The sequence below is a fragment of the Cavia porcellus genome, unplaced genomic scaffold (genome assembly GCF_034190915.1).
Source record: "Cavia porcellus strain 051 isolate PalLab524CR breed Dunkin Hartley unplaced genomic scaffold, mCavPor4.1 scaffold_9, whole genome shotgun sequence".
NCBI classification, from domain to species: domain Eukaryota; kingdom Metazoa; phylum Chordata; class Mammalia; order Rodentia; family Caviidae; genus Cavia; species Cavia porcellus.
The window spans coordinates 41,464,475-41,608,653 of record NW_026947492.1 but is presented as its reverse complement, the minus strand read 5'-3'; the positions used below and the strand labels follow the sequence as shown (position 1 = coordinate 41,608,653).

The following is a 144,179-nucleotide window of genomic DNA, read 5'->3' as shown; positions in this document are numbered from 1 at the left end:
TGCAAAGATTACTCTTAGAGTCTCACTTCTACCATGTCAAATAAGACAGTTCTACTAAATTGACTTGATTCATTACCTGGAGATGTCCTTGAAGTGACTCCCAACGTCTGCTCATTGCCTGCACTTTCCTCAGTTTCCCTGCCCTTTGTTGTGGGACCTAATAAATATGAGTGGTCCAGAGAAGTCTTTGTCTTAGCCCTCAGAGTTTGGAGCTCAGCTAAAGAGTTTTGACCCTCCTAAAATCATACCACTTGTCTCATTTTATTTAAGCCTCCGTCGTATACTCACTTGGGAGATTAGGGATCTAGGTCAGGACCCAATACTTTTTAAATGTAATTCTGATCAAATTAAATGTTTTATTTATGTGCAGTTTTATAGCTCCCTGTCTTATAAAATGAATTGGACTCCCCTTCCCCTAGATCAGTGCTGAAGATTCACCTACATAAGGTTACTAGGGTGAGGGCTGTCTGTGGAGAAGGGGGCACATATTTCCCAGCTCTGAGAAGGCCAAGCAGCAATGAAAACCCAACAGAATGAGCACATTAAATACCCAGATATTGTTTGCTAAATACCATTCTGCACTCAAAGGAACCAAAACTCCTGAGAAAATAGCTAATTTCAGGAATGATCCAGGGAAAAATAAGATGCATCCTTTGCTAGAAGGTAACAAATTGATCCAAGAATAATGACATCTATCAAATGGATGTAGGCATAATCTTAAAGAGGCTTTTCAACTTAGCTAAATCAATATTTCAACTTAATAATGATAGTAATTAATAAACCTTCTGAATATATATTAATATACATTAAAAGTTATGGAGAAAAAATCTACCTTATAATGATAGCTAATAATTATAGAACTATTGGTGAAATTTTAAAAAATCATCATTTGGTAAGCACAGTAAGAAAAGCAAACATGAGGATCAATGAAACAGTATTGTGGGTGAAGAAATAACCCCAAGCACATTCAGGGCTTGATCTTTGACAAAGGAGCCAAAAGGATACATTGGAGGACAGCGTTTTTAATAATGGTGTTTGGAAAACTGGCTATCCACAAGCAGAAAACTGAATGTAGACCCATATCTTTTATCATGTACTAAACTAAAAATAAATCAAAGAACAAAATGTTTAAAAAGACACACTTAACCTGCTGGAAGACAAAATAGGTAAAGCTCTTATAATGAGAACTGTAGGCAAGGCCTTCCTGAACAGAACCTTGGTTGCAAAGAAAATAGTACCAAGAATCAACAAGTGGGATCATATTAAATTTAAAAAGCTTCTACACAACAAAGGAAACACCAAATAGAGTGAAAATATCACTTACAGAACAGGATAAAGAATTTTCAAGTTGTACCTCAGACAGAGGATTGATATCTAAAATATTTAAAGAACTCAAAAATTAGACCTCCCCCAAATAAAAGACCGTATTAAAAACGAGCAAGTGAAATGAACAGACACTTCATAGAAGTGCAAATGACAAATAAATAAACACACAAATGCCATTAGAAAAATACAAATTAGCAACACCGAGGTCCCATTTTACCCTAGAAAGAATGGCCATCATTGAGAAATCAAGGGGGGAATATGAACTAGTAAACTTCACTGTGGGAAGTGAACTAGTGAACCACATTGGAAATCAGCATAGAGATTTCTCAAAAACTGATACCAGAAATTCCATTTGACCCATCTATTCACCTTCTAGTATCTTCCCGAACGAGTTAAGGACATCATATTATAGGGATACATACATATTAATGCTTATTGCAGCATAATTTATAACAGCTAATCTTAGAAGTGGCCTGTGTATTCAGCAAGAGATAAATGGATAAAGAAAACATGGTATTTTTACACAATGGAGTGCTGCTCTGCCATAAAGAAAGATGAACTTGAGGCATTTGTAAGAAAATGGATGCATCTCATTAACATTAAGTGAAATAAATCAGACACACAAGCTTAAATATCATGTTTTCTCTTATATGAGACATCTAAAATATACAGAAAGAGAAAATAAAACAGAGAATTGGAAGTATGGAGAAAGATCTTTCTCAAATGAAAACAGGATCAAGATAGATGGGGCAGGGAAAGCAAGGGGATGAAAAAGGAATTAATATGTGTTATGTACTTTAACAACTCCTGGTAATAACCCTCCACAGTGATTGTAAATATTAAGTAGTGCAAACACACACTAATAAAAAAAATAAGAATAACCGATTCTGTCAAAAATCATCAATGACCTGGGAGTGGTGGTACATGCTTGTAATCCTATACTTAGAGGCTGAACCAGGAGGATCGTCATGAGTTTGAGGTCAGCCTGAACCACATAGTGAGATTCTGCCTTTAAAAAAAAAAGAACCATGAATGAATTCAAAAAAGAGACAGCTTAAGGAAGACAAGGGTAGTTAGTGTGTCTCCCCATAAAACGTTTGTTGTCTTAAAGCAAGGTACAAAATACATTATTTATCTTTACAATACTGAAACCTAGTTATACACCATCTTAGCATATGATAAAAATTACCATCTACTAAGACACCACCCGCCTCACACTGAGAGGAGCACAGCCTTTCTTCTGGGGTGTTTCTGCTGCAAAGAGCATGTACTGAATCTAAGCCAGAAGGAACAGGAAGCAGCCAAACTGAAGGACTATCCTGAACTCAGAGAGAGAGAGACAGAGACAGAGAGTGAGAGTGCATCACGGTCATGAAATACAGGGAAAGACAGAAGGACAGTCAGCGATTCCTGAAAGCTGGATGGCAGTGACTTAGCCCCACTGTAGAAAACAATCGTGAGACCTATCCCAACTCTGCAGCTCAGTCACATGAAGCTGGTATCCTGAAGTCAGCCATAATGGGAATATTTGCACCAGAAAAACTGCCAGCTGTTGGAATCAGAGCAGCCATCCAGGGAACACTTCAGTAGCAGATCATTAAAACAGTCCCCAACTAAAAGAGCCTAAAAAGATAGGACGACTGAATGTAACACATGATCCCAGGTTTGATGGTGGAGCTACAAAGGGCATTAATGGCACCATCTGAGGAACTTGAATGAGCTTGAGGATTAGATGATAGTATGTATCAGTGTTGCTTTCCTAGTTTTGATGACCGTACTATGATGACATAGGACAGTATCCTTATCTTAGAATATACACATACATTGAAGAATTAAAGATAATGAGACTTTATGTCTGCAATTTATTCTCAAACATTAAAAAAAACTCTAAGTATCAATATACATGGAGAGAGAGGATGAAAAGTACATATGGCCCAATGTTAGTACCACACTACAGGATTAGGGATTAGGGGTTAGGGATAGAGAAAAAGGGTCTATGGGAATTCTCTTTTATTATTGTCACTTTTCTACAAATTTGAAATTATTTCAAAAAATTATGAAGGAGTTACATTTTAATTAAATACTTCAAGTCTGCCTGTGGCTCTCTTCCCTTTCTTCTATAAGCACAGCCCCTTCACTATTCAACAAAGTTAGAGAAATAGTGACGAGGGACATAGTGAATGTACTGTTTATTGCAATATTGTGGAACTAAACGCAGTGTCTTCAGACTGCCGTCCCCTCCACAGCCCCTCCAAGTCTTTGGGAAAGTGGGAAAGCCTGTCTTCTTCATTTCTCTCCTCAGAAACTCAAGGACATTCAATATTGCAAGAATGTTGCTTCACTGCCATTGCAAAGAGTAAAGATGCAGACACGGCTAATGGGAGAGGTTTTTTAAATGAAAAAGCAAATTTTCATAACCAACCAATAAGAGAACAGCAATAGTTATCACACTGTGTATAGTTATCATCAAAGTAGTTTCTCAGAATACAAGACAACCAAAATGATTGTTACAAAAAAGAAACAGATAAAAACAAAAACTTTCTTTTCAAGGAACTAAGATAAACTGGGAGTATAAGGACATTTTGAGGGAAATATTTTACTAGGGTTTTGTTTTGTTTTTGAGACAGGGTCTCATTCTGTAGTTCAGGCTACCCTTGAGCTCACGGTGTAGCACTGGCTGGCCTTGAACTTGCAGCAATCCTTCTGCCTCAGCCTCCTGAATGCTGAGAGTATAGGTTTGTGCCACCTTGCATGAAGTCTGTGGGTTTTTTTTTAGATCAAATATACATAAGGAAATATTGTGGTATAATGTCCTAGATTACCTTCATTACTAGATACTAAATATTATTTCCTTAAATGCTAATTAATTAAAAAATTAAGTGTTGAACCTTTAGTAAATTTGTAAAGAATTCGATCTAAAAATAATGGAGATAATAAGAATACAGGTTTGTTTCACAGTTATTCCTCTCTGTAACTGCCTCTCTTTGTCCCTTTCCTCTTTCTCTTCTCTCCCTCCCTTCCTTCTTTTCTTCCTTCCTTCGGTTAGTAAACACTGTATATATATTTAGTCTCCCAGGCAGACTCAGTGCTCCTTGAGGCTTATACTTTCTTGATTCCAATAACACCTACCTGCACTATATCTTTTTACATGGATGATTGGTTTGTTGAGTGAGACAAAAGAGTTTACTGCTAATGCTGAAAAAGACAGTGAGTCCCTTGGGGACAATAACCTGAACTGTCATAGATCTAAGAGTCAGAATAGAACCAAGTCCTAACAAAGATGCTATGTTGATCTGATGAAACTAAAGGTCTTCTCTACCTTTCCCATTGTTGCAAAGCAACTTATAATAGAAGGTATGGTTGTGAAGAGTTGCCTCTGAATTCATTTAGCAATGATTTTCACTTGGGCTGTTCAGATTGTCGAATGCATTTTAAAGGGCCTGACATTTTAAAGAGCTCTGTTGTGTTTCTTTTTAGAGATGATTAATAATGCCAATCAAGAGTTTCTATGCCTGTTTACTTGTTGTCAAGTAAGATCCATCTCTTCCTTAAGTTCTAAAAGAAGCAAAGTAAGTTCAGGGCTAACTGCATGAGTAATTACCAGGTTCTGCTACATTGTAGTACAGTTGATAGAGAATCCCCTAGCACCTCAGAGCTAGGAAGGGCTGCTGGCTTGGATGCATGCCTTCTGATTTCATCAGATTTTCCCAGCCTATGGGTCTGGCAAGTGGACAACTAAATGACCTTGGCCTTGACCATCAAGGGTGGTGTTTTTAGCAAAACACACTGCTCACACTAACGAATTGTGAACCACTTTAAACTCACATAGATGAGGGGTTGGTGTCGCAGTTTTTTCATAGGGTCTTGCTACATCACTTGGGTTGGTCTCCAGCTCCTGGGCTCCAACGATCTTTCCTCAACCTCCTGAGTAACTAGCACTATAGGTGTAGCCCACCGTGCTCCAGTGTATGCATGTGCATGTGTGTGTCTATGTGTAAAATAAAGTTAATTTTTTTCAAACTACAAAACCAAATATTCTCTGCATTTTGGTAACTCATTAGTGACACTGTAAAAAAAAATGCTTTTCAAGTAGGTCTTCTCATAAATGTTACTTTGGGAGCGAGAGGAAGAATCTCATCCTGCCGTCTCTCCTCTCTCACACCCGATGTTCTCCTCCATCAAAGTAGTGGTTGATTCAGATCAGCCAGCTGGTGGGGCATGGTGATGCACACCTGTAATGCCAATACTTGGGAGGCTAAAGCAGGATGATTGCTGCGAGTTCAAGACCAGAGAGGGCTACAAAGTGGGTTCAAGCTCAGCCTGAACTGTATAGCAAGACCTTGTCTCAAAAAGACCAAAACAAAGCAGAGCAAAACAAACAAAAATCCAGATCAACCAACAATTGAAATTTATGATTTATGTATAACTCATACACAGTTAAACCAATAGTTAAAATTTTAAATTATTTCAAATAGATTAAATGAGTATAAAGCAGAAGGAGATAAATCTAGGCATATTAGGATTTATCCTGTAATTAGCATTATTTGTAGCCTCAAAATATTCCTTTTTTCTAATAATTTGTACATATTAACCAGTAATTTTTTTTACAATACAATGTACATTAAACTGTTCCTTGATGTAAACAAAAAAGTGAAACTTGTGGAATAAAACACTTCAGTGCATACTAGGGGTTTAATTTTAAATGTTTAATCAGGTGTTTTTAGACATATTCAAATGTATATAATTTTTCCAAATTTCCTATATTAAAATTGTTCCTTTTTTGTACCTAGTTATGTTTAGTAACTGTTTAAAAGCGCCTTTTAATTACATATTGTCAATCAAAATGTTGGCACAGTGGGCTGTGTTTAGTCCCGGGGAAGATACCAGTCTTTAATTACTATTGCATTGTTTTTAATTCCACTTCCAAAGTATATTCTCATCTGGAGTGACAAGATGAAAAACCAATCCTGCATTTCACATTTTGCACTTACAATGCAAATTGCAGAGGACACAATGGTAATCAGACTACATTGTTTCAAGCCTAAACCTAACGGTATTGGGAGATGGGTCTCCTAATGGAAAGAATTAATCAAAGGCTCTTTTGATATTCATGGAAGAGGAGATAATCTTGCTGCAGAATGACATCCTTTTGAGAAGCCCAGCTTCTAACTGTGAAGCCCATTCCCATGTGATTTTTTTCCAACAAGCCAGAAAGCTGCTTTAATCTTTAAACAGGAAGCCTCCTGCTTACGGTATCAAAGGTAGGCAAGTTCTCCTACTGAGGTTCAAAAGCAGATAATAATAAGAACCCAGTTGCTAATGTCAGACTGATGTCAGGGCTGAAATCACTTTTCACTTGATTGAGCCATTTTGTCCTCAAAATCACTTTGTTCTGCTCGGCCCTAATCATGAGTCATGCACCGCATGCTTCCCCAGAGGCTTCCTGTCAGAAGTTATAGCCCTGCCATGATAGACATGTTACTTAATATCAAAACTTTGTGTGGTCTGGGGAGACCCAGGGAGCTCACCTGTCCCCTGTTTCCAAGGCCCTGCCACTCCCACGCACTGCTGGAGGAGGGTGACTATTACAAGCAAGCACAGCCTCCCAGAGATCAGATTTTCCTTCGGCCTAAAGGGACTAGCAAAACACTGCAGTTCATGAAGACATTCATTGCTTGGCTAGACAATCTGAGAGGCCAGCCTATTCAGAGAGTCCTACAAAAAACAAAGTCAGTGAAAATAAAAATAAGAGAAAATATCCTCCAAGTGAAATTATGTTAGATAAAGGCACAGCAGAGAGAAAGCAAAACCAAATAAAGACATATCTCTGCGGACCATTAGTATCTAATGCTTTACAGATGTACAATACCACATGTGAAAGAATGGATGATCTGCAGTTCGGTGTGTAATCCAAGTTTTAGGAATTCCTCAAATTCAGTCTGAGGTGGTACAGTCACCTTATTTCATTTCACTTTATTGTTTTTATTAGCTTGTGTGACTGCTATACCAGAATGCCGTATGTTGGTGACTTAAAAGAAATTTATCCTTTCATAGATCTGGAGGCTAGAAGTTCACCATCCGGGTGCTCATAGGGTCATGTTCATTCCAGAGGCTCTTGGGGAGAATCTGCTCTTGCCTCTTTAGCTCTGGTGGCTGCTGGCATCTCTTGATTTGTGGCTGCACCACTGTAAGCTTGTGGCCACCTGTCTTCTGCTCTTCTGTCTGTTGAGAATTCTGACCTTCCCTATTATAAAAATGCAGGAGATTACATTTAATTCCCATTGGATAAGTTTGGCCACTCTCCCCATCTAAAGATATTTAATTTAATCTCACCTTTGGCAAAACACTTTTTGTCATGTACAGTAATGTGCATGGGCTCCAAGGATTAGGGCACAGACATCTTTTGGGGAACTTGATTGAGCCTACTATACTGTTACTAAAGTAGGAACAGGCTCAAAGAGGAGGAGAATAGTGCATTCCAGCTCCACCTCATAAGGGCATCCCTGTCTCCTGTTGCCTTCCCTGACAAACTACCAAATAAGAAAGCATACTGTTTCCAATCGGATTGAGAGTGTCCAGATAATTGAGTAAATTATAAAATTTTTAAAAACTATTTTAAGTTTCCCTTTTAATGCATCCACAAAGAGCTATTTAAATTTGACTTGTGTTTGATTCAAATGATCACACTACATAAACCAAAAGATCATCGGCACTCTGTACACATAAATGTGCTAGGAAAACTACAGCATCATTTCACCATCTTTTGGGTCATTCATGTCACTATGAAAAAACAGTTAATTCTGTGGAGCTTCCATCACCTTTCAAGGGGCGGGAGCAGAAGTTGGTGGCATTTGAGTATTTAGGTATGGTTCATAAGTCCTCATCAGTTTCTGTCATGAATTTAACCTTAATCCAGTATGACCTAAATCACCTGGCTTGCTAGACTGTGCCAACCAGATATACCGGATAATTATGCAGTATTGAACTTTGCTTTGGTTGAATACACACATTTAACTTATCTTATCAGTGGATGCAATATAGCAATACAATTTAGAAATGTAGAAACAGCAAATCCAGCACTGAATTTAACAGACAGTGCATAAATAATGAGAAAAGTGATACATGAAAAGTAAAAGCAAAGGACCAGGAAACCTGCCCAATAATCTGGTGAGACATTGAAAACTCTCCTTCTCAAAGCCTGATTTCTTTGTTTGATCCACAGTGGCTTCTTACCAGTAAAATCTGCTTTTTATTAATGTTGAATACATTCATATTGCAAAATGTCCAATAATAATGACATCTCCTAGCTACTAATTGATTGTGAAATGCTTTAAGAGCTTTATGACAGAGGAAGGTACAATTAGTTATTATTAGATCATGCAATTCATTAACTTTAAAGGGCAAACAAAACCTCACTGGCAACTGTTTCGACATATTGCCTGTGAGAAAATAGACTTGTCAGGCCACTGTTCTCTGCTATTAACAATGTCACCTCCTCACTAGCAAGGAATTTGCATATATTTTCACAATATGAAATCTCATAAATATAGTTAGGAGCAGAGATATTATTATGTTAATTTAAATGGGACACATCATCTAAAATATAATTTAGCCATCATATCTAGTAACCAAGACTCAAATATAGATGATTTTTCGCTATTTTATCATAGGGTTAAAAGCAAAAGGGAAGTTATGAGTTTAACACTGTTAGGATTCCATCAAAGAAGCTCCATATCTGTATAGAAAAAAAGATTTAAAGGTTTTCTTAAAGAGAAATAAATACTTAAATAGGCCTTTATTTGGAGTAAAAAATACTCTTTTCTGGCAAGATGGCAGAGGGGTATAAATGGCAGAGAAAGAGTTTCTTCAAGATTTGGTGTCCAGACACTGGAATATGGCAACATGAGGAAGAGATGAAAGAGGGAAGTGAGTCTCAGGACCCAGGAAGGATCTGAAGTGAGAATTGAAGCCCACAGGGAGAGCAAGGAGAGAGACTTCAGTGAAGAAGAAGAAGGTGGCAGGCATCACTTTCTCCCTGAGCTTGAACTCACTGCATGGGAGGGGAGACTACTGGCAAACTCAGAGGCCTCCATGGAGGAATGCACCAGTGGAACACAGCAGTGGATGCAGCGGGCTGCAGTAGCAGGCGAGTCATTCGGGTTCAGATGTCTCTCAGGAAACAGTGATTGGCAGCTAGCCAACTAAGGGAGGGGCCAGCTGACCTCAGAACTCTGAACAGTTGTGAGCAGCTCCATCTAGTGACTCCAGTATCAGGGTAAAGCTGCTGAGATCAGTCAGCAGGAGGTCAGGGAGCTGAGATCAAACCAGGAGGAAGCCGAGTTCAAGCCGGCAGGAGGTACACAGACGGTTGCTGGCTGACCAAATTGGGTTCTAGACTCAGAGCCAGAAACCAGCCTGCACTTCAATGGAACGAAAGATGTAGGCTTGCTGAGATTATTCACTACTCTACTATAAAGCTACAGCCAACTTGCTGGTATTAATCCACTGGGATCTGGACTTTCTCTGCCCACATTGTCCACCAGTGACAGCAGAGTCATACCCTGAAATGAAGTTTGTTTTCTCATTTTCTCCTTTTTTTGGTTTTGTTTTTTCCTATTTGTTTTTTTATATGAATGTGAACATGTCTTTTAATGTTTTTGTCGTTGTTCTGTTCCTAATTTTATTTCTTTTTTTTTTTCTATTTCACTCCTGTCTTCTCCGCCGGTTTCTTAAAGTTTGTGCGATTTTCCTTTGTCCTCCAACCTTGTTTCTAATCTCTTCTTCTAACTTCTTTATTTTTTCCCACTAAGCTCTTTTAAATTTTTTCTCCTGAGGGTAAAAATGCCATATCAAGGACTTATTTACTGTGTACAATTTTTCTGGTTGGTTTTAGACATGGTTATAGAAACACAAATTAATTTATATGCTTAAGGGGACAAATTAATAGTTACCATACTTTGTCATTTTCTTGGCTATGTTTGGTGCTATTGTTATTGCTGATTGCACTCTTGTTATTGCTTGATTATAATACTATCATTCAAAATTGATGGGCAAATATGGCAAAGAACACCTGAGGAATGCATGACCACCAAACCAGCATTCAAAGTGTGGGTAATAAGGATTTCAACTCTGTACTCCAACAAAAAGAATCCACTAGGCAAGGCAAGTAATTAAACAGGGTAAGGGGAAAAGGACAAAACCAACAACAGGAAGACAACATGACAAAGATAAATCAATACATATCAGTTATAATTATTAATGTTAATGGTCTCAATTCACCAGTCAAAAGAAATGAACTGGCCGAATGGATCAAGAAGCAAGATCCAACAATGCACTTCATATAAGAAACATTTAATTCAAAAAGAAATTCATAGGCTGAAAATCAAAGGATGGAATATAATGCTCCATGCAATAGGAACCCAGAAAGAAACAAAGATAGCTATCCTATTTGTAGACCAAGTAGATTTCAAACCCAGACTGATTAAGAGACAAAGCAAGTAACTACATTCTTGAGAGATCCAAGATACATACGATCACAAATATATATGAAACAAACACCAGCACACCCAAATACATATAACAAATATTAATGAAAATTAAAAATCAAATAAGCAGGGGGTTGGGGATTTAGCTCAGCGACATAAGTGCCTGCCTTGCAAGCAGGCAGTTGTGAGTTCTATCCCTGGTACCAATAAAAACGAAAAAGACAAAAAAAAAAAAATCAAATAAGCAATAATACAATTATAAGAGTGGACTTCAATACCCCACTATCACAAATGGACAGATCAACTAGACAAAAAACCAACAATGAAATATCCAAACTGAACCTAATTTTTGAACAAATGGACTTAGTAGATGTCTACAAAGTGTTTAATCTTACAGTATCAAATTACACATTCTTCTCAGCTCCACATAGAGTGTTCTCCAACATAGACCACACAGTGGCTTATAGACCATGCCTAAGTAAATGCAAAGAATTAAAATTATCCCATTCACATTGTCAGACCACAATGTGATGAAACTGAAAATCAGTGGGCAAAAGAAACCATAAGAACTTCATAAACACATGGAAATTAAATACCGACCCTCATGAATAGCCAATGGGTTATGGATCAAATTACAGAAGAAATTAGACAGTTTCTACAAATAAATGATAATTCCAATACAACATACCAGAACTTATGGAGCACATTGAAAGCAGTCCAACAGAAAAAATTTATAGTGGTGAATACTCATATCAGAAGAATAGAGCAAGCTCAAATAAACAACCTAATGGTAAACTCAAACTTCTATAAAAAGAAGAGCAAGTCAAACCTAAAGCTCATATGAGGGAGAAAATTACAAAGATCAGAGCAGAAATTAACGTAATTAAGGCTTAGAAAGCAATACAATGAATTGAATGAAGAGTTGGTTCTTTGAAAATAAATAAAATTGACAAACTCTTAGCCAACCTTAACAAAGAAAAGAAAAGCCCTGAGTTCATGCAATTAGAAATGAAAAGGTTGAAATCACAACATATCCTACAGAAATCTACACCATCAATACCTACTTCAAGAACCTGTATTCTAATAAGATGGAAAACACAGAGAAATGAACAGATTCCTAGGTATGTATAAATTATCAGAGTTGTATCAAGAAGATGTAAAAATCCTAAATAAACCAATATCAGTCAATGGAACTGAAGTTGTAATTTGAAACCTACCAACAACAAAAAAGCCTGGGCCCTGACAGGTTCTACAAGGAATTTAGGAAAGACAACCTTCTCAAACTCTTTAGTGAAATGTAAAGGGAAGCAATACTTCAAAATTCATTCCTGGAAGCAAGCATTACCCTGATACCAAAACCAGAGAAGGACCCAACTAAGAAAGAGAATTACAGGCCAGTCTCCCTAATGACCACTTACGCAAAAATCCGCAACAAGATACTGACAAACAGAATGGATCAACAAGATACTGACAAACAGAATGCAGAAAATCATCAAGAAAATTATGCACCACAACCAAGTGAAATTTATCCCAAGGATGCAGGAATGGTTCAATGTATGTAAATCAATAAATATAATACACCATATCAACACAGCCGAGTACAAAAACCATATGATCATCTCAATAGATGCATAAAAACTTTTGACAAAGTCCAACACCCATTCATAATAAACACTCTATAGAAAATTAGAATAGTCTTTATCTAAATCTGATAAAAACCAACTAGGACAAACCAACAGCCAACATCTTACTAAATAAGCAAAAACTGAAAACTTTCTCTCTAAAACCAGGAACAAGACAAGGATGTATATGGTCAGCACTCTTATTCAATATAGTTCTGGAAACAATAACCAGAACAATGAGATAAGAAAAAGAAGTAAAAGAAATAAGGATAGGAAAGGAAGAAGTTAATTTATCATTATTTATATATGACATGATACTCTACATAGAAGACCGAACTGCCACCAACAGTCTTCTATATTTAACAATAAAATTCAGTAGCACAGCTAGATACAAAGTCAACACTCAAAAATAGACAGCCTTCTTGTACACAAATAAAAAACTCACAGAGAAAAATTAACACCTTTGACAATAGCATCCAAAAACATGAAATACCAGGAAATCAATCTAACAAAGAAAGTAAAAGACTTCTACATAAAAAACTATAGTACTTTGAAAAAGGAGATTGAAGAAGATATTATTTGTTCTTGGATAGGTAGAACCAATGTAGTGAAAATGGCCATATTTCTAAAATTGTTATACAGAGTTAATGTGATCCTGATCAAAATTCTGATAACATATCTCACATAATTAGAGAAAACAATTCAAATTCACTTGGAACCAGAAGAAATCTAAAATAGCAAAACCAACTCTAGCCAACAGAGGAAAGGAAAGGGGTATTACAATCCCTGATTTGAAATTATACTGCAGAGCTACTGTGATAAAAACAGCATGGTACTGGAATAAAAATCCTGAAGATTAATGGGACAGATTAGAAAATGCAGAAACAACTCCAGACATACTCAGTCACCTAGTCTTTCACGAAGGAACCAAGTTTCTTTAATAAATGGTGATAGAAAAACTGGCTTTCTGCATGCCAAAGGATAAAACTAGACCCATGTCTTTCACCATGCATTGAACTAAAATAAAAACAGATCAAGTATCTAAATATTCAAACAGAAACTCTTACTCTGCTGGAAGATAGAATAAGTGGAACTCTTGAAGACCCTGGTATAGGCAAAGACTTTATGAACAAAACCCCAATCACGCAGTAACTATTACAAAGAATCAACAACTAGGGTCATCTTATTAAAAAGTTTTGCACAGCAAGACAAGCCATCAACAGAGTGAAAAGACAATCCACAATATGAAAAAAAATGTTTGCCAGCTGTTCCTCAGACAAAAGACTACTCTCTAGAATATATAAAGAACTCAAAAATATTGGAATCGGACTTCCGGGAGAACATGGCGGACAGATAACAGCAACTACCGGAGGCTCTCTGAAAGGCTCGGCTCAGAAGCCAGGAATGGTGCGGACTAAGGAGACATAAGCAGGTGGAGATATGCTCTGCTGACTCAGGAACGAACTGGGCTGAGAGAAACCAACTTGGAATGCAGTCCTGGTGCTAAAACAGGAACAGAAAAGCCTCGGTGTGGAGGCTGGACCCCGCGCCATTGTAAGCCGCAATTTGGGTTTCCCACCGCGCGGCGGCTGGCTGCCTCTACAGTGGCTCGGCAAGGGGAGAGACGCGCAGAAGCTCTGAGAACGGCAATCTGCGAATGGCAGGGAGGCGTGCACTGACTTGTGGTGAGGTGAGTGAGAGAAACTGACACTCTACCACAGTTTGACTCCAGCAGAGGACTTTCTGGGCCCGAGCAGTCCTGCGGGAGCAAGGCACGGTGGCGACTCCAGCCACACATCCCCTTCTCGGGCTGGATTGGTGAAAAGTGCCTGGCCTGCGTGACGCTGCCGGCGGACCTGGTAGGCTGTCCCAACCCAGATCCCAGAGCCTGACGGTGGCCGGGAGGGGAGACGCGTAGGCTGCCTAGTCCGTAACTCCCTGGTGCGCAGCGGTGAGCGGGAACACCTAACTGGCGCAATTCGATCAGGCTGTGGCTGACTGGGAGAGAAGCTGGGCCTCTTATATAAGCTTGCATATATAAGGAACAGAGAAGAAGAGGCAGCATGGGAAGAGGCAGCAACAAGAAAGGCTCCTCGGCCCCCAATTCTGAGAAACAGGCAATAGCAGACACCGCACCAATACACATAAGGCGCCATATAGAGAGCCTCATAGACCAATTCAGGAATGAAGTTATCAACGACCTGAAGGTAGAAGTATGCAGAATAGTTAGAGAAATGCTAAGTACCACCCAAGAAAAAACAGGTGGTGGAATGGAAGAACAGAAAAAAAGGGGAGAATTGTTTGATGGAGAAAACAGAGAAAGCATAGAATACGTGAAGCAGGTTCAAAGGGACTACCAAGATACTAAGAAGTCTATCGAAGACTGGCATAACAGCTTGAAAGAAACTAAGGACAGACTATCTGAACTGGAGGGCACACTTGTAATATGGGAGAATGAAATGAAAAACTTCTTAAAAATAACAAAGAAACAAACAGCAATAATACAAAGACAAGAAGATGATAAGAGGATCCATAACTTAAGGATTAAGAACATAAAAGAAGAAGTAGGGACACAAACAAGTGAACTACAAAAGCTACTCACAGAAATAATCCAGGAGAATTTTCCTAATTTAGCAAAAGATAAAGATACTCAGATATATGAGGCATACAGGAACCCAGCTACCTACAACCCAAACAGAGCTACACCCAGGCATATAATAATAAAAATTCCAGAAATTCAATACAAGAACAGAATATTAAAAGCTGTCAGAGACAAGAAACAGACCACTTACAAGGGAACACCCACCAGAATTACAGCAGATTTCTCTGCACAAACCATCAAATCACGAAGAGCGTGGGGGGAAATAATTCAAGCTTTGAAAGATAATAATCTCCAGCCAAGATTGAGATATCCTGCACAACTATCCCTGGAAATTGATGGAAAAACAAGGTGCTTCCAGGATAAAGAGGAACTGGAGGAATTTGCAACCACCAATTCAACTCTACAGAGAGTATTGCAGGATATTCTAAAAAAAGAAAAATACAAAGAATCCAGAAATAATGGCAGAGAGGCCACAACGAATGGAGCAGAGAACAAAATGAAGAAGACAAACTGACAGCTACTGACAGAAAAAGAACTCAACAGAAATGAGGCAGAGAAGATTGGATGATAGGAACAGCTATTTTGGAGAAAATGACATCTTAATAGGTAATACTGATTTAGTATCATCTTGTTTTGAAGTCTCATCTAGCTTTTGTCCTTCTGTCTCCAATGGTCTACATAGGCTGTATCTTATTGGATTTTATTATGTATGATAGTATAAGCAAAAACCTTTTAAAGACAAGGAGATTATACAGAAACCATTGTTCATTTTCTGTTAGTCGATTCTAAATACTCTGTAATGCTGTCATTCTCTTGAATGGTTTTACATTGTTTTGATATACTTAATGCTACAGTATACGAAGTTGTACTCAAGGATTTCAAAGAAAGAGACAATATGGTAACTACTTTTAGGTTAGGATTATCTGGTGGTGAAACACTACTCTGCTTAAATGGTTATGTTTTGATCTGCGCTGTTTCGTTGTTATGCCCTCTTTTATCTCAATCTCCACTCCATTATTTACTTTTTTATCTTTATCCTTTTAATTAAAGGAAAAAAATAGCAGGATATATTATAGTAACCCACTTTGACTTTTCATTACCTTGATTTAAAGCCCTGTATTACTCTCACCATCTGGTTTTTAACTGATGTTCCCCTATTCTGTTTTGCTGGATAGTATCAGGTTCGAAAGTTTAGGCATCAGCTGTGAAGATAATGAGATTCATTATGACGCCCATTCTTGTTGACTTTTATCTACTTTTGAAGACCTACAATGTCTCCAATGTTTTGGTTTTGTCGGTTTTATTCTTTACTGTTTTGTTCAATTGTATTATAACTAACGATATAGGCAATTCTATTAGAGATAGCGGGAGGCATTATGGTAACCATTGTTGATCACCTTGTATTATGTTTTTACATTATCTATTATGTCCACCCTTTTGACTTGACCGATTTGTTCTGTTATGTCACATTTGGTTTTACTCTCTTCCAAAAAAGTAATAAGAACCGTGGGAGCAATGAAACCCAAAATGTGTAATAGTCATGGTACAAAAGAGGAAAAGAAAGTGCTCCAAACTGTATAACTGCATGTATATTTAAATGTATAAGATAGAAAATGATATCACAGAGTTTTATTGGATCAATGAACAGAACTGTTTGCAGTATCATTGATGGAATGTCCACTTTACAAGCTTTAATTTTGTGACTTGAACAATTATTTCTAAGATGACAATATGTAATCCATTAAAAAAATATTGGAATCCCCAATTTAAAGACCCAACCCAACAATGGGCATCTGAAATGAATGGATACTTTACAGATGAAGAGGTGAAAGTATAAATATATGAAGAAATGTTCAGCATCACTCATCATTCAAGAGATACAAGTTAAAATAATTCTGAGGTTCCATCTCACCCAGAAAAAATGGCTATTATTAAGAAAGCAACCAAAAACAAAGGCTGAAGTGGCCTGTGAGGAAAAATGAACTCTTCCCCACTGTTGGTGGGAGTGTGTACAGGTGCAGCCACTGTGGAAATCAGTGTGAAGAGTCCTCAAAATATTAGGATTAAAGTTCCTTAGTCCTACCTTTCTCCTTCTTGGTGTGTTCCTGAAAGATTGAAATGCATCATACCACAGTGTTGTATGCACACCTTTATTTATAGAGGTCACAGTTTGTAATAGCTAAATCTTGAAAACAGCCCAAATACCCACTAACCGACTAATGGATAAAAAAAGATGTGGTTTTCTTTATACAATGGAGTACTGCTCTGCCATAAAAAAGAATAAGCTTGAGACATTCCTAGGGAAATGGGTGCATCTTGAGACCATACTCTTAAGTGAAATAAACCAGACACATGTGCGACTATCACATGATTTCTGTGGTGTGAGAAGCCAAAAATACAAATAAGGACCAAAATGTATGGTGGATACTGGGAAATGGGAAGGATATGTTCAAATACGGAGAACAATGGAGGGAGGAAAGGAAAGGGTAAAAGGTATAAATAAAAAAACAGATGAAAAATATAGAAACAAAGCTTTTGTAAATAAGCAGAGGCAGAAGGGTTGAAGGGAGGGAAGGAGAATAGGAAAAAGCAAAGATACAAGATACATCACGTATAGCTACAAATTCCACATGATGGATGTTATTACCATGTTTATCTAAACCTTACCAAAAGAAGTGCTCTTTTTTGTATAAATTAGTCTTGTTAGTATCCTATTTTCTATCCCCTAAAAGCATCTTCCCAATTAGAAGTCTAATATCTTCCTTTGAGAGTCACCTTTAAAACATTTTTGAGAATAGCTTTGGCTAGCTACATTCAAACATTGCCTCTAAAATTTGGGGACCCATAGATTGCAAAACGTCCCCAAGAAACAAATCTAGAAATCAAAATTGTGAGTCTTTAATTGATTATTCTACTGATTAGACAGAAAATATGCTTAAAGTGTTTCTATTCCATCTATTGGGAAATTATCTATTTAGTTGCTAGTGACAGATACCCAGTCTGCTTCTAAGCTGGGAGATGCACTGGTTTAAATAGTCTTGGGGAGAGTAAGGACAGATGAAGGTGAAGGTGGTCTTAGGGATACCTACATGTATGGATTTAAACATTTTGCAGACTATCCATCCTGCATCTGCTTTCAGCATTTAAGCTTCATTCACTTTACTGAAAATGGAATTTCTCTGTATGGCAAGGGCCATGGCACAGATTTCTCTGGGCTTATAACTCCTAGTTTAGTGATCTTATAGGAAAGGAAACTTCTCTCTCTGAGAAGTAGTTGAAAAAATCCAGGGAAGGGCTTTGTTTGGCTTGGCATGAACTATCTAACGACAAATGAATCATTCTCTGAGAACGAGGGAATACTATATAACCGTTGCATTCCTCCTCATGCCTATGTAGGAAGATTTCTGTACATCTTCCCATTTCCCATAACCATACAAGCACTGGATTATAGGGCAATTGCATCAACATCACATGTTTTGTGAAATAATTGAGTTCTTCAATATGATTGAATTTTAATATCTTATTTAAGAAATCTTCTCTATATTTAAGGTCATAGAAATAGTTTTCTATTTTCTTTATCTGCTTACATTAGCCAGCCTTGGATTTATTTTTCTGTATGGTTTGAAGTGGTGATCTAATTTTGCACTTTTCCATGTGAATAGCTGCTTGTCCATAACCTTTTTTGAAGTCTATTCCTCTTCTATCAATTCATAATTTACCCTGTGGATGTAACTTTCTTTGTATGGATGAGGCTAATTCTGAACTGTTTATGCTGCTCAATTTTTTTTTAATTTTGACACCAAGGCATATTTTAAAATTAATGTAGTTTTATGAAAGTATTAACATCTATATATCAAGCATCCTTTTAAATTCTTAACTCTTCTGGGCCAAAATATGGAGATAATGTGCTTAAAATCATGCCTGGCACACAGTAAAAAAATGTTTAACAAACAGTGGCTATTACTCTATCATCATCAGTTACCATCAGCCTGTCCAGAATTCATCAGATGCACCAGCAATCTTCAGTTTCCTGGAATAAGTGTTTAAGCATCAGTTCAGACATGTTTCACCATTGTGGTGGGGCTCTCCAAAGATTGCTGTCAGCCATCCCTTCCTGCACTCGTCACACATGCTTATTCTGTCACCAAGAAATGTAGTTAATTTCCTTCTCCTTTAAATCTGGCCTAGTCATTTATTTAGATCAACACAATGTGGTGCAAGTGGCCCTATATGTGTTCTAGGTCTATCCCTTCGGACTTCAAGAATCCCAATCTTGCCTCTTAGAAGCCCAGTCTTGCCTCTTAGAATCCAGAATCCAATGGAAGCCCAAAACATCCTCTGGGAATGTAGTAGCCCTACAGGATGAGACTCATAAGGAAAGGTAACTAACTACATGTGGAGAACAGAGGCACCCAGCTGTCAGTTAGCCCCAGATCCCAGACCTTTCAAGAGGCCCCACAGAGTCACTCTTATTCCATACATATACCAGCTGAACACAACTACATAGAGAACCACAGACAGCATAACAAGAGCTGAGGAACATAATAAATCATTGCCTTCAGACATTGAGTTTTGGGGTGCTTTGTATCCAAAGTAAATAACAGAAACAATCACAAGTACAATTTAAATATGGTGGTTGTATTTTCTCCCTAGCCAGCCTGTCTTTGTTTCTTTGTTGTTACTGAGACACAGTGCTCAACATCCACAACTCTAAGGAGGAGTGCTTATGGGTTTTGTTTTGTTTTGTTTTGTTTTGTCTTTTTCTTTTTTATTGCTACCAGGGTCGAACTCATGACTGCCTGCTTGCAAGGCAGGCACTTATGCCACTGAGCTAAACCCCAGCCCCTGGAGGAATGCTTACGTTGGCTCACAGTTTATAGAGGTTACAGCCCACAGTCAGCTATCCCTTCAAGGTAAGGCAGCAGGGCAGTGCGGCATGGCAGAGGAGAAAAAGCTTGTGTCATGGTGGTGAGAAGCAGAGAGATAAATGAAGGAAAGAGGGAACAAGCTTCTCCCTTCCAGTTCGTAGCCCCCGTGGCCCACCTCTCTGACCAGGTGTCACCTCCCAACATTGCATTCAGCTATAAACTCACCTCAGCTATAAACATTACAGTCGGTGGCGTAACGCACTGATGAGTATCACACCTCCATGTTCCAATCACTTCCCCAAAGCCCCTCTTTCACGAGTGCATAAGAATTGGGGGAACGTCCAAATATAAACCATAACACCGATTTATCCATTAATATGATGTATTTGCAATGAAAAACAATAGAAAATTCTACACACTGATCCAGAATGCCTAGAAAATCCAAAGCATCTGGATATTGATATGCAAATGAAGAGATTCCCATCAGAATTAGTCAAACTAGAAAAAAAAAAACCTCACAGTCTCCCTGAATTCCTGTTCTTTTCCCCAGGGCAGTGTTTTTGAAGAAAGGAAAGAAGAATCTCTTTTTTAAAAAGCCTTCAGTTCCAATCACTTTTCAAACTTAGAACGACTTTCACAGCTTCAGTCAAGTTTGTCAAAAAGTAATTTTCTACCTAATTTACTTTCACAGGACACAGACCTTCTCTGAGGCTGGAGGAAAAATTCCTTTCCAACAAGAGCGAGAACAGAACTTAGATTTCGTCCAAGGTTTCCTTCCTTCTGGCTACTTTGCACATATCAGACAGACACCAAGGGCAGGGGCTGCTTAATGCAGCACAGGGTTGTGGAGAGTAGAGAATTCCTCAGCAGCAGGGAGGGCACCTGCTTATGATTCCCGGCCATCCTGCCGCGTTAGCTCCAGAGTCATGGTCATCAAACAGAAATCCTGGCTTCTTGGGGACTGTGACAGCTAACAGGATAAGCACATCCAGTGCTGCTTATATTTACTTAGGGGTCAAACGGAGGTGGAACAAATGAAAAACCAATTTTGGCTCCAGAATTACTAAATAATTTATGACAATGCAGACAGAGACAAAAAAAAAAAAAAAAAAAATCCCAGTGAAGAAAAACAGGCAAGTGGGTAAGTTACAGTGGCTTCCTCAGCATCCTCTCCTCTCCTCTCCTCTCCTCTCCTCTCCTCTCCTCTCCTCTCCTCTCCTCTCCTCTCCTCTCCTCTCCTCTCCTCCCCTCCCCTCCCCTTCCCTCCCCTCCCCTTCCCTTCTCTTCTATTCCATCTCTTCCTCTCCCTCTCCCCTCCCTTCCTCCCCCACCTTTGCCTCATTTCAGTATCTGAGAAACACTTTGTAATAGCAAGTAGCCATAATGGTCAACCACATTTCCCAGCATAAACGTCTCTCTGCCTAGGGTTCCCACCCCCACCAGAATCCACAGCCTCTCCTTCTCCAAACTTCTCCTTTGTGCCCCCAATTCAATTGTGGGGCTGTCATGAAACATTAGTGATATTTAATTGCAGAGTCCTAATTGCAGTGAGGGAAATTAGCATGCAGAAAATAATTCAGTGCCTGCACCAGCATGCTCAAACCTTTTCATTGTGCTTTTGTTTATGTTTCTGGGCTCGCTTGCACTTGTCGTGGGAAAGTAGAGAAGGTGGCTGAATCCTCTTGCCATCTCTGATATAAAGACGCACTGCATATGGCTCACATATGGGCACAGTGAGTGGAGAAAGTATAGTCTTTGCCAGACCCTACCTGAGTCCTGAGTGCAGTCTGGCCACAGGAGGACGCTAAGGCTGAGAGATGGAAAGAGGCTTCCAGAACTGGCCTTGTTCAGCATCTGTTAGAGGCTTCGCTAGCACCTTATATATACACATTTTCTGTCAATTCTCACAATAACCCTTTGTGTTACATATTCTGTCCCCATGTTACAGATGGTTATTTCACCTCTGTCTCAAACACTCTGCCCCGAGCAACTCTAGTTCCCTTCTTCTGTTTACCTTCAACCCCTCCTTTAGGACTCAATCATTACCTACTTCCCATGAGGTTTCCCCAACCTTCCCTGGGCCTCTCAGCTCCCACAACATCCTGCATTTAACACTATTAGTGCCTGTACTGTATGTTATTTAGAAATTGTTTGTTTGCTTCTCTGCCTGTCTCTACCAGACTCCTGGGGAGAGGAATTTCATCCTATTTATCTTTGCTTTGCATCTTGAGGACTTAGCATAGTATCTGGCATGGGATTTGTGGTTGGCTCATGTTTTTGGATGGAACTGAGTAAAGTGGACAGTTAATTAGGGGTAAGGCTGCTGCATAAGTTCAGATCTGTGAGACTCCAAAGTCTTATGTCAGTAACTGCTGTCTTAATTACTCCTGTGGTCACTGACACCAACACCTCAAAGGAGGAAAGAACTCGTGGTATGAACTCAGGAAGCAGAGAGAGTAAAGGAGGAGAGAGAGAGAGAGAGAGAGAGAGAGAGAGAGAGAGACAGAGAGATGGGCTCTACCAGGCCATGCTCCCAGCGAGCCTTTTCCCACTAGGTTAGGGATTAATCCACTGGTGAGTATGACACCCTTGTGATCCAATCACCTCTCAAAAGCCTCACCTATGAGCACTTGAGAATCTTGGGAGGCATAATAGCTGCTAGTCAAGCTTTTTTATTAGGTAGATATAGTATACAGAGCATTATTTCAGAAGAGAGAAAGAGAGGGGGGTGAGAGAGAGGGAGAGAGAGAGACTTATTATCCAAGTTTAAATTGATGGAGGGATCACAGGGCATCTTCTTAGACTCTCTGAGAATGAGCAGGTGGTGATGCATGTTGGTAAGGGTGGGGCAACCGCTGAACCATGTGGAGAGCCTGTGGTTTGCAGACACCACAGCAATTCCGCTTGCTTCTCAACCTTCCTTTGGTCCAGGGTGGGTAGTGGGTATGTGTTGCTAGGATGTGGAGAAAAAGGAATCATCCTTGAAAACCTTTTCAAAAGTGAGCTAAAAACCAGGGAAGAATGAGACTCTGATAAACTGAGGCAGAAGAATTACAAATTCAAGTCCAACCTGGGCAACTTAGCAACTTAATAAGGTGTTTATCTCAAAAGTTAAAAAAAATTTTTTTAAACAGTAGGAAATGCAGCTCAGTGCAAAGGCCCTGGGTTCAATGCCACTGCCAAAGGCATAGGGGTAAAGTTTCCTCACAAAGTAATAACTAATCTGAATCTAAATGTCTTTCAGTATGACTGTTGGTTTTCTTCCTAACTAGAAAGAGATAGATTTAAAGTTGACAAGCAAACAGCTTTTCCTCTATACCTAGAAGTTATCAGGAGATCCCTCTTTAGGAAAGGATGGAGACCTACAGAGGCATGTTCTCTCTGGCATGGTTGCTTGGGTAGTGACAGGTGGTCAAAGGCCTCCACATGGAGACCTCACAGAGGTCCTGTAAGGATACCTGCTGCTCCACAGCTCACAAGCAGTTTCTGCAGCCCTGGTCCTGGCCCTAGAAAAGATTTAGTTTTATTCCTCCTACTAGTACAGCAAAACCTGTATTATCTTATCTTCTGCTGGCACTCAATGAGCCTATCTTTTCTGTCCTGGATTTTAGGAGAAAGTAAATCACAGGTAAGCGAGCCACAATCAAGGATCTATTGGTTTTTTTTGTTTTTTGTTTTTTGTTTTTAGGGCACAAAGCAGGGCAGAACTATTTCCTTCTTTACTTAACAAAAGGCTTTCATAACTATTAGCTCACTGGTCTCCACAATTCTCCTATGTGGGAAGGTCAGATATGATCTCCAGGTTATAATTAAGGACAGCAGGGTTCAGAGAAGTTTTCATATTTATAAAGGCCATGTGTGTAGAAAACGGTGAGCTAGACCTCAGCCCAGCTCTTACGACTACATTCCACATTCTTTAATACTGTGTTAACATTTATTGAATGCTTACAGTGTGTCAGGCTTTACATAGGAGGTTGTAGTTTATTATCTCATTTAATTGTCCACATTTTTATCATAAACAAATACCCAATTTATCTCCAAATGTCTTTTTCCAAGTGAACAACATTTCAAAAAGGAAGTGCCAGGGTAGTTCACTATTCAGAAGCTTCTCCTTTAAAGGCACAGGGCAAAGAATCAGTGCTAGCAGTGACTCCCACATTTTGAAGTCTGCTGGACATAGGATATTGAAGTTGAACTTGAGTTGATCCTCCACTTCAAGACTCTATACTCCAATGCCAACCACTGAATCTATGGTGATGGAAATGTCCTGTCGCCACTAACCACATGTGAATATTGAGCATTTATAATATGGCTAGCATGATGAGGAATTGAAAGATTTCAATTTGACTCAATGTTTATTGATGTAAATTTAAATGACCACATATGACCAGTAACTGCCATTGGATAGCACAGGATTCTAGACAGCAAGTTAGGAAAATTTGAATTCAGACTTCAAATCTGCACAATCTAATTCCTCTGAGCCCCAGTACCCTAAAACGCTCATAACAAGATCTACTTTGTATAAATAATGGATGTAAAGAGCCCAGAAGAAGGTCTGGCATCAAGTTTTTTTATTTGTCACAGTTGTAAACTTATTGGTTAATATATCTAAACCATGGTGTCCAAACTTTTGTCTTGCCTGAACCACACTGAGTGAAGACGAATTGTCTTCGACTGCTCATAAAATGTACAGATAAAATGTACAGGATAGGGGCTGGGGATTTAGCTCAGCAGCACAAGCGCCTACCTTGCAAGCAGGCAGTCGTGAGTTCGATCCCTGATACCGATAAAAAGGAAAAAGACAAAAAAAAAAAAATGTACAGGATAGTTAACACATATGAACGACAAAACTTTCTTTTTTATATTTTAATTTACTAAATTACTTTATAAAAACAACATAATTAAGAAAACATTACATGTCTCCTTACTAACAATAAATTCAAGCTTCCTATACAATACATATGTAGCTAGATTAAAATACTTTTATTGGTAATCTCCATGTTTCACTTGCCGAGCTGCACAAGTGCATGGAACATTTGATACACACAGGTTTAGAGGCAATTGGCTGAATGTTGTGGGTGGAAGAGACAGAGTTAGCACTGAGCTATATTCCCCACTCCGTGTTCCATTGTGCCTATGAGACCTGTGCTCAAGCACTGTGCCCTCAAGTCATGAAAAATATGACTTAAAATCACATAATGATGTTAAAAAGTTTTAATCATGTGGACATGGATTGGACACACCTGGTCTAAACTCTAATGAATTGTGAATTCCATTCACAATGGGCAAGGACTTGTGATTCACATATGCATTCCTACCAATTAGCACAGCATTCATAAATATTTCATGAAAGGAATTAAATAAGGAGAGGCCAGCAGGACTCAAGCAAAGCTAACAGCAGTACCCTATGTTCCTCTCATCCTTCAAAGTGCATTTTTTCAAACTGTACTTGGGGTTAATACCACATGCTGTATTGGAAAATACTGCAAGAAATAGAACTATAGAATTTGTGTAAGTGTTTCTATGAAGCCATAGTTGAGGCTGTTAATCATCATGGTATTTTTTTGTGCTTTTTTGTTTGATTGATTGATTGATTGATTTTACTTTTTGAAACAGTGTCTGGCTATGTAGTTTAGACTGGCCTTGAACTCAGGCTGTAACTCAGGCTGGCCTCAAACTTGTGGCAGTCCTCCCACCTCATCCTCCCAAGTACGGGGATTACAGGCTTGCATTGAATCACCTGTACCCACCACGTTAAATAATGTTATGAGACTATCTAGAATAAATCTCTATCTTAATTTTGATTATAGTGTAACTGTTTAAGTAGTTATATTCCATGTTATCTCATGACTCAACTATGAAGTTTTCATGTTCATGTTGGCAGGTTCACAAGGTGTCTGACAAGTCTCAAACCCAGGATAAACTTGTTTTTAGACAGAATGTTGGTTACTTTTTCAGAGGGTATTCTAAATAACATGGATCCTTGTCAAAAATAAATTCTCTCTGGAATACACTACTGTTGATCTGGGGGATGGAGGAGTACAAGAAGTATCTCACCTTGTGTTTTGAAACATTATCTGGACAAAAGGGGCATCAAAGTTACTTTTTAGTTAACCTTTCAGTAAACAGGACACTCCATTACATCTCAAAAAGCCCCTGTTGTGAAAGAGTCTGTGAGGGAAGTAAAAAAGAACTGAAAGTAAACCACCATGAATAAATACTTGATAGTGATCTGTCTGGTTATTTGTTACAGTTGTAAACTTATTGGTTAATATCTCTAAACCATGGTGTCCAAACTTTTGTCTTGCCTGAACCACACTGAGTAAAGACGAATTGTCTTCGACTGCTCATAAAATGTACAGAATAGTTAACACATATGAATGACAAAACTTTCTTTTTTGTATTTGAACTTACTAAATTATTTTATAAAAACAACACAAGTCCAAGTTTAATCATTAAGAAAACATTACATGTCTCCTTACTAACAATAAATTCAAGCTTCCTATACAAATACATATGTAGCTAGATTAAAATACTGTTATCGGTACGGTTAACTCAGCCAATGATCTTCTCATAACTACAAAATTATGCAAAAGATATGTCAAACACAAAACTCAAAGACTCACCTAACTAAGCCTACAGTTTTTATACATCTGAGTGAGGAACCCTGAGAAAAAATAGTAATTGCAATGATTGTTACACCAGGCACCACTATGTTAAGCATTTGGTATATAACATTTACTGAAACAAAACACAAATTCATACATTTATGCATACACAAATACATACAATCATGCATGCATATATACTAGTATGTACTTCTTAGAGGTAAAGATGATTATCATTCATTTTATGGCAGAGAAGACTGAATCAGAAGTAAACAAAAAACTTTTTATTGTGCATTGCTGTTTTTTAAGGAACTTTTGAATGTCTCATAAGGTAATGTCTAAAAATCAGAATATGGAGTTGAAAACAAAGTGATTAATGAATCAGATATCCAACCCAGATAGTTCTGGCTTGGAAGTGAATTTTAAAAGAAACAAATTAGTCATTCATCTAAGTAGGTTTTAATATTACAATGTAAATCAGCAACAATTTCCACTCTAAACCGTGTATAAAGGTGACAACCACTGATATAAATCCCTAAAGAATCTGTCTAACTCTCAGGTTCAATTGTGGAACTCAGCCAAGAGGCTTTTTAAATCAGGCACACATGATAGGGTAGCATAATTGTATTGAATCAAAAATCAAAGTTGGTAACAGGCAAACTATCAAAGAAAAGTATTCAAAAACAACAGTAGATTTGCTTGTTAAAAGATCATAAATCAAAAAAAAAGATCATAAATCACAGTGGAAATATTGATGTTTATCAATATTTTAATTATCATTTCAGATACATGGATTAACAGATTATCTGTTCTGGGACCATTTGACTTGGCTCTAATGAGTTGGCCTTATAAAATTGCTGAAATCAGACCATGCTGTAAAATCTAGGTCTGAACAGTAGAAACAGAATCAGCATGTACTGTATTATAGGAAAAAAGACAGTGTCCTGTGGAATAGCACAAGGAATGAGCTGCCTCTGGCAAGAATCTAAAATTCGATAGTTTCAGAGCAACAGGAAAGGAAAAAGCATTTACATTTTCAGTCTTGCAGTGACCTACCAATGTGGGTGACGCTGTTGCTGCCTGTATTCTTTTTACTTTCTAGTTGAGCTCTTCGGGACTTTTCTACAAGTTTTTTTGTAAGAAGGAAACACCTTTCCACCCCTCTACTCAGTAACCCCAGGACACAAGTGCTCTTCACTCCCCACTTTTAATCACATTCCTTTTGTCTATTTGAGCACTACCTTGCTTGGGTATGGCCACAAGAGCAAATGTCTGCAGTAGGCAAGCAAGTTGTCAGGGCCACTCTGGCACATGAGCAGACCACTCTCAGGGCTGCCAGGCTCCCACTGCACACCCTGCGTGTTACGCTCCACCCTACATTCTTACGTTAGACTTTCCAGAGCACCATGCACTGTACTTGAGAACATCTGGTAGGGTCAAAGTCAGGCCAGACACAATAACTATGGAATTTCTCAAGGGGCATAAAGGGAATATGTAAAGTTAAGTTCTTAATGTAGGTTTAAAGGAGAAAAGGTTATTCTGATAAATGGCTTCACAAGACTACAACATTTGGAATACACTTACACATGTAGGAAACCAGTTATACTGACTGGATTCTGCGAAGAGGAACTGAGAGACAGGGTTAGGGTGGATGCATGACTTACATTCTAATGAATATAACTAATTTGCATGTTTTGCATTTTTTACAATGTGTATTTTTAAAATTAGGTTTTAATGGATTTGGGAGTGATCTAGTTTGAAGCTGAGAATATAAGTCATGATTTTCAGAAATGGAATCTGGCAGCTGTTTATTCACCCCTCCCCTAGATCTCCCTGAAGTCCTCTCCAAGAGAAGTAACTCACTGACCCTTCTCCCAGATTTGCCCTCAGAAGGAAGCAAGAGTGGAGAGTGAGTGAAACTAACATTGTGGGTATGAAAAGATGGTGGATAGATAACAGCTGGCTACAGAGGCTCCTTGAGATACTCAGCTTAGAATTCAACACAGTACAGAGTGGGGAGCCCCAAACAGAGGGAGATGAATTCTCTCATCCCAAGAAGAAGTTAAGGTGACTTGCCAACCATTCTAGGTCCTGCTGCAATTTGCTGAGGTCCCGCAGTGACTTGCCAAGCCCTCTGAGGTCCTGCCGCTTTGACTCACTGGAGGGACAATTACATTGAGTTCAGGGGTCAGTGAGCCCAACGGAGGGCTGAGTTGGCAGGGTGCCTACATCGACCTGCAGTGAATGATGAGAGTGGAGCCATTCCATAAATAGGGGGGGTCCAGCGACAAAATTCTGGAACCCAGCAGGACTGGCAAGTACAAGGGGCAGCAGTGACTTCAGTCAATGATTACCTTCCCTAACGGGATTGGTAGAGTGAGCTAAGCCTGGGTCACGTGACCTGGCTGAGCCCCAATAGGTTATCTGAGGTCAAGTCCCTGCAACGGTATTGCACACTAACCACACTGGCCAATTGGGGCCTCGGAGGTTTGGCTGGTCCGGAGGGAGGCAGTGCAAAGTAATACAGTAGTGGAGGTCACAGCAGCTTGATTGATCCGGAGGGGAGGGGCCAGAATATGCTGCCCCTGTCTGCAACTCACTAGCACACGGCAGTGGGAAGGGTCACCTAGCCAGCGCGCTTCAGAAGAATTGTAACCACAAAGAAAGAAACTGGGGCCTCTTGGAAGAAGCAAAAAAGATGGAAAGAGGAAGCAACAAAAAGTCCCCAGGCCCCCACCCTGAGAACATTGACCCAGGACTGGTAAATACAAAGGAGAATGAGAACAGCAAACATGCAATATCAGACACAGACACAGCACCAGTAGACATAAAGAGATATATTCGGGACCTCATAGATGAGTTCAAAAGTGAAATATTTAGCCAAATAAAGCAAGATATAAGAAGATTAATAAAAGAGATACTAAGCACCCCTCAAGCAGACACAGATGGAAAAAGGGAGGAACTCAAACAAAGGAGAGAACCATTTGGTGAAGAGTGTAAAAAAAAATATAGAATACATGAAGCAGATTCAAGGAGATTACCAGGAAATTAAAAATTCTATGGAAAGATGGCAGATCAGCTTGAAAGAAGCTAAGGATAGATTATCCAAACTGGAGGACAGTTTTGCAATGTGGGATTATGAGAAGAAATACTTTTTAAAAATAAGGAAACAAGCAGTACCAATACAAAGGCTAGAAGACGACAAAAGGATCTATAACTTAAGAATAAAGAATGTGAATGAAGAAGCAGGGGTACAAACAATGGAACTACAAAGGTTATTCACAGAAATAATTAAGGAAAACTTCACAAACATAGGAAAAGGAAATGATATTCTGATTATATGAGGCATACAGAACTCCAGCCACCTACAACCAAAACAGAGCTACACCCAGGCATATAATAATCAAGATCCCAGAAATTCATCACAAGAACAAAATATTAAAAGCTGTTAGAGACAAGCAACACATAACCTACAGAGGAAGGCCCATCAGAATAACAGCAGACTTCTCGACACAAACCATCAAGTCAAGAAGAGCCTGGAGCAAAATATTTCAAGCCCTGAAAGAAAATAACCTCCATCCCAGATTGATATACCCTGATAAACTGTCTCTAGAAATTAATGGAGAAACAAGATGCTTCCAAGACAAAGAGGTACTTGGGAAATTTGCAACCACCAATCCAACTCTACAGAGAATACTCCAGAGCATTCTAGAGAGAGAGAAAAGTACTAGGATTCCAGGAACAGTGGCAGAGAGGCCCCAATGAATGGAGCAGAAAACAGAATGAAGAAGATAAGCAGACAACTGATGGCAAACAAGAGCATAACAGAAATGAGGCAGAGAAGATTTTATTCAAAACTGATATGATTGATAGTATCAAGTCTGAGAGTATAGGCAACTATGCTGAAGATGACAAGACTCTATGATACACATTCTGGTTTGATAACTGCTGGTTTTTGAAGTTCTATACTATACAAAGTTGTGTTTTTATTAATACTGTTATATACTAATATATTCAGTTATACTATGTCTGATGATATAGGCAATTCTATTGGCGATAACAAGAGACAACACAGGAACTATGGTAGAACTCTTTGTACAATGGTCTTATATGTTTATTTCGTTTCATGTGTTGGTACAGGAATATGTTTTGTTTTGCCTTGCTTTGTTTTGTTTCTCCCTCTAATATATAAAAGATAGAAATACATGTTAAGACTCAAGCATGTGTAGAATCTATAAACAGTTTATGAGAACTGATCTTTGACATTTGATGAAATGAACAGATACTTTGAAGAAAAAGAGACACTAAAATACCCAGTGCTGATCCTGGAGTGTCATAATGTGAAACCAAGCAACAGTATTATCCTTTGTTTAGAGTGATATTAGCCTGCTTGGGTTTATTCAATTTCAGCATAATTGAAGATATGGATAACTGCATGTATGTTTAAGTGTATAGGACTGATAACCATATTTCTAAGTTTTTGTTGCATAGTTGAACAGAACTGGTTACAATCTCACTGTTTGAATCCCCACTTTATATGCTCCACTTTAGTATCTTGAATAACTATTTGTAAGAAGACAATCTGTAATCATCAACTAGTGATTTCTTACTGTTTATTTTTTTCTTTGAAATTATGTATTATTTCTACCCGTTTTCTGTTTTGTGTAGTTTTTCTTTAAATTAAATTTTTAAAAAAGACACTACAGTACCCAGTGCTGATTACAGAGTGTCATGATGTGAAATCCAGCAATACTATTATTCTTTGTTCAGAATGATTTTAACCTGCTTTAGTTTGTTTAATCTAAACATAAATGAAGATGTGGATAACTGCATGTATGTTTAAGTGTATAAGATTGAGAGCCATGTTACTAAGTTTTTGTTGGACAGTTGAACAGAACTGTTGCGATCTCACAACAGTTTGAATTCCCACTTTACATGTTCCATCCTTGTACTTTGAACAACTTTTTGTAAAACGACAATATGTAAACATCAACTAGTGATTTCTCACTGTTTATTTTTTTCTCTGAACATATGTATTATTTCTACGTATTTTCTGTTTTGTTTAGTCTTTCTTTAAATAAAATTTTTAAAAAAGAAACTAACATTGTGCGTGTTACTTCCAACTCACAGCTCATGCACCATCACATACAAACTACTCTATTAGCCAAACCTAATGGCTCAAGTCTGTGCACCTTGCTACTTACATGGGAGACTAAGATAGAACTGAGAGTTCCAGGCCAGCATAGGCACCTTGTCTCAACACTTAGAAAATGGAAGGGGTAAGGGATACACTCAGGAGTAGAGTGGCCCTTAGTCTGATCTTTAGTACCACCCCCCACCCAGAAAAAGATTGCACACACACAAAAAAACAAAAACAAAATGCTATTTCTTTATGTTCCTGCTGTCCAAGTGTCCTATATTTATATCTATTGAGATCCACTAAATACACAGCATTGTTTATGTTCTTTGTTTTTTGTTTCTATAACAGAACACCGCAGACTGGACAATTTGTAAAGAAAGATGCTTATTTCTTATAGTTGCAGAGGCTGGGCTGTCCAAGGTGAGGGGCCACATCTGATGAGAGCCTTTCTTGCTGCATTACTCATGATGAAAGGCAAAAGCACAAAAGAGATCACACAAGAGGGGAAGAAGGCCACTCACTCGTTTATCAGGAATCTGCTCACAGTCACTGTCCCACTCCTACAATAACCACATTGACCTACTCATGAAGGCTGTAGTCATCTCTTCAAATTTCTATGTCTCAACAGCACTGCACATACACACATACATGGACCTCGGGGGATACATTCAAACCATAGCAGGCTCTAAATACATAGTCTAATTTATTCCCATTTATAGATGTGAATACTAAGAAAGGAGTCAAGTGATTACTGTAACATTGGGATTAAAGCCTACCCTCTGAATTCCCTTCCCTTCTATTACGTCCTGTCCGTCCTGTACACATTAATGACTTTTCCACGTGACTCTGGTTTTCCTGCATTCTCCTTCTCACAGCTTCTTTCTGGGCTGAGGGCAGGGCATGTGAGCAAGGTGCAGAAAGCAGAATCAGAGCCATCAGGAAAAAGATAACCACGAGGACTGCCCGAGGTCTACCTCCTCCTCATTCTTTATCCCCACCTCCTTCCCACACACATGTGTGTGCACGCACGCACATGCACACTCATAAACATAAGAATATACACTAAAGCCCTGTAGATTTCACTGTCGAGAATTTTGCTCCTCTTGTTCCTGCTTCCTAGAGCTTTGGCTTTTTAGTCCATCTTTGATTAGGGACATTACTAAGTTTCATTCTCTTACTGGAAAGAATGAGAAGAACTACTTGCTGGGTGCATGTTTAGAAGATGAAAAAGAATGCTTTATCGCATAGATAAGAGTATCGGTTTGGCATAGGCATACTCAAAGGGGAACAGATAGGATTGGGAAACACAGGTTGACCAGCAATGGATTGAAACAGGAAAAAGGAGGAAAACTGAAATCAGAGACAAGAGAAAGGCACATGTCTTAGTCCATTCAGAACATTTGTTAGTTTTCTGTTACTATAACAAGTGACTTAGAGAAATCAATGTATAAAGACCGTAAGAAGCTGGGCACTTTAGCATATACCCGTAATCTTAGCACTCTGGGAGGCTGAGGCAGGAGAGTTACAAGTTCAACTAAAAATTAAAAACTAAAAACAAGTTGGAGATTCAACTCAGTGCAAAGGCTCTGTTCAATCTCCTGTGCTACACACATGCGTGCATGTGCACATGAAGATAATGAGGGTTTATTTTGAATCACAGTTTTTCAGGTTGCAGTGTGACTATTTGGCCCAAATGTTTCTGAGCCTGTGGGAACATTATATCATGGTAGGAGTGTGTGGTAGCGCAAGCTGCCCACCTCATGGCAGCCAGGAAGAAAAGAGAAAAAGAAATGGGGCAGGAGTCCTACATTCACCTGTACAGTCGTGTTCCCAGTGGCCTAAGAACTCCCGTTAGGCCTCACTTGTCAAAAGTTCTGTCACCTCCCGATGATGCCACACAGGGGCCTGAGCCTTTAATACATGGGTGTTTGGAGGGCATTTCAGATCTAGATTATGGCAGAGTGCTATAACTAAATACCATAGACTGGATGGCTTACACAACGACTCCACAGTTCTGGAGTCTGATGAGTCCATGGTCCACCATAGGCAGACGCTGTGCCTTGAAAGGGCTGGCTTCCTGTTCACCTGTAGCTGCCTGCTGCTGTGTGCTCACACACCTGAAAACAGAATAAGGCAAAACTCAAGAGCGACAACAAGCTCTCTGTGTCTTGCGGACCTTACCTAACTGCAGTAACTTCCCAGAGGCTCCACCTCCCAATTCTGTCACACTAGAGGGAGAATTTCAACCTATGGATTTAGGAGGCTAAAGGACACAAACATTCAGTCCAAGAAGGGCTTTTTCTTTTCCTTCAACTTTTACAAAGCAATCCAAAGAATAAGAAAGGTAATCGTCTCCTGCCTAGACAAAGACCTGAAATTTAATAAATGACTAAATTACCATGCACATCCCGCCCATCCCAGTCAGCCGTCCCACAGGGAAGGAGCAAAAGGCAAGCAGAGTCCGTGTGCTACAAACACATAAATAGGGAGATCCTTTTTGATTTTCAGCCTCTAAAGTGGCTTTACTAACACACACACACACACACACACACACACACAGAGAGAGAGAGAGAGAGAGAGAGAGACAGAGAGACAGAGAGAGGCAGGCAGGCAGAATCTAAGTAGCAAACTTGTCTAGATAGTATCTTTGTATCTTTTGAGTTTCTAAACAGCTTGTAGCCCAGGTAGAAAATACATTGTTTGAAGTTCTGACAGGGGACTGGCTTGAAAGAAAAACTGAAGGATTTAAACAGCTTTCTGAACAAGGAAAAACTCAAACTGTCAAGAAGATTTGTATTAGTTCCCCTATTTTTCCTCATCCTCCTATTATTATTTTTCTCTTTCCTTGCGGCTTCCCTAATCATCTCCTTTTCCACTCTTTCTTCATTCCTCCTTCTCCTTTCTTCATAAGAACTACTAGACAGACCAGTCAGCTACACTGACTTCACTCTATCACAGTGGGGAATTAGAAAACATAAATGTCAAACTTCAGCAGAACCCGTCAGCCTGGGAAAAGATCCAGGCAAGAGACATCAGAGCAGCACCTGGAGCAACCGGGGAGCAACTCACAAGCTTGGAGATGAGAAGAGCTAGCTCTTTGGGGTGATAGTTATTTAATTTGCTGCCTTGAAGGTAACAGATAACTCGCGTACTTTATACTGAGGAAATCACCATTGGGCCAGGGCCAAACCTACAGCAGCTCTCAATAAATATCGCCTCAACAGGAGATCTTGGCCAAAGACCTAAGCAGCATCTCTGAAATTATGCCACTGGTCTGTGTGCCACTGTGACCCTTGTGTCAGAGGCAAGGGTGCCAAAACAAACCTGGCTAATTTTTAGAAATGTTTCTGTGTTTAAGCAGCCATGTGGAAACCTCAAGGGGAAAGGTAAAGAAGCCTGGCTTAGGAGTCAGATGAAGCAAACAGCCCTATAGTGAGCGAGCTCGCAATCCCTGCCTTGGAAGTGATGTATTCTGCCAGGGAGGTGCCATGTAAAGGAAAACAAAGCATTACAATAAGGCAATGATGAGGTTAAGACTATGTGGAAGAGTTTAGTCTGTATTTGATGAGTAAAACAGCTTTCTAGCCTCCTTGTCATCCAGCCTAACCAGCAGCACGTCCTACCTACCTCTCGGTTTCCATCTATGGCCATGTGGCTGCCAAATGCTGACACTATCTTGCCCAGACAGCTGGGTAACTGGTGGCTGAGAATGTCTAGTCTGTCCCTGACCTTGGTAGATAATAGTCCCTTGACCTTGGTGTTTCGTTAGGGCTTAGGGAATTACCTGACTTTTCATCACTGAGACCAAATACCTAACATACACAACTTAAAGGAGGAAGAGTTTATATTTGCTTATCATTTCGGAGTTTCAGTCTTTGACCAGCTGTCTTCAAGTCAGGAACATCAAGGCAAAAGGGTATGGTGAAGCAAAGCTTCCTGGTAGATGAGGAGCAGAGCACAGGGAAAGAGCCCCAGTGAGAACCATATACTTAACACCCCAGTGACCTCTTTCAGCTGGGCTCTATCTCCTAACAACACATTCAGCTGTGAATATAAGTGGATTAATCCACTGATAAGCTAATCTAATCACTTCTCCAGAAGTCTTTTAATCCAGTCAAGATGACAAGTATGATTAACTGTCACCTACAGTCACCTCACTTTTAGCCTATTTCTGGCTACAATTACCCATTCCCTCCTTACCACGGGCTAGATATTTGGGGTACCTGGAATCCCACTCCCATAGCTCAATTCCATGTAGCAATCTGGCTGATTTCCAAGCCTCAAATTCTTCCTACCTTACCCTTGATTTGATTTCTCCATGTGTCATAGGGTGGAAGGTAAAAATTCAGTATCCCCACTTTGATTAAATAAGTTATGTTATAATAATGGAGAAATGGTTGAATTTGTTCTTGCTACTAATTAACCCCTCAGAGGAAGTCAGCAAATATTATCACGATTTTAAGAGTTCCCCAAAGTACTGCAGCTCAGTCCTCTGAATGTTCAAGATGTACTGATGTAGTGGATTTACTAAGATCTAATTCTTTGTGTGGACAGGGTCTGCAAGAGGAAGGAGCAATGGAGAGCTAAGAAAGGAAACAGTCAGCTGCCTTCTTTCTTTCTCTCCTGATCTGTATACCAGCTGTGAAAAGACAGCTCCTATTTTGCAGGGCGTGTTGAAAGAAATGCTGTGAATTTCTTGTATTGGATTAGAACGCTCTGGGCTGGAGAGAGTATCTTGCTTATCTTTATACTCTCGCACTAGGGCAGAATCTGGCACATAGTAGTAACAGGCTGATTAATGTCTAATGAAGTCCATTTTGAATCTTCCTATTAAGTATTCCTTCCATTAATACTTTTTGAAATTGGTTTAATTGCCATTAAGAGATTAAGAGTCCCTTTCTGAAATGCAGGCTCAAGAGACTTAAAATTTTTACTGAAGCCTTGATTGTCATTCTGTTTAGGTAACCCATAATCTTTGTCCACAAAAATTTGGCTGTAATCAAATCTGGATAGTGAGGATGCCTTTCTTAAGAGATGAGAGTCTTAGATATTAACCTGGGTATTTAGAAACTGGAGTCTCAGATTCAACTAAGATTGAGGCCAACAAACTAAATGAGAATGACCAAGAGTTTTTCACTTGGGAAAATTCCAAATATTCACGCAAAAATATATCATATTTGCTTGTAGTACAAGAATGCTAATGGACAGGGATGCAAGTCCCTCTCTCTGTCTCTCTGTCTCAGTCTCTCTTACTCTTTCTGCCTCGTAATTCTGATGTACTGATAAGTTGGGCATGACTTTTGAAGCATGCCCTAGTAACTGCTACCTGAGACTGAATGCCTCTAATTTGCACATGTCTACTGCTCCAGACAGTGTGGCATGTGCACATGGGAGCTACTGAGGATTCGTAGGGGCAAGGCCCAGCCCAAAAGGAAATCTGTTACAATTTCCTAAAATGTGAATCCAAACTCCCAGAGATCATGCTAGGATCCAGGGACTTACTAAGCATTTTCTAAACCTCTTAATGATCTCTTGGTCACAAGATCATTCTCTGTAGCATTTGGTCTGAATTATCTCATCTGCTCACCAAAACATGGCTGCTCCCTAAGGCAGATTGACTCCAGGCAAAACTATAAAGATTCCCAAGTTTGTTTTTCTGACTGAACACATAGCTCTAGACCCTCACCTACAGCCTCTTTGTCACCTCCCTCTGCCCAGGGCCCCCCTTAGGTACCTGGACCTGCAGGTAAATATTTTCCTCCCTTTTCTACTCATAAGAAAGTCTTGATATGTGAATTCAAGCAATTGAATTTCCCATTCTAAGAAGCGTTCTTGTGGAATAAAAGTGTTCTTTATAACTTGGGGTGTGGAGATGTATAAGTTGTGTGGACCTTTATAAATACCTAAGGTTTTGTCCAGTGCCTTTCCAGTTCAACAAATGTGTTCCAAGTTCTCTGCAGAGGTAGAGCAGTGAGAACAGTGATTCTTAAACTTAACTGCAGCTTAGGATCACTGGAGAAGATTTTGATACATGCTAATGTCTGGGACCCGCTTAAAACCAGATAATCAGTTTTTCAGCCAAGGCTTAGAGCCACTGACATGAGGGAACACACAAAATTTTGGCATTGCAGATGTGGGTTGAAGTTCCAGCTGTAACACTAATAAGTGGCATGATTTTAAAAGAAATGCCTAACACTAGCGTATTTTGGTGACTTATTTTCTAAATTTAAGTAATAATCCCAGTTTTACATGACCTACAAGGCACCGGGTTTTGGAGAGACAGAGACACAGAGAGAAAAAAGACACAGAGATGAAGAGAGAGACAGACAGAAAGAACAGAGAGGAGGGACAAAGGAGAGAGAGAAAAGAGAGAGGGAAAGGATACATAAATCAACTTCCTACAATGAATATAATCATTATGTACTGCAAACATGTACTAAAAAGAGAGAGAGACAGACAGACAGAGACAGAGAGAGAGAAAGAGAGACAGAGACAGAGAGACAGAGACAGAAAGAAACAAAGACTGACTTTCCTTAACAATGCTGACTTAATTCTTTGGTATGACCTGGGTATCAGGGTTTTGAAAAGCAATTAAGCATTGAAAAAGTACCACCCCAGAATAAGGCACATATATTACCACGGAGACAACAATAAATAAGTAGTCAAAAGATGGGTTTGCCTCCCAGCTCTGCCACTTAGAGTATGACCTTAGCCAACATCCCATAAATTCTCAAAAATTGAAAATAGAGGTAATATTATTTGGTTTAAAGGATAGTCATAAGGATCAAATGCGATAATGTAAGTGAAAGTGCTTTTCCAACCATAAAGCACTTAGTTTTTATCATTCTGAAGATGACAATGTCTCACAGGTCAGCTATACGATTGCTCTACAATCCTTCTGAGATTGTCCAGGATCTGGGGGTGGGGTGGAACACATTTTAATAGACTTTGCTCACTGTCTCTGAATAGGAAAAAAAAAAAGAGTAAGATTTTTCTCTGCATCAAGAAATCATCAAAATTCGAGGTAAATTGAAACAGTAAAGTTCTTATCATCCTAAATAATTTATCTGATATGAAACTATTTGCTGGAACTTCTTATTTTTGAAATATAGTTTCTACATTCATAAATTTGACTTCTTCCCACTCCTACAATTTCCCCCCACTGACAGGTCTTTGAGGTAGACTGGAATGGTTCATTATTCTAATCATGCAGGCCCTGGGTATCAGGTTAAATTTAGCTGCCTGTGCAGTACAATGCTGGGATATTTTCAAGCCTTCAGCCGTCGGCACTGTAAGTCAATCTGAATGTCAGCCAAGAAAAGTATTGAGAGGTAAGTTAACCTTTTGTCTTCAAATATCACCCATTACTTCTGTAATAAGGAGGAAAACAATAATGTTGTATTTAAGCCCCATTTTGCGGCAGGTTGTAGATATCAAGAAAGATGAATTGGGAAAGTTTTCTGAATGCTGAGTGTGATTCCCCACTCTCCTCTGTGCTCTGGCATTCATTGCAAGCTGCAGCCATACGCCAGGCTAACGTTTCTGTAATCAGTGGTTCTCAATCTTATCCCATCATTTGGGAGTTTGGGAGAAATCTAAATCTCAGCCCTTATCCAATACTGGCTGATCCAGAATCCCCATTTTAACCTGCATTTTCCGCAGGTGATTCTTACGCACATTAAAGTCTGAGGATCCCTGTCTTCCTTCCTCCCCTCCTCCTGGCTACTGTGCATGAGGTCAGCAGCTCTTCTCTCCCGCATGTATCCACCATTATGAACTGCCTCACTCTAGATCAGAAAACAACATGGCTAAGCAACCATGGGCGAAGCATCTGAAACTGTAAACCAAAATAAGCTTTTCTCTTTTAAGTTGTTCATCTAGGGTATTTTATTTCAGCAATGGAAAACTAACACACTTCCCAAACTAATATAGCAGTTATTCTCCATTTCACTGAGGAGGAAACTGAGTCTCAGATGAGAGCAATAATGTGACTAGGTCAGGGCCACACAACTAGTTACTGGCAAGCTGAGACTGATCTTGGATCTGTAATTCTAAGACCGGAACACTTTCCACCTTGTAACACTGGCCCTGATACAGCATTGCTCAGGGTATTTTTGTTTTGTTTTTTAACTGTCATTGAGAATGTAAGGCTTGTAACATTTTTCTACATATTCTGGGAAAAGAAGTTTCTCAGAATTATCCTTAATGGACTATCTGCTAAGTAATGATGAAAATTATGCAAGATCTATCATCCAGAAAATGTAGATGATGAAAAATAAGTTTTCCTTTGATAAGGACCTTTGCAAGAGAATTAAGGAAAGGCTTTACTCCCTGGATGTCTAGAACCCTAGAAACCTCACACCTCTACAGCACAGGGATAAATCCCTCACAGGACTACGATGAAGATTAGTAACATAATTAGATAAAAAGCTGATGGAATCCTCTGAGACAAAAATCAATATCCACAAAGATTCAGAATACCAATGTCAGAACCCTCCCTTCCAGGTCACGCCCTATAACAAGACACTGTGGCCATGTACTAGGTAAAGCCAAACAGCAGGGAATCTGACTGATGACCTTGTCTCTACCGACTTGTACTCCTGCCCTGCCCATTCCAAACTCTAAGCGCCTAAGGCCAAAGGAGAAAGACTGTAATAATTGAAAAACTTTGCGATGTGTATAGGTAAACTAGAAAAGTCACATTACGTCTCAATCTCATTTTCTACATCCATAAAACGGGAGATAAACTTGCACTGCCTTCATTATTCGACATTTTGAGCATTAACTAGGTTAACCAATGTGAAAGTGCTTGGGAAATCATAAAGGCTAATAGTAAATTATAACAATGTTATGATTCCTCCTTTTTTCCTGGCCTTGCAAGTACCAACATCCCAGACTCTGATTCACACTGTCATATGGAAAGTGGCCAGTCCTCTGCAAAAGCCATCAGCTGCCAGACTACATGAATTGGGTGTCAAGCTGGGTGGTCACAAATAGAAGCTGTTTAGAAGCAACTAGAAATAAACTAGGGAAAGCTCTCTAACAAAATAACTTCCCCACTGACAAACTACATTGCCTTATGTTTTCTTAGTTGACACATTGTTCTTGGAAAGCTTTGAAATAAAAAATTTTCTTGCATAGATAACAGATTGTTTAGCAATTATACTTTAGTCTGAATTAGTCTACCTACAAGTTCCTCTGGTATGGTTCCCAAGCAAATACTCTAAAACTAGGGCTCAAAACAAGATGATTAAATGATAACTTTAGGATTTTTTATTTTTTGGTCTTTTTTTTCTTTTGGGGGTTACCAGAAATTGAGCTCAGAGCCTGGCACTTGCTGAGTGGGTGCTGCACCACTGAACTATATATTCCCATCATCAAACGATAATGTTGAAAACAGAGAAAAGAGTTGGGCTGGGGGCTTAGCTCAGCGGCATAAGCGCCTGCCTTGAAAGCAGGCAGTCGTGAGTTCGATCCCCGGTACCGATAAAAAGGAAAAAGACAAAAAAAAAAAAAAAAAAAAAGAAAACAGAGAAAAGAGAATGTGGGAGGCTGAGACCCAGCCTTGAGAGGCAACCCTGGATAGGGTGTTGGAGCAGGATGCCAGGGGGCTCAGGGTGACTCACAGGAGGTAAGACTCCCAAACTAGGGAGATGAGCCCTAGATAAAAGAGTGGTAGAGAGTGCTGAGCCAAATTCATTTTATACTTTTCCTAAAGGTCCGAAAGAACTGAATGTTGTGTTCCTTTGTCTGTTTGGGCAGAAACTTTGCTTTTCTTCTTTGTGGCAGTTCAGCTTCATATTGCTCTAGGTAGTGAAAAAAAAGTTAATTTTATTTTTCTTGACTACTGCTCTTATAAATCATCATGTATCCAAGACAAGCAGCTATCTACAAGGCTTTCTTAAATCTACTTCCTTTAAAAAAATTCTACCCCTTTTTAAAAATTAAAATTACTTAAATAAAGCTTTTGTCCAATGTAAGTTACCTATTTTAAGAAAAAAATATTCGAGACCTTTAAAATGATCCAATAAGGCCCCAGACCTGGGAGATGCTCTTTAGAGTCATTCAGGGCTATAACACGTTGCCTCAGTTTCCCCAGAGTGATCAGTATCTGAAGAGTGGAAGATAAAATAAGGAGTAGACAGCACTGATCTAAACAAGCACAAAATGCCAGCCCACAGTGCCTAGACAGATTCTAATAAATTCTGTTCCCCAAGCTTGCGCATCTGAGGGCCTTTAAGCCAGCCAGCTCTTCCATGTTCCAACTAGCCACTGGTCTGTACACGTCAGCCACCCAGGATGTCCATCCTTGATTCCCTCTTGTCTCTGATCCCTGTGTTCCTCCAATTCTGGTGGATTCTAGCCTCAGGTCTGAATTACTCTCTTGTATTATTTTTGAACTCTTAATATAGATCTCAAATGTGATTCTCAGAACTTAATTCATTTGTAGTAGGCTGAATTTACTCAGCATCAAATGTTCTGATTTCCTTCCTGCGAAAATATTTTAAAAGCCTGCTCTGTTATATTCTGGAGCATGCAAAATTGACAGTAAGAGCCAGAGCAGCATGGATCTCTCTCTCTCTCTCTCTCTCTCTCTCTCTCTCTCTCTCTCTCTGTCTATCATTCTGTCTCTCCCTCCCTCCCTTTTTTCTCTCAGTCTTCACAATGACAGGAAGTGTTCCAGGGAGAGGTTGGTGCATCCACCTGATTCTAGCACGGAGATGTGGAACAGAGTCACAGGTGGCCTATGTTGTACATCAAAGGGACAAATATATCTCTGTTATCATAAATACTGAAACTTGGGATTCTCATTTGTTACTGTTGCATAACTGATTCACATATTCTTGGATTCCTATCTGACACATAACATCAAACAAAGAGTCTGTCAGATTTTACTCCAGTTCTAACACACCACACAATGATCTTCAGAGGTGGAAAAAGGACCCATCAATCAGGAAAAACAACACGTCCTATGATGATTTCAATATATGGGCAATAGTGTATAATGCTCTGAATCTCTTGATATTATCTGCCTTTCTAGGTTAAGGCCCATAACAAAATCTCACCCCAGAATATAACATCCTACTTAATTTATAATATGAGGGGCCCCTTTGGGTAAGCAGTAACATGAGAAGGCCATAGTGTACTCCCACTGTATGGGTCTCTTTAAATTTTATGAAGGAAAATATCCATCTGGCCTTTCCCAGGCCATCTACTTGTCTGGTAAATTACCAAAACTGAATTTCTAAAACCCAGCAATAATCTTTAGAGGTGTTATATTTTATGTCAAAATTTCTTCACATATAGATTTTCATTTCTTCTCTTTATCACCTTTTCAACGATGGAAATCAGGTGGCAAGTTTAAAAGAATGCTGCTCTAGAGTCTCAGAAACATAGATTCTGATTGTGCCACATTTCTGCAGTGTAGCTTTGGGATGTTTTTACCCTCTTAGGACTTCACCTCATCTAGAAGTCTGGGATAACTCTACAGAACTGTCACTTACTCTGAAGTATGTGACACTAGACAGGCACTCTAAAAGTGGCAGCTGCACATTGTTACCATTTTCCAAGCCCTAGATTTTCCCACTAAAGACTGCAAATTTCAGGGGGATATATTTTAAGGGCATTTTCCATACTAAGATAATGTGTTAAAGTTGTTTATATATGTGTCTTCCCTTTTTCTCCAACTCCATTGTGCCCGGAAACCATGCTAGCTTGAGGGCAGAGACTGTAATAAACTCTTACTTGCCACTTAAGTAGCTACCAAGTGACCTCAGATATAATAAATATTCACTGCCCATTGTTAGAATGGTGAGTTTTACAAAATAACTTACCCTTAGTTATTCCTTCCAGTTTTTTGTACTAAATTCTCTTTTTGATCATGTATCAGGCCTATGTTAATTCACGGCAGTCACCAAATGAGGAAATGTCAATGTCTGTGTGTGACCTTGAGATTTTCCAGAAGAGGAAAACAAAAATACATTTTTAAAATATATTCTGTTGAGATAAAGTTCTAGAGAGGAGATTTGGCACCTTGTGGCTAGTTATTGCTCATTGCCCCTTGGTTCTGCCATGCCCCAAGGGGTACAGCAATGAACAGGTGAGCAGATCCTTTTTGCTATGCTGACTGATATTTACTATTTTCAGGCTGTACACTCTTCCTTAAAAGCCTGTTCTGTTATATTCTGGAGCATGCAAAATTGACAGCCATCCAGTGATTTAAATCATGCATAAAATCATAATAAACGTTTTAAAAGATAACAAACATCTTTGCCTTCATTCAATTTTGCAGAATGTGAAAAATGACAAATTTTGAGTTTGTTCTTGAACAGGAATCAGATCTTTACTTGGATTCAGTATATATCTAGTATCTGATCAAACCCCTCTTTTGGAATACTTGTTAAGCTGTAATAGGATCCCATGTTTTTTCTCAAAGATGGAATTTGATCCCGAGATTTTGAGATCACCTTATTCTAGAACTTGATGAAAAATCATAATTATTATCCTAAGATGTTATTTTGAAGTGTTCTGGGAATACAAAATAATTCTGTCCCTATCAACACACTCATTAACTAAAACAAAGTGTGGTGCTTTGCAAATTGTGTTCTGTAGCACCTGCCTCAAAGTTTCTGAGGTGACTGACTGGCTTAAAATGCTGATTTCTAGGCTCTTTCCCAGGTGGACTGGATCAGAATTTCAAGGAAAAGCTCATGAGCCAATATTTTTAATCACTCCTTACATAAATATTGCACACACTGAATTGTTGAGAGTCATTAGTATATTTTAAAATATGGATCTAAAACCCGGCAGGCAGCACACACCTGCAAATCCCAGGACTCGAGAGTCTGAGATAGGACTCGTTCAAGCCCAGCCTGGGCTACAAAGTGAACTCAAGGCCGGCCTGAACTGCATAGTGAGACCCTTTCTAGAAAATAAACATAAATAAATAAATGGAATCTAGAATCAGATGAAACCAAATTTGAATTCTCACTACCAATGCAACCTCAGGCAAGTCATTTAACTGCCCTAGACCTCAACATCAATGCCTCTGAAAACCTGCCTTGTAGTTGGAAAGACAAAATGAACCTGAGATTGTACATGTAAAGCAGTGATTCTCAAACTCTATGTGAATAAGAATATCCCGGGGATCTTGTTAAAATGCAAATTCTGATTTGTGGATGTGAGTTGGGGCCTGAGGTTCTTTTTTTGGAAAGGCTTGGTAAAGCCAATGCTGTTGGCTCTCTGTTGGCACTTTAAGTAATTACTAGGCACATTGTAAGATCTTAATAATCATTACTTCTTCCATTATTTAGCCTCGTGAAGATGAAAAGAGAATATACAGTATTTTTTAAAACCCCATCTTCCATTAGAATCACATGTAATTCTTTGAAAAATGTAGATCTCTAGGTTATTATTTTAGAAGATTCTGATAGATATCTTTATGGTGGAGCCCAGGAATCCACGTTCTTAAAGTGCTACAAGTGACCCAAGTGGAAAACTATAGGATATAATGTACTAAGTATATTGGGTAAAGTTTTTCCTGTAGCCACTGAGAGAGGATCCAACTGTCTTATATAAAACCCTTACTAACCTTGATGCTAGTTTCAAGCATATTACCTGAGTCATGATCATCAAAAGATGAGAGAGTAAAATTTGCTCACAGACCCTAGACTGCTCTGGAGCCTCTAACAATTCCACAGCCAATTTTTATTGCCCTTCTATCTTTTCCCATACAGAGAAAGAAGTAGTTACAAGAGGCAAACATCATGGGAAATCAATCTCCATGTCAGACCATAGGATCCTGGGCATGGTACTTTAACTCCATGCTCTTCAGTGCCTCATTTGTGATACTGGTATATATCTAGCCTACCTACCTCGTAAACCTGTTGTGGGAGTGAAGTAAATATAATTTCAAAGTGTGGACTGTGCCACACCTGTATCAGTGTCCCCTGAGAGAGTGCTTAAGATGCAGAATATGAGACCTTACTGAATAAGAATCTGCATTTTAACAAAACACATGGGTCACTATGCAAAGTTTATAAAACACTGCTTTATGATATTTTGTTACAGGAAGGGTTATAATATAAAATGATGCTTACTCTGTAGGTTTTCATAGTTTCATTGGAAAAGAGCATGTTTTGTATCATACATCAACAATTTAAGGTGGATAAAAAGTCAACAAAATCAAATGCTAAATAGTGTCCTTCTTTAAAAATCAAGAATATTAAAAAACAATAGCGGGAACATTATTTGACATTCTTTCTAGTTCTGAATACCATTATCAATGCTTTCCAAATGTTATCACTATCAAGAAATGGCTAAAGAATGACAATATTTATATGTCAAAGTAGAATGAAAGAATGAGATTAAGGGGCTGGAGATTTAGCTCAGCAGCATAAGCGCCTGCTTTGCAAGCAGGCAGTCATGAGTTCGATCCCCGAAACTGATAAAAGGTTGAAAAAAAAAAATCGGAGATAGAAAGAATGAGATTATTTAAGAGCATAATAAAAAAACCAAAAAAGCCAGAGTCAGTTGTCTTGGGGATAGCCTCTGGATTTAAATAGGATTTTATGAAAACTCAGATGGAGCCTGAGATTTTGCATTTCTATACTTGTACAGAAGATGCCCAAATCCAGCTCATAAATAGTACGGATGTTGAGGAATTAAGAATTACAGATTCAGGCCAACTGCGTCCCACATCAGCAAGCTTGAAGGCCAGGGAAGATATAGATATTTTAGTATAGCTTAGTCCATCTGTGTCACAATAGATGTGAAGTGCTACCCTAATTTGTTCTATTCAGACTGAGTCCAAAAAAGTGTTGCTCCTGCATCCAAGGTTGTCTTTAGTGCCTGATCCACATGAAGGTGTGTTGATGAGAGGACATTTTTTTCTTACTTGTGCACTGTCTTAGTTACATTTTACTCGTCGCTGAGACAAAATACCTGATGTCCAAAGTTGGGAAAGGAAAGGCTTATTTCTTACAGTTTTTGGAGGTTTTAGTCCATACTCACTTGGCTCCAAGGCAGGGTGGCATGGCGGGGCCGCAGTTCATGGCGGCTACAAACAGCAAGGCGGAAACTGGCAAGAGAGAGAAACGCGTCTTTTCCTGCCATTACATTACGTCCTGGCTCCACTCCTCGGCTGGCGTATCGCTCATACCCCCAATCCAAGCACTAGACAGTGAGCCAATCACAAATGCATAATGCAAAGGCATGAGACTTGGGGCCATCGACATAAACCATGACATGCACATATATAACAGCACTTTTTTGGTGTTCAGTTGACCAACATAGGCCACTCTTGCATGGAAGCCCACCCTCACACAGTAGGGTATACTTCTTTTCCTACTTTTACTTGGCCCAAATTCACTTTGCAAAGTCGATTTTTTTCCTACTTTTAATAAAAGATTGCTAACCATTATAAAAAAAAGTTGACCAACAGTGTCGTGCGGTGGGGAGGGGGTACTATGGCTTCTAAACCATACTATGTATGATTCTGCAAGCTGAGAAATGTGTCAATAAAAACAGCCCCACTTTCCCAGAAATTGTAGTTTTCTTCACATGTCTCTCCGTGGAGCAGCACAGTGTGAACACACAGCTTCCAGGAGCTACATGACGTTCTCCTTCTGCCACCTGCTTCATGTACTTGTTTTGAGCAACTCTGTCCGCTCACCATTCCCTGAACTGTCCAGGTAATTCCCTTGGTATGGCATTCTTACTTCTCAGATTGGTGGACTATGTTTGATGGGCTGGGTACCCTATCTCACCTTCTTCTATCCAGATTCATGATTTATGATTTTAGCAAGATTTTCATCCAAAAGAAAAGAATATGCTTAGTAAACATCATCAAGAAAACGTGAGCAGGCTCAATATTACTTTCATATATTCATTCATATAATTTTATTCTTATTGCAGAAATAAAAAAACTCAATGGAAAGTGAATACATTTTACTTCAATAAAAATTTTAGTCTCTTTTGGCAAAATTAAATACAAGGTTGAAAGACAAATGGCAAATTAGAGAAATCTGACAATTTGAACAAAGATGTAATGTACCAAACAAAAGTAATCAATAAGAGAAATAATCATAACAGAAAAGTGCACAAAGGACCCCATCTAGGAGTTCACTAAGCAATACATATACACATGATTGATAAAACATGCAAATAATTTCAAAATGTCAATAAAGAGAACATTTTGCTTTTAAGAATAAAGATCAAAAATACTGACAAAATTCCTTTTGGTGAAGCGTGGACCAACAATTTGTACGTGCACTGTTGATGGGTCTATGATCTTGTCAGATGTGTCAAATATAGTTTTAAGATTCAAATATACTTTTAAGATCCCCAGTACAAAAAAGAAAAAAGATTCATACCTTGCAGTCAGTAATCCCACTTACAGGAATCTATGCTAAGAAGATACCTGCATCATAATATGAACATTCATTTATTCAACAGACATTTATTGAGCCTTTTTTGTGCAAGGTGTTAAATTAAGAGTTAGGAATATTACTCAGAACAAAATAAGCAAAGCTTTCTGGCTTCAGTAAGCATACAGGTTAGAGAATACAAATGATAAACCGTGGTATGGGGAGTGAACACATGTGTGTGCTGCAGAGGTTTTAGGAAAGGCTTCTCTGATAAGGACTTGTTTAAGCATGTGAACAAGTTAGGGAAGATGGCAAGAAGGTCCCATTAATAAAATGATGGGAAGTCTAGAGAAGAGTAGGTATACAGCAGGAGCATGGTGGTGTGTCTGAAAGACCAGCAAGGAGGCCATGAGGCTGAAGCAGAGGGAAAACTAGACAAAGTGGTGGAAGCCAAGAATGAACAAGGACTGGAGCATGATGATGCCGTGGGATCGTGCAGGGCCTTGTTGGTCTTGGTAGGACCAGTGGGATTCTACTATCAAAGACACAGACAGACTTGGAAGGTTTTGAGCAAGGAAAAAGTAAGCTATGATTCTATTTTTAAAGTCTCTCTGGCTGCTAGGTGGAGAACCAGCATAAACTGAAAGACCACTTGGGAAGTAATGACCATAATCTAGGTGACATAGATTAGAAAAAGGGCAATAGAGGGCATAGAAAGTGATTAAATTCTAGATTGTTTTGTTTCAGAGGTAGTGAAAAGATAGAAAGAAAAAAAATTTAAAGATGGGAACTCTTTACCCCGTATGAGCTTACTAAAGAAATAATATGACAATAAAGAAGAAAATAACAAAAAGAAAATAAGGGCAACTATGACTAAGAGACAAGTGGATCTAATTAACAAGCACAAATAACTTATTATAAAACTATCTATAGCAGCTAAAAAAAACCTGAATTAATGAGTAATTTATCAATAGGTAGTTGTTATGACTTATGTTTAGATGCTACTCCCAAAGCCTCTGACACTCCTGGTTGGAAGTTTTGGGACGTGGCTGGATCTAGGGTGTGTGATGCTGGGATTAAGGATGGTGATTACTAAATCAGGCCACTGATCTAATATAGCTCTAGGTGTGGGTAATGGGAAGGTGCGTGCTGGGTGTGAGTGCAACCAACCAGAAGACAGGTATCTGGAAGGTAAAAGGGAGAGGCAGGCAGTGGCTGCTGCTGCTTGCTTGCCAAGGACTCTCTCCTCTGCAATGCCTCCGCCATGCCACTCTTGGAGCCCGCCACCTGTGGACTGAAACCTCTACAGACTGTGAACCAAAATAAACTTTTCCTCCTATAGCATGTGAGTATTGGGTATTTTGTCTCAGCAACAAAGCAAAGTGACTAAGATAATAGTTGTCACAAGATTCAGCAGGCCTAATCCCAATAAAATAAAATAAGACACAACAATAATTAAAATTGAAAGTGAAGATTCTTTCTTTATCTACATGGTAACACTGTATATCCACAATAAAAAGCAAAGCAAAGAACAATACAAAGGCTGCTAACTAGAAATGATTTTAAATGCTTTACTATATAATTTGAAAGTACTTCTTGCTTTCTTCTTTATGATAGTCTATATTGATTACTTTTTACAATAAACATAAATAATATCCTTAAAACTATTCCATTAAGAGCAACCGCCATTAGACAGTGCCACTTCCTGAAGTGCTTTCTGAGGCTTTAAATGACTTATCATTTAATTTCAAACCCTTTCAGACTGCCCCTCATCCTATCAACCCCCAGCAAACATCAATTTAAAGTCCAACTGTCATTTATTAGCTGCTTGCTTTTGAGCAATATATTTTTATAAGCCTGTTTCTTCAACTAAAAATAATAACAAACATATTTCAATGAAAATTTAAACTATTGATGTAATCTAAAAATTTTTTGCCTTAGAAAATTACTGTGGGAATCAAAGACAACAATATGGGTAAAATGACCAGCACAGAGCCTAGCACATGCCAGATTTAAATGCTGGGCATCATGATGTGAGGTTGCTAGCAGTTTGGTTCCATGGAGAAGATCTACAATACTTATGGAAAAAGATCAATAGACATGATGTTGTGTTGGCTTTTTCCTATTTCTTCAGACCCTGGTCCTTTGTCGGTCTAGAACAAGGGAATTTGTAAAACCAGGAAAAGAAAAAAAATTCTTTTTAAGTCCCAAGGCTTCTCACGTGCCAGCAAACATTCCAAGGCTTGACTCTTCTGCCCTCTAACGGCAATCATTTTAATTTTCACCACTTTTCCCCACTGGAGTTCAAAGAGATGCCCAGAGTGCCATCTGAACTATAGGCTTCACTTTACTTATAGGTTCTGCCACCCCTGAATAAATGTAGGACAGCACCCGTGATTACCACATAGCTTTCTTTCTTTCTTGAAGATTCAGAAGACCCTGCCTAAAATATAAATATGTACCTAGCAAAAGTAGTTTGTGACTCCTTTAGCTTGAGTGAAACTAGCCTGAGGAATGAGATGCGGTGTGGATCACTTTTAGGGTGGGATAAGGGTTAGGAAGCCCATGGGAAATTAGTGATAATGATGAACCATAAAGGAGGATGGAGTGTAGAAAACAGAAGTACCAAAAATATCGCCCTGAAAACTCACAATTACCTGTCTAGGAGTAGCAGCTCAAAACCGGTGGGTGGAATAAAACTAGAATAGAAGTCTTGAAGGAATATATGCGAAACTTCTGACTCCAAATGATAACTATTTTTAACATATACTCATGCTGATATAGACAGTCTTAGATTTCAGGTTTAAAAAAATAAAACAAAGGGTAGAATGCTGCTCTATTGACAAGATTCAGCCTTTCAGAGTTTTCTTATTAACAGAATGAGCCTGAGGGGCTGGGGATTTAGCTCAGCGGCATAAGTGCCTGCCTTGCAAACAAGCAGTCGTGAGTTCAATCCCCAGTACTGATAAAAAAAAAAGAAAAAGACAAAAAACAAAACAAAACAAAACAAAATGAACATGATAGTGGTAATTCAGTGGACTATTTAAGAAACAATAGAACATAGATTTTTTTGTTTTACATTTTCCTGAGAATGATGTGTTGTGACTAATGCTGAAAGTTAAGTAGGCGTATTATGAAAAGAAATACCAGTCTTCTGACTTGGGCCTGGTGACTGGATGAAGTCAGGAGTTTATGGATTTCTCTAGTGAAGCTGGAGAGTGTGCAGGATGGGTAGATCCTTATCCTGGAGAAGTGGAGGAAATTCCAAAAGTGGACCCACAATAGGTGAATCCTTAGAAACAAAGATGGGAGATAAGGAGAACATAGAAGCCTGAAACTCAGGAAGCACTCTTGGAGACAGAGTCAACTCATAGAAAATGTAAAAATGGCTTTATCTAAAGATAGGTCAGCATGAGCCTAAATGTGGAGCTCACAGAGATGGTCTGAAAGAATGGAGACACGCTGGAGTGGACTTCAGGAGCTCTGGAAAAGGTGGTCTACCACAAGTGATGCATTGGTAAACAGGTAGTCAGACCATCCTCAATTATTTAACTTAAAAACAGAGTCAGTGAGTACCACTCATTAAGGGACAAGTTAATTACAGACAGTACATCAGGGACACTTATAGCGAAAGGTCATCACATCAGACATAAGAAAAATGTCCCCTACTAGCCAATTTATTAAACCCAGAATTAGTTTTTAAAATTATGTCAGTATGATGTGAAAAACAGTCTAATCTCTAATATTTATTGGTACATTCATATTTCCATTTGTATATCATATACCTACTCAAGGTTACCCATAACCAAAATACTGTTCTTCCTAGTCTGGCTGAAATGAAAGATAGATGATTTCCTTCAAGGCAGAAGGTATCATTAATCTTAACATAAAGTTCGGGATATAGACAGATCACAGCTGGCTGGGGGAGAAACACAGAAAACACAGAGAATAGTTCACACAAGTAATCAGTAAATACTTATTGAGTGACTGAAATGGCACAGAATACGGTGGAATGAGCAAAGAGGAATGGGAAGAACAGAGTTTTAAGTATCAGGAATGTCTGATTAAAGCCCTGACTTTGTCATTTCAAACATGCAACTCCAAGCAAATTAAGGGCTCAGTATGATAGCAGGTATTAGAATTCTTAAGACCATATCAGACTTGAAAGATAAGTAGGTTTTGGATTTCTGGATATGAAGTCTTCTCCTATTGCTTGCCAATACATACTTGATTTGATGCTTGAATACTGGGGCATCATCCTACTCATTCAGAAGCTCAGTATAATCAAGAAATGTAGCACAAAAGCCAGAAAGATTAAAACACTTGGAGTTATATCACACTAATCCCACACTAAGAAAAAACAAGGACTTTCACATACACTGCACATCCACAGTATTATGGTTTTATACTACAATAGTCTGTGCTGTGAAAATGTGAACAAATGAAATTTGAAAATGAAATCTTTGCATTGAATTTAAGTGTTATGGATTGAATTTTGTCCTCTACAAATTGGCATGTAGAAATCTCAAGACCCAGAACCCAAGAATATAACTTTATTTAGAAATAGGGTCATTGCAGATGTAATTAATAGAACACACTGGTGTGAGATCAGATCCAAAACCACCATGAGTGGTGTCCCTCCTTTATAAATGGGAATTTGAATGTATACACACATGTACACCAGGGGAATGCCATGTGAAGCCAAGTGCGGAGTTTGGGATGATGCATCTGCATGTCAAAAACTACCAGAAGCTAGGAGGAGTGGAACAGTTCCTTCCCAAGAATTTCAGAGGAAACCTGGCTCTGAAAATAGATGCTTTGACTTGGATTCCAGTCTCTAGAAGTGTGGCATGATAGATCTTTGTTGTTCAAGCCACTCTGTTTGTGGATCCTTGTTGTTAGCAACTCTAACAAATTTATGCAGGAAACTTTAAAGGTTTTTTTGAGAAAAGGGAAAGAATGTTTGTGGTTGAAGTAAAAGTCAAATAGTGTGTGAGGAGAGAAAGGCAAAAAGTGGTGGTAGTAAAGATGTAGGACATACTCTATTTAAGTAAAAGACTGTTCTTTAATTCTTGCTCCACTCATTTTAAAAAATATATTTTTAAGAGTCCTTCTCAGCCCATCTTCTCAGCTGTATCTTGGACTTATGCCTTTTGATATACTGTCACTTGCTAAACTGTTGTGCTTATACCAGAAAAAGAAAGAGTCATTGGCAAATATGTGATGGAAATTCTTTGATGACTTCTGTCCTTTAGAAATTCTCTTTTACTTCATTTTACACATAAGAATTGTTGATTATTCCTCCTCATTTAAATATGAGTTCTTCATACTGGATGTGGATAAAGATTTCAGAATAGTGAAATCACTACCATCAGAGAAACATCTTCAGTGCCTGCAACTCTCAATGGCTTCAGTGGCATTTTTGTAACTGGCATATATTTGCAGTGTATTAAGAAGCAGCAGCAGTATGTGGAAAGCAGTCACTCTAATGCCATTATTGCCTAGGGGAAGTTTCCAACTAGTGAGTTGCCATGACAAAGGGCAGGCGACACTAGAAGTTAAACATACCTACCTTTCCCTAGGCCATTGGTGTACAAGGACCTAATTAAAAATAACACCCAAAACAGCAGTGACCAAATGTAATTATTTTTCTTCCGTTGCCTCCTCTCGTCAAAAGTGAATGTACTGGAAAAACCAAAAAATATAAAATTTTTTGTATAATTTTTACCAGACATTATTTTCCAAATTTAAACCTATGACAACTTTTTGAACACTTTTACTATATCACTTTCAGAGTTAGAAAACTAACATTTAAGCAGATTCAGTAACTAGCCAAAAGTCGGACTTGGTAACTCAGAAATTCACATCCAAGCAGGTGGACTGTAGATCCAAATTTTTAATCATTAGTCTGTTCTAGCTCCCAAGATGCCCAGATGCTATATGTCTATAAGAGTTTAAACATAAACCGTTAGCCTCTTTTAATTTGAAAAACATAACTCCCAGTTAGGGGAACCAGGATTATACACATGTAATCCTAGAACTCTAAAAGACTGAAGCAGGAGATGACAAGTTGAATCCATTCTAAGCAATTTAATGGGAACCTGTCTCAAAATAAAAAGGAAGGGCTAGGTATGTAGCTCAGTGTGCAATCTTGGCTTCAATCCCTGCTACTGGAAAAAAACAGACAATGGCGCCTATTAAAAGCATCTTAAATAAAAGGAGGGATTTAACAGTTCCCTTGAGGTACAGAATGAGAAGGTACATTGCTGACCTCGGAAACAGTTGTGTTCAGATAGCTGAACACCGTTAGGACTGTGCTCCTTGTTTCATGTCAGACTCATGCTGCCATGCAAGCTTGTGAGGGAGGCTGGTGGAGAATTCACTGGGGAAGCTCCAGATAAGTCAGTACCAGAGGAGCATAGAAATGTGTTAGATAAAAAAGATAGCTGTTAACCTGCCAAATACTTACATATTTCTCTTGAGTTTACAAAGTGTTCTTGTATGCTTCTTGCCCTGTGAATTTCAACTGTACTGTGAGGAGGGGGGCAGATCAAGTAAAGAAACAGATTAAGACAGCCATAAGTTCTCTTTCACTCTCTCCATTGAGAGATGGAGTTCATATTCTCTTTACTTGAATCTGAGCCAGCCCTATGATGCTTAGCACATAAAACGTGGTAGAACTTATTATATCTTTTTCTGAGCCTCATCTTCCAGAGCACTTGCCCGTTCTGTCTCTGGGAATGCTCATTCTTAGGATTCTCTCTCTCGAAATCTAGCCATGAGGGACTGAGATGTCCGAGCCAGATGGAGAGGGCACAGGCAGGCACTCCAGTCCACAGTTCCAGCCAGGCTCTCAGATAACAGCAAACACCAACCACAAGCCAAAGTAATCAGATATTTGGGACATTTCATAGTGGTTTGGCTGGCAGCAAAGAGGAAACAAAACAGAAACTGAAGCTCATTGGTTTAATGCTCCACAGTTAGAAAATATCAGAGTTGTAATGCTAAGTCAGATGCTCTGAATGGAGCTCACCGGGGTTTCTTTGATTCTTTTCTGTTTGCTACTAAAAACAGAACAAGCCTAAATTCAGAATATACATTGTGGAATTTCTATCCAGGATGCCAGTTGGGGAAGTGCAGCATATATTTTGCTCATTTGTTACAACATTTGAGAATTTCCATATGTCAAAAAACTAAGCAAAATGCAGTCCTGGTTCTCAGGGGTCTTGAAGTCCAATCAATAGGGAGCCTCATAGACAGTTCATTTCAATAAAAACTCACAATAGTGTGGTGGACATAGTGCAGGGTGTTTCCGGTAGTCATGGCCAGCCTATCCTAACCTGAGGTGTGAAATAATATATTTTTTGCTGGGTAAAAAAAAGATATCTCTGAATCTGTGTTGAGGAGGTTGAAGAATATATTTTATTTTGGTCTTTTTCCTTTTTATCGGTACCGGGGATCGAACTCACGACTGCCTTGCAAGGCAGGTGCTTATGCTGCTGAGCTAAACCCCCAGCCCAAAAGAATATATTTTAAATGAACACAATTATTCATCAGGATAAATGTGACAGAAATGGGGAGGGAGGCAGGGAAAAACTCAAATATTTGGGAAAAAACATGAATTCTAACCTTCATATCACTCTTCACTTAACATGTATTTCTGCTCAAGTCACTGAATTTTTCCATTTCTTAGTCTGTAAGTTCAAGGTGGAATCACAGTATTCCTTTGTTATCTACTGAAGAGTTTCTCCAACACTTTGTCTTTATGTCTGGTGCTCTTTAGGTTGATCCTTAGTTTATTGCTTTCTCACTCCACAAATTCTCCTTCAATAATCCTGTGTTTTTGTTATTATTTATATGACAATGAAGTCCCTATTATCTAGTGTAAAACTTTGAGGGCTCACCCTCAAAGCATTTATCTATTTGTTTCACATCACAGGTGCCTAAAGTATGAAGACCCCATTATGGCTTGTGCTCACCAAAGCTTCATATAATCATAGGAGGGGCTTTTTGAAGGTGGCTGGATCCAGGGTGTGTGATGTTGGGATCAAGGATATGATGCTGGGATTAAAAGTGTGGGGCCTGGTGTGGTCATTGCTGGTCTCTTGCTTGTTCCTTGACGCTTTCTGCCTGCCTGCTTTGCCATAGACTGTTTCTCCTCCGCAATTCCTCTCTGCCATGTCACCCTACCTTGGAGCCCGTCATCAATGAACTGAAACCTCTACAGACTATGAGCTAAATAAATCTTTCCTCCCTTAGCTTGTGGATGTTGGATATTTTGTCTCAACAGAGAGAAAAAGTAACTAAGACACTTCATCATGTACTCTTACTACCTAATTTCTCTCTTGAGAATCAAGAATTAATGCTGTTATCCAAGCTAGTGGCTTATAAGATTTTATTCTCTTTCCCCTCAACTTCACATGGAACTGTTTGTCAAATGTTGTTAACTTTGCATTCTAAACATTCTGAAATTCATCCCTTTGTATAGAGATCCAAAAACACTTCAAATTCAAAATATTCAAAGCTTAACTGCATACTTTTACTCTTCAACTTGTTTTTCCCATGTGTTCTGCTAAGATATTTCCTATCATTCAGTTGCCTCTCATCCATATAATCACTAATTCTTGATATTTGTCTTCCTATTTACGTCTTTCATCTATCTACTCCTCTACATCCTCAATATTATTTAATGTTCTGCATTAGTTTGCTGCGACCCATCCTCCTGAAGTTCTTGGGGTTAAGGACCACCAGAGGATGAGAAAAATAAGAGACAAAGCTGGGGTCAGGTGGAGTCCTTATCCTCCTGAGGAAAGGAAAGGTGCTGGCCCCTCACTGCAGGGGCAGTTATTTATACCTTTTAGCAACTTAATGTCACAAGACACTTTGTTGTCCTAGCAACCTATTGTCCAGATTGTCTTGGGGGTGGGCATTCTATGGGCTGAAGCAGTTTCTTCAGGTGGCTACACCAGGCACTCTGTTCTTGGAATGGTCATGCTCCAGTCTTGCTTGGTGGTCAATTTCCAGCTTCAATGGCTCGCAACAGTACTTTAATTGATTTTCCTTCCTTCTATCCTTAGCCCTTCTAATATCTTCTCTACAGTGCACCCAAACTTCCCATTTTCATCATCATTTTCTAATTCTTTGATTCTTAGTATGTTTAACTCCCTAGACTGTGCAATCTAGGAGAGTGATATTCCATTTATTCTTGTCTCTTCTGTACCTGGTACTGTATATCTAGCAATAACAGATGCTCAATAAATACTGTATTTATGAACGTATGCTTACTTCCTCTTTGATTACAGTTACTTAAAGGAAGTTAAGTCTGTGGCATGCTCTAGATCCCTAATACCTGTAGAGGCACAGAGGCCATGACAAGGTTCATGGTCCTACCAGCTGAACTGAAAGCCATTAGGCATTTACTGCACATTATAGAATCAATAAATAGTGCTGTCACTACATAAAAAGGATATAAAGGTCTCAAGGCATCTTTCATGATGGGGTTTTAAAACCAAAGTAACCCTCACGGTTTGTCTTTCTGTTGTGAAAAACCAAAAGTGTAAATAAGGACCAACGTAAGTAACAGCTATTGGGAAATAGGAAGAAAACGTTCAAATTAGAAGGGGAAAACGTAGGGGGTGGGGGAAACGGAAAATGAGACGAGAAAAAAAAAAAGATCACAAGGAAAAAAATGGAAACAAAGCTTTTGTAAATAAGTTGGAGTAGGGGGTTGAAGGAGGAGAGGGAATTCGAGGAAAAAGAAGGAACAAGATATATCACGTACAGGTAAAAAATCTCGATGAATATGATCATTACGTGCATCTAAAATGTACCAATAAAATAAAAAAAATTAAACCCCATGGGTCCTAGCAAATACCTTCCCATTGGTGAGCATCAAAAAAATGATGCTTGCACTACACGAAGTAAAACCTCAAGGCCCTGGCAAGTATGTAAAACAATGATCTGCGGAGCTCCGCGGGTGCTTGTGCGCGTGCGCCGTGCTCTCCCGCGGCTAGGCCTTTCCTGCAGCAGCGAGGGAGGTGGGACCAAGCAGATTCCCGCGGTTTGGCCCCGCCATTGGCGGGCGGTTTGAATGACGGAAGTGACGAATAGCGGCGCAGGCCTCCGCGCAGCCGCAGAAACGGTTGTTCGGACACGTCTGTGTAAGGTCTGTTGGGTTTCTCTCTTAGGTACAAGTCCGGACGCTGGGGTCCTGGTCCCAGGGTAAGTGACGGTGCACAGGCTGCCTTATCCGGAGGAACTGGTAGTGTGCTCTGAAGAAAGGGCGTCCTGGAATGCAGCCTGGTGCGCGCCCGTCTGTTTTTGGCCGGCCGAAGCCTCCGGCTGCGGTCCGCCGGCTGCTGTGGCGAGCGCCGCCTGGGAGGTGCATCGGGACTGGACCCGCCTGCCTCGAGGGGCGGCTAGCGTGCGCTCCCGGGCCGGTCACGCGGGCGTGTGCTGCGTCCTCCTGGTCCCTGAGCCTCCGCTTGGGGACTGCGTGATGGTCGCAGCTGCAAACGGGTCTCTTAAGTTACCAGAGAATGTGGCCAGGAATCCTGTGGCTTAAGAGCCTTTCCTGGAGTTGTTCTTGCAAAGAGCCAGCCCTCTTGGGGTCCGATTAATTTCTCTGGTATGAAGTTTTTTCACAAACAGTTTGTAAGTGTTGGTCTGATGAGTCTTTCATAAAGTGTGTTTGGCAGTTTCATTATGCTTAAGTTACATAATCAAAGCAGTCGGTTGGGTTAGGTGTTACTCCTCTTGTATAGGTTAAGAAAACGAGACTAAAACGACCCTAGCGACTTGGCCAGTGTCTTTCTGCCAAGTGACAGTGTCAAGTCTTGAATGCACATTGAGTCTAATGTTAATAGCATTTGCTGAGAAAGCAGTTGGTCAGACAATAGTTGTCAGTAGCTACTAAGTGGACAAAAGTATGATGAGAAAATGGTGTTCGTGTTGCTTTTCCTATCCTTCCAACAGATACTTATGAAGGAGAAAATAGAAGCTACCATAGAGAAAATGATAAGATACCAAATGAACCAATGGTAGGCCGACTGACATCTTTTACCTGTTGATATGATGCACTAAGAGGAGTACATCATCACTTCAGTAGAGCTCTTGCCAGAAATACTAACTTTAGTCTAGTACAAGAAAAGATTAGATAAATTCAAATTGAGCTAAGTTCAAAGTAGATAAATTCACTTGTGCCAAACAAAAGAATTGGCCAGCATTTTTTATTTAAGAAATGAAAGACAGGAAATGTCCTGTTGTGGAAGAGATACATGGTTATGAGATTGTAACTCACTTTTTCCTGCATTCATATAACCTGTTTATACGAGGAAAGGATATATGAGAATTTTGTGCTTAAAATTAAGTTTTAAAATTATTGTCACATCTTAACAGCCAAAACCAACAAATATTTGTATGTATTGCCAGAATCCTCTGGCAAATGAAATGGATATGCCAAAAATTCTGAGAAAACTTTTTTCTTTTACATTGAGATATAGTTTAGAATAAAATACACAAATCTAAGTGTAATATTTGAGGAATTTTAACATGTGTGCACCTGTTTAATCATCATACAGTTCCAAATACAGCATATAGTATTTCTAGCACCCCCGCAGGCTTCATTGTACATGTGTCCTACCTAGACAATAACCTGAGTGGTAAGCCTTCTCATGGATTCATCGTCAGTCCATTGTTTTTGAGCTTCATATAAATGAACTTTTATTGTGTTCTTCTTTGGACCCAGCTTTTATTCCATTCTGTGATATGAGACTCATCATTAATTGGTTTTAATACTTCATGAGTGAATTTTCAAAGACCTTCAGATGAATTTGTAGAGGTACATTGTGAAGATTAAATGTAATATTGTTCATTTTTCATCTTTGTTCTGTTCCCTGTTTCTCAGTCTTCACTTTATAAAAAACAATACCTTAAATAACATTTTGCCGCATCTGTGTGTTTTAACATATCAGGAAGTTAGAAGCCATTTGAAATAAATAAACTAGATTCTTTTACTTTTGCCAGTACATATTGTCACTTTGGGCAAGAAAGAAAAACAAAGTTAAAAGAAACCCAAGAGGATTATGTTTATGCTTAAAATTTCAATAGTTGGCACTTTACCATTATCAAAATCTTGTATCAAATCAGAATATATAGAAAAAATTCACTAAAGGCAAGCAGTTACTCTTTCGACATCAGAGTTCTGATCTAGCTAGTAGGAGTGACTGTGTGTGCCTGTTGTAGTAGTGCTTTATGAGGTGAAAGACTGAGAAATTCTGACGTATCTCATAAAATTTGATTGTATATTGATGTGAAGTATTTAACTTTTGGATATGATGATAATGGGAACAGATGCTGTCAGAGTCATGTGAAAAGAATTTTCAAAATCTAAAGCTCTAGATTCTTACATTCTTTCCATTCTTGCCTACCATACTCCCTCAAACAGGAATGTGTTAAAATCTAGTGTAAAAGTAGCAATAGAAGAATAAATGTGGAAATTCCCAACACGTGGTGTACCCAAACAGTTATTTTAGGAAAACTTTAAAATGGTCATACATTTGTGTACAGCCATACTACCCTGAACACGCCAAATGGTCATATATTTAAAAGTCAAACACCTGAGGTTAATGGTTTACCATATTGTATGGTAATTGTATAGCCTGTGGGAATGGTATGATTCCATGAATTATGATGATGCTTGATGATCAAGTTATGTTCAGCAGACTGGATACTAAATCAAATGATAAGGAAAGGAGCCTTTGAAGTTACAGAAGTTTTGCTGGTGATGAACAGGTTATGCCATAGTACTAAACTAGTTGTACAAGCATTCTATGCCAATACATGTTTTTATGGTTTTTTTTTTAAACATTTAAGAATAGAAACTGGAAATGCCCATCAGGAGTAAATTAGGTCCATGATACTACAAGTAAACATTCTGCTGTAAAACAGGGAAAAAGTTCTCTAAGAAATTTTGCTCTGCTCTTTATTTCCTCTTTTTCACCTCGCAGAACCACTGATCAAATTGGTAGGTTTATAGCACCTATTTATAAATCATTTTTGACCGTATTTGCATGCATATAGCCTTTAAATGTCACTAATGTGAATTTTTAAAATTATAGTCTTTGCTACTCTATTTCAATGATTCATATCTTTATGGACATTTCTCTTTTTTTTAAGTTTCAGATTCTTTTTATGTAAATTACACAGAAATGAAAAGAAAGGTAGTGAATACTGGCAAGCTGAGATTGAGTCCAAATGAAGAAGCCTTTATTTTGAGAGAAGATTATGAAAGAAGACGAAAACTAAGGTTGCTACAGGTGTGACTTATTTGAAATAGTTTCCATTGTCTTCTGGAAATCATTTAATACAAAATCATTTAATATAAAAATCATTTAATATAAATCATTTAATATAAAAATACATTAAAATGTTCTAAGTGAAACATTTCATTTAAAAACCTGATTATATAAGAGCCCTGGTTTTTACGTATTTTACATGTTCCAAAACATACTAGTTTTAGAACATTTGAAAAAGCAGACAAAGATGGTAATTAGGTTGGAAGAGAATGAAGGCTAAGCATTATTTGATTTTAGGTTTTTAAATATTTTTAAATGGTATGTAATACATGAGTATTAGTATAAGAAGTTTAGAATGACTTCAAGAAAGACTTACCAGAAACATTATTAGCTTCTGAGACAACTTTACTAGGAAGTTGTAGATTATTGTTTTCTAACAGCCCAGAATAAGAGTTAAATCTTTGTGCAACATGTTTTAGGTGCTATTCTGTCTAGAATTAAAGACAGTATATGACAGAAATGGGATTTGCATCTGGCCCTATCTGTACTCCTCTCTGCTATGCATTTGTTGAGCCATGTTTACCATTTTGGCATTTTATTCATTATTAGGGTGATACAGTGCCATTAGAAATGTAGGAGAGTAGAAAAAATTAGAAGTAGTCTTGCAGTTTGGGGATTTTTTGTTTTGTTGGTAGTGCTGAGGATTTAACCTGGGACCTTGTATGAAGTAGACAACCACCACTGAGCAATATCCTCTGCCTGAGCGTCTTATTTTCCTGTATCACTTGGAGTTTTGCTTTATGTAGTCCTTATCTAGTACAAGGTAAATATTTAGAAGACCTGATAGATGTGAAGAGAATGCATTTTAGTTTCTGTTTCCAAATAGCTTTTTTAAAGTTTAAGCTTTTATATAATCCATTAAATATTCTTCAGGTTCGAGAACAAGAAAAGGATATCGCTTTACAGATAAGAGAAGACATAAAGCAGAGGAGAAATCAGCAGTTTGCTCGTTTGGCAGAGGAGCTAAGGGCAGAATGGGAAGAATCGCAAACTCAGAAGATACAAAACTTAGAAAAACTGTATTTGGCAAGTTTAAAAAGTATGGGAGATGGACATCGACAGGCCAAAGAAAACGTGAGTCTTATTAGACTATTTGATTGTAACAGTAATGTTGTTAAAAGTATATTTGTTGAATTCTTACATAATATATTTTTGTGTATAGAATTTGTTTTGAACTGGCTGCACTTTTTTTCTTTAAATCAGTTTAAAATAAATTGAGAATAATAGTATGTTCTTGTAACTGGTATCAAGTAAAATGTTTCTCCCTATGATACTTAAATGAGCATTATCTTACAGTTCTTATTTGCCTATATAAATCAAGTAACTTTTAAAAAAATTGTCTCAAACATTTTGGACAGATTCAATGGAGTGAATTTAAATTTCCTACTTCAGTATCAGTCCTAGTACCTCTCAATGTGTATGATTTTTTTTTTTTTCTTTGTTGACTTCCAGAAAGACAAAATGGAACTTAAGATTTAAAACTGTTCCCTGACTTAATTTATTTATTGTGATTTACAGTTAGAAAATAGTAATTTGCAGCCCCAGTCTCAAACAATACACAGACTGATTCCAAAGAAAATAAATCTTTGATAACAAGTTATGAAAAGAAATGTCTAAACTGTTCTTTTTATCCTGGTTTTTGTTTATGTTTTTAGTAATAACTTTAGGTTCACACATCAGACTTTTGTAGCTTTATGTGTATCACCATTAACTCTGCTTTAGTGCAGTTTTACCCAAACTTCACTCACTGACCTCAATGATAAGAAAACCTTCATGGTTTCTGCTGTAATTGAAAAAACTACCTGAACCACTATGTATGTGACATTTTAGTTAAATAGATTCAATTGCTACTTAAGTTAACCATGTCCCGTAGATGCCGTTCTGTTTGTTTTTCTAATAATATTAAGTGACTACATTAAGTCTTTGTATTTTGGGCCTGCTGATGTATAATTTAAGGTACTATTACCACACTTTGGGAAATGCTGCTGTAGTATGTAGGAAGAGCTGACAAAATTGAAAAGTCACTCCTGTTCTGACATCAAATAAGATGCATTTCTAGAAATCTCGTTCAACTTGACATTTTAAGTAATATACATTTTTAGGAACCTGATTTGGATGCTCTGGCACGGCAGACAGCAGAAAGGAAAAGAAAAGCAGAAATGAGGCATAAAGAAGCTTTGAAAGTACAGAAAAATAAAAAAGAAATACTAATGAAAGAAAAAAACTGGTAATCATTTTTACCACATTCCTAACGGAAACTAACATGGCTGGAAATAAAGAATGCATAGCATACTGTATAAGCAGATACTGTATAGAAGTTACATAGTGTATCCATTGCATTTCTTTAAACTGGGTTTAAAAATAATACAGAGGAGAGTATTGCTTATAAGAAATAATATCAAATGAGTTTTCTAATTGGAGTTAGAACATTCTGAGGTTAGCAGCAATTACTGTTTCTGGAGCAGTGTATAGATCAGAATGCATGTCAGGTGAAGCATACCTTTCTGTCATGCAAGAAAAAAATATTAGGACTGGTGATTTAGCTCAGTGGCATTTAAACACCTGTCTGACAAGCTGAGGTCGTGAGTTCGATCCCTGGTACTGTCCCAACCCGCGGGTAAGTCAATGGAGACCCTAGAGGGAGGGGGATTACAGATTTGGAAGAGACGAGATGTTTAGAATGGATTCAAGACAGTGCTCTGATCAAGTCTCGTTTATTCAAAGAAGAAGTAGCGATTATATAGGGTATTGGGGAAAGAGGGAGTTGGGTTCTGACACGCCGCCAGCAGGTAAACATAACAACAGTGGGAAGTTCTAGCAAGACTGGAGGTTGTAGGGTAATTCGAATCTCCCGTGTGGGCTCATAAGGTGGGCTGATTAGCATAATCACTGCACAGGCCGAGCCACAGGGACATGTGACAGGCTGGGTGAGGAGAGAGGGAAACGTAACTGCCAAATAGAAATTAACATTAAGATGGTTTTTGCCTGCTGATATAAGGTGGCAGCCAATTACAGGGCTTCCCACATGGTACCACCAAAAAAAAGAATATTAATGTAATTCAGGACATTAAAAAGTTGTAAATGTTGGAAATCACTAGTATATTTTGCGTGGTATGAAAGTTAAGGTGCCTCTTACTCTGGTCATCAGTGATCATTTTGTACAGTATCCTATCTCTATCAGCATTTCAGCACTGAACTACTCTAAAGAGCATTAGATGTTTGCTGGGTTGGTCTCCACTGTGGAGCTATATGTTTTTAGGTATGATGCTTTCTATTGGTAAACATTGTCTCAGATCATGTTATATATAGGGTTTTTTTTTTTTTTTTTTTTTTTTTGGTGCTGGGTTTGAACCTATGGTGTTCACACTGAGCTACACCCCCAGATCCTAGCTCCACCCTTTTAAAATTTCTGTTTTTTATTTTGGTGCAATGTCCCAGTAAGTTGTCTGGGCTGGCTCAAACTTGTGATTCTCCTGCTTCAGCCTCTTACAGTGCTGATGTTACAGGCATGCACCTGCATGCTTAACTTAGACTGTTTTTATTAAACTGCATAGGACATTTGTGGGATCAAACTGGAAGACTTCTAGAGATTCTATGGGCAAAAAGTTTTAACACTAAGAAATTATCTGAGAGATTACCTGATGATATTTCTTGTTTTTAAGGCATATAAAAGCTCGGAAGGAAGCATTGCTTGTAGAAAAAGAAAGGTCTGCCAAAATTTCAAGTCTGCCTCTTCCTCCTCCAGCTCCTTTTGAGGTAAGTTACTTTGAACTTTGAGAGAAACTGTGTCATGAGAATGCTTTATTATTGTAATTCAGTGGAGGCTAAAATAATTAGTTTGTTTGAACTTAATTTTTAATTATATATGCAATACACAATTAAATCTAGGATATTTTGAATAATCCTAGACAGCATTTCACCCATGAGTCATTTAATATATTTTTCTGATATATAAGGGTTAAAAAAAATAGTAATTGCTGACCATCGTTGTGCATGCCTTTAATCCCAGTTCTCTGGAAGGCTGAGGTAGGGGATTTGCCAATTCTATTCTAGTGTAATTGAGTGAAAACCTGTCTTTTTTATTAATTTTTTGTTGTTTGTTTTTTGGGGGAAGGAGGAGTCTATCCTTAAAAAAAAAAGCTAGTGATGCTGCTAAGTGCAAAGGCCCTGGACTCAATTCCCAGGACTGAAAATAATGAGAGTCACACTGATATTTTCCCCAATATTATCTGAGACCTGGTATGTGTTCTATTTCTCCATGGCCTCAAAATGTTTGTTTGTTTGTGTGAAAAACTATAATGGTTTCAAATTTTAAAAGCTATTAATCTGCTTTTTTATTTTCTAATATTCTTCATTTGGAAAAAACTCCATTAATTATCCTTTAGACATTTCCACATTCTGAATTGGGATTATTGTAAATACTCACCATTTCATAAGAAATTAAAATTCAGATTAACTTAAGACCCTATTCAGTATGGTTAGGTAATGAAAGAGGTTTGTTTCTGGGATTAAAAGGTTTACATTTGTGACTGATCTCATTTTTAAGCAAATGCTATATAAAATGGAATTTGATTTTAATTTTTAAAAGCATTGCTTCTCTAAAATAGTATTGCTTCTCTTGTAATTAGCTTGTGATTATTGAAATGGCTTTTAGGTAACTATCAAAATTAGTTATTTTTATTTTAGAAGTTTAGAAGAACAAATATAGGATGTCTCAGTTATGTATGAAAGGCTGTTTTATGAATGTACAATCAGCATGAGTACCAGATACTCTTTTAGGTCTTTCATTTTGTCAGCTTTTCTGCTTTAATGTTGCACCATCTGCTAAGTAATATTTGATACAACAAGATTCAGACAGAAGAGTCATATTTCAGCCACTCCCTCGGTACCATCTGAGATAATAAAAGGCAGGCAGTATTTTATCCATATGCCTTGTGATTACCTTTGTCATAAATCCTAATGTTCATAATAAGCTCAGATCAAAAATTTATAATAAACAAAATACGTCTGTGCAAGTGTTTTTATAGGTATGAATTGCATGTAAATATGCAGTCGTTCCCCCCCCCCCTTCCAGCTTCTTATGAAAAAGTTAAATGGTGGCATGGGAGCTGCCTGTAATCCCTACACTTAGCTTGAGGTGAGAAGATGGAGAGTTTGAGGTCAGTCTGGGCTAAATAGCAAGACTCTCTCAAAAACTCAAACAAAAAACTGAATGTGGTGGCTCATATGTTTAATCCAAAGTCTAGGAAGCAGAAGTAGGGGAACCACAATCTGTAGTTCAGTGTGTGACTTAGTAACGTAGTGACCATGTCTCAGTGAAAACTAAAAAGGGCTGTGGATATACTTCATTGTAAAGAACCTAGGTTCAACACCAGTAATGGGAAAAAAGAATGGATATAATAGTGTGCTTTTCCTATAAATACAATGAAGTAATTAAAATTTGATTTGACATATACTGTAAGTACTTCCTTTACTCAGCAGATTTAAAAATGAAATATTTCAGAATTAGGGATTTAGCTCAGTGGTAGAACATTTGCCTTGCGTGTGTGAATCCCCAGGGTTCGATCCCATGTTTGATCTTAGAGCAAAAACAACGTCTTTTTAAATGACTTTAAAAGTTGAAGTAAACTTAACCGAAGTAAGATGGATTACATTAAAGGTACTAGAAGATATTTTTGAAGTATTACTGAATTTGGTATTTTCACTAAAATGTCAATAACAATTCTAGAGAAGAGATTTATTTCAGTGTGAGCAGAATTTTAGGTTACCTCAAGTGATTCTCTTAGTCTGTTTTCTGTTTCTAGTAATATAGTACCATACTGAATTATTATAAAGAAAAGAGGTATATTTTGGTTTACATTTCAGTTCCAAAACTGAAGGGCTACATTTGGTGATAACCTGCTTGCTGGTAGGAGTTCCAAGCCAATTATAAGCATCACATGGTGAGAAACAGAGTATGTGAGAGACCAAGCCATACTGGCTTTTATTGTGTTGATTCTGAAGATAACTCATTGAGATAGTAATCCATCAGTCACTTAAAAGAATGAATTCATTGATGAGTTGATGTCCCTAATCACCTCCCAAAGGTCCCATTTGACCCACTTCTTCATATCTCAAATTGGAGATTAAATTTGAATGTATGTTTTGAAGGGGACAAACCATAGCAAATTAAAATGATTAAAATGCAAAAATATTTTTGCATTGGATCCACCTTTAGGTGAAAATTAATGCCTTTACCCTAAACTGTATATTTTTTAATATTTCATTTTCCAGAACATTGAAGTAAAAAGAATTTCTTCAGTGAAAACCAGCAGTTCTACCTACCATCATATTTCCACTTTTGTGAATGCACAGATGGAAACAAAGCAGGTGACTCATTGTTCATACCCTCTCCTTATTATTGCTGTGTTCACTGAATTGAGTTATGTTTTGGTTCCATGTTTGGTGGTGTCAGATTTCAAAATGTGAATGCTTCCACTAAACATCCTAGATAATAGTGATCACAACCTTTTAAGTATGTTTTGCATTTTCATGTCAATTAATGACATTGTTATATGAATCGAAGTAGATTGCTATTTAAATAGCTGCCTTTTTAAAAAAATTTATTTTAAAGAGAATAAAGCCAAACAAAACAAAATAAGGCAAATCAGAACAAAAAAATACCAGTGATACAAGACTTCAAAGTAAGACGAGGAAATCAACAATGGCTAACATGTCTCTCATTTTCTTCAAAATAGCTATCTATACCATCACACATAATAAAATCAAAACACAACAGCATAAAACCAATGAAAACAAAAGAATGAAAGCATTACAGGACTTCAAAACAAGGTAACAGGAAATTGGCTACCATAATGTCTCTTGTTTTCTTCAAAATAGCTATTCATACCTTCACACATAATAAAATCAAACAAAACAAAACAATAAAACCAATCAAAACAAAAAAATCAAAACATTTAGGACTTCAAAACAAGATAATAGGAAATCAACAATAGTTACCATATTGCAGCTCATTATCTTCAAAATAGCTGGGCATAACATCAAGCACCATAAAATCTTAACAAAACGGGCAGGGATTTAACTCAGTGGCTTAAGTGCCTGCCTGGTTAAGTGTAAAGGTCATGAGTTCGATCCCTGGTACCAAAAAAAAAAAAAACAAAAAACAAAAACAAAATAAGGCAGCATAAAATTAAATCTAATAAAATTATGGAAATGATACAAGAATTCAAAACAAGACAATAGAAAGTTAACGGTGCTTACCACGTTCCCTTTTTCGGTGTTTCTTCTATCACTTTCATAATATCTATTGTGCTTTTTGGATCCCACTAACTCCTTTAGTTTTTTATGCTAGGGTGATAACTCGGTGTTTATCTGTATGAGACCAAACCATTTCACCCAACTGGAGCATGACCTCCAGTAGTATCCATTTAACTAAGAGAGCCTCAGGATTCTCCCTATTTTAAGCTGAGCAGTTTTCCATTGTATGAAAATACCATATCTTTTTTATATATTCTGTGGTTGATGGTCGAGTTACCTTGCTTTTTTCTGGTTTACTGCCACATGGAACAATTGTTTTCTCTATTTTGATTTTCAGTCTGAATTTCCTTTTGAGTTATATGTGTTCCTTTTATACAATGCTGGTTCTTGCTTCTTTATCCATGCTCCTTGTGTTTCTTTTTATTAGTGCATTGAGGCCATCTACATTTTGGTTACAACTAGCATGCATTGGTTCATCTCTGCTATGCTGTCCTCCTGGCCTCCATTTTCCCACTTGTCCAATGGCCTGTCCTGTTTGGCAGTCTCCCTCTGCTGCTGTTTATTGAACCATGGTCATCTTTATTTCTCACTAGACTATCCTTTAGCACTCGCTGTAGGGTGGGTTTGGTGGTCATGAATTCCTTCAGTTGTTCTTTATCATGGTAGTATCTTATTTTTCCATCAGTTTTGAAAGATAGTTTTGCATATCAATCTGGGTTGGAAGTTGTTTTCTTTCAGAATTTGAAGCACTTCACTCAACTTTTCTTGACTTGATGGTTTGTGTTGAGATGTCTGCTGTGATTCTGATGGGGTTTTTCTTTATAGGTGATCTGTTTCTTTTCTGTAACATTTTATAATATTCTGTTCTTGTGCTGAGTTTCTGGGATCTTGATTATTATATGTCTGGGTGTAATTTATGTTTGGTTTTGGGTAGTTTGAGTCCTATATGCCTTGCTTGTCTGTATGCCAGATCCTTTTTCCCTGTTTGGGGAGTTTTCTGCTATTACTTCTGTAAATAGTCTTTTTATGTCATTTGTGTTGACTGCTTTTTCACTGAAACCTAGCACTCTTAAACTGTTTTTTCTTTGGATTGTCTTGCAGCTCTTGCATTGTTATTTCCTGGTTCCTTGTTATTGTTAAGAGATCTTTCCTGTCATGATTGCTAGCTGTGATCCTGTCTTCAAGGTCTGAAACAATCTTTTTCAAGTGGTTTTGCCAGCTTTTGACTGAATTTTTAATTTCTTGGATATCTCTTTGAATCTGTTTCATGCATTGTAAATCCTTCCTATATTGTTCATTCAAGATTTGCATCATTTTTCTATGCCCCTCTTGTTTTAATCTATGTCTTCTTTAAATAAGCTCAGCAATTTTTCTAGTATGTTTGATTTTTTTTATCTGAGACATTATTTCTGATTTGATTGCTTTTATAGTCTTATGAAGTTGTTTCTTTAATTGCTGTCCTCCTAGAGATTTCAGGTATGTAACTTCCATTTTCTTCCATGTCTGTACCTCCCAGGCTTGTTCTGTGTGGACTGGAGGTCTGAGATTGCCTTTTGCTCTTTCGTCTTGACATTTTCCTAGGTTCCTCCCAACAAGCTGTTGTTAGGGTCCCTGGCACTTCTCACATTGGCTGCCCCTCCACAGAGTAGGGGAGTCAGCCAGGCATTCTGAGTTTTCCTGAATCTGAGTTCCCAGAGAGATAGCAGCAAATGGGGTGGCCTTCTCCAGCCCCCTGTAGCTACACTGAGACTTCCTCGTTGGCCAGCAGTGCATGGTGGCAGGGCTGCTTCTTTTCTCACCCTGCCAGTCTACACTGGGACTCCCCAGTGTTGGCAGACACACGGATGTGTTTGTCTGATTCTCCTGCTAGGCAGTGACTGCCTGAAGAAAGCAAGGGTCTTCAGTGGTGGCCGGTGGGTGCATGGGTGTATGTGGCTGTTTCTCCTTGCGCATGTTGTTTGCTTACGGGAGGCAAGCTTTCCAGTGGCCGTGAAGGCAGGAGCACAGAGGTGGGTCTGGCTGCATCTCTCTGCCCATGCTGGCTGCCCACAGGAAGCAAGCTTTATGAGGAATAGCTGCCTTTTAAAATAATTTTTCTTGGGTGTGGTGGTGCACACCTGTAATCCCAGAACACAGGTGACTGAGATAGGAGAATTGACATAAGTTCCAGGCCATCCTGGCCTGAAGTGAGTTCAAGACCAGCCTAAATTACATAGGAACAATTTGTCTCAGAAAAAACCAAAATATAGTAGATTTTAAAACTTTACCATACAGTAATATGTGCTCTTGTGAAAATTGGAGAACTGTGCACATAAGCATAAACTAGGACACCCATGATTCTATCCCCAAAGAGTAATATGATTAATAACTTAGTGAACTTCCTAATACCCTTATATATAAACTTCTCCAGACTTTTCAACATGTTTTTTAAAACCCCCTTAATATTTCCTCAGAAAATTATTTGACCTTTCTTACATTTAGCTTTTTTGGTTTTCTTAGTTTTACTCTTTGCTTCTCTCAATAGTATGCACATAATAAACCTGTATGTTTATCTTCACATGTCTAGTTGTGTATTAAAAGTTGATTCAAGGGGCTGGGGTTTTAGCTCAGCGGCATAAGCGCCTGCCTTGCAAGCAGGCAGTCATGAGTTCGATCCCTGGTACCGATAAAAAGGAAAAAGACAAAAAAAAAAAAAAAAAAAGTTGATTCTGAGGGCCTGAGGATGTGGCTCAGTGGTAGAGTTCTTGCCTTGCATGCACAAGGCCCTGGGTGCCAATCCCCAGCCCCCCCAAATTGATTCTGGGAAAATTTTTGGTTCCAACTGTAACTTTTGATACACGACATTAACTTGGTCTTAAAAAGTACAAACAACATGACGATAGCTGTCCTACCATACATTTGTCTGTTACAGTTTGCAAATTATTGATAGTCTTAAGAATGACAAATGATATACCTTTTTGAAATTTGCTATTTCTTTGTAATAGTAGCTTTTGCTATTTTCATGTTTTACATTTGGCTACTAGGAAGATATGATTATCAATATAGCATTTATGTGGAGTATAGAATGCAGATATTACATTGTGGTTGATTACATAATGGCATATGTTAAAAATCAGTATTCAATCAATATAAAAAATGAGTGTTATCATCATTATGGAATGAGCGTTTAAGATTCAATACTAAACCTGAGATTTACTTAAAATTGTGGAGTATTATGACCTGAATATTAAGGTAGAATAATTATAACTTTAAGTTGTTACTCACTTATTCTTCTGGTTAATTTACTGCATTTTTGCAATATTAAATAGATGCTACCTTTCAACTAAGATTGATGAAGAGAGGTCTTTTTTTTTAACCTGTCAGAAAAAGGTAGTGATGATGAACATTTTAGAGCTTTCAGTTATAACAAACAGCCAGCTGAAGAGTGTGTGTTCACCACCACTGGTATAAGGTATAGGCTGGCTTTGAATTAGTGATCCTTCTGCTGGGATTACAAGGCTCATAGCACCACAGCTAGCAGCTAGAGCTTTTTGTACTGGGAACTCCCGACTTTGCATTTGTTAAGCAGGCACTTATGCCACTGAGCTAAATCTCCGGCTGCACTGATTTAAAGAAGGTGCTTCTGTACCTTTTCAGGAGCAGATTCATGATTTTATAGTTTTTATTCTGATACTGTTTTGCTCTACTTTATCACTTAAGTAAAAATCTGCCCATAAACCTTAGATTTATAAGGTGACAAAAAGCAGTGTGCTTGGCTTTCAAGCACATACTGTAATCCTGGCAGTTTGGGAGGCTAAGGTAAGAGGGCTGCCAATTTGAGGCCAACTTGAACAGTTTTTTCAGAATCTGTTTCAAAATCTAGAACAAAATTAAATAGGATCAGATTATAGTTTAGTGGTAGAGTGCCCTTGGGTTCAACCCTCAGTACTATAAGACAAAACAAAAGAAAAACAACCTCTGAATTTTTATCTGCATCTCAGCTTATGTTGCATGCACAGTAATTTGGCATCTTCCCTGGAGTAGAATTATAATGCAGTTGTGTACAAGTATCTCTTAAAGATATTTGCATTCTTGGTATGCACATTTGGGTGTTTTTCTTTGACAGCTTTTTGCAAATGCTTTTGTTTGTTTAGCTTTTTTAACATGTAAGGGTTGGTACTGCAAATTGTTTTTACCATTCTGAAAAAATAGTTCCCTAGGGGCTGGGGATTTAGCTCAGCGGCATAAGCACTTGCCTTGCAATCAGGCAGTTGTGAGTTCGATCCCTGGTACTGATAAAAAGGAAAAAGACCAAAAAAAACCCCAAACAAACAAACAAATAGTTCCCAAATATTTTCTGTGTTATTAAGTTTATCTTCTGCAAAAGAACGATGAGAGTAGCCTGCTGTAATCCTACCTTGATCATTAATTCTCTACGTTATGTTTTGCTGCACTGACTTTTAGTATACACTACTAAACAGAGCATGATAAAAGCTTGAAAATCCTATATCACCGGTGTCCTTCATGTCTTTTTTTCCCCTTTATTGAGGATAGCTATGTAGTGGTTTTTAAAAATGGGTACTTGATTCTAGAAATACTTCTCTAACCTGATCAGTAATACTATACTGTTTATTGCAAGACCTAGAAATGTGTACAGAATAATGAAATGGAATTAAAATGTCATCGGTCTACATTATCCTACTTGAAAAGATTTCTGTCCAAGCAACTGAACAAAATGCAGATATTTATTTAAAAATATCTCAACATTGTGCATTGCAGATTATAACTCATGAAAAAGTTTTTCAGAAACATTTTTTCTAAAACTTTCTTGGACTAGGATTCATAGTTTTTGCAAATTTTACATCTTTCATTTCCAGATACTGAAAATGGAATGTAACAATTATTTCAATATAGTTTTTCTTTTATAATTAATTTGTTTATTTGTGGTATGAGAATGGAACTCAGGACCTTCACACTGGGCTGTGTCCCCAGCTCTTCTTTAAAAAAAACCAATATGTTTCTTGTGAAAAAGTTTCCCAGGTTGGGCTCTTAATTTGTGATCTTCCTGCTTTGGCCTTCTGAAATAGTGGGATTATACGTATGTGCCACCACACCTGGCAAGTTTAAATTTTTAATTGTATTTATACAAATTCTATAGGTGATTGTCTTCCTAAAGTATTCTTATAAAATCTTTTAAAATTTGACAACTAAGGATAAAATTTATTGGGTTTGCCGATGCTTTTCTTTTTCATTTTTCTCTCTTGGAATCAAACCCAGGACTTTATACAGGCTAGCTAAGTACTCTACACCCAACCCCTAAGCCCCTGAATTATTTTCTAACCTGTTATCTTCTTCAGATATTTGATATGCTGTATCATCTCTGGTTTGAATGTATTTGTTACTCATATTGTGTACTGTTTTGAAGTTTTTCCTTCCCTTCAGATTTTGGTTTACTCCTGGCACAGTGGTACACTCCTATAATTCCAGCATTTGTAAGGCAAAAGTAGGAGAATTAGAGTTCGAGGTCTTCCTGGACTATATAGTAAAACCATGTCTTAGGAAAGAAATTTTTTTGTTCATCAAAATTGAGTGTGGTGGTCGATACTCATAATCACTGCATTCTCCAGGCTGAGGCAGGAGGATCATCACTAGTTCAAGGTCAGTTTGGGGTATGGAGTGAGTTTAAGGCCAGCTCGCACTATAAAGCAAGATCTTGTCTCAACCAAAAAAAAAAAAAAAAAAACTATATTCTGCTTTTAATTTATCCTGAAAAGTTACAAAGAATTCCTTAGAAACTTCTCGAAAGCTTTATGGTGTAAATGGAAGAAACGTTTTTAAAGATTAAAGTTATATATGTTAATATACCAAATAATTCTGTGAAAATTATAATTTTTTTAATGTAACCTTTTTTGTTTTATCTTGTTTTATTTAGTTTACATAAAATTTTATTGGCTTACATATATTTTTAATAAACTTGTTTGGCCTGTGTATTCTTTATTAATAATGATTGATCTCTTTACCTATTTATTTTGTTACTTGGGTTTTTAATCTTACATATAAAGTCAGTAGTTTTTATTGTCACTGTGATTTCAATTGGATGTTAGAATTTCAACATGTAAAGTATATAATAACTTTTCACTCTTGGTTACCTTTAAGATGATTATCTATAATTGAGAGTGAATGTTTAAATAATAAGAGTAAATCCAGGTTGTATTACTTACTATTCTTACCAGTGAGATATAATGACTCAGTGAGACACAATAGCATCATCATGAGTTATGCATAAAATCCAGAAAGCCAAAATGTATACTATACTAAACTAGATATTTGGGCTTTAACTCAGGCTGAAATCAAGCAACAGATGTTGGCTAAAAGTCAAAGCACTTGTATAGATTACTTAATACAGCCATAGATGTTTGTGTTTTCTGTGAGGGTGTTTACCACTATGTTTGCATGAGTAAAATCTGATCCAGTTTGAAATGAACAATTTATAATACTTTGCTAATGATTTGATCCTTTTTATAGATACATGCTGTCAGTAATTGTGGGCATTTAAAAATTTAACTCCTTTCTATATAATTACGTCTATAGAAGCAGAAAACATGGTTTTAAAGTTGTTTTGCTCTTTAGGTTTTTTTTCACACTTTAAAAATATTATTCTAAAATGTTACTGATTGACTGCTAGCCAGATGCTCATTTGGCTGCTGAAGAAGAAGCTAAACGATTGGAAGAACTGCAAAAACAGGCAGCACAAGAGAGATTGGAACAGTTTGAAAAGGCACATGTACGGGGTTTCCAAGCCATGAAAAAGATCCATTTGGCACAAGTAAGAATTAAATTCTACCTATACCTACTTAGGCTTACGGATAACTTTGCAGAACTGATTAATGAATGGGCTCAAAGTAGAGGGTGTGAAAAATGTTCTGTATATTATCTGTTCCTATGATTTTACTTATGCCAACTTCCTTTGCCTCTCCTCTTTCAGATTGGATTATAGTGTTCTCATCGTGTATCACTAGTCTTAAACTTTACTAGTAATTATTTTCAAAAGCTTAGTCCAAACATTGTATAGATTAATCACTTCTCATTTAATTGCTATACTTGCAATTTGTGCTCACTTCTTATGTATTTACGGAGCCAAGCATTTACTGGCTTTATAGTGTATTGATGAAAGGTAAAGTCACAATCTTTGCTGTCATGTAGCTTTGAAAAAGTGACTGTTATAGACGTGCAAAATACGTAGTTTTAGCCTTACTTCTGTCATGTTTTGTTCAGTTAGAGTTTTTCTTTCTTTTTTTTTTTTTTTTTTATCGGTACTGGGGATCGAACTCACAACTGCCTGCTTGCAAGGCAGGTTCTTATGCCGCTGAGCTAAATTCCCCAGCCCCATCAGTTAGAGTTTTTTCTTAAACATAGCATAAAAATGATTTATCTTGTTACAAGCCTTGTTTTTCTAAATTTGACTAATACATTTGGATATTTCAAACACTCATTTTAGGAATAGGTTTCTAAGTATATCTGGAAATTAAATGCTTATATTATAAACTTCATTCATAAACCTCAAATAAAGGTATGACCTCTTAATTTTTAACTTTTGCTAACTTGAAGTGAATTATAATTAAAATAAGTGGAATTCCGAATTTATTAGAAATTCTTACATAAGGTTTAAACCTATAGAAAATATACACATGAGAAGCTATCATAAACTGAACAGATTCTTCCATAAATGCAGTAATACTTAGTGGATATGAAAGCATGGACTTCACATCCAGTTTGCCTGGATTTACCTCTGTTTGCTTTTAGGAAAGTTACTTACTTCCAAGTTCTGTTTCATTTTCAGTTTTATCAGTGTTAATGAGTTTAGTAAACTCCTTAGAAATGTATGTGGAATTTCATAAGCTCATAATAAATCTTAGTGGTGTGGTCATTGTTATTTTAAATAGTATAAGTAGAGTAACATACCCAAACTTTCAGTGAGATCGTACACTTAATTCATATAATTCTGTAGTTAATTTGCTAAGATGAGTCTTAAATGAATTTGTTCATAATTTAATTGTTTCAGAGCATGGCCCAAAAAAATTCATCTGCCAAAGGCAGACTATTTAAGGCTTTGCAAAAGAATAAGTAATGTGTTTATCACTTGGCCAGGCTCTTTCTGACTTACTGTAAACTTAGTGTTTCTTATCTAAGAATCAAAAGCCACCTAATCTGTCTGCTAGTAGATCTCCTTTTCACTGTCTGAACCTTTATGTACAGACCTTGTTACCATTTGAGACTGTGTTTTCTGCTGGGTCTGTTTTAACTAACATTTAGCCTCCATCTGCCTCTTCAACTTTGTCTTCTTTTCTTTACTCACCATTGTTCTCCGTGTCCTGCTCTTTTTGAATTCTTTATGCCTTCATCACCACACTGTTGTGCTCCATTTATTTATTTATTTATTTTTGTACTGTTCCTTCACCCACTTTTATCTATTTAAATCTTCATTCCAAGGACTGAATGGTCTCTTTCTCTTTAACCTCTACCATCAAAATTCAGTTACATAACCTCATTAAACCTGCTTACATTTTCATATTAGCTATGTTGTAAGCTTAAAGGGGTACAAACATATCCCACCTTCCACTCCTGACTTTTTTTTTTCCTCTGGTAGTGCTGGTGATTAAACATAGGTGTTCCCTACATGGGAACTGCATTAGCACTGTAGATCCACTTCAGTTCTGGGAATTGTAGAGTAAGGAGTAGGCAGGTGTAGTGGTGCACGCCTATAATCCCAGAGCTCAGGAGACTGAGTCTGGAGGAATGCCATGAGTTCAAAGAGAGCTTGAGTTCAATTGTGAGTTCAGCACCAGCCTGAACTGCATAACGAGATCCTGTCTCAAAGAGAAAAAAAAAAGTGTAGAGTAACAAAAAATATCATCTGTTGAATCATAGGCATTGTGGTTCTTAGTAGTGATCTAAAACGTGTATATGGAAAACTGGATCACAGTACATTTGGGAGCTATGGCAACGTAAATTGAAAGTACCCCTTACACCCACATACACACCATAACTTGAAGTATCTGGCATTCAGCAAATGTTTGTTGAATGCATAAATTAATTAATGTAATTTGTCTTATTGCAGAACACATGATGGAGGAGAGGGAATCCTAGGCACTGTTGCTCATGGTATCCCCACATTAATGTTAGTATCTGGTTTGACTCAGTTCTCATTAATCTCTTTATTCTTGAAGACTCAAGAGAAACTAATGAAAGAACTTAAACAGCTGCAACAAGAAGACCTGGCACGTAGAAAACAGACTGTAGCACAAATGCCACCACAAGTAGTTGAACTTCCATACAAACGCAATGAAATGAAAGAAGAATGGCAGAGAGAGCTGGAATTCGCATTTGAAGATATGTACAATGCAGACAGGAGTAAGATATTTTCAGTAGTGCTTTTAAATGTTTTGGTGGGAAAATGTAAAAACAGTTTTTGTTTTGAAATGAGTTTTCAATTTGAAAGAGGCCCTTATAATTTAGATTTGGGAACTATGATGGCCTTTAGCATTTTTGTGATTATATTGTTTTTAATCACTGGAATGGAAATGTGTCTCTTATTTCTTTATTAAGAGGTGAAAGGAGACCTGGTCTTGCATCTTGAACCAGAACCTTTGCCCAGTGTGACTGATCAGATCCAAGATGAAGAATTAGACCTTTCAGTGGACCAAGAAAACATAGGTGAAGCAGAGGACCTTCCATTGACAGAAGCTGACATACGTTCTAGTGAAACAGACGGTAAAATCCCCTTTTAACTGAATATTACAGTATTTCACAGACAAAAATATTATTCATTAACAGGAAAATTAGGTCTAATTTAAGTGTAAAACAATAACTGATATAAGAGTGGTGGCAGGAGGAAACAATGTTTTCGCATTTCCATCCTTATAGATTCATTTCATAAACAGAAGAGGGAAGTTCCATAGTGTGGAGATTTTTAGGTTAAGTTAAATGTTCAATTCTGAATTCACGTGAAGGGTTAACATTTGTTTTTAGACTTCATCAGAAGTCCAGTTTTGTTCCCTTACTAGTACGTATTTCATTTATCACAGTGAATAGTACAGACTTTGATGTCCTGCCTTCACCTCTGTCTCTAACATCCTGAATTTTTTCTCTTTGGTGTCCCACAGACATTTAAAACTCAGTATCCAGCAATAAAATTTTCATTATCTCTTGTAAAACCTACTTTTCCTTCTTTATCTTGGTGATGGTACCATACTCAGCCCAAATCTGTAGGATTCAATTTACCCTTAATATTTCTCTCTCTTTTATTGTCCACTCCTCTTCATTGAATTGACCTGTTTTCCTTAAAGTATCTCTGAATTTTGCCTTTTTTTTTTTTTTTTCCTGGTTCCAGGAATCAAAGAGCTTTGCCTTTTTAAATAAAACACTCAGCCTGTCTTAAAATCTGAATCTTTTAATGTAGAAGCAATCAATTCTTCAGGGTTCCACCTTTATGTAGGTCTCCTATTTGATTCCTTTGTCGAGGCGCAAGGCCTTATTTTACCTTCTCCTATGCCCACATTGCTATTTAAACAAGTATATGGTAGAGTGTTTTGACTTTCACTTAAATTTGATAAAAAATGGTCTTAGTACTGCTTGTCTTTTTCCCAAGGTTCCCACCTAAACTTCATTTTTGGCTCTTTCAAAATGTTTTTTCTTGCCATATCAGCAATGTGTTAAAAAGATGTTTTTACCATTTCTTCGAGCTTTTTTAGTCATTTTAGTGAAGGAGAGAGAATATTATTCAGATATCTGATTTGTCAGAATTAGAAGTGTGGCCTTGCCTAAAGAGGAGATATTTTTCAGCCTTTGCTGATCCCTTTTAGACTTACTGGATTGGTATTGCCGAGTCTTGATTTTTTTTTTTTCCATAAAAACCTAGGAAACTGGGCATTATGGCACATTCCTGTAACCCTAAGAATGCCAAAGGCTGAGGCAGAAAGTTTACTTGGTGTCAGGAAGTCAGGGCAAACCTGAACAGCATAGTGAGACCCCATCTCTTTTAAAAAAGAAGGGGAAAAAAAGACAACTAAGAATTCCATTGTTTATTTAGTCATTATTTTAAAATATTACTGCTTAATGCTTCTTAAAAATGAGTGGGTTAGCCAGGTGTAGCATTGCATACCTGTAACCCCAGCAGTCTAGGAGGCTAAGGCAGGAAAATGACAAGTTTAAGTCTAGTCCGGACAACTTAGCAAGGCCTTGTGTCAAAACATTTTTAGAAAGGGGCTGGGGATGTAGTTCAGTGCACAGGTCCTGGGCTCAGTCCCGAGAACCACATACACACACACACATAAAAAGTTTATGATTCTGTGTATATGTAAGTTAAAAACAAATCAAGTAGACAAAATGAGCTGTGGTTTTAAAGAGTAGTGGTTATCTTTAGAGTATATTGATTGAAAAGGGCTATGAAAAGCCTAGTTGTGGAAATGTCCCACATAATGATCTAGATGCAGTTGCAAAGATGTACCTGTAAAATTCATTAAGTCATAGCTTTAGATTTTGTGTACTTTATTATCTGTAAGTTATAACTAACCCAGTATTTGTAAAAACGCAGTCACAAAAACAAACATTTTGGTAGTTTTCAATATCTCCTGTAGATACTGTTAGGTTTTATTTCTTGATTAAGCCAAAGACCTTCATGCTTGCATTTTGTTTCTATAGAGAATTAGTTTTAAATTTTAGCATTTGACATCAACCAGTATGGAAGAATATTTTAATCAATATTTCATTTTTGCTTTTTTGATAGTTGAAAAGATTCTTACGAAGATAGGTGGGAGAAATTTTCTCAGATAATACCAGGAATGATTTCAGAGAAGTTGATTTGCTTTTAGATTTTAAAGTAAAGTTTTCTTCTGTGGCCTGCTAAGAAGTACAGAGCTGTATTTGGAACCATTCCCTAGCAAACAGTATAGAACCTTACAGTTTGTATTCCCAGTATTAACCTTACCCAGAAGTTAATTAGGAGGTATGCCATCTGCCATCATGTAGCAAGCAGTCCTCTTGGTAAGTTTTTAAGCTTGTGATTTCTGTTACTGCATATTTTTGGAAAATAATTGAATTTTGGCATCTTTATATGTAAATTTAGGTTAAAAATATTATTCCTGATGATACATATATGAACAGAATCAAAAAGCATTGTATCTATTGCTAAATGGTAAGTATTGTCAAAAATAAAGTTGTTCTTTTTGTTTTAATCAAGTGATTGGTATAGAGATACAACAAGTATAGAGATACAACAGTTTGCGTGGCATGAAATAAGTACGGAGTAAGAGAGTTTTTGTTTTTCTTTTTTCCTCTTAGATTCCTTGGCAATAAAGACCCAAGAGCTCCCTTCAAAAGTTCTTTTTAAAAAATTACTAAATAAGATTCGAAATCAAAAATCTCTCTGGACGATTAAATCCATGTCTGAAGATGAAAGTGAAATGATTACAAACGTTAGTGAAGCTGAGAGTAAAGTACCAACAGTTGAATCTGGAACAATTGCCAGTGAGGAAAGAACGCTATCCACAGAACAAGAACATGGTAATTCTCCCCACTAGTCCTGTTGTATAGTGTATAAACCTTTGTAACTTTAAAACTATGCTCATTTTTTGAAAAATCAAAGAATAAAGATTTAAAAGCATAGTCCTGTTACTTAAAGGCAACAGAAATTGAAAATCTTGATCTCCTTGTTGCCTACTTTCATTGTGATATTATTAATCATTTATGTATATAAATTCCAGTGTAATTGAAATTACAAAATTAACCAGTGCCCTGTTACTGGAATTTTAGGCTGTTTCTTTTGTTCATTTGTTTCTTTGTTCTAGGTATTTTTGGTGAAGTCTTTGCCCACGTCTTTATTTCCTTAGGAAAAACTTTGAAGAATTTCTGAATAAAAGATTAGAACCTGTTCATGGCTCATACTAGCTGTAGTTTCTGTTTCTTCTACATTCCCACCCATGATTAGGTTTCTTTGTTAATTTTAAAGAATATCTTTGGTTATAAGTAGGCAATTAAATATATTACTAGAATTTACAAAAATCATGCCAACAATATTTCCTTCAATTATATTTGAGCAAATGAGAATTATAAAGATGTAACTCTTCTTTGATTTGTTTCTTGATTTTGTATTTTAGACTCCATTAAAGATGTGTTTGTGGGCCGGGGATTTAGCTCAGGGGCATAAGCGACTGCCTTGCAAATGCGTGGTCTTAAGTTCAATCCCTGATACCAAAAAAAAAAAATGTGTTTGTGATTGTGTGAAAATGTTGTGCTAGCAGACTGTTGAGAGAAGTGGTTTATGGTCTGTATTTGATGTACAACAGGAAGCCTTGAAATAAAACACTTCATTTGGTCTTTTAATCCTTCTTCATGGTTTCCTTCTCTGGTTATCCATTTTTCTACAAACAGTAGCTGTTGTCTCCAGAACTCATTCCTCAATTCATTTCTTTGCTTTAAAACTCCTTAATTTCTAATGTCATACTTTATGTCACTATCTGTATACCGGTGTCTTCCAAAGTGTGTTTCTAGGCCTGTCTCCTCCCATTTGAATTCAACTCATATACTTAACTATTTATTTGCCATCTTCCCTTGTATATCTACTAACATTTCTCCCCCAAACCCTTTTGCTTATTTGAGACAGGGTCTTACCATGAGCATCTCAAATTTAAGATTCCCCTACTTTAGCCTCCTGAGTGTTTAGATTATAATCCCAGTTTATACCATTATGCCAAGATTTAATAACAACTTAAATTTATCCAAAACTGAGTTCCTGATATCCCCTCATAACCCATTTTCTTACAATCTTTCACAATTTAAAAACTGGGGATATTTTAATTCCTTTCATCAAACCAAAAAGTTTGTAGTCATTGCAATTAGATTGCAAATCCAATTGGTCCTATCTTTCAAATGTACATATAGCCCAACCGTTTCTCACCACTTGCCACCCCATTTTAAGCCACATTTTTTTATAGTACAAATTCCTTTTTTGTGTGTATGGTATAGGATAGAACTCAGGGCACTGTAGTGCTGAGCCACTTCCCAAGCCCTTTTTATTTTTATTTTGAGACAGATCTCACTAAGTTCCCCAGGCTAGCCTGAATTTGGAATTGTCTTGTCTTACTCTGATGAGGATGTGGCCACTGTGCTGGTTCTACTATAAATTCTTATAGTGATCTTTGTCTTCAGCTTTCGTTTCTCCCTCCTAAAGTCTGTTCACTGAGTGATCCTGTGAAAACACAATGCAGCTTATTCCATTCTTCTCGATGACGTCCTCTAATAACCTCCAGTCTCACTCAGGAAAGAATCAAAGTGATTACAGTGGCATCACAGCTTTGTATGGCCTACACACACGCATATACCACTGCTATCCTTATCATCCTTCTGACTCCATTTTCTGCCACACTTTCTACCCCAACTGCTGTTCTGCAGATGCTGGCTTTATTTCTCAAACAGACCAGGCATGTGGTTCATGTGGAGTTTGTGAGTTCAATCCCCAGGATGACAAAATTAAACAAGGAGAAGGGGAAGGTAACTGGATTTTAACTAAGATATTTAGGTAGATCAAGACTAAATGGTAATTGGAATGCAAATTTTTTTTTGTTATTTTGCTTCCTGTAAGCTTAATAATAATAGGATTATAATGACAATGGTGTTATCTGTTACAGTTATGGAAAGTGATTTACTGACAATTGAGTCTGGACCACTTACAAGTGAAGATAAGCCACTTTCATGCCACACAGACTCTGGAAAGGAACAAGGTGCTTCTTTTTATCACATCTTAAGACTCTACATCTTTTTCCTAGTAAGCTTATATGTAATAAATGAGTGGAAGGGCATCATAGTGGGCTCAAATTCCTGAATTATTGGAACTAATTTTTGTTTTGGGGATTCTCATAGAAATAAATGAGACTCCACCTGTCACAGCTGTAGCTCAGAGTTCATTTTTACTTCACCCTCAAGAGGAAGCAGTCAGAGTTAGAATGTCAGCAAAGCAGAAACAGGTAATATGAAATTTTATTTTTAAAGCTCTCTTTTTTCTCCTAAGTAGTGAAATTTTGTTTGACTTGTGTAATTTGATTCACCACCTGACTTTTTGATATCATGTTTCCTACTTTGTCTTATATAAACATTCCCCTGATAAAATACAACTTATTCTTTGTACTTCTCATTTGGCCCTTACTGTACCTGCTTTGTATAAGCTTTTCAAAGGCAGACGCTATCTTTAGAAAATTTAGTTTGGGCAGGGGATGTAGCTTGGTGGTAGAGCACTCACTGACCATGTGAAGGCTATGGATTCAATCCTTAGTACCTGCCAAAAAACAAGACAGGCACAATCATTGTAGCATCTGCTACAGTGCCTAATATATTTGGACATTGAAATGGGCTTTGTAAGCCCCAAAGACCTTTGGAAAATAGTTTTTTAATGGGAAAAATTTTTAATTAAGCTTTCTTTACTGTAATTTTGATGGTTTTTTTTTTTTTTGCACCGGGAATTGAACTCATGACCTAGCGCTTGCCAGGCAAGCGCTTATGCCACTGAGCTAAATCCCCAGCTGCACTTTACTGTAATTTTATTGTTTAGTGCATGTTTGTAGTACAGAATAATGATGTTTGGTGTGTATGAGTAACATCTTGATCCTGTTTTGTTTTGTTTTAAAGACAGGGTCTTGAGCCGGGGATTTAGCTCAGTGGCATAAGCACCTGCCTGGCAGTGCGAGGTCATAAGTTTGATTCCTGGTACTGGGAAAAAAAAAAAAAAAAAGACAGTCTTCCTCTGTACTTCAGGCTGACCCTGATCTCACTATGTAGCCCAGGCTGGCCTTGAATTCACGGTAGTCCTCCTGCCTCAGCCTCTCAAGGGCTGGGATTGTAGGCATGTACCACCATGCCCTACTTCTTGATTATTTTACCTTCCCTTTCCTCCCTCCCATGATTCCCATCCCTGTCTCCAAGAGTCTACTTTCTAGTTTAGGTTTCCCATATAGGAATAAATATCTAACTTTCTGAGTCTTGACTTCTTTGGTTTAGCATCAGGGTTTTAAGTTTTATCCATGCAAATTATGTAGTTTTATTCTTTATATGGCTAAATTATATTCCATTGTGTGCATACACCACATTTTCTTTACCCATTTTATCCTTTGATAGGGATCTAGGCTATTTCCAGGTCTTACCTATTGTGAATTGCACTTTTATAAATATGGGTTTAGATGTATCATGATGACTTAAACTCTCGAGAATATACTTCAGGAGACATAAATGGATCAAATGGAATTTCTATTTTTAGTTTTTTGAGGAATCTCCATACTGATTTTCATAATAGTTACAATACCTTACATTACCACTGACAAGGTAGGAAGGTTCTGCTTTCCCCACATCTTTGCCAGCATTCTTTTGTGTGTTTGTGTTCCTAATGATAGCCAGCTAATCAGGGTTACATGGAATCTCAGAGTTGTTTAGATTTGCATTTCTGTAATGGCTAAAAATGTTGAACAATTTTAATATATTCACTTGCTCTTTTTACTTCCTTTTTTGGGCAATGTCTTTTCAATTCATTTATGCCTATAATTCCAGTTACTTGAGAGACTAGGCAGGTAGCTTGTGGGTTTGAGCCCAGCCTGAGCAATGGAGTGAGATGCTGTCTCAAAAGAGAAGGAAAGGGAGGGGCTAGGGATTTAGTTTAGCAGCACAAGCACCTGCCTGGCATGTGCGAGGTTGTGAGTTCGATTTCTGGTACAAAAAAAAAGGAGAGGAGGAAAGGAAAGGAAAAGGAACTTAAAAGGCACTTAAAAAAAAATTCAGTGATACTATGATGAAGGAAAGTAAAGAAAATGACAGACACTCAGTTATAGCCACTATTGTCTGGTGAAGGGTATCAAGTCAGAACTTTTTTTACTTTGAAAAAAAGCTTTGCTGGCTTATCTCTAGTAGAAGTACTCCTCTTTATAAAACTATACATATATTGGGTTTTTTTATTCAGTAAGTTTTTATCTGTGTATCAAAGCCTGTACTAGGTACTATGTTTGGTAGGCAACAACACTAGATAATTACTGTATTGCTGGTCATAATGACACATGACTATAATCCTAGCACTGAGAAGGCTGAGCCAAGAGGATTCCTGGGGGTTCAAGGCCAGCTTGAGCTACATGCTGAGTTCAAAGCCAGCCTAAACTATAGTGAGACCCTGCCTCAAAAAGAAAAAAAATAGATAACTACTGTCTTAGTGAGTATCCCTAAGAAATCAAAGTGTTTTAGAAGGCCTACATTTTTATTTCTTTAGTCATGCATACTGAGAACAATGGAAAATTAAAAATATAAACATAGAATTTGGCTGCATACCATTTGCTACTTCTCTGGGAGTGGTTCTTCAGTGGTACTCAGGATTTCCTTATGCTTTCAGAAGATAGAAATAGTAATGTGTTTGTTCCTTCCTCTCTTACTCTGTTGCCTTGCCTTGGTCTCCCTTTTCTCTCTTTTCCTCCTTTGCCATGTCTTTTATCTTCCCCCTGGCATTGCCAGTAACACAGATGAACACCTTTATGGATAAGTCATGGATAGGCTATATTCTTTGCTGTAAAACCTATTGCTTTTTCATGTTTTGTGTTTTGTGAGTTTGTTATTAACAGATTGATAGTATTTTTATTACCTAGATAATGGAACTAGAAGAGCAAAAGCAAAAGCAGTTGGAATTACTTGAACAAATTGAACAACAGAAATTAAGATTAGAAACTGACTGCTTCAGGGCTCAGCTGGAAGAAGAAAAAAGAAAAAAACCTCAACCAACTGGGGTAGGATGCATGAAATGTCTACATAAATCATTGGAGCACAAGAAAATATTAGCACTCACAGAATTTAGAAAAATAAAATGTCTCTAATCTTTCTTTGCTTACTGAATAATGTATATATAATAACAAGTTTCTGTCAGCCTAATGGCTTTTTGCTTTGAGTGTCCATAGAGTGCAGTATAAATGTGCTATCAGTAAAATTATGACTGTAATGTATATGTGATATGTAGTGATGTATGTCTGTAATCCTAGCCCTCTTGAAGGCTGAGGCATGAGAACTACATGTTTTCGAGCCTAGCCCTGATAGCTTTATGATTTAGTGAAACCTTATCTTAAAGTTTTTCAAGAAAGCACTGGGGATATAGCTTAGTGTGAAGGCCCTGAGTTCTGTCCCCAGTAAAAATAAGTAAGTAAATAAAGCTATATAGTAATTTACAATTGTGGTCTATGACCATACCACCCTGAATGCACCCAATCTCATCTGATCTTGGAAGCTAAGCAGAGTCATGCCTGATTAGTACTTGGATAGAAGAAATATCCAATTATGGAAGTTAAGTTTACCTTATTATTTGTTCTGAATTTGCCTTTTAATTAACAGTTTTGTCTTTTATCAGGTTGGCACTGCTCCAGTACCATTCCCTGTATTTTCTGATGAAGATAGTCGTAGGCAGATAATTCGTAACTACCAACAGCAGCTTTTACAACAAAACAGGTATTGGCTAGGGTATAATTTCCATATTACAGTGTAGATATGTCTTTTGTCTTTAATGAAGATCTAACTTGAATATGGATTTCTAAGTTTAATGTGTAAAAACTTTGGTGCATTTGTTTCATTTGTTATTGTGTTTGTTCTTGGTAGGTTACACAAGCAATCTGTTGATACAGCCAGAAGACGATTACTTGAATATCAGATTTTGTTAAAAGGAAGGTTCCCATCAACATCAGCTACATCATTGATATCTGATTCCATTATAACCGTACCACCACAGAAATCTGAAAAATCCACTGCTATATCACAACCTTGGGATCAAAGTCAGAGATTCAAGTCGAGTCTTAACAAACATCAACCCATTCAGATCTCGAAATTAGAGCAAGACTATATTCATGTACCAAGACAAAGTCAGTTTGCACAGATAAAAGAAACATCAAGCACTTCAGATTTTTTAGCCAAGCAATCTTTGGAGTCACAAGATCACCTAAGGCAATTCTCTCAGATTGAAACACAAAAGGGAGACTACAAACTAATCCCTAAAGGTTTACATGTGTTTTCAAGTACTTTATCACATGATAGACAGCCACTGTTACAGGACACTGGAAAAATATCTGAAACATTGAGGCCAACAGCATCTCAATCTGTAGATTCCCCCCAAATAGTGGTAGACAGTGAAAATATTTTTTTGAAACTAACTGAACCTTCATTTCTACCACTGGTACCTGAGCATTCTTTTACTATTCTCCCTAGTAAAGTAGAATCTAGAAGAGTTCAAGAACCCTTTTCAACCGTGAATAAAAGTGCAGTTTCTGTAAGCCATTCTGTAATCCCCAGCCAAATATGTGATCAACCTGTTCCATCCTCAGCCACTGTCACAACCCAGCAAAATAATTTGAAGGTTCTTCAGGAGCAGTTAGAACTACAGAAGGAAGTTCTTCAGGCAAGACAGGAGGCTCAGGAACAATTGCTTTTGCACAAACAGAAAGATTTGGAAGAGCAGACTGGTCTTTCTGTATTCTTCCCTATGGCTGTGCCAGATTCCTTTGCTTCACTGCCTTCTGCTATAACTGAATCTGGGAGAATCCAGGAACCTTTTCCAAACAAGAATGCTCCTTCACTTTTCTCAGGCCATCCTGTCCTTCCACATCTTCAAGACAGTCTTTTGAGTTTTTCACAGCCTATCTTAGCACAACAAAATAATTTAAAATTTCTCCAACAACCATTAAATATTCAAAGAGATAACCTTCAGGCTAGGCGGGAAGCTCAGGAAGTGTTATTTGTACATAAACAGAGTGAACTGGATGGAAGAGTATGTTCTGAACAGGCTGAGCCCTCTTCTCTGCCATGTCAGGTGGCTAAGCATACATTGGCTTCACTACCTTTTCCTGACAGAAAATCTGAACCAATCCAGAGGCAGCATTTATCTAGGGAAAAGGTGCTTCTTTCAAGTAAGTCTGAAATCCCAAATTCTCAGAATGGGTCATCAGATTTCCTTCAGCAGTTTCTACCTCATGATAATTTGAAGTTACTCCAAGGACAAGTGACTCCAGAGACAAATACTCTTCCAGCTAGATGTGATACACAAGTGGAATTACTTTCACATGGTCAAAGGGATTTGAGGGACAATTTGCCTGGACAGATGAGTTCATCCTTACAAATGGTTATTCAACATTCAGATGCCTCACAAACCTTTGCTACTGTTGAACCCAAAAGAGTTCAGAAACTTAGTTCATTTGAGGAAAATATTATTCCCTGTAGTCATTTGGTAATTCCACCATTTCAAGATAAGTCTCTTAATTTCCCACAGCATAGCCTCCTTCAGCAAGAAAATTTGAAAATACTTCAGGAGCAGTCACACATACAGAGGGTAATACTTGGTGCTAGACGAGAAAACCAGGAATTTGTATGTAAACAAAGTGAATTGGAAAAAAAGATTCCTTCTGAACAGACTGGTACCTCTTCATCTTTACCCCAGATAGTTGAATCTGAAAGATTCAAGGAGTTTGTGTCAGTTCCAAGTGATGTAAATGGTTTCTTTAGGTATTCTAAGATTCCAAGATTGCAGGAAGGGCTTTCACACCATATGCTACCTCCTCAAGATAATTTGGAAGAACACCAAAAATGGTTAGACACAGAAAAAGAGGTCTTTCATCTTAATCAGAAAACCCAAGAAAATGCATCGTCTGAACAAACTGGCTTGGCTTCCTTTGTACCCCAATTAAGACAACTATCATTTACGTCATTACTTTCTGTTGGCTCTAGTACAACCCAGGATCCTCTTTCAACAGAGAGTGATAGTAAAATTCCTTCAAGCCATTTTCAGATCCCACAACTGCAGGATAGACTTTTGAAGATGTCACAACTTATCCAGCCCCAACAAGATAATTTGAAGGCACTTCAAGAAAAGCTAGCTATACAGCGGGAGGCCATAAGTCAATCTAGACAGGAAGCTCAGGAAAAAATACTTTTACTTAAACAGAATGGGTGGAAGGGAAGAGTATCTCCTGAGCAGGTTGGTACTTTCTTACCCTTAGTAGCACAACATTCTTTTGCTTCCTTACCTCCTGAATCTGAGCAAACTCAAGAACTTCCTCCAGCAGGTAAGACAATTTCAGGTCATTCGGAAATACAGAGATTTCCCAATAGGCTGTTGAGTTTATCACATCCTGTTTTACTTCAAGAAGATAATTTGACTGCACTTCAAAAACACATACCTACACAAACAAATTCCTCCCCTTCTATTGAGAAAGCCCAGAAAGAATTAATGTTGCCCGGACCATACAAATCTGAGGAAGAGATACTTTCTGAGAATTTTATCCAACCTCACCATGCTGATTTGAAGTCACTTCAACAGCAATTAGATACACAAAAGAAAGCCATTCGATCTGGACAGGAAGTCCAAGAAGAACTGCTTTTGCAAAGATTAAGTCAGTTGGAACAAAGGGTGTCATCTGAGCAGATTAGCTCCTCTTCACTTTCATCCCAGGTGGTATTGCCTGCTGCCCATTCTGAAACAATTGGGAAGTCTTTCCTAACCAAAAGCAATGATACTGAGACCCCAGGGTCACAGGCTGGGTCTTTGAGTTTTTCACAGCCTTTGCTATCCCAGAAAGATAGCTTGACAGCACATTCTCTTGAGAAGTGTCAGGCAGAACTGCTTTTAAGCAGGCACAGTAAGTTGGGCAAAAGTGAACCTGTTGAGCATTCCATCTCCTCTTCATTTCTGTCCCAGGAAGCAGAGCATTCATTCATTCCATTACCATTTGCAGAAGCTAAATCTAAAAGTATTTGTGAGTTGTATTCATCTGAAAGTGAACATGCTCCTAGCTCAAGTGATTCTATGATCTCATGGTTTCAAGATAGACTTTTAAGCTACTCACACCCTGTTTTAAATCAGCCAGATAACACAGCTTTTCAAAAGCAGTTGGATCAACAAAGGGAAATTCTGGATTATAGCCAAAAAGCCCAAAAAGAATTGCTCATACAGAGAAGAACAGCCCTGCAGCAGCACATCCAGAAACATCACGAAACATTGAAGGATTTCATTAAAGACAGCCAGGTAAAATTTAACCTAGGATACATACGGGTTAAACGATGGAAGTAACACTAATGTGTGTTAGTTACTGAGAATTAGTAGTTTGACTTTAAATGTAATTTTCTTTCACTAACAATTTGTTGTACTGGTCATAATGACACCAACTTCATCACAGCTACTTGGAAGGGTGAGGTAGAAGATACCACAAGGTCAGCTTGAGCAACTTAATGAAACCCTGTGTCAACAAAGCTGGCCTGGTGTGGTGGCATAGGCCTGTAATCCCAGCACATGGAAAGCAAGAGAATCATCAGAAGATTGAGGCCAATCTAGGTTACATAGTTTAAGGCCAGTCTAAAGTACATAGAAAGACCCTGTCCCAAAAAACAAACAAGGCTGGGAACCATACAACTCATGGTATAGTATCCATGGGTGCAATCCCCACCAGTGTTATGGTTTTTTTTTAATTGCCTTACCTGACATGTTGACTATAACATTGATATGTTTGAAGCTCAACTAATTTTAAGTTTACCAAAAAAAAAAAAAAAAATCTTTATTTGAAGTTTTCTTACAATAAACTTTATTATACAGTAAAATTGTAAAACCTAGTCGGCCTGGTGTGGTGGTAGACCTCTATAATCCCAGTATTTGGGAGGCTGAAGTGGGAAATCATGAGTTGGAGACCAGCCTGGACTACATAGTAAAACTGTCTCAAATACAAAAAATAACTGCTTCAGCAGAATTTTTCTAATATAGTAGCATATCTTGTGCTCTTTATTGACATATATACATGAATCAGGATAGTACTCTTTTCCCTTAAGTGACATATTATTGTCTCCTGTTGTAAAGCTGGCATGATTTCTGATAAAGAGCTGGACTTCAGTTTGCATCTGAATTGTTGCAAATACTGATACTCACATTCTCAGTTTCTTCACACGTGAAACAAAAGTGTCCTAAATATGAATGGATTCATTTTATTATAAAAGGTCGCTAAAATGTATTAGTGTAAACAATTCTGCAAATCCTTGGTGTTCAAAAAAAGTTTGAATTGAGTCCAAAGTCAAGTCCTACAGATTTTTCTAGTCATTTGAAGTAAAAGTAACAGAAAAGAAAACAGTGATTTCTTATTGAGAGGCAGAGTGAAGGCTGAGTTTTTAGGTATAGGTTGTACTTTTTCGTGGAGATATCCTTTCAATATTGGAAGCATATGATTTTTTAATTATAATGTGGGTGATGAAACTTTATTTGATTACAGTTGTAATTTAAGAAGGGAAATATATACAATCCCCAATTTGTGTCATCCTCACCCTTAGCTGTCTACCTTTTAAACAAACATGCTTACAGTTCAGAATAATTTTTTTAAAATGCAGAAGGTGGAACAACTGAGAGAGTGGCTTCCTCTTGTGGAAGACCTAGCAGGAGGCCATCGGGAAAGCTCTAGTCACGCAGATAGGAGCAATGCTGATGATAATCAGCTGCTGGCAGAAGATGTCAGGTCCACCAAACAAAGTGGTAAGATGATTGCATTTTATTGCAATTATTCAGCTGATTCTTTTCTTACTTTCATCTCCTGTAGCTTGCTGGTCAAAGAGTGTTCAGTTTCATTGTAATTTTCATTCAATTTCACTGTTGTCCTTGACTGGATAGGTGAGCCTGTGCTCAAAGAACCAGATAAAAGAGCCTCGAAGCCACCTGTGACAAAAGTTAAATGTGGATTGGATTTAAATCAACATGAACTTAGTGCTATACAAGAAGTAGAATCACCAAAAAGTGGCAGAACTTCTGTGCCAGGTAAACAATTTGATAAAAGGTACATTAGTAGTTTACCCATTTTCTGCATATTTTCAGGATGCTGAAATTTGTTAGACTTAGTCTTTGAGTACTTGTGAAAGGAAAATATTGGCTTGTATAACACTATTTAAAATTGGGGCTGCTGGGTTGGGGGCGCATGCCTGTAATCCCAGTACTGAGGCAACAGGATCACTGCAAGATTAAGGTTAGCCTGAGCTACATAGTGAGTTCAAGGCCACCGTGGACTACATAGCAAGACCCTATCTCAAGAAAACAAAACAAAACAAAAGTGTTATTATTTTCTTGCTACAGGTACATCAGGCCTTTAATGGTTTAGCTTTTTACTTGTAAATTGCCGCTTAATTTTAGCCAGATCTAGAAACTTAAGGAGAAATCTTATTTTTCTCCCAAATACATTTTATTTCAAAGATAAAAAGAAAAAAAAAGTAGGGGAAAAAATACAACAAAACGTGTCAATCAAGAGGCAACAGTGATATGTAAATTGTACATTGTCATCCCCAAATCATCCATCAGAGCATAAGACATCTGCATTCAACTGTCGGAACAATATTAGCACAATCTCTTCAGTGAACTTGAGAAATCAGTAGTATAACTATCTTAACTATTTTTATATACATACACATACACGTTTTTTCTTTCAGCATCTCACACTAATGAAACAATATTACGTCAACACGTGTCTTTATTTCATTAATGAGTGTTTTCAAGTTGCATCCATTTACCTATAAAAGTCTTTAGTTTATCCTTCTTTGTGACTCAGTAGTACTCCATTGTATAAAAATATCACATCTTTTTTTATCTACTTCTCAGTCAGTGGGGATTTAGGTTGTTTCCAAGATTTGGCTATTATAAATTGTGTTGCTATAAACATGGGTGCACATATGTCACTGTGGTATGATGATGGTTCTAATTCTTTTGGAAAGCTACCCAAAAAGGGAGTAACTGGATTGAATGGAATCTTTAGTCCTATTTTTTTGAGGAATCTTCACACTGATTCCACAGTGGTTACACCAGTCTGCATTCCCACCAACACTGGAGGATTCCTTTTTCCCCATAGCCCCTCCAACATTTGTTATTGCTTGATTTCTTGATAATAGCCATTCTTTCTTGAGTGAGGTGGACTCTCAGTGTTATTAATTTGCATCTCTCAAATGACCAGTGATATTGAACATTTATTTGTTGTTTATATTCATCTAAGAAGTGTTTATTCATCTCAGATGCCCATTTTTAGATTGAGTCTTTAAATCTGGCTGGACTGATTATTTTTGAGTACTTATGTTCTCGATACTAATTCTTTGTCTGAGGAACAGCTTGCAGACATTTTCTTCCAAGTTGTGAGTGGTCTCTGCACTCTGTTGGTGGTCTCTATTGCTATGTAAAAGCTTCTTAAGATGAGATCCCATTTGTTGAATTTTTGTGATAGTTCCTGTGCAATGAGAGTTTTGTTCTTCAAGTCTTTGCTTACACCAGTGTCTTCAAGAGTTTTACCTACTGTATTTTCCAGCAGATTTAATGTTTCTGTTTTAAGGTTAAGATCTTTGATCCATTCTGATTTTAGCTTAGTGCATGGTGAAAGACATGGGTCCAGTTTGAATCTTTGACATGTGTAGAGGCAGGTTTTCCAGCATCATTTATTAGAGGCTATCTTTCTTCCAGTGACTGTTTGACATTTTGGTCAAAAATAAGATGGCTTAGTGTGTCTGGAGTTGTTTCTGCATCTTACCTGTTCCATTGATCTTAGGCTCTTTTTTTTTTTTTTTTTTTTGGTGCCAGTACCACACTGCACACTGTCTTTTATCATAGTGGTTTTATAATATAATTTTAAGGCAGGGATTGTGATGCCCTCTGTCTTGTCTTTGTTGCCCAGGAATGCCTTTCTTGTTCTTGGTCTCATCTGATCCCAGATGAACTTTAGGATTATTGGTTTCTCTAATTATGTGAGATATGCTGTTAGAATTTTGATTAGAATTACATTGAATCTGTAAAACAGTTTTGGAAATATGGCCATTTTCATTATATTGGTTCTTCCTACCCAAAAGCATGAAATATCTCTCCATTTTCTAATATCCTCTTTGATTTACTTTTTAAGAATACTATAGTTTTCAATGTAGAGATCTTTTCCATCTTTTGTTAGATTGATTCCTAGATATTACCTTTTTTTTAATGCTATTGTAAAAGATATTGTTACCCTGATTTCTCTCTCAGTGAGTTTGTGATTCTGTACAGGAATGCTATTGATTTTTTTTTTTTTTTGTCTTTTTCCTTTTTTATTGGTATCGGGGATCGAACTCACGACTCCCTGCTTGCAAGGCAGGCGCTTATGCCACTGAGCTAAATCCCCAGCCCCTAGGAATGCTATTGATTTTTTTGAGTCTTGACTTTGCAACCAGCTACATTACTGAATTTGCTTATTAAATCTAGTCTTTTAGTAGAGTTTTGGGGTCCTCAAGTGAAGTATCACGTTATCTGCAAATAACGATAGGTTAACTTCTTCCTCTCGTAGCCTTATTCCTCTTATTTCTCTTGTTTAACTGCTACAGCTAAGGTTTCCAAGACTGTGTTGAATAAAAGTGGAGGCAATGAACATCTTGCCTTGCTCCTAATTTTAAAGTGAAAGTTTTCAGTTTTTGTCCATTTAGTATAATGTTCATTGTTGGTTTGTCATAGATGGCTTTTATCAGATTGAGATAAAGACCATCTATTCCAATTTTTTGTAGGGCTTTTATTATGAATGGGTACTGGGCTTTGTCAAAAGCTTTTTCTGCATCTATTGAGATAATCATATGATTTTTCTCCTTGACTCTGTTAATATGGTATATTATATTTAGGGATTTATGTATGTTGAACCATCCCTGCATCCTTGAGATGAATCCCTCTTGATCGTAGTGTATAGTGTTCTTGATGATATGCTATAGCCTGTTTGCCAGTGTTTTATTGAGGATTTTTGCATTAGTGTTCATAAGGGACATTGGCCTATAATTTTCGTTCTTAATTGGATCCTTTTCTGGTTTTGTTGTCAAGGTAATGCTTACTTCCATGAATGAATTTGAAAGTATTGCTTCCCTTTCCATTTCATTAAAGAGTTTGAGAAGTAGTGGTGTTAGGTCTAAATTTCTTGTAGAATTCAGCAATGAATCTGGTAGGGCCTTGGCTTTTCTTTGTTGATAGGTTTTTAATTACATCTTTGATTTCATTGATATTGGGCTATTTAGTATTTTTATATCTTCTTGATTCAGTAATTCATATGTATCTAGGAATCTGTCCATTTCTTCTGTATATTCCATCTTGCTAGAATACAAGATTTCAATGTATGTATAGATAATTTTTTAGATTTTTGCAGGCTCTGTTGTGATTTTGCCTTTTTCATTCCTAATTGCCTGGAATCTTTTCTTTCCTTTTTTTGATAAGGTTGGCTAAGGGCTTGTCAATTTCATTTAAGAACCAACTCTTTAATTCATTGATTCTTTGTGTTTATTGTTTGTTTGATTTTGTCTCTAGGGTGTTAATTTCTACCCTGATCTTTAATTTCCTCCCTTGTATGAGATTTTGGGTTAGCCTGTTCTTCCTTTTCTAGAAGCTCAAGGTTCAACATTAAGTTATTTATATGTGCTTACACTATTTTCCTAATATGGGTATTTATTGTATAAATATCTCTCTTAAGACTGCTTTCATTATGTCCCACAAGTGCTGGTATATTGTATTGTCATTATCATTCAACTGTAAAAACTGTCTAATTTCATCTGTGACCCATTGGTTGCTCAGCAGAGTGCTATTTAATTTCCATGTGTTTATGAAGTTCTTGTGGTTTCCTTTGCTATTGATTTCCAGTTTCATTGCACTTTGGTCTGATAGTATGCATGGGATAATTTCAGTTCCTTTACATTTACTTAAGCATGTTCTATGAGCTAGTATATGGTCTGTTTTGGAGACTGTCCCATATGCAGCTGAGAAGAATGTGTATTGTGATGTTGTGGGGTGGAACACTATAGATATCTACCAGGACTATTTGTTCAAAATAATTTAATGATTTAATTATAATATTTCATTATTTTTCTAAATTCTAATATTTTATGATTTTTTTGTGCAATTGATCTGTCTTTTTGTGATATGGGGTATTGAGGTCTCCCAATATTATTGTTTTGATTTATTTGATTTTTTTTTTTTTTTGACGGTAGTAAAATACAACAGAACAAGACAGAACAAAGCCAATTGAGACAGTGTAGTGAAATTGGTACAGAACTTCACAGCGGGTTATGGGGATAACAGCAATAGGTTTCACAGTATATCTCGTTATCATCACAATAGTTGTTCTTTGAATCATGTATAGCAAAATAAAATGAAATACAGAACATTATAGAACTTATCAAACACAATATTGAGTAGAACAGTACCATTAATCAGAATAAAGCAAAACAGTAGTAAAAATATTTGCCTTCAAAAAGATGGTAGAAGGAAATCCCCCTTATTTGCTATATTGCATATGGTCAACCTCCCAAGAGATGCTCAGATCTCTGGTTCCCATTTGCTAAAGGGGGCAGGGGAAGTGGGATGTTTGACTCCACACAGGTAGGCTCACTATTGCTTAACAGGGAGGCAGGCTGATTGCTTGGTATCCCAGCGTCCTAAGTTCCAACATGGTGCAGATCTCAGGAGGCACTGGTGAGCCTGCCACACCACAGCTGCTTACCAGGGAAGTAAGCTGCTTGCTTGGTTTCCCAGTGTCCTAAGTTCTCACATGCGCAGATCTCAGGAGACGCTGGTGGTTCTCCTGGGGCGGCTGCAGCCTGCCACACCATAGCCGCTTACCAAAGAGGCAAGCTGCTTGCTTGGTTTCCCAGCATCCAAAGTTCCAACATGGCACTGATCTCAGGAGATGCTGGTGGTTCTCCCCCTGGGGCTGCTGCAGAAGGGCTTATTTGATTTTTGATGTCTGTTAGTAATTGTTTTATATAATTTGATGCACTGATATTTGTTGTATATATATTTATGATTGTTACATCTTTGTATTGGATTGTTCCCTTTTAGAATAATGTAGTAACTTTATTTCTCTAATCAGTCTTGGCTTGAAATTCACTTTGTCTACAATAAGAATGGCTACCCCTACTTTTTTCTGGGTTTCTGTTGCAAGGATTATTGTTTTCCACCCTTTGACTTCAAGGGAAATTCATTTATAATGAAATGTGTTTCTTTTTTTTTTTTTTTTTTTTTTTGTCTTATTTTGTCTTTTTGAGACAGGGTCTCACTACACGTTTCAGGCTGGGCTTTGGTTCACTTTGTAACCAGGTGGGTCTCCAACTTGCAAATGATTCTCCTACCTCAGCCTCCCAAGTGCTGGAATTACCGGTGTGTGCCATCACACCTGACTTAAATGTGTTTCTTATATTCAGCATATTGTTAGATCTTTATCCATTCTTCCAGTGTGTGTCTTTGTCTGGTGAATTGAGACTATTAACATTGATGGTTATTCCTGATATGTATTGACTTATCCTTGTCATGTTATTTTCCTGTTATTGGTTCTCCCTTTTTTGCCCCCTCCTCCTAATTGTTTGCCTTCGCTGGTGGATTGCTTCTGTTTGTGTTCATGGAGCTATAGTCCTTGTTATCTTACCTTATTTCTAGAATGTCCTTCAGAACATTTTGGAGTGCTGGTTTGGTGGTCATAATTTCCTCATGTTCTTTGTCATGGAAGTATCTTATTTCTCCATCAATTTTGAAAAATAGTTTTGTGAAGTGTATCAATCTAGGTTGAAAGTTGTTTTCCTTTAAAACTTGGAATACTTTTTTCCAAGTTCTCCTTGATTTGAGAGTTTGTGCTGAGAAGTCAGCTATGATTCTTAGGAGCTTTCCTTTATAAGTGATTTGTTTCTTTTGCCTAACAGCTTTTAAGACTATTCTTGTGTTGAATTTCTGGAACCTTGACTATGATATGCCTGTCTGTAAATTTTTTTTGATCATTGCTAATTGGAGTCTTATATGCCTGGTTTATCTGAATGTCAAATTGTTTTTTTCTACCAGGAAAGTTTCTGTCAAGTTCTATGTCTGTGGATTTTTTTTAGTGTCATTTGTGGTATCTCCTGCTTGTTCATTGACTCCAATTAATCTTAAGTTTTCCTTCTTTGTCTCATCTAGCCGCTGCCGGATTGATTTCTCATGGTTCTTTACTATTTTTGAGAAATTTTTCTTTTCCTAGTCACTAACTGCAAGCCGTCTTCAATATCTGAAATTCTGTCCTCCCATTGGCCTAATCTGCTTTGAATACTTTCAATGGAGTTTTTTTTTTTTTTTTTTTTGTCTTTTTCATTTTTACCGGTACCAGGGATCGAACTCACCACCACCTGCTTACAAGGCAGGTGCTTATGCTGCTGAGCTAAATCCCTTAATCTTCTGGATATCTACTTGAAGAATTCCATTTTTTTTCCTGTGCTGAGTTTCCATAATGTGCTTAAGCTCATCTTGTTTGTTTGTTTTTTGCTTTTTTTGTCTGTGTCTGCTCTAGCATTGCTAAGCATGGTGTGTGTATTTTGGTAATCTCTGTAGTTATCTGAGAGATTACTTCTGATTTCATTTTTTCCAGAGCCTTATTCAATTTTTTTTGTTTCTTTGTTTCCACTTCAGAGAGACCTGGTGGGGGCTTTTGGATTGTCTGACCTCATTGTCCCCTGGGTTTGCCTTTGGTGTACAGGATGTCTGAGGTTTCATTTTGCTTAAGTGTCTTCTCATTTTCTCTCTTTTGAGCTTCATTCCTGGGGTGATGCTTGTAAGTTGCCTAGGGTGTGTTGCTTTATTGATGATATTTAGAAACCTTAGGGGGAGATATCTTCCAGGTGCAGCTGACTTTTGGGTTTTGAATCTGTTGGAAGACCTTACCTCTTCAGTTCGTTGGAGATGAAAAGTTGTTGCTTGATTGACTTAGTCCTTGGTTCTTTGGCACTGGCACTGTGCCACTGTGTTTTCCATGACCCTTAGTTAATCTCAGTCATGAATTATCAGCACCAGGCAGTGCAGTCCTCCACTGCCATGTCTCTGTGCAGAGACCTTTGGTGTTGCCAGTTCTCACTGTCAAAGTGACCATTCATCCCCAGGTTCAAACAGCTCCTCTTGTTCAGTTCTCCAGTCTCAGGGTGAAGGTGCTGCCAGCTACTGCCTTTTTTAAGCTTTTTCTTTTACTCTCTGTGTTGACTTCAGATTCTTCCTGGATCCAGGGGACTCAACTCCCTTCCTTCTTGCCTTCCTCACGATGTTATATTCCAGTGTCTGAACTGTGAATCTCAGAGAGGCTTGTTCTCTGCTGCTTACCACTCCACTTTTAAGTAGAAATCTAATGAGTCAGTTTATTTTCTTTCTTTTCAGGTAAATCAGAGTTTTGTCAAGAGAGAGACCCCTTGAGAGTCTCGGTAAGCCGAGAACAGAGTTTCCTTGGGAGCCCACAGCCCAGTGATCCATTTGATGATCTTCAACCAGCTACTCAGGATCAAGTCTGTGGTGATGACTACGATGATGAAGCAGGTGAGACAATAGAATCATGTGCCTGAGGATGTGCGGACCCAAGTATATTCATTTTGTAAGATTATACTACTGGCAAATAAGCTCATTAAGTATTGCTAATCAAATCACACATATTCTGTTGCTGTATGCTGTTATTAAAAAGTAACAGGGGCAAGACTGTGCATCACAGCACATTCCTGTAATCTGTGCATCTGAAAGGCTGAGGCTGAAGGATTATAAGTTCAAGGCCAGCCTGGATAACTTAGTCCCTGTATCCAAAAAAAAAAAGTGGCTGGGGATATAGCGTAGCATTCCCTTCATTCAGTCCTAAATGCTACAAATAAAATAAAATTGTTAAAATTAAAATAAGGCAAGAACTGCAGGTATAGCTCAGTGGTGAAGTGTGTACTTAGATGTCAATTAAAAAAATTAGTATGCTTTTTAAAAAAAAAGCAAAGGTGATGTGGGAAAAAAAGTCTTGTTTGTCTTTTCATTGTTGGATTATTTGATCACTTTTTAATGCTTAAATCTTGTAATCTGAACAACTATTTTCAAGATAATAACACAATTTATTAGCTAGTATGAATTTCTTTTTTTAAAATTCTGTATCAAATTTATCCTTTTCCCCCTTGTTTTTTTAAATTAAAAATCTTTGTTTAGGCAATAGTTTAGAAAATTATCTAGAATGATAATCATCAAAATGTTGATACAGCTTTACTTTTATTGAAGAATAGGTTTCACATTCTATATGTTCAAGTATTGTAACTCTTTTTAAAAACTAGGCACATTGACAAGATGGTGGCATGATAGGTAGCTGGGTAGAGAGCCTCTCTGGGAAAAACGCTGGAATTTGAAAACATGGAGAGGGCCAGACAAGGAGAGAAGGATTCTTGTGACCCAGGAGGAAACTGAGGAAAATGAAAAAGGGGAAGAGGAAGGAAAAATACAGGTGGAGGGCTGGAGCCGGACAGCTTACTAAGACCGGTCCCACGGGCTGGGGATTCAGCTCAGTGGCATAAGCGCCTGCCTTGCAAGCAGGCAGACCTGAGTTCGATCCCTGGTACTGATAAAAAATGAAAAAAACCAAAAAAAAAAAGAAAAAAAAGACCGGTCCCACACTGTGCTGGGCGTGCTGTGGAGTCACAGGATCCACGGTCCTGCTGAAGCTGCAGCCGCCAATAACGGCAGTTGATAAGTCCCGGGACCCTTTGCAGTAGGATGAGGCACAGTGTGGAGTAGAGCAAAGGTGGAGAACAGCATTAATTCACGATGAGTGCTGGAAATTGTGTCTCGCAGTGGGTGTGACCAGCTGAAAGACATATGGGAGTAGGGCAGGATAGTCCTAAGTCCGCTGCCACAAGACCCAAAGGACTGGTGGGACCTGTTTGGGCTGAGTCACGCCTCTGGTCAGGACCCAATAGTCACGGACGAACTTGTCCTGAACCGGTTACTTCTGCAAAGCATAGACTAACATGCTGAAGGCAATTGCCGGTTGACTGGCACAGAGAAGAGTAGCCAGCCAACAGTCCTTGCACGCACCTCCAATAACAGTAAACTGGCAGGAAACCCCCAGCCAGCATGCTTTAGAAAAACCGTAAGCAATAGAGAGGACCTGAGACCTCCACCATACACTTGTCTGAAAAAAACCAGAAACATGACAAAAGAAAAAAAATTAAAAACCTCCAACTGCTGACCCTGGGAAAATAAGTCCAGGAGAGGTAAATATAGAAGAGATCCAGTATAGCAATCATGCAATATTGGACACAGCATAAATATCTTTGTGACCTGATAGATGAACTTAAAACTGAAATTCTAATCCAAGTGAGGCAAGATATAAAAAGATTAATAGAAGAAATGCTAAGCCCATCTCAAGGAAACACAGATGGAAGAATGGAGAAACCCAGAAAAGGAAGAGACACCTTTGGTGAAGAATATATACAAAATCTAGAATACACAAAACAGATTCAAAGGGATTACCAGGAAATTAAAAACTCCATTGAAAGCTGGCAAAATGTCTTGACAGAAAATAAAGTTAGCCTTTCAAAACTTGAAGATAGATTTGCAATGTGTGATCATGAAAGAAAAGACCTCTTAAAAATAAGGAATCAGGAAGTAACAATTCAAAGGCTAGAAGATGACAAGAGTATGTGTAATTTAAGAATAAAAAACATGAGTGAAAAAGCAGGAGTAACCACAAATGAATTACAAAGGCTATTCACAGAAATAATTAAGGAAAACTTCCCAAGCATAGGAAAAAGAAATGATACCCAGATAAATGAGGCATACAGAACTCCAACCAGCTACAACCAAAACAGATCTACACCAAGACACATGATAATCAAGGTCCCAGAAATTCACCACAAGAACAGAATATTAAAAGTGGCCAGAGAAAAGAAGCAGATCACCTATGAAGGAAAATCCATCAAATAATGACAGACTTCTCAACACAAACTATCAAATCAAGAAGAGCCTGGAGTGAAGTAGTCTAAACCCTGAAAGAAAATAACCTCCATCCCAGATTGATATACCCTGAAAAACTGTCTCTCAAAATGAATGGAGAAACAAGATGTTTCCAAGACAAGGAGGAACTGTGGGAGTTCATGGCCACCAATCCAACCCTACAAAAAATACTGAAGGACATTCTAGAGAGAGATAGAAAAAAATACCAGGATTCCAGCAACAGTGGCAGAGAGGCCTCAATGAACGGGGCAGACAGTGGACTGAAGGAGAAAAGTCGACAAACAGCAGAAAAGTAGAATAGCAGAGATGAGGCAGAGAAGGTGGGCTATAATCTTTAATATAGATAGCCCTTGTTATACTAAAAAAAAGAAACACAGGCAGAGTAGATCAGGAGACAGGATTCATCGAGATGCTCTGAATAGGAAATATACTCAACCTGAAAGAGGGTTAATAAACTGAAAGTCAAAGATGAGAAAACAATGCTCTATGTTCTCGGGAGCCAGAGAGAAATAGGGACAACTTATCTAGCAGCTGCAGATAGGTTGGAAAGTCATGACACTTTTGTGCAGGGGAGAAATACTTACCTATAAGGAAGGAACACCTTGTGGAACACCTTGTGACTTTAGTAAGTAAAAGAATACAGCTCAAGATCAGCTAAGGGATAAAAAGGTTCAACACCACTTAGATAGACAACGGATTGCCCCCCAATCTAAAAACTAAAGGCGTTAGTTGGACCCAAAACCTACAAAGCAACCTAAGTAAGGGAAAGGGGATGAATTGCCTAAGAAAGAAAGGCAGAGAACATTGTTAATAGTGTATCAGGATTTAAAAACCACATTAGTCTTATCGCTTTGTGATTTTATTTTCTTCCGGTCTGTCTACTCGTACTAGATTTGAGGGCACAGACAGCTATCCCCAAAATAGCAGAATCTACTATGGTAAATATCCTTAATTCCCTATTAACTTAAACTGAAGCCCTGTATTACTTACATTGTCTTACTATGACTGATGTTATTTGAAGCTGATTAGTTAAGCCACTGTTTTGTCTTGACTGATTTTATTAGAGTTTGGTATGCTTGATAGTATCAAGTGTAAGAGTGGAGGTAACTACTCTGAAGATGATGACAAGATGTAGTAAGATACCCATTCCGGTTTGATTATTAACTGCTACAATGTCTAGAATGTCTCCAATGTTGTGTTTTCATTAAAATTGCTATGTAATGCTATGTTCAATTATATTATGTCTGATGATGTAGACAGTTTGTTGAAAATAACAAGAGAAAGCATAGTAACTACTGTAGAATACCTAGTATTGTGGTTTTATATGTCTTTTTCATGTCATGTTTTTCTAGGAATTTGTTTTGTAGTCTTGTTTTGATCTCTTTTTCCCTATAATACAGAAAGGATAGGTATACATGTAGAGATACACACATGCGGAGAATTTCTAAACAGTTTACGGGAACAGATTATATATGTGTGATGTAATGAACGCATATTCTGAAGAAGAGACACTAAGATATCCAGTGCTAATTCTGAAGAAGAGACACTAAGATATCCAGATGCATAATTGCATTATGATATAAAATCTAGCAATACTATTATTCACTTTTCAGAGTGATATTAGTCTCGTCTTTTATGTTTAATTTCAGCATACATAAACATATGGACAGCTACTTCGAAGACAATGAGAGACATTATGGCAGCCATTGTTGACTTCCCTAATGTCAGGTCTTGAAAACCTAAAAAAAGCCTTCATCACCCTGTTCTGATTAGATTAGTGCTATAATGTTCAGTATGTATTCACTATGTGAAGACAGGACAAATGTTTGGAAGACTAGAGACTATATGATAGTGAAGATCTCCATTGGACTTGCTTTGAAATCCGTGTTTCTTAAAATTGTTTCCTTATGATCTGTTTTGTTATGTTTAATCTTGCCCTCTTTAAAATAAAAAAAAAACTAGGCATATATTATTTCTGTATAGAAAAAGTTGAATGAATGAGGAAAGTGAAGTTTATAAAAAAAATAAGTGAATTTTGTTCCTAAATTCTTTAAGTACTAATAGGAAGTATGAGGGTCCAGTTTTGTACAGTTGGCACTCTAAAAATTAAACAGTACTAAGAAATATCTTAAGAATTATTTGATGTCTTAAATCATGATTAGAGTGGCGTTCTGTGAGATTGTTGATGTTTGATGGGAGAATGCCTGTGCCTACCTGATAGTCCAAGCACAGCTCCTGACTGCCAAGGAGCTGCTTTTCTCTTTCGCATAGCCATCCTAGATTTAGATTTCTCTTTTGAAATGACATTAGTTTTTTTACTTATTTCCTCCCTGTCACTGCCTCAACACTTTGATTTCTTAACAGCTTTTAAATTGAATACTAACTACAAACTCGATACCCTTTGCTTTTGTTAAAAGGCCCAGTATGGTGAATTGTGCATATCATAGGAAGATAACTGTTTAAGGTGTTGCTTTCACTCTTTTTAGGGATGCATTCATGGATCTCTGCTGTCGATTTATTATATCTCAACTAATGATATTTCTCTTCCATCTTTCATTGAATTTTTCAGCATCTCAAATAATTCTGACCTTGCTTCTTTCTCTTACTTTTATTTTTCATTTCTGACCACCACACAGATGCTGCCTTGTTCACTCATCTTTCCTCTGGGATGGTCTTGAAGGTATATTAGGTAACACTGAATAATAGTGATAAATTGAACTGAGAAACCCCAGATTACTTCTTGTCTCCCAGCTTGCTTTTGAAACGAACTACTTAAGACATAAGCAAAAACTTCACAATACCATCCCCCATTTTCTTTAAAATTCAGCATGTAGAGAAGCAACCAACTGACATTAAATCATTTAGTTACAATCATACATTTTCTAATGAACCAGAATAACATAGGTGAGATGGGAGGGTTGCAAGGTTAATGCCAGTCTGGGCAACTGAGCTGAAATCCCGTGTGAAAATAAAATGAGAAAGGGACAGAGATGTACTAAATAATAGAGTACTTGCCCGGCATGCCCAAAGCACTGGCCTTTGCTGCTACTTTTGCTTTAATGAAGCATGATACAAATGTTGTTTATGTCTCTATATACACACATACACTAACAGACATGTAGGTATTTGTGTACACATGTATTTGTGAAATGCCATTTTTAAAGTATTTCTTACACAGACATTTAAGAAACATACTGTTGGGCCAGGGATATAGCTCAACGGCACAGTACCTGCCTTGGTAGTGCAAGGTCATGAGTTCAGTTTCAAGTGCAAATAAATAAAATTCAGATTTATTTACTTTCTTTTTTGGGGGGTGGGAACCGAGGATCAGACACTTACGCCACTGAGCCAAATCCCTGGCAAATTAAAATTCTCTTTAGAAAAAAAGAAACATACTATTAATATATACTGCTTTCTTTTAATAAAATGATAATCACGAGTCTGAAATTTTGTTTATAGTCACTGGAGCAATTTTATTATCCTGTTTCAGAACCACAGATGACTGTATGCCTCAGCCAGCTTTCCTATAAACTCAGAATACCTGAATATTATTAATAGGACAGGCTGAGTGTGGCATCGCACACCTTTAATCTCAGAACTTGGGGTGGCTGGACCTGGAAGATCAAAAGTCAAGCCTAGCCTGTGCAACTTGGCAAGGCTTTCAGAAACTGGGCTTGGGACAGTGAATGGCTTAAGATCAGTCTCTAATATAATCTCCAGTATCTTGGGGATGGAGGGTTAAGAAAAACTGTTGCAGCTGGGCATGGTGACACAAGCCTGTAATTCCAGTACATAAGAGCCTGAGACAGGAAGATCACCACAAGACCAGCCTGAACCTCATGTAAATCCAAGACCAGCTTGAGCTACACTGTGAGACCTGGTCTCAAAAAAGCAAAGCAAAACAAAACTTGGTTGCACAAGACATAGTACCAAGAATCTACAGATGGAATAATATCAAATTAAAGAGCTTCTGCAAACCAAAAAAAAAAAAAAAACCAACATAGTGAAAAGACAACTTGCAGAATGGGAAAAAAATTTTGCCAATTATTCATCAGAGTACTAATATCTAGAATACATAGAAAACAAAATTAGATGTCCCCCAAAATAAAGACCCAGTAAAAAATGGGTAAGCAAAATGACCACATGTTTCACAGAAGAAATATAAATGACCAATAAATACATGAAATGTTCAACATCCCTGATCATTAGAGAAATGCAAATTAAACAACACTGAGATTCCATTTTACCCTAGAAAGAATGGCAGTCATCAAGAATCAAATCAAAGCTAACAAGGCTGTGAGAAGGGGTAGCTTCTGCTGGTGGGAATGTGAACTAGTACAACAACTATATGAATCAGTTGTAGAGATTCTTCAAAAAACTAAAAGAAATTCTGTTAGAGCAGCTGTTCCCCTTCTAGGTATCTTCAAAGAGTAAAGATACTGTATTACAGTGGTACATGCATATGCATATTTATGGCAGCACAATTCATAATAGCTAAATCTTAGAAGCAGCCTATATGTCCATCAACAGATGAGTAAAGAAGATGTATTTATTCACAGTGGACTATTACTCTGCTATGAAGAAAGAAAACTTGAGTCATTTGTAGGAAAGTAGATTCATAGAAAAATGGATGTACCATAATGTTGCGTGAAATAAATCAGACAAACAAGCTTAAATATCACATGATTTGTTTAACATGAGAAACCCAAATTATAGACAATAAAATAGAAGATAAATAATAGGAAATAAGGTGATAGATGTTTCCCAAAATGGGAAGGAGATCAAAAGGCGAAGTAGGAAGCATTGAGAAAAGGGATTAAAAGAAGGAATCAAGATGTGTCATGTACATGTACCAATCTCACACAAGAATAAAATATTACACTCCACAAACATATACTGTGCTAATAAAAACATAGTGAAATAGGAAATGTAATTCATACATAATTTTATCTATGTTCTATGTCAAAATAATTAGAAATAATAAAGTATTAATCAAAATATCCTTAAAGAAAGCACTTAAAGGTATAAAGAAGCAAAAATTGGGCTGGATGTATGGCTTAGTGGTAGAGTCCTTAGCATAACAAGGCCCTGGGTTCAAGTCTCAACACCAAAAGTTTAAAAATTGAGTCAGAGTTTGGTGGCTCAGGTGTACAGGCCCAGCAATGACAAACAATGACACAGGATTGCTTGTGCCCAGGAATTTGAATACCATCATAGCCAAGAGAGAGATCTCCTCTTGAAAAAAAAAGTAAGTGGCCGAGGGTTTAGCTTAGCAGCATAAGTGCCTGATTGGCAAGCGGGAGATCATGAGTTCAATCCTTGGTACTAAAAAAAAAAAAAAGAAAGAAAACTAATTTGCTTCTTGTCCTATTACTCATTAGCAGTCACTGTACTTTGCTTTTTTTTTGCTTGTCTTTTTTGCTTATCTTTTTTTAATATGCATTTTATCCTCTTACAAATCATACTGTGTTCATAATCAAATATTCTTCCTTTTCCACATAAAAGGACAAAACATTTCCCATAATGTTCAAATATTTTAAAGGATCTTATTCATGTGATAACAGTGACAGCTACAGTTTAAAAAAAGAAAAAAGTAGTGTGTGTTTCCTAGTTTTTAAATGAAAAAGAAAGTGATTTTTTTCTTTTGGTCTAAGATAAAACAACTTTAAGAACCAAAAAAGAAAAGAGGGATTGTTCGCCTTGAAGTGTTAATAATTTAATTTGTCCAAATCTAAAATATTTTTCCTTTTTGAATTCCAAATTCATTGTTTAGTCAAGGTGAAGGAATCTGATGCTGAGAATCATGCCGTGTTAAGTTATGCTGCAGAGGAGGCAGATCACATGTGTCGGGGACAGGCTGTGAGACCAGATGATAAGGTTTGTGATACCTTCTCACTCACTTTTTTTATTTTTTATTTTTTTGAGATAGGGTCTTGCTGTGTGGTTCAGGCTGGCGTTGGGTTCACTGTGTGCCTCAGGCTGGCCTTGAACTCATGGTGATTCTCCTGCTTCAGCCTCCCAAGTCCTGGGATTATAGATGTGCATAGTATAGTATTCTAAAAGTGATGCCAACCATCATACACTGTTTAGAGTTATGTAGTTTCATATTCTTTTTAGTTTACTGAAAAACTATGTTCTCTGAGATCTGCTCTTATCAAAGTGGATCAATGATGAAAATAGCCAAATCTGAGCATCAGAAGACTTTGCGGTCTCCCTGATTCATGATCTCTATAGTTCTGGGAAGCAGATTTGTAAAATAATTTAAAATAGGGCTATGTTGTGTGTGTGTGTGTGTGCGTGTGTGTGTGTGCGCGCGTGTGTGTCCCTGCGTGTGTTCACATGTGCATTTATAAAGGTAACTGAGTAACAGGACATTCTGATAGGTGAATGAGATTTGAAGGTGTGTGTGTGTGTGTGTGTGTGTGTGTGTGTGTGTGTGTGTGTGTCTAAACATTTCTGAGCAATGATGAAAAGTTTTTACTACTGACCTTTATAACTATGAAGGTTTCTACACTTGACCTGAGCTCAGAATTGACAGCTGCTAAAGTTGATGATTTTGAATTTTCTGTATATTGTACTTCTTGACACATCACGATCTAATATTTTCCTTTAATTTTTAGGCTGGAACACAAGATGTTTCTCATGAGCCATTAGCTTCAATAACTGTTTCTACTGGCAGTTTTTTAAGTTATGAAAACACAGATTTGAGCCTTACAGATCCAGGTAATAATATCAAAATGTAAAGAGAATGAAAGTACATCATTCACGGTGGTGAGAGAAAGCATTGTTTTTTCACAATGCACCAGAGAAGGGGAGAGTTTAAATCTCAAAACTAAAGTATCAGTGTCTAATATAGTATTGTTCAGTGTAATATTCTAAAAGTGACTGGAAGTCACACAGCAAATTCTAGATCCTAACAACTTGAGAAATATTGCTACTGTCCATTTTCCCATTCAGTGAAGTTCTTTCCTAGGAAATCTTTTGGTTGTACTGATCCATTAGCCATATATGTTGCCTTACTTCTCTCCTAAGTTATGTTTCTTTTTTTTTTTTTTTTTTTTTTTCTAAATTATGTTTCTAAAGAAGCATCCTGTTGAAATGGTGGCACATGCCTATAATCCCAGCACTTGGGTGGCTGGGTTATATAATGAGCTCAGGACCAGCCTGAACTGCATAGCGAGACCATGTCTCAAAAAAAAGAAAAGAAAAGTAAAACTGTCAAAAGGAATACAGTGTTAATATCAATTAAAAGTTTTCATTTAACTCAAATTTCAGATCCATTTTCAGAATACATGGGCCATTCAGAACAAGAACCTGTCACCAGTAAAGAAGAAACAGATATTTTAAGTTCTATAGTTCCTTCAACACAAGTTATTTATCAGCAGCAGAACTCTTCAGATGTCTATAAATCTCCGTTGCCTGCAGTAGAAGAATTTACACCTGGATACACACATTGTGAACAGGTCATAGACAAGGACATAAATAAAGCAACTTGGATACCTGAGAAAACACACTTTCAGGGTAAAAATATTTTAAAGGGAGGGAATAAAAATACATACACACAGAGACAGAGAGAAAGAGCATATGCCAAAAAAAGTACTCATGAGAAAAGAAAAACTAGGGCCAGAAACTTAGCTCAGTGGTACAAGTGCATGCCTGGCAAGCACAGGGGTCCTGAGTTTGATCCCTGGTACCAAAGGGGGCGGGGGTAATATATGACATATGTATTGATGGATGAGTTCTTTTGTACCTCTTATCCTTTTTAGTCTTTAGTAAATGTTGTCTAAACTTCATGTTCTTATGGCCTGCCAGGCATACATAGACCACAGGAAATATTGATGATTAGTGAAAGAGGGATGTGAACCCAATTTGACTGATTGAAGAACATGTAGAGGATATTAGTGACCAAATCTTTACTTTCTGCAAGTTAGGTCTTACAGCTGAGTCTGGGTAAAATTCAGAAATCAGAAAAATCTTGGTTCAACTCAGAGTTGAGACTATTTCCTAGCTGTGAAACGATAGGCAAGTTAACTTTTTCATCTTTCATAAAAAGAATGATGTTGGAGGGGCTGGGGATTTAACTCAGCGGCATAAGCACCTGCCTTGCAAGCGGGCAGTCGTGAGTTCAATCCCTGGTACCGATTTAAAAAAAAAAATGATGTTGGAGATGAAATGAGATATGCACATAAACTACAATGTCTTGCCCACGCTAACAGAAGAGTACAGTGAACCTTTCTGCTTTTTCCTTCTTTTAATCATTGTTCTGAAGTGGACTAAGTGAGAACATCAAAGCTTATAGCAGTGAGGGCAAACCTTTTAGAGCTTTCATTGTTAACAACCCACTTTGCACATGTGCCATAGGTTTGGCATCCAATTGCTTATAGCAAAGCAGTGGTTATATGTGCCTCTTAATCCTAATTAATGTGAGAAAGCTTTAGTCCCTTACAGCACCTGGGGTTGGACTGGGTTGGGTTGGGTTTTTTACCTTGGAAATAATCCTGATAGGAGTTAACTTGAAAGCATTTACTGATCATGAATAAAATAGAATTTTGTTGCCTTACAGTTATCAAAAAAGTTTTTAATGACTGTTCTTTGTACTACTTTTTAGGTTTTACTTTAAATCTTAAAAAAAAATTCTTTTTTTCCCCTCACAATTCCAACAGTTGACTTCCCTGAACTAGAACACATTTTTCCAAATTTGCATCATCAGCTCTTTAAACCATTAGAACCACATCCAGATTTTGACTTATCATCATCATCCTCTGGGATTTCTCAAGACAACAGAGATTTTTACCAGGTATATTAAACTAGATGCTCCAGTGTAGTGAATATCAAAGAGCAGTTTGAATTTTTTCTTTTGTAGAACAATGGTTAACCTTAGCACACTATTAGAATCACAAGGAAAACTTTAAAAATTCCAGTGCTCAGATTTTACTCAGACCAGTTAAATGAGTTATTGAGAGCACTCAGATACTATGTTTATTTTGGAAGCTACCCAAATGACTGGACTGTGGAACCTAGATAAAAGCAGCTACATTAGAGTTTTGTCCTATCCAACTATATCTTTAGCTGGTGGATATATTGACTGATAGGAAGAATTGGGTTTTTGAAAAAGCAAGTTATTAGCATGATAAAGTAGTAAAGTAATACAGCATTGATTGATTCAGCTAATAGTACATAATCAGTATTTCAACCATTCTCTGTTGTTTTCTGTCAGGGCTCAGATTCTTCATCTGAAACACCGTGTGCTGGTATATCATCCAGAAGTGCAGTTTCTTTTACAGCATTGAGGAGGACCAGCTTGCATTCTTTTAACATTAGCGTTAACCAGCAACCAGACCCTAACGTGGCTCATGCTGCTGCTCAGAGTTTTGCTACAGAAACTATTGAAGGTAGGTTTGGCTAAGAAAAAGTTAAATAAAACCTGATATACATATATATTTAACATTTCCTTGGGAATTATGCATAGCACCTGTTGCTTTGTCTCCATGAGTGTCTTCAGTATTACTCAGGATACTCTTTATGAATTAAATAACAGAACATGTGCTTAGTTTCTATTTTTGTTGTTTATTTGGTTTTGTTTTGTTTTGTTTTTGAGATAAAGCCCCTCTACATAGTTCAGGCTGGCCTTAAACTCACTACATAACCCAGGCTGGCCTCTAGCTTGTGGCAGTTTTCCTCAGCCTCCTGATATCCTAAATTACAGGCATGTGCCACCATGTCTAAGCTCTTTGGTTTACATTTTTGTAATACTGAACTTTAAAAGATCAAAATCAAGAGTTTCTTATTTCTGACCATTTAATTCTATCCTTCTATTAGAACTTTTTGTACAAAGTTTTCATATATGTCATTTATTTGCATACATGGGTGCATATTTTATTCTAAATATTTCTGTTAAAATCAAATGTTCAATTAAGGATATTAAAAAGGGAAAACAGGTTCCTTCTATCTTTTACAATCAAATTACTATATAGAAATATTTGTATAGCTTAGCAGTTTGAAAGGATGATGTGTAAATTATGATGTATTTCCACTTTTGGGTACAGAGTTCATGAATATACTGCTTTATGAAATTATTAGTTATGTATTTACCCTGTTTCTCAATTTTTAATGCTTCTTATTAAAACCTAGCGTTATAAAAACTGCTTAGAGCCTTCTTTTCCTCTCGTTGACACTGGGTATTAAATCTAGGATCTTACGAATACGAATGCTCTGAGCTATCCCAGCCCCAAAAACTTAAAATATGTTACTGAAAGACATCTAATGTTTTAAAATCTTAATACTATCCAAAATGATACAAAAGTGGAAATACGTTTATAGAAACAAATTAGAAAGTTAGGATTGGGTAATAGGCGTAAGGCATCAATTTTGCAAAAGAAATACATCTTAGAGATCCATACAACACTGCTCCTAAATTAACAAAATCGTATTTTAAGAATGTTAGGAGTGTATCTTATGCTGTTACTATAAATTTAAATTTTAAATTTTAAAAATCAATGATCAGTCCTTTCATAAGGGAAAAATCCTAAGGATTAAGGAGAGAGTATAGAATGTGAGCTGTAGGGTTACTGGAAAATCATTATCATCTTCCTATCCATGTTTATATATATCAGTTGTCACTTCTAATATTATAACCTGACTTCATGTGTAATTACTGAAACTATGAGAGACTACCAATAATTGTTTTATGTAAGGATTGATTTTTTAAAATTTTTTAATGCAGGATCTGAACAATCTTTTCAACAACTTCTGCCAGAATTTTCCTCACAGGAGGGGAGCCAGCATGCTGATCTGCCAAGTATTTTTAGCATTGAATCAAGAGATTCTTTTCAAGGCATGAAAAATGAGGACCATCTGTTGGAAAAACAGACTGAAACACTACAAAATAAGAAAAAAAATGTTCATTTCCCCGTGTCTATAGGAAACTTAAGTTCAGCCTGTAGTTCATCAGATGAGACCAATACATTTCATCAGTTACGTGTACAGCATAGCACTCCGTGTGGTTCTACCTCTAGTGAGTGCTGCATAAAGCACCATCTACCAACAGAAAGCAAAGATGAAAAGGTGAGCTTTGAAGACCTATCAAAAAGAGACAATGTTACAATTTTACAAAGTCAAGGACTCTCTGAAGATGATAAAAATGAAACCTATCGGATTTTAGCTATAAATCCACACATAGAAGAAACTGACTCTCAATTATGTGTAAGAACAATAGAAATGGGAACTTCAGATCAGACACCACAGTCATTAAGTATCCAAAATGAAAAATATTTTGAGAATTTAATTGAAACTCCAGAAATCATAAAAAATCTATCCCAGCCAACAGTGGCTGAGCCCTTTCGAAGTTCTGCATCATTTTCACTACGGAACTCTATTCCTTTCTGGGTAAGTGAGATCTCTGTTTATTAAACAGTGTTTTAAGTTCCTTTTTAGGAGGAACTTTTGAAACAAAATGTGAGAGAAATAACAAAGTTACTGAATATTCCTAAAATAAAATGAGGAAATTCCAAAGTTTGAAAAAGAATTTTATAAATGATCTTCCTTGCCTATCCAGATAACCCTTTTCTAACACATAATCAGTGTGTGCTTTCAGTGTTGACCCTTGAACTGAATCTATCGTTGGGATAACTGTTGTAACGTTTGTCTTGTTAGCAAGTTTATGACTTGCTTGGCCAACTGGACAAGGCTTTCAATTTCTTGCAAGCGCATCTCCTTTCACATATGACAATGGAGCTTTAAAATAAGGGCTCCATCTAGGCCATAGATGTATTCTTTGGCTGCTTGTCTTGTATCTCTGTTTTTAAATTACTGTGTATGAAACTAAATACTTCCTTAAATTAAAATTAAATTAAAATTAAAAACTGTTTTGAAAAATATATAACCTGTCAAGAGTGGTTGGTCTGCATGTGCCTGAAACCAATTAGGCAGTGTTCTCTTTAGATAGGATATGTAAAACCCCCAGCCAACCTGTCCAATCATGACCATTCAGATTTGTGATCCTTGCAATATTTTAAGGCTCCAAAGTCTTCTCTTAGTGATGAGGAATGCCTAAAGGGAAATCTAATCTGTTGATCTCCTACAACTTAAGATATTTTTTACACTTACATCTATTTGCACATGTAATGTGTATATATTTTTGGTTTTTTGAATTGTACTGCATAGGAGACAGAATCTGGCCACGGTATAATGGAAGAACCAGAACTTACTTTAGTAAGCAACAGTGATATCAGTATTGCTGAAACAGATTTTGCAAACCTAACCCTTGAAGAAAAGACAGAGAATGAAACAAAAAGCTGCTTTCAGGTAAGTTTTATAGCACTCATTATTGTGAATACACCTCATACAGGAACCCAACTGAAGACTGAGACAAAAAGGATACTAATCCTCACTTCCCTCACCTTAAAATTACCTGCAGATTCTTTAATTATATGTAAATGCAATAAACTATATAGTCACAGCAGAAATTGACTGTGGCTAGGAAAAGCTTTCAAAGTCTGAATGTACTGGTTTGCTCCCTGTACAATGTACATTCTAAAGTGTGAAGCTATTAAGACTTAAGTAGAATTTATGCCGCCCCTTTCCCATGGAAACCAGCAAATTCTCAGTCAAAAATTCTAAAGAAAAAAATTTTCTCTAGCTACTAATCAATTACCTTACTTGTCGTTTAGTTAGAATGGTAGTAGACACCTTTAGACAGACTCCTGTTTCCCAGCTAGATTTTTTTGCTTGTGTGTTTAAAACACTTTAAAGGTCAGGACCTTTACACAGGTTTACACAGGTATGTCTCCAGTTTTACTTGCATAGGGGAACCCTAAATTTGCAAGTCTCACCTTAGTTGCTGGGATTATAGGTGTGGATTTAGTTTGGTAGAACGGGTTTTTATGTTACTAGTCTTTTGATGGCAAAAAAGGCAATTTCTACCTATAAAGTAACCAAAATTTCTTAAGGTAGTCAATAAAGGGTATATATGCTGAGATAAAGTACACAAGTATGCCATCCTGTGTCTGTTTCCAGGAACTGCTCATCAGATAAACCTAAGGTGCAAGAAATTTATCACTTAGCACTAGGATCACACTCAGAATGTTTGTTCATACATATGAACAGGTTTTGCTAAATGCTTTTGTTAGTGAACAGAAGTATACGTGAACCGAGATATTACTATATTGGCAAACAAGCAGTAATAGTTGGCTGTATTTGGGTATAGTGAAGCTGGCAACTGAAGAGCCTTTTTTAGAAAGTTGGTTACACCAAACTACTTACTCATCTTGGACTTTCTTCCCAATTAGGTGAGTGAATTTCTGCCTGTTGTGTCAGAAACCTCTGTTTATCCACTTGTGTCAGAGCTTTCTAAGGATAGATCAACAGGATCAACAGGTATCTTAATTACAAAAAATGGCATCTGCCTGCAGTTGGTGTAAGATTAAATGTGAAGATTTATTTAACATTTCCCCAAAATTTACAGCCATGCCAGAGAGCTTACAAGAAGCATTTGTTAAGAGAAAAAAATCATTTATAGAGAGATCCTACCAAAGGCAGAAAGAAATACGGAATAAAACTCGAGTTTGTGAACATTCCCAACTCAAAACAGTTAAGGAAAAGCCATCTACAGGTAAAGGTATGTTCAAAGTATTGATCTTCAATGGATCAAAGGATCAAATCTAAGGTTCCAGCCTCTTTGCTTTACTATGAGTTATCCAGTTATCTGTGAGTATACAGGCTGCCTCTGGGAGCTTAGCTAATTGTGCTGATATTTTTTTTTTTTTTGGTTTTGAATTTCCACCAACAGTGAATGCCCATGTTTCAATAATGATCTCATTTAAGTGAGGTAAAAAAAAAAAGGGTATCTGGATAGGAGACAAGGGGATGGAGGGAGGTGTGGAGGAAGGGGAAGTAGGGCACAGAAACTAAGGAAGATTTGGATGTAGGGTCTGAAGGAGAGGTGTTACAAAAGGAAAAAAAAAACACTTGTTCTTTTCTCAGGTTCCTTAATAAGTGGCCTCAAGGCTGTGAATAAAGTTAAGGTGTGTTTTCCTGAAGACAGAAGGATGGCACAAGCCCTAATGCACAAAAGGGCTCTAAGGTACTTGGTTTGCTGTGTCCTAGTGATTCTCCTATTCTGCTGCACTATTTACACCTAATCTGGTGAATATTTTATAGGTTATACAATCAGTTATCTGAAGTACAACAACAAAAGGAAGAGAAAGCAAAGCAAGAAGCTTATGCTCAAAACAGAGCAAAGGCAAAAGAATTTCATAAGGTGAGGCTTCCTAGCCCAACCCTTCAGTGATTTTTAAATGTATTTAACATAAATGAAACTGATCATATAACTTTTATTCCCTTTACAGAAAACACTAGAGAAACTTCGAGCAAAAAATATGTGCTGACTTTCCACAACGTGTATAGTAAACATGCCATTGGACATTAAATAAATTTTTATTTAAGAAATTTCACGTGATTTCTGCAATATTCCTTAAGTTCAGTCAATAACATTGTCATCTTCAAGATAGCCCTGAAAAGCAAAAAGACATTAGTTATAACTCTTAAGTATTTTTCCAGTCACAGCTGAGCAGTAACTCAATACTTTATCATGTCTTTCTCCTCAGGAAAACATAGCACTACTGAGTGACTATGACGTACTGTGGAGAACTTCATTCTGTGGTCACTGCGTTAAGAGCTCTTGGTTTCACATTCCCACAAGCCCTCTTTGAAATGACCTGTATAGTTACATGCACGTACCTTTTTAAAGGAATGTGCTGCTTAATCCACTCATTCCATCTCTCCTGCATAAGAAGCCATATAGTCAGTGAGTTCTAGAGATCCTTGTGGTGGGTAAGACTAAGAATTTTACATGTAGCTTTTGTAAACATATTTGACAGTGTCCACTTAGGCAATGTAATGTTCCCAACAGGTTGATTGCTAACAAGATAGCAGACATAAAACCTAGTGGGAAATTTTTTTATGGCCATGTCCACAGCAAATGAGAAACTTCATTCTAATAGCCTTGGTAATGACCATCATAATAATCCAGTGGTTTATAGGTAAGATAAAAACAATTACTTACCACAATTCTTTTATCTCCAGTTGAATTACGGACAGTGACAACTTCAGAACTCCTGTTTCAGGAAACATTTCACATTTACAAAGTACTATATAATCCAATACCCACACTGAGAATTTCAACCTTCATCTAGTTCGTATCACTTTAGAGAATGTAAAATACACCTCAGAGAGACCTCATATTCTAAAATAGTGCGGATGTTCATGTTCAGAGAGGCTATTTTCATTCAGCCCTTTCAGAGCAGTTGAACATTTTGCCAGTCATCACAACATTATACACCCATGCCGATAAAACCTAGATATTTTTCTTATAGATTTGGTTGCAAAAAAATTCTAAGTAGGTTTGGTCTTTGAAATGGAAACTTAAGTCTTACCTGGGATCTTATCATCCAATTTCTGCTGACGATCTGTATTTTAGGAGTCTAAAATTTGAAGTATATATAGTATTGGTATTTTGTCACATAATCTAGATTCTATAAGCATTCAATTATAATACTGAAAGTTTTTCAGTAGTAGGAAAGATGTTACAGGTCTCATTGTCACCACTGTAAACATTTACTGTGATGGAAGCACGACCTGTGACAATTTCAGCCACATTGACCAGTTTTGGACACCAATCAACAGTGCCCATTCTAATCTAAAATGAGGCTGTCTTATAATTTGTTGTTACGCTAACAATAGGGGAAGATATAAAACACCTTACATTTATGGTAGATGGATCTGCCGCCTTGCTGACACTCTAAATTAAAAAAATATTATATTGACTATGAATAAAATGAGTATTAGAAAAACAATGTATCAGTAGAAATACCAGGTTTAACATGCACAAAGCCAAGAAAACCAACGATGCCGCACACTGAATTCCTGTCGCACTGTCTTTTGAACACATCAGCAGGAATAAACTGTTGAGTGCAGATACCATTCAGTGCAATCATTTGAGGAAAGATCCTCTACTGTACTTCCAGTTAACATTTATTACATTTTCTAATGAGATCACTACTTATAAACATCTTATCTGTTCAATTTCCACATGCAGTTAAAAGTCAAATCACAAAGGACTACCTCGGTGTAAAGTGCTTGTGTAAAAATTCTCAAGGTTTCAATATACAATAAAAGAGTCAGGATCACTGTTGCTCAGCTGTGTCCCCAGGTTACATATGCTACATATTTGGGTAAAAACTGTACAGCTGCCAAATAAACAAAGGACAGTGCAAAGATAGCCACCCATTTTTCATTTTATAAATATATGTATCACATTTGTGCAAAGACCTTTATTGTCAATTTTTCTAAGTCCTTGATAAACTACAAGTTTCACTTACTTCTCTAACACATGCATGAATTCATATTCATTTCCTACAGAGAAATTACAAAATAAAAAAGATTTAGAACTAAGTATTTCCAGTAAATCAAAGTTATCTATGCAGTCAATAGCTATCTCCAGCTGTCAGAATTAAGTTTTAGTTCATGTTTGTATCATGCAGCAGTTGAACAGTTAAATTCATCATGTAAACTGGAACTATTCTTATAGTATTATGCTGTCAACAATGAAAACTTACCTAAGCTATTCAGAGTAGGTTCAGAGCTCTCAGACATGCAAAATATCTAAAGTTAAAAGAAAAAGTATTAGTTTTCATTCTTTTTGCTGCATACTTTTTGCTGTCTTGTAGTGCTTTATCACAGGCCTAAGAAGCAGACCTGTGAGTAGAGCAAAACCAATGTTACTCTATGAGGCGTTTCCAGCGATGTGTAGCTACAGAAGCTCCATCGGGATAGACCTCAAGACAGCCTAGAATAGGAACAGCAGGAATTGTGCATTGCTTCAGCAAAACAATGTGACAATAGCAGTGGATATGAATACTTAATGGCCAGAAAAATCACTCCATGGTTTCTAATAATTGTGTTTAACAGAGTATTAAGTAACAAGTGCCTTTTTTGTTTTAAGATTGTTTCACTAGGGGGCTGGGGATTTAGCTCAGTGGCATAATTGCCTGCCTTGCAAGCAGGCAGTTGTGAGTTCGATCCCCGGTACCGATAAAAAGGAAAAAGACAAAAAAAAAATTGTTTCAGTAAGGTAGATAGGCTAAACTCCAATTAGCAATCCTGCCTCAGCCTGCTGAGTGTACAGGGAGACTATACTATATAAGCCTATTGCAACAGCTAAGTTGAATTAAGGGGAAAAAATTCAGGTATGAGTTACAGTATCAGTCATACGACCTTCAATACGAACTGCTAACATTTATTTATAGCCTATTCAAAGTGAATGTTTCAAAAAATGTTACCACACAAGTATGTAAAAAATGCTTAAATCTAAAGTTTGTTTTTGGCAATCAAATGTCCTAACTGGAATTAAAGTTAACAATCTTTTATTAAAAACCCAAGGAAATTTTAATCTGATGCTGTTACTTACTACATTTAAACAAACATGATCCAACACAGTAAGACAGATCTTCAACTGCAGGCACATGTTCAAACAGAAGCCTTTAAGGAAAAAAAAAAAAAGTATCTTCATGTGCTACAGCATAAAAACTGGAATACTCAAGTCTAGTTTGTTCATATCCTATACTGTACATTAACTTGAGTCTCAGAATAAAACTTAGGCTATCATGTATTTTTGTTTTTGCTTTGTTTTCTGAGGTAAGGTTGCATATATATATATATAAAAAGATAGATAGGTAGATAGTCAGATATGCCTGAGCTTAATTCCTCTTGCCTCAGTCTGGGAGTTTGGGATCACAGGCTTGTACCACCCACTCATAGCAATAATATTCCTTCTTATATGTATCAAAACTCATACTGAACAATGAGTTCTGGGTTGCAAAAGAGGTTTTATTTTTGCACCTGTTCAGTAAGTTTTTAGTCCACTAAGTTAAGACAAAAACATACTCAAGTGCCAATGTACAATCAATGCCATGCATACTTAGCAGTCAACTATACAATGTTAATAAGGGGATGTAGTTGAAATAGTGAAACTTATTTTCCAAGTGCATTAGGAAGTTGTTTATCAGCTGCTGGGGATCAAACCAAGAGTCTCGTGTTGCTGAACTGTATCCCAGAGAAGTGATTAAACATTTGACAGTAAAAGTCCCTTTTTGTCTGAATAACGTTGGGGTTTAAAACATGGTGTTCCCAATAATCTAATGAAGCTGGTTGGATGTCAGCGACTCTTACATTTTCTTTCAGTATTCCACTGACACCTGGTTACTGCAACTATTTACCAGTGCTTGAAAATTTGTATTTCTTTAATTTCTTCCACAAACGTCCCAATTTTTATTTTCTCCTTAGTTCTTGCTTTAAGTCTCTTCAGCAACAGCTATCTCCACATTAATCATCTTTGGTCATTTCTTCCTATCTCCCCTAAAAGTCACTTTCTGTACACTGTTTACCTTGACATTCACATCTTTATCTCCTTTTCAGATCTTTTTTGCCTTCCGCCCAGTATTTCTAGCCTTAGAAACTCTCTTCTTAGACAAAGCAGCTGCTTTATTCTCTTGCTGTAAATACACATTCATCTTGTTTGGAAATTCAGAACTTATTATGAAACAACTCTCCTCCTGCATAAAAACACAATACAGTAAGAAAGAATAATCATACACCCAAGGGCTACTTTACTTGAAATTAAAAATCCAAACTAACATTTGTGTATTTTCTCAGAGCCTAATTAGCGATACCTATATTAACATGCTGTCCCAAGAGGTATAGTACTTGCTAGGGTGTGTTAAGAACCTGTGTTGGATAGGAGAAAATAAACATAGGAGAAAATAAAACTCATTTTCTCATCATACATCCAAAACTTAACATTTCCATTCTTTCATCTCTTGCTTTAAAGGTTGATACTGGGTCTTTCAAAATTTAAATGGAAAGCTAGATATGGTGGTATACACTGAGACAAGGGGACTGGCATTTGTGCCACCCTGGGCTATATAAAACAAGACAAAAATAAGACCTACAATTCCTGTACCAATGCCTGCCTTCTTCAAATAAGAGAAAATTGAGTTACTTACTACCAACTTGATATCACATTCATCATGTTCAAGATGTGTTCTCTCATCTTCTCCTCTGTAACATTAAAATGTACCACAAATCATACACAATTTTCTAGCATTAAGACACTACTCTAAATGGCCTAAAGAACATTATTATTCAAGATTAAAACATACTATATCCTATTTAACATTGAAATGGGATGGTTTGTTTGACTTGGCTTAAATGGAGCCAGAATGGTCACACACCTGTCAACCCAGCATTTGGGGACATCTAGACTACATAGCAATAGCCAGACTGGGAAAAAAAAAAAAAAAAAAAAAAAAGAAACAAAACATGACAGAATAGTTTAAAAATGAGCAAAGAGCCATTTTATCATGCAACTTACTCTGACTCTTCAATAGGAGAAATGGATCCATCATCATCCAAGTATTTGTATCTCCGACTATCAAGATCTTCTTTTTCTAAATCTTCACTAACATTCATTTGTTTTAATGATTCCTTAAGGTGGTGTTCATACTTCAGTTTTTCAATGTAGTTAAAAAATCCTCTTGCAACAGCTTGCTGTGTTAAAAAAAGTACAAAACATATTTTGTGTCTTAGCCTTTCAAAAGTAACTCCTCAGCATTTCTGGACCAGACACATCATTTAATATGACCACACAATTATTATTACACTAATAGTAACACTTATCACTGCACTTATAATTATTCTCAACATTTTAGGACTAGCAAGGGACCATGTTAACTATACACCCAATATACAATTTTCACACATCCCAAGAATCTACCGTTAGCATTAAATATCAGAAAATAACAGTTAGCTGGGCATGGTGGTGGCATGTTTGTAATCCCAGCACTCAGGGGTGAGGTAGGACTAACTGCCTTGAGCCTGAAGCCAGCCTGGCTACAAAATGACGGTCTCAAAAAAAATTTCTTTTTCAAAGTAACAGGTAAGCTTAAGACAACATGGTTTACAGCAAAATGGATGTCATGTTTTAGGGTTGATGAGCTCAAGGGAATACACACAGGGAGACTTGGAACACTCTTCAGTTACACTTAAGGAATATTCCAGTGAAGATTTTACCTAGAAACCCAAGTGAAGTGCAAACTATAGAATGGAATCAACTTTTAAGTACAGAATCAAAATTGCACTTCTTTTTTTCAAGACAATTTAAAAGAAGCCAAAACATTGGTATTTTAGCAATATGTATGCTTATATACAAACTCACTTCAAAACTCAAAATTTTCCTCCATGGTAATGGTTTCCTTCCATCCTCAGACTGTAAAATTGGGAACCTAGGTCCTTTGTCTTTAATTTGTTTTTTATCTATTTGTGACTTTCTAATGTTTCTTCTTCCTTTTGGTCTTCCTCTTGGTGTTAACTTTGGCTTGTATTTCCTCTTTTTACGTTTCTTCTTTTTCTTGAATCTTTCAAAAATAGCTTTCAAAGTTAGTGGTCTTGGTTCTATGGATGAGTCACTTGATGAATCTGTCTGAACACTTTCAGGCATATGAGCAAATTTCCTCATGGGGTTTCTTGGAGTCCGCTGAGGTAAGGAAGGCGCACACTGTGTTCTAAATAAGCTGCTACCAGATGAAGAGCTATCACTAGAAAATAAATTTTCTCATATTACTAAATGCTTGCTACTAGTAAGTAATACACAACCCCCAAGTGCCTATTTCTTACAACCAAGTCAGAGAACATGGTCAGAATAAAAACTTGTTAGAATGGGTTCAATATCAGATCGTCATTGACCTATGACCACCTAAAATGGTCTCAATTTGTTAAAACACAAATTTTATTTTCCAAGAGAAGACATACATGCCCACAAGTTATCTGGCTAACTGTTGCAACTTCTTGTAACAGCCTGCTAAGAAATAAAACACCCACCATCAAAAATGAAATTCATAGAGGAAGTCAAGATACCAGCATCCTAAACAAAGAATGTGTTCCAGTATAATATATTTGGATTCGGAATCAATTCCTTCAGAATCCAAATATGTAACTGGATAAGCTAGGAAAATGTTGGCCAGTTTCTTTCCTAAATCTAGATAATTATCTTTAACACCAACTTCATGAGTTAATTTCCATCTCTAGGGCTGGGAATTTAGCTCAGCTGCATTAGCACCTGCCTGGCAAGCAAAAGGTGGTTGTGAGTTCAATCCCTGGTAACAACAACAACAAAAAAACCCCCCAAAACTCTAATGCAACTTTATTAAATCCAGTTTCCCTGTAAGTCCATTTACCTTTGATTTTCCATTTCCACAGCTGTATCAGATATCATATAGTTAGCATCCATTCCTGATTTATCCACTTTGTCTTACAAGTTTCTGAAATTAACAAAATTCAGTAAAAGTGATGTAGCCTTCCTAAACAAGTGCTGACATACATATACAGTCAATTTCCACTAAAAATTCTTAAGTCATGCCACTGAAAATTTATGCATATTATTTACCACTTTTAAGCTCTAGGGAACATCCACCTCAGTTTCTTTAAAACTAGAATTTTCATTAACAGGCTAGGTTTTCAGTTTATGCTCTCTAAACTTACCTAATGTAGCAAGATCCCTGAAAGTGCTTAATTCCAACAAACTTCTCAACACAAAATAGCTTATTACTCACAAACCTAAGCCAATCAGGCATTTCCTAAAATCAAGGGGGTACTCCTAGGAAAAACTTGTGCCAAGAAAGTCTAAAGGCCAAGTATGCCTGTCTATGTAAGTCAGTAATAATCCTTTAGACTGCATCTCCATCCAATTCTTGGTCTGGAACTTTCACTTACTGCCCTTTTCAGTGTTCCTTCTTGATTTTTTCTCACTGATTAAACCATCTTGTCAAATTATCTCATTATTGGTGGAAATTTAGTAATTCAAAGTTTCTGGCAAACAGTATTCTGATGCTACTCTGGTCTCTACTTTCTTGCTAAAATGCACAACCAAAAAGTCAATAAAAACAAACGGTGACTATTAGATAGGTGCAGTGGTGAAGCCTGTTATCCCAGCACTCTTGAGGCAAAAGGATTGGAAAAATAATTCTAGCCCACCCTGGATGAATTAGTGACTTAGCAGGTCCATCTCTAAATTTTTAAAAAGGGGTGGAAATACAACTCTATAGAAGCTGTTGGTTCAATCTTCACTACAAAAGTTTAAATAAAATATTACTTTCATTATTTAATCTCCCATGACTTTAAAAAAATTTTCTCAGTATACTTGAAAAACAGCCAAGTTATTACAAACCTTAACACGACTAACTTGCAAAATATTTCAAATACAGGAATACGAAAAGCTCACTAAATCCTCAATTCGTTAAATGCCTAACAGACCCAAGTGGTAACTTCCTACTTCCTAAATGTTTCGTTAGTTCTCTTAAGTAGAAAATCTTGAGTCACTAAATATACTCTCTTGAAATACACACCTTGGCCAAGTCAGCTAGACCACCCTCAAAAAAAAGGGAGGACCGGATGATGGAAGGCGGTAATACTAGCACCCTCGGAGACTGAAGCAGAAGGATCACTAAACTTGAGCACAGGGGCAGGGGCTTTAGCTAAGAAGCATAAGCGCCTGCCTGCAAGCTCAAAGGTTCTGAGTTCGATTCCTAGTACAAAAAACAAAACAAAACAAAAAAACCCAACCTTGAGCACTGTTTGGGCCCCTTACCAGGAATGTTTCAAACTAAATAATTAAACATGGTTGGAGATGTGGCTCATAGCTAAGGTCCTGGATTTTATACCCAGTCCCACACACATACAAAAAAAAAAGTACTAGGCGTGTACCCCACTTGTACAGCACTTGCCTAAAACGGGCATGGCCTGGGTCGAGCCCCAATGCCGGACAAACAAAAGCCGATATTAAAAAAGCATTACTGACACACGCGTGTATTTTAAAAATTACTCAACTACAGCTGGTTTAAAAATCCCCCTTTCGATTCCAGCGTGTTGACGCTAGCCTTAAATCCAGCACTCAGAAGACTGAGGCAGGCCGATCTCGGCCCGGAATACAAGGCGAGATCCTTCTCACAAAGAAAGAAGGCACAAAAGCTCGGAACGTGTTTAGAAGCCCTCCAACTCGGCCGTCGCTTCCAATCCTGGCATTCTGAGATTTAAAGCCGACAAGTCTGGCCGGAGCAAACGGAGATAACCTGGGAGTTACAGAAGTGGAGGTTCAATGGCGGACCCCTCGGGCCACGTGGGCCAAGGATAAACCATTAGACAGGTAACCCATCTCGACCTAGTTTTACCACTCACATCTGACACCACGAGCCGCGCTACACTACAATCGCCTGACCCTCCAGCAAGGCCGAAACAGGCCAGCCGCCGCCCCAACCCGGGCGCGGGGCCTTCCGTGCAGGAACCCAGCAGCACACAACCGGGCAGATGACGGCCTCTCGGACCTGCCGAGGACCACTTGCAGCCCGCACCCGGGCAAGTGCCAACCACTTGCGGCCGGAGCCTGGACATTGCGCCCTTCTTCCTATTACCCATCCAACTCCATCCCGCTCAGCGCACACCACCACGTACCTCACACCAACAGCGCCGCAGAAAAGAACGCGTGGCCTCCAGACTCCGCTAAAAGTGGGCCTGGAATCTCGCGAGACAAATTGGCTCCCGAGACGAATACGGACAGTGGGCGGAGCCGGGAGGCGCCAGCGGCTTCGGAGCACCCTGAGGGGCCGGGAGGCGGGAGTGGGCGGGCCTAAGCTGGTTTAACGGGAGGCAGGCAAGTTGACTGGGAAGTGTTCAGTACTGAGGTCTGACCGCTTCATCCAGTGATCGGTAAGTGTAATAGCCAACATTTTGGCAAATAAAAACAAATGTCGGGCCAGGGGTGGTGGCGCACATCTATGTAATCTCAGCACACCAAATGCTGATGTGGGAGGGTCAAACATTCGAGTCCAGCCCGAGCAATTTAGTGAGACCCTCCCTGGGGAAAGGCCTTGGCTTCGATCCCTAGTATCGCGGAAAAGAAAAAGGAAAGCAAAAAGGGAAAATAGAAAGAAAGAAAAAAATGCTTGGGATCAAGTGAGTGAAATCAATGAGAACAGGTGGGGGGTTTTTTTCCTACTTTTCTTTTTAATTTCTAAATCGAGGTGTGGTCCAGGGTGAGTGCGGGCGACTTGTCCTGCCACGGTCTGTCTTGGCTTTACACAGCCTATCTGTTCAAATACTGGGAAAGGCCCGTGCATGACCGTGACTGCAAGTGTGTAATCCCTGTGCGAGAGACCAGTGTGACTCCATGGTGTAACAGGACGGACGTCTCTTGTCCTGCCTGATGGCCAGGTTCCTTGTATTCCAAAGAGCTGCGCAGGACACACAGAAGCAGTAAGTGAGGCCCAGATTTATTAAAGAAAAGTACACTTTACCCAGCGGGAGCGAGCCAGTGAGAAAGCTCCAGAGTGAGTTTGACTCAGAGTGGACCTACCTTTGGAGGTTGGAGGTTGAAGGTTGAAGTACACTTGGAAGAGCTTCAAATAGAGATCAGAGGTGGCACCTGAAGCACTGCGGCGAGTTCCAGGGATGGCGTTGTTTTTTTTTTGTTTTTTTTTTTTTTTTTTTTTTTTTTTTGCTTTTCTAGCATTTGGGGAGGGATTCAGGGTGGTAACTCACTGGACTCTGTCCAGTTAATTGAGTCTCCACCCCCACGTGGGGAGGGAGAAATTATAATTTTAGGTAGCCTGGAATGAACCGCATTGGCTGGCAAAGACCCCAGAGTCGAATCCGTTGTGCTAATATTATAATGACTGCTGAGTTATTCTAAAGCAATTGGAATGCGTGCTCCTGGGGCTGTCAGAAGTCAAGGAAGTGAAATCCGGATGGGAAGTTAAGAAAATGTAGTAAGAGCTCCCTAGGTCCTCGAAGAGCCAAAAGGCGACCTGTCCGTAGACAGCCTGAAGTCAAGATGTCTCCTTCTTATTTTCTGCCTCAAATAGCACACCCATGTCCCCTCCCCTGCTCAGATTTGGCTCACCCTTACACGCTAAACTAAAGGTCCGCCTCCCAGGAGGAATTGGTTAACCTTTCACCCCAAGATACCTGCACAGGACTCTTGCCACTGCCAGCTCCTTCTAAACTCTGAGCAAACAGTTTCAACTTGTTTAATTTGCTTGGCTTTCCCCCAAGCATAAAAAATAAGAAACTAGTTTGATTTTTCCCCCATTTTCAGACCTCTTGTATCACATAATGAACTAGTAAAGGTACCTATTTCTAGTTTATAGTTAGTCATTTTTGGATTGGACAGGCCTTGAAGTAATATGTGCTCTTTACTCCAAATAGTAAACAATTCCAAGTATAAGAAACTCAACCCTGTAGTGTCTGAACTACATTGTCAGATCTTATCTCAAAAACAATTCAGGGGCTGGGGATTTAGCTCAGCGGCATAAGCACCTGCCTTGCAAGCAGACAGTCGTGAGTTCGATCCCCGGTACCGATAAAAAGGAAAAAGACAAAACAAAAACAAAATCCAAAAACTACAAACTGAAAAAATTGTTTTAAACAGTTTTTAGAACACTATTTAAACCAGGCGTTAGTGGTACACACACTCAGGAGGTTCAGGGAAGAGGACCACTGCAAATTCAAGGCCAGCCTGCCCTATAGAGTGAGACCCCGTTTGCAAAAATGAGACAAAACAAACCAGAAAGTATTTCAAGTGATTCTCAGGAACCACCTTTCACTTGCTAGATAATCATGTTCAAACCAGAGACTATTCAGATTAGTGAAGCGTTCTATTAACAATTTTGATGACAACTCTGGCAACACTCCTAATGCCCTTACGAGTTTCATCTGTATTCTTTGTTGTAATTGGCCTGGCGTGGGATTCCCCACCCACCTCTTTTTTCTTTTTACATCTGGCTTCATTTTATTTCATCTCACTCAATTTGCATACCTTATCCCTTGAACACTTACGGTAAGACATTTCTGTGTATGTATACCTTTTTACTATAAATTATATTTAGCATATATTTTTAAAATATTGAATTAAATATCAAATTATAATTGGTTCAATTATGAGAATAATTTCATTTTAAAGCTGCCTACTATGACAGTAAACATTTGAATTCTATAAGGTAATCATTTCCATAGGTTTCCATTTCTATAAGTAATTTAAGTTTTTTTCTGTAAAAGTGATAATCTAAGAAGCTTAATTTTTCAGCTTATATGTCAAGTATTACAGTAGGGAACATAAGTTATCTATTACAGAGATACATGTGTTGTACATGTGTTGAAATACACTGTTCTCAGCAACCATCTAGACACTCAAATCCTTAGTAAGTGTCTTTTATTTCAAGACCAACCATTAGAAAATTACAGTCCAGACAGATGACAAAAGAAAATGAAGCACATGTATCCTCTTGGCTTGGTGTTTCCTCTTGTGAGTTTATTTTAAATGTCAACTGTTTAACAGTATTGGACTGGACATATACCTCAGGGTACAGTATTTGCTAAGCATGCAGGAGACCCAGGATTGGATCCCTAGCACCATAAAAACATAAGAAAAAAACAGTATTAAAAGAGATCTTTTGCCAGTTACATACTCGAATGCTAAATGCCGAAGCTGGGATTGGTTTTCTGTGAGGAGAGAAAAATCTTAATGCTCTTTGCCCTCTTTATATAACTGAACTTTTAATGTTCACTTCCAGAACAGCTTGGTGCACTGTGAACCCTTTCAAAAGTCAACGATAGCTTTATTTGAATAACCTTCTACCTAAAGAAGAAAATGATGGCTTGTGCTGAGTTTTCTTTTCATGTGCCAAGTCTGTCAGAGCTTGCTGAAGGTAAAAACAGTATTAACTTTGGATTTTTAAGAGCTGCTCTCAAGAAAAACTAAAAGATTCTAAAATATATGTGTGGTTCCTGTATGTATCTATATCTTACTTATTGAAATGGTACTTTTGATACAGAATTTTCCATTTCATTATCTATGCTGTTTTTTTTTGTTTTTTTGTTTTTTTGTTTTTTTTGGGGTCTTTTTCCTTTTTTTTTTATCGGTACCGGGGATTGAACTCACGACTACCTGCTTGCAAGGCAGGTGCTTATGCTGCTGAGCTAAATCCCCAACCCCCTCTATGCTGTTTTTTATTAAGAAGTCTAAAATGTTGTCCCTCCAAATAAACTAAACTGACCAATTGCAGATTGTTGAGGATAGCAACTTTACACAAAGAAAACAACTCTAATAATTCAAGATTTAAGTATGTTCAGACTTTCCCAGTTTTGCTTTAGCTTTTTACCACTTACGTAAATATGTAATCTACTCTTGTGAATTAATGATGCTCCCAAATATGCTACTTTTCCTTATCTGATTTGACAGATTGCCAGTAAACTAGTTTAGATTTCTGTGTATATTCTTATGTTTCTACTTTGTTCAATCAAGAATTGAAAGCAACTTTCTAAGATAAATTAGAATGAAGGATAGTTGAGGAAAGGGAAAGTGGGAGCATAAAATGAAGTCCAGAATAGTACTATTCAAAAACTGTCAGCAGCATGGTTGTGTAAGCCTGTCACCTCGGCACTCAGGATCCTGAGGCAGAGGATCTAGAGTTCAAGACCAGCCTGGCAATGTAGGGGGACCCCATCCCAAAAAGCAGGGGAACAAAAAGAAGTCTGTTAGAACTATGGCTTTATTTAACAGCCTTTATGTTCTATGCTAGTGGTTAGCTGCTATACAAACCCTTCCCTTAATTCTCAGTGTGTTGTCCTGGGTAATTGTCTTCCTGATAAGATTAAATTTTAAAAATATATATTTTCATTTTTGGCTCCTTGTGGTTTTCTTTTTTTCCTGTTACGTTTTTTTAATTCAGTGGTAGCTAGTAAATAACCTGTAGGGCTAACATTCTTTGGTTTGTATTTCTTTTCTATGAGCTTTGTCTTTCCACATTTGATAGGACACTTTTCTTTGAGTGCCTCTCTAAACTAATCTTCTCTTATGTTTTTACGTTTCTGTTTTCTTTCTATATATACAGAATACTTGGTACAGGTACAAATGTAGTCTTAAGCTTCTTGGCTTAAATTCACAAAATCTTTTTAAGAATTTGCTTTCTTTGTAATTGGTGAAAAGTAGCTTTTGCTATTTTCACATACTAAATCTTATATATTCATAAACCATTCAAGATAGGGGAATTTTCCAATTGATTTACGTTTTGTTCTTAACAGATAAAAGATCTGGTATAGAATATCTGATGCTTTCACATTTTCAGAGTCTTGCTATAAAAGACAAACTGCCAGGTATAGGGGCACAGGCTTATAATCCCAGCACTGGGGAGGCTGAGGCAGGAGGGTCACTGAACTGCTAGGCCACCCTGGAGTCCATAATGAGTTCAAGACCAGCCTGAACTACATAGCAAGACCCTGTCTCAAATAAATAAATAGCACTATCATAAAAACTTTTATGAAATAAATAGTACTATTATGAAAATTTTTATAAAAACTTTTTTTCTTATAAAGTGGGGAGTTGGGATTTGAGACAGGCTCTCACTGTGTAACCCAGGCTGGTCTAGAACTGTAGATTCTTCTGCCTTAGCCTCCTGAATGGTAGAATGTACGCTACTCTTAAGTGTACAGCTTGCTGAATGTTAACAGATGCTTACATCCATACAACTACTTTCCAGATCAAAATATATTTTCAGCATTCCAGAAGGCTCCTTTATGGGGCTTACACTAAGAAGTTACTTTGGTTAATTTTTTGGTTAATTTTTTTTTTTTTTTTTTGGTACCAGCGATCAAACTCAAGACCTCTCACTTGCCAGGCAGGTGCTTGTGCCACTGAGCTAAATCCCCAGCCCTACTTAGGTTAATTCTTACTTCCACCACGGAAGTTAACCTGTATGTGAAATACAGAGGGTAAAGCTGTATAATCCTTACTGTTTTCTGTTTGACTTTTTTGCTCTCGACATTTTGTCTGTTATCTTCCTTGTAGTTCTTGCAAGTGATTGTTTCCTTTTTAAATATTTATATTTCAGTATGTTTTTGGAATCCTCTCTCCCAAAGGCAGAGAATCCTCATCTGCATGGAGTCTATTTATTTTCGGTTATTTGTTGTTTTTGTTTTGTTTTGTTTGTTTTTTTGGTACTGGGGATCCAACTCTCAGCCTCTGAGCTTAGCAGGCAGGCGCTTACAATAGAGCTAATTCCCCAGCCTATTTTCAGTTATTTGTAATCACTGTAGATATCTGTGGCTTAGTCTACCTGTATCTTCTGGTTCTATCTAGTTGTATTCATTGTATTCATAATAAAACCATTCTCAGGTGAGAGTGACCCAGTGTGGTAAAGTATGGGCTTAGCATGCTTGAGGCCTGGGATTCCATCTCCAGGACCACCAAAAGAAACAACAAAATTCAGCATTTTCCCTTCATTTTTAGTATTTAAATTTAGGTTGAGTGTGACACACAGAACATTTGAAGGAGGATTTGATATATGGTGGCCAATAATATACCTGCAATTATATAACCATTTTCATGTCTTTGTTAGTTATGCAGAAGGGGCTAAAAGATAATTTTGCTGAAGTCCAGGTTTCTGTAGTTGATTGTCCTGATTTGACTAAGGAACCATTCACCTTTCCTGTAAAAGGTAAGTAGTTTTTTAAAAATATTCTTTTGGGGGTGCTGGGGATTTAGCTCAGTGGCATAAGCGCCTGCCTTACAAGCAGGCAGTCATGAGTTCGATCCCTGGTACTGATAAAAAAGAAAAACACACACACAAAAAAAAATTCTTTTGGTTTTCAGTCAAAATCTTTTTCCCATGCCAGAAATATTTTTATCTACAAACAATTATTAACACAACTTTTCAGCCAAAGATTGCATAATTTCCATTCTATGCTCATTGTTTTCTGATATTGGTCTAATTTCATTTTAATACCTTTGTGGGAAAACATTGTATTTTATATACTTTTGTAAATTTCACTGCTTATATAATTCTGAGTACACTAGACTCTTGATATTGCATGATTTTTTAAAATGAGCTTTGTTTTTAATTGCTGAAGTGACTATTAGGAGAATTTGACTGCTGTGAGTTTGAGGCCCGCCTGGGCTACATAGTTGAAGGATGGCCTGAACTACATAGTAAGACCCTGTTTAAAAAAACAAACAGAACAGAACAAAAAGAGGTTTGTATTTGACTCATCTATTAAATACTTACAACCCTTCCACAAATCTGCAAAGTGATCTACTGTTTCATGTGAGATGGGAAAAAAATTGGTTGAGTCAGATAAGTTGTCAGTGGGATGGTTACCTGTATAAATGTCTTAATTTTTACAATACTCTGACAAGGTAAACACAAGTTCTAGACTATAAATGAGAAAACTGAAACTGAGAGAAGCTCAGCAAACTCAGTGAATCAGCATAATCAGATTCAAATGCCAGCCTCCTGGCTTCAGAAGTCTAATCTTTTCCCTTTATACCCTACTGTGATAAGGAATTTGTAGATAGACATTTTGTTCTGTTATTATTATATAGTTGACAAATTTGTTAAAAATAGTTTGCTGGGGCTGGGGATTTAGCTCAGTGGCATAAGCGCCTGCCTTGCAAGCAGGCAGTCGTGAGTTCGATCCCTGGTACCGATAAAAATGAAAAAGACAAAAAAAAAAAAAGTAGTTTGCTATGGAAGAATTTCTGGTTTCTAGTCCTGTTTCTCACATAGACATTTCATTACCGTGGGTGAGCCACTCAAAATGTCTCAGCCTCAGCTACATTAAAATAGGAAGATTTCACTGAATGTTCTTTTGGCATCTTTCTGGTTCAGTCTTTGATTATAAGTAGATTTAATTTTAAAAGGTTTATGTATAGATGGCAATTTCTGTTACCATCTTGAGAGCATTTAAAATAATACTTTTATTACAGCTTTGGTTCTTCTAAATATGAGAGTATTTTTACTTGCTAATTACATAAAATAAACTAACAATCACAAAATATAGCACAAAAAAGAAATCTGAATTCTGTCATCCAAAAGGTTACACTTTGAAACAGTCTTCTGGTCACCAATTTGTATGATTTGAAATTACAGTATTGGAAGTCAGATACATATTTATATATGTGTGTGTATGACCTTTCCTAAACAGGCAAACATGATACATTAAGATCACTAATGACATTTGTATGTTTATTAGTGTTATTTCATTGATCTATATGTTTCATACTGTTTGGCCATTGCTACCTAAAGTTCTTTTTTTGGTTTTTTTGGCTTCACTCTTTGGATTTTTTTTACCTCTTTTTTTCTTGGTTCCTACCAGTTTTCTTTATCATTTTTCCTGGATATTTTCTCTTTCTGGAAGTCTCTTAAATATTGATGTTTTCTGAATATTTCTGCAATCTCTTCTTATCTTGTATAATCCTTCTAGGTTTCTCCATGTACTTTTTGAGATTTAATTACTACCTGGTAAAACAGCTTTGAAATGATTGTCTCACCTACTTCTTTTTTCTTAGTTACTGAGCTGCACTTCCAGCTGCCTGTTGGATGTCTCCACCTATACACACTAAAGTAACTTTAAGTCAATATGTTTAAAATTTCACTCATTTTAATTTTCTCTTCTCCATCTCTACAATCACCATTATAAACTATTATTTGTTTTCCTATAGTCTTCTATAAATAGGAGTCCCCAATGATTTCTTTAGATTTCAATGTCATTAGCACTTATGAGAAGGAATCTTGCATGAGTAATTTCTGCTTGTTCTATGAAAAACACTTTCTAAATCCCCAGTTATAAAATAGGCCTATAAGAATTTTATACATCAACACTCTCCACAGTTGAAGAAGTAAAACTATATATGCTTTACTTTGTAATATGTTAGTGTGAAATTGGAAATTTTCTTTGTGTGTGTGTGTGTGTGTGTGTGTGGTTATGGAGACTGAACCCAGGAGCCCATGTATCCATAGGCAAATGCTCTACCACTGAGCTATATCTACAGTCACAAGACTATTTTTTCTCAAATAAAAGAAATTTTCTTATCTTCACTTTAAAAGAAGTGCCTTCTCCCTAACTACATCTAGCTGTACCAAGATAATTAGGCAAGTAGTCACCTGGGGTATGGTTCAGTGGTATAAAATGTTCTTAGTAAACTCAAGGCCCTGAGTTCAATCCCCCTCCCCTAGAGGAAAGTTGGCAGCATCTAAGATTATCTCTAATTACTTGTTATTTATATAAACAATGTTGGAAATAAGCAATTTACAAGATTTTCCAGTATTAATCTAAAGAACATATATTGTATCAGAGCAAAATATTTTAAATTAGGAAACAACTTTAGAAGAAAAAAGCCATCACTCCCACAAAAAACTAATTTTAAAGAATTAAGGCATTGCAGCTAATTCCAGATACCTTCTCCAATCCAACCTTCAGCCTCAATTAAAGCTAATACCCACAATCAGTTGCCTTTATGCTACCCTCTACATCAAGCCATGCTAAGTTATTATGACACTGGAGACACAGGTGGTTAAAAGAGACCAGAAATACTAGTTACTTACATCTTCCAACTCTTATTATTTAAAAACTTTGAGAATGGAGGTTATATACTCAATAACTTAAATTAGTATCTTCTGACATTTTTTATTTCAGTTTTATGTTTGCCTGTTTTTAAGATGACTTGTGTTTTTTTAGGCATCTGTGGGAAAACTAGAATTGCAGAAGTGGGAGGTGTGCCTTACTTAATGCCTCTTGTAAACAAAAAAAAAGTAAGTGTACTTTTACTCTTCACATTCACATGAGTGTTGTTTCAGTTTATTATTAGAAGATTCATTAGTCAATGTGCCAGGCAAGGAAGTGCCAATGAACTCAGCAATGAAAAGTAAACCAGAAAATTTGTTTAAGATATGATTTAAATAATTTTTTCCTGTATAGGTTTATGATCTGAATAAGATTGCAAAAGAAATCAAGTTGCCTGGAGCTTTTATGCTTGGAGCAGGGGCAGGCCCATTTCAGACTCTTGGGTTCAATTCTGAGGTCAGTATATATGTGTAATACAATTAACCATTTTATTGATTAGACATTTGGTTGCCTTTTTCCTTTTACTATCGCTTCAAAAAGCATACTGAGTGAACTATAAATGATTGATGTCATGTCTCCTTGCACACTTGACACTATTTGACACATATCTGGACTGTAGATCATGCTACAGCTGATCCAACTATAATGAGCATTAACCTTTAATGACAGATCTTCTCAGGGGAATAGGTTCAGCCTTAGATGAATCCAGAGCCTTGGGTATTCATCTAAAGGCCTTGGAGTGTAAAAGGAGTTTTATTCATATACATCATACATTCTTCACTTCTCTGTAAATCTTCACTTTTGGTATGAAAGAAGCTTGGATTAGAAGATGAGTGGAATATTAATGATCTAATCTGGAATGCAGGCCAAATAGCAGGAAACTATCATAAAAATACTATGGTAATTTACCACAGTTAAACTATTGCTAGTATATTTCATACATATGCTATACTATATGTGATACACACTAGTATATTAACATATATGAAAATTATACATGCTCTATTAGTAATATAATACATGAATATGTAATACGTATGAAAGATTAAAATGTTTTCAACTCTGAAATAAAACATTTTATTATTCAAAATGGTGTCTGCATAAATATACTGATTGACTAATTAGTTTCTTTTCTTTTCAGTTTATGCCAATTGTTCAAACAGAAAGTGAACACAATCCTCCTGTGAATGGAAGTTACTTTTCCTACATTAACCCTGCAGATGGAGGGTACCTACTAGAGAAATACAACAAGAAATACCACGATTTTGGATGTGCATTAATGGCTAATCTTTTTGCCAGTGAGGGTCAACCTGGGAAGGTGATTTTGTCTATAAAAAACATAGTATTCTTTAAATGTTCCCAGGTAGCTAAAAATTTGAATTTTTTTACGCTAAACGGAGTCTTCCTAAGGAAATCAGAGCTACCAAAATCAAAGCTCTTTACATAACCCAGTTATACAAGATTCAGGATAGTAGAGGCAGCATAAATGGCTGATTTAAAACTGAAGAATAATACTTAGTAAGCAATATGTTTTTCTGAGTAACTGAAAAGTAATAGAATATTAATCTGGTAAGTCACTTGAGAATCATGGAGCTAAAATAAATAATGCCTACCTATAGGTAGTAAATAGGTAATTTGCTTATTTCTGATTGATCACACATTGTGCTGGAAATGGTGGCAGCAGAAACTTGTAGCAAACGAAACATGTGGAGAATTAATACCTTACTTCATATTTTCTTCCTTTTAGGATATAAAATGATGATTTCAGTGTTAGTACTTGTGACGATTCTCAGATTTTGTAAGTAGAGATAGCCACTATAGCTAACTTGAGAAATGAAGTACAGAAATACCCAATATACCTAATATAGTACAGAAAACTTAGTCCATAATTTTATAGGAAGTGAAAAATAGAATCATTTCTTCCTCATCTCCTTTAGCAGAAGTTACTCCCTTTAAGCTAGGGAATTCTCAACCTTTTCTACCTTGACATATAAAGTTAAGTGTCTCTAACTAGAGTTAAGTATAAAACTCCATACAATAAAGCATATATGATTAAAATTAAACATAATTAATATATTTGTGTACATACAGATATGTCAATCAGATCTGAATGTGCTAAGCAAATGAGAATATTTTCTTTATGGCATTACATTGTATAACATTACAGTTTGGCAGTATTTATATAAAATTCCATAGCTTACTAAGTGTTATTTTTGTTCTCTGTAGGTAATTGAGGTAAAAGCCAAAAGAAGAACTGGACAACTTAACTTTGTGACTTCTATGAGACAGACTCTGGGAAACCATTATGGAAACAAGCCTGTAGGGATGGGAGGTACTTTCATAGTTCAGAAGGGAAAAGTAAAGGCTCATATTATGGTAAGGGCCAATATATGTATGCTTGCATATACAAATGTTGGGTGCATATGGTTACATTCTTAAGATTTTTAAGTATACTGACGATGCTTTCTTTAAAGAAATTCTGAACAAATCTTTTGCTCAGAGTTTTAAATGACATAGTGTAAATAATAATGTGAGATAATGCCTAGGTAGAATTCTCTTTTATTTTTTGTTTGCTTGTTTTTTTGAGATAGGATCTCACTATATAATCCCAGCTGGCGTAGAACTTGCCATGTAGGGAAATTTCTTTTCAGTGGGTAAAATTCCAAGCTCAGTGTATAATACACTTTGCAACTAAGATGACTGTGATTTGGGAAAAAGAAATTGCACTATGGAGTTGGGCATGGTGGTGCATGCCTGTAATCCCAGTACTTAGGAGGCTGAGGCAGGAGAATTGCCATGTGTTCAAGGCCACCCTGGAGTACATAGTGAGTTCAAGGCCAGCCTAGACTACAGAGTAAAACCTTCTCTCAAAGAACAAAAAAAGAAAAAATTTGAATTATTAAAATTAGAATCTCTATGAGAACTGATCTTACGACACATGATAAAATGAACGAATACTTTGAAGGAAAGAAAGGGGCACTGCAGTACCCAGTGCTGATTCTGGAGTGTTATGGTGTGAAATCCAGCAATATTATTAATCTTTGTTCAGAAGGATTTTAATATAATAAGTTTTGTTAGGTCTCAACATAAATGAAGATATAGATAAATGCATACATGTCTAAGTGTATAGGATTGATAGCCATATTACTTAGTTTTTGTTGGATAGTTGAACAGAACTGTTGGCAGTCTCCCTGTTTGAATTCCCATTTATATGCTCCACTTGTGTATCTTGAACAACTATTTGTGGGGGGACAATATGTATACATCAACTAGTGATTTATTACTGTTTATTTCTTTCCTTTGAAAGTATGTACGGGCTGGGGATTTAGCTCAGCGGCATAAGTGCCTGCCTTGTAAGCAGGCAGTCGTGAGTTCGATCCCTGGTACCGATAAAAACAAAAAAGACCAAAAAAGAAAAGAAAAAAAAAAAAAAAAAAAGAAAGTATGTACTATTTCTGCCCATTTTCTGTTTTGTTTTGTCTTTAAGTAATAATAATAATAATAAAAAGAAAATTAGAATCTCATGCTTCTGGGTGGTAACAAGCCTGTAATCCCTGCAATTTCAAGGGCTGAGGCAAAAAGATCATTTATACCCAGGATTTTGACACCAACCTGGGCAATACAGTGAGACCCTGTCTCCAAAAATAAAATTATTTGTTAAATATGTTAGTGGACTACCGTATGAGGCCAGCACTTTTTTTTCAAATCCATTTTATTCAAACATGAAAGAAAAACACTACATAATTTCAAAGCCCATCAATCAGGGGGTAACAATGGTACACATGTTGCGCATTTTCATCTCCAAATCATTCACCCAGAGTACAAGGCATCTGCCATGAAGCCAGGCTTAAGATACTCAAGACTTTTATAATTTTTAGTAATTGAATAAATGAAGTATGAAAATGACTCTTAACAGTTTCTTTTCTTGGTTGGGGTAGGTCTTGCTATGTAGCGCAGGCTGGCCTTGAACTCACTATATAGTCCAGGCTGGCCTCAAACTTGCAGTAATTGTGCCTCAGCTTCCTAAGTGCTAGGATTATAGGCATACACAACCACAACTGGCTCCTAGCACCATTTGTTGAAAACGCTGTCCTTTTTTGTTGATGAATGGTGTTGATGCTCTATGAAAATCATTTCACCCTACAGGCAAGGGCTTTTTTCTGGTTTCTCTATTCTGGTCCGTTGGTCTGGATGTCTGTTGTTTCACTAGTAATGAGTGGTACTGTTTTATTACTGCAGGTTTGTAGTAAGTTTTGAAATCAAGCAGTATGACATCTCTAACTTCTTTTTCAAGATTGTTTTCAAAATGTCAGTGTGCATATATTCCATATCAATTTTAGGATCATTTTTTTTGTGAAAAAGATTAAGATTTTAATAGGAACCTACTGTGGTGGCTTAGGTCCATAATCCCAGCATTGGGGAGGCTAAGGTAAGAGGATCACTGTGAGTTTGAGGCCATCTTGTACTACATAGTGAGACTCTGTCTCCAAATCACAACAAAAACAAAAAAAAGCAACAATAGATTTTAATAGGAATTGAACTGTTTTTTGTTTTTTGTGTTCTCTCAGTGCCTGGGATTGAACCCAAAACCCTGAATATAGTAGGCAATTGGCAGGTGCTGTAACACTGAGCTGCACCCCAGGTCCACAATGAGTCATTCGATAGCTTTGATTAATATTGATATCTGAATATTGAGTCATTCAATCCCTAAAGATGAGAAAAGACTTCCTTACTGAAGTCTTTAATTTTTCTCTCAGCACTATTTTATAGTCTTCAGTGTGTAAGTCTTTTACTTCCTGGTTAGGGTTAATTCTAAAGTATTTTGTTCTTTTTTCAAGCTTATACTCAATTATAGTACCTTGTCTTCCCCATGCCACCCCCATGCAGCAGGTGATTTAAGATTGCCATGAAAGGGATATAGCTAAGTGGTGGACTGCTTATTTGCCTAGCATGCATGAGGTCCTGGGTTCAATCCCATGTACCACAAAAAAAATATGTGAAGGTAGAATGTAGACATAGGAAAACTGAGTCTATGAAAAATAATAAGGATCTGGGGGCACAGTTCAGTAGTAAAGCATTTGTCTACTATATACAAGGACTTATGTTCAATCCCCCCAACATAGCAAAGAAACAAAAAAGAATGAGGAAAGATACATAGTAACTCATTCATTCATTCATTTGTTCATTCTTAAGCTTTAATTTATACACAGATTGGTTATCTTTTTGAAAACTAGGTTATATTATTTAAATTATGCCAAAAAGTCAGTAAAGTTTCAAATTTTTAACTTAATGAAAACATATTTTTTTTTGTTCTTTTTTTTGGTACCAGCGATCAAACACACGACCTTGTGCTTACCAAGTAAGCGCTTGAGCCATGGAGCTAAATCCCCAGCCCGAAAACATATTTTTAAATGTTTAAGTTCCCAGTAGTAGTCTGTATGTTTCACTGCTTAACTGTCTTTCATTGTAGCCCACAGAATTTTCTTCTTGTCCATTGAACTCTGATGAAGAAATAAATAAATGGCTGAATTTTTATGAGATGAAGGCTCCTTTGGTTTGTCTACCAGTTTTTGTCTCCAAAGACCCAGTAAGTCTTATTTATGTTATTACTGTACTACTACTATATTATTGTACTACAATGATTGATTTTTTAAGATATCCTTTAGAACTAAGTTTTTTTTTTTTTTTTTTTTTTTTTTTTTGCTGACCTTAAGAACTAGGGTAGTGTATAGAATTGAAAGATAAGGAAGTAGGTGACTTATACCAAGGTACTAGGGAGAGCAGACTTTACCTTTTAGTATATGAACACACACTATTAAAGTAGAATCACAAGGGCTGGGGGTTTAGCTCAGCGGCATAAGCACCTGCCTTGCAAGCAGGCGGTCGTGAGTTCGATCCCCGGTACCGATAAAAATGAAAAAGACAAAAAAAAATAAATAAATAAATAAAGTAGAATCACAACTAGAATTCAAATCTCCTATCATTTTATTTGGTGTTCCTCCTATTTTAGTACTGTACACTGGAAAAAAACTTAGATAAATTCAAAGCTACAATATGGACTGGTTTTATCTTTTGATCCAGTAATCATGTACCTAGGATTTTATATTTAAAGATCTGAATAATCTTGTAAAATGAGTTACAAGATTATGAATGACATCACTGTAATAGCAGAATTGCAAATAATCTAAATGTCTGTTAAGAAGTCATATACATAAAGGAGATACCATGTAGGCATAAAAGAATGTAGAAGTTGTCTTATGATCTGCTAGAGATACCTGCTTATTAAGTGAAAAAAAGCAATGCACCAAACAGGGTGCAGAGTGCTACAATTCAAATAGAAAAGTATTTCTAGAAGAATGTATAAGAAACTGCTTACATATGCTGTCTATAACAAGGAAAGGAGATGAGTAGTGAAGGCAATCAAGAAGATAAATTTTACTGAGTATATCCTTTTACCCTTTGATTTTTAGAATCATGTTAATTTGTTGCCTGTTTAAAAATAAAATTTTTGTAATATAAATTCCTCCTTCCCCCTTTCAAATTCTTATCAAAATAATTTCAGTACATACTAACATGGGTTGTCTGTTGTCCTAGGGGTTTGACTTGCGACTGGAACACACTCACTTTTTTAGTCATCATGGAGAAGGTGGACACTACCATTATGACACTACTCCAGATACAGTGGAATATCTTGGATATTTTTCACCTGCAGAGTTTCTCTATCGCATTGATCAACCAAAAGAGACCCATGGCTTTGGGAGAGATTAAATCATCTGATGCTTCTTTAGAAAAAGAAATAATGGGCCCAGGATTTAGCTCAGCAGTGTAAGCACCTGCCTGGCAAGTGTGAGGTCGTGAGTTAGATCCTCAGTACAAAAAAAAAGGAAAAAGAAAAAGAAATGATGAAGGTTAAATAACTAACTCACTAACTTATATTAATATAAAATATTACTGGGTGTGCTGGTAGACACCTGTAATCCAGCACTCAAGAAGCTGAGGCTGGAGAACTGCTGTGAATTTGATGCCAGCCTGGGCTATGTAATGAGTTCAAGGATAGGCTGAGCTACATACTAAGACCTTGTCTCAAACAAACAAAACTAGTCTAATAAAATTTATTACTTAAACTTTTTCCTTCTTTTTGGCCTTTCAAATATTTCACAAATCTTTCCAAAAGAGATTACTGGGAACACAGATACATAATTGATATGTTCATTTTCTTTTTTTACATGCATACCTTTATGTATTCATTCTTTTTTGGTATCCAGAATTGAAATCAGGACCTCATGCTTGCCAGTCAGGTGCTGGACCATTGAGCTGTATCTCCAGCCCTACATACTTTTACTGAGCCAACTTCATTTTTTTTTTTTTTTTATCAGTACCAGGGATCGAACTCATGACTGCCTGCTTGCAAGGCAGGTGCTTATGCCGCTGAGCTAAATCCCCAGCCCCCGCCAACCTCATTTTTAAAAAATTCTATAGTATCAGCAAAGTCTATTGTATGTTTTTACCTTTAATATCAACATGATCAAGAATCACCTAGTTTTTAAAAAAAAGAATCACCTAATTATTTCTACTACCTGGTAATAATAACTTATACAATGTATAACATTATTAAATTCTTCAAATTAGTCTCACAACTGCTAAGTGAATTATTTCTGGTATATGAAAAAAATCAGTGTTTAAAGCCAAGCACAGTGGCATGAATATGTGATCCCAGCACTTTAGCGTCTGCAGTAGGGTCTTGTCACCAGTTAAGACTGGGGAGGTTCACTCAAGTTTTGAGCAACCCGAAGACGAGAGACAGAGCTTGAGCTGCTTAAACATCTTTAACTACTTAGCCACACTGCATTGGCTTAACTGCTCTTGCGGCTCCCAGCCACTGTACATTTGCAGCAGTCCGTAGGCCTCTGGCCAGCCTATTCTCACAACAGTCCTCAGCCTTAGTCCCCCTTCTCACAGCAGTCCTCAGCTGCTTAGTCTAGCTGATACCAAAATCACACAGGTGACCATGTGCTGCTAACAAGTTTTGTTATGTAAGTTATTTATACCAGCCAGCACTGACCTAGGTAACTGCAGTTATTTACCTTGGCGTATATGCCTGTGTTGGAATTACCAACTCACTGTCTCCTACATTCTCTTCCCTTCACAGCCTGCCATCTTGCACTTTCATGTTTCCTTACAAGTGGGAAGTTCTCTAAACTCTTGGAGCTCAAAATCACCTGGGCAACAGGGAGACCTCTGAAAAGAAATAAAAAAGAAAAAAGTCAGTGTTAAATGCTGGCAGTTGTTCAATCTTTATATTTAAAAGCCATGCTAAAAAACAGTATACTTTTTTCACTAAACAACAACCCTTTGGTGAAGTAAATCATTTTTCAAGGTTTGTAATTTACCTTCCACAGACATTACAAGTTGGTTAGCCATGAGGCCTCTCTTGTTTTGATTACAAACTGGAAGCAGTTCATACCTTGTTGATTATTTGCAAGAATACAAAAGAAACAGCATCAAATTACAACAATGAGTTGCATTTGTGTTGTACACCTGTAACTCCAGCTACCTGAGAGGGTGAGGCAGGCAGATCACTTGAGCCCAGGAGTTTGAAACCAGCTTGGGGAAACACAGTGAGACTGTAGCTCAAAATAGAAAAAACAGGCTGAGGCTATTGCTCAGCAGTACAGTTAAATCTCCAGTATAGGAAAAAAAAAAAAAAAAAAAAGGAATCCGATGCCATCTTTAGACCTTTTATATAGGAGGATCAGAGAAAACTTTATTGACATCTACACAAAGACCTGAAAGAAATGTGGGAGAGAACCATGAAGTTATTGGATAATTTTTTTTTCTGGTAGATTCACAGGCCCAGTAGCAAGAGGATTTGTTATGCTCAACGAATTGCAAGGAGGCAAAATAGGATCACCTGACTATGCAGTTAACATTTCAGTAAATGCAAAAAAGAAAAAAAAAAAAAAAACTTGGCTATACACATATATAACCTTTCTGGAAAAATAAAATTTAAAGGAATGTTAAATACTTTATACACTGGGTCATATTTATGACAGTACTCTCATAGAAGTATCAAGCTTTTTTAAGTCTACAAATTTAATTCGATGCCAGTCTAATCCCAGTAGGATCTTTCATAGAACCTTACTAGACAATTCCAGAAATATATCACCTAACAAAAGGCCAAAATAAAAATAACTCTGGAAGTCAAGGTCAGGGGGATTTGGTATATAGATTCAAAACATTATAAAGTTACAAGATGTAGTTTGGGTCAT

General features: G+C 37.3%; 3 protein-coding genes and 10 non-coding genes across 39 annotated transcripts; 4 read left to right on the top strand and 9 right to left on the bottom strand.

Moving 5' to 3' along the window:
* The first annotated feature begins 58,135 nt into the window (after positions 1-58,135).
* Positions 58,136-116,856, top strand: Cep295 (centrosomal protein 295). 6 transcript variants are annotated; one of them, XM_013151142.3, is made up of 30 exons: positions 58,136-58,239; positions 61,195-61,334; positions 62,247-62,447; positions 63,476-63,600; positions 65,036-65,129; positions 67,647-67,742; positions 75,295-75,435; positions 77,837-78,020; positions 78,216-78,380; positions 80,949-81,170; positions 83,294-83,386; positions 83,526-83,629; positions 86,276-86,413; positions 87,025-87,122; positions 87,270-90,681; positions 92,025-92,166; positions 92,302-92,445; positions 99,817-99,972; positions 108,185-108,288; positions 109,032-109,134; positions 109,687-109,932; positions 111,075-111,208; positions 111,629-111,803; positions 113,135-113,796; positions 114,574-114,714; positions 115,698-115,785; positions 115,874-116,026; positions 116,392-116,491; positions 116,569-116,668; positions 116,757-116,856. In XM_013151142.3, exons 2-30 carry the CDS (start codon positions 61,227-61,229, stop codon positions 116,793-116,795), a joined length of 7,668 nt encoding a protein of 2,555 aa, XP_013006596.2. In that variant the 5' UTR covers positions 58,136-58,239; positions 61,195-61,226; the 3' UTR covers positions 116,796-116,856. The 6 variants fall into 6 exon arrangements, 5 of the variants coding, with proteins under 5 accessions (XP_013006596.2, XP_063112298.1, XP_063112300.1 ...); XM_063256228.1 differs by lacking the exons at positions 58,136-58,239; positions 92,302-92,445; XM_063256230.1 differs by lacking the exons at positions 58,136-58,239; positions 109,687-109,932.
* On the top strand, positions 108,574-108,653 carry LOC111756416 (small nucleolar RNA U2-19). Its single transcript, XR_002790898.1, has one exon. It is a non-coding gene; the product is annotated as a small nucleolar RNA U2-19 (small nucleolar RNA).
* On the top strand, positions 108,870-108,939 carry LOC111756415 (small nucleolar RNA U2-30). The gene has a single exon (XR_002790897.1). It is a non-coding gene; the product is annotated as a small nucleolar RNA U2-30 (small nucleolar RNA).
* On the bottom strand, positions 116,826-126,079 carry Taf1d (TATA-box binding protein associated factor, RNA polymerase I subunit D). 21 transcript variants are annotated; one of them, XR_010049792.1, is made up of 13 exons: positions 125,968-126,079; positions 123,699-123,782; positions 122,681-123,059; positions 121,838-122,013; positions 121,470-121,524; positions 120,852-121,019; positions 119,876-119,946; positions 119,025-119,070; positions 118,172-118,821; positions 117,843-117,890; positions 117,473-117,524; positions 117,148-117,191; positions 116,826-116,920 (listed from the first exon to the last, which is right to left on the bottom strand). XR_010049792.1 is itself a non-coding variant. In XM_013151148.3 (6 exons), the coding sequence occupies exons 2-6, from the start codon at positions 123,749-123,751 to the stop codon at positions 120,879-120,881; spliced, it is 804 nt and encodes a 267-aa protein (XP_013006602.2). In that variant the 5' UTR covers positions 123,752-123,782; positions 125,968-126,079; the 3' UTR covers positions 120,274-120,878. The 21 variants fall into 21 exon arrangements, 1 of the variants encoding a protein (XP_013006602.2); XR_010049781.1 differs by having other exon boundaries at positions 117,843-118,821; XR_010049785.1 differs by having other exon boundaries at positions 117,148-117,186; positions 117,843-118,821.
* On the bottom strand, positions 116,999-117,127 carry LOC111756406 (small nucleolar RNA SNORA25). Its single transcript, XR_002790888.1, has one exon. It is a non-coding gene; the product is annotated as a small nucleolar RNA SNORA25 (small nucleolar RNA).
* Positions 117,305-117,425, bottom strand: LOC111756413 (small nucleolar RNA SNORA32). Its single transcript, XR_002790895.1, has one exon. It is a non-coding gene; the product is annotated as a small nucleolar RNA SNORA32 (small nucleolar RNA).
* LOC111756404 (small nucleolar RNA Z40) lies at positions 117,671-117,743 on the bottom strand. Its single transcript, XR_002790886.1, has one exon. It is a non-coding gene; the product is annotated as a small nucleolar RNA Z40 (small nucleolar RNA).
* LOC111756407 (small nucleolar RNA SNORA1) lies at positions 117,988-118,118 on the bottom strand. The gene has a single exon (XR_002790889.1). It is a non-coding gene; the product is annotated as a small nucleolar RNA SNORA1 (small nucleolar RNA).
* LOC111756405 (small nucleolar RNA SNORA8) lies at positions 118,260-118,398 on the bottom strand. The gene has a single exon (XR_002790887.1). It is a non-coding gene; the product is annotated as a small nucleolar RNA SNORA8 (small nucleolar RNA).
* On the bottom strand, positions 118,908-118,979 carry LOC111756419 (small nucleolar RNA SNORD5). Its single transcript, XR_002790901.1, has one exon. It is a non-coding gene; the product is annotated as a small nucleolar RNA SNORD5 (small nucleolar RNA).
* Positions 119,123-119,249, bottom strand: LOC111756414 (small nucleolar RNA SNORA18). Its single transcript, XR_002790896.1, has one exon. It is a non-coding gene; the product is annotated as a small nucleolar RNA SNORA18 (small nucleolar RNA).
* Positions 120,230-120,360, bottom strand: LOC111756418 (small nucleolar RNA SNORA40). Its single transcript, XR_002790900.1, has one exon. It is a non-coding gene; the product is annotated as a small nucleolar RNA SNORA40 (small nucleolar RNA).
* A 10-nt stretch (positions 126,080-126,089) lies between the features above and the next one.
* CUNH11orf54 (chromosome unknown C11orf54 homolog) lies at positions 126,090-142,547 on the top strand. Of its 2 annotated transcripts, none has more exons than XM_003468562.5 (9): positions 126,090-126,222; positions 129,084-129,218; positions 131,907-132,005; positions 135,025-135,098; positions 135,265-135,366; positions 136,052-136,228; positions 137,137-137,286; positions 140,381-140,497; positions 141,505-142,034. In XM_003468562.5, exons 2-9 carry the CDS (start codon positions 129,161-129,163, stop codon positions 141,676-141,678), a joined length of 951 nt encoding a protein of 316 aa, XP_003468610.2. In that variant the 5' UTR covers positions 126,090-126,222; positions 129,084-129,160; the 3' UTR covers positions 141,679-142,034. The 2 variants fall into 2 exon arrangements, with proteins under 2 accessions (XP_003468610.2, XP_013006595.1); XM_013151141.3 differs by lacking the exon at positions 126,090-126,222 and adding an exon at positions 128,316-128,350 and having other exon boundaries at positions 141,505-142,547.
* The last annotated feature ends 1,632 nt before the right edge of the window (positions 142,548-144,179 follow it).

What these genes read in the sequence shown, in the direction of transcription:
- Cep295 (XM_013151142.3), top strand. Translation starts at nt 61,227, where the DNA reads ATGAAAAGAAAGGTAGTGAATACTGGCAAGCTGAGATTGAGTCCAAAT. An exon ending in CAGCTTTTACAACAAAACAG is followed by an intron (nt 87,123 to 87,269) that starts GTATTGGCTAGG and finishes TGTTCTTGGTAG; the next exon opens with GTTACACAAGCAATCTGTTG. An exon ending in TGACTACGATGATGAAGCAG is followed by an intron (nt 99,973 to 108,184) that starts GTGAGACAATAG and finishes TTCATTGTTTAG; the next exon opens with TCAAGGTGAAGGAATCTGAT.
- CUNH11orf54 (XM_013151141.3), top strand. Translation starts at nt 129,161, where the DNA reads ATGATGGCTTGTGCTGAGTTTTCTTTTCATGTGCCAAGTCTGTCAGAG. An exon ending in ATTCACCTTTCCTGTAAAAG is followed by an intron (nt 132,006 to 135,024) that starts GTAAGTAGTTTT and finishes GTGTTTTTTTAG; the next exon opens with GCATCTGTGGGAAAACTAGA. An exon ending in GTGAGGGTCAACCTGGGAAG is followed by an intron (nt 136,229 to 137,136) that starts GTGATTTTGTCT and finishes TGTTCTCTGTAG; the next exon opens with GTAATTGAGGTAAAAGCCAA.
- Taf1d (XM_013151148.3), bottom strand. Translation starts at nt 123,751, where the DNA reads ATGGATGCTAACTATATGATATCTGATACAGCTGTGGAAATGGAAAAT. An exon ending in GTGGAAATGGAAAATCAAAG is followed by an intron (nt 123,060 to 123,698) that starts GTAAATGGACTT and finishes TTTATTTTCTAG; the next exon opens with TGATAGCTCTTCATCTGGTA. An exon ending in GGAAAATTTTGAGTTTTGAA is followed by an intron (nt 122,014 to 122,680) that starts GTGAGTTTGTAT and finishes TTTTTAACACAG; the next exon opens with CAAGCTGTTGCAAGAGGATT.